At 30.6% G+C, this 144179-nt stretch overlaps 4 protein-coding genes and 3 long non-coding RNA genes across 20 annotated transcripts; all 7 read left to right on the top strand.

Annotated features, from left to right (window-relative positions):
• The first annotated feature begins 6213 nt into the window (after positions 1-6213).
• LOC107429676 (uncharacterized) lies at positions 6214-16887 on the top strand. 7 transcript variants are annotated; one of them, XM_060813323.1, is made up of 14 exons: positions 6214-6464; positions 6783-6840; positions 7051-7212; positions 7379-7915; positions 8039-9220; positions 9360-9687; positions 9891-10146; positions 10231-10447; positions 10575-10927; positions 11007-11519; positions 11627-12824; positions 13183-13536; positions 13751-13988; positions 14215-16887. In XM_060813323.1, the coding sequence occupies exons 3-14, from the start codon at positions 7096-7098 to the stop codon at positions 16587-16589; spliced, it is 7668 nt and encodes a 2555-aa protein (XP_060669306.1). In that variant the 5' UTR covers positions 6214-6464; positions 6783-6840; positions 7051-7095; the 3' UTR covers positions 16590-16887. The 7 variants fall into 7 exon arrangements, with proteins under 7 accessions (XP_060669306.1, XP_060669302.1, XP_060669304.1 ...); XM_060813319.1 differs by having other exon boundaries at positions 6695-6840; XM_060813321.1 differs by having other exon boundaries at positions 6636-6840; positions 7056-7212.
• Positions 16888-17278: 391 nt separating this feature from the next.
• On the top strand, positions 17279-21643 carry LOC107429674 (uncharacterized). Of its 3 annotated transcripts, none has more exons than XR_007237823.2 (4): positions 17279-17411; positions 19549-19678; positions 20272-20325; positions 21335-21643. It is a non-coding gene; the product is annotated as an uncharacterized LOC107429674 (long non-coding RNA). The 3 variants fall into 3 exon arrangements; XR_007237822.2 differs by having other exon boundaries at positions 20219-20325; XR_007237821.2 differs by having other exon boundaries at positions 19838-20325.
• Positions 21644-37541: 15898 nt separating this feature from the next.
• LOC132799244 (uncharacterized) lies at positions 37542-50687 on the top strand. 2 transcript variants are annotated; one of them, XM_060813708.1, is made up of 14 exons: positions 37542-37761; positions 38936-39481; positions 39914-41104; positions 41274-41601; positions 41687-41942; positions 42031-42247; positions 42382-42743; positions 42867-43350; positions 44135-45433; positions 45795-46142; positions 46749-46986; positions 47334-49639; positions 49753-49901; positions 50089-50687. In XM_060813708.1, the coding sequence occupies exons 1-14, from the start codon at positions 37645-37647 to the stop codon at positions 50444-50446; spliced, it is 8199 nt and encodes a 2732-aa protein (XP_060669691.1). In that variant the 5' UTR covers positions 37542-37644; the 3' UTR covers positions 50447-50687. The 2 variants fall into 2 exon arrangements, with proteins under 2 accessions (XP_060669691.1, XP_060669692.1); XM_060813709.1 differs by having other exon boundaries at positions 42867-43403; positions 44230-45433.
• An 11328-nt stretch (positions 50688-62015) lies between these two features.
• Positions 62016-65102, top strand: LOC132800279 (uncharacterized). Its single transcript, XR_009635260.1, has 4 exons — positions 62016-62153; positions 62831-62944; positions 63192-63601; positions 64645-65102. It is a non-coding gene; the product is annotated as an uncharacterized LOC132800279 (long non-coding RNA).
• Positions 65103-74811: 9709 nt separating this feature from the next.
• Positions 74812-88225, top strand: LOC125418664 (uncharacterized). Its single transcript, XM_048462774.2, has 15 exons — positions 74812-74950; positions 75162-75296; positions 76475-77020; positions 77456-78646; positions 78809-79136; positions 79222-79477; positions 79566-79782; positions 79917-80278; positions 80402-80938; positions 81765-82968; positions 83330-83677; positions 84286-84523; positions 84872-87177; positions 87291-87439; positions 87627-88225. Exons 2-15 carry the CDS (start codon positions 75180-75182, stop codon positions 87982-87984), a joined length of 8157 nt encoding a protein of 2718 aa, XP_048318731.2. The 5' UTR covers positions 74812-74950; positions 75162-75179; the 3' UTR covers positions 87985-88225.
• Positions 88226-97372: 9147 nt separating this feature from the next.
• On the top strand, positions 97373-100223 carry LOC125418794 (uncharacterized). The gene is made up of 4 exons (XR_009635280.1): positions 97373-97513; positions 98182-98303; positions 98551-98960; positions 100004-100223. It is a non-coding gene; the product is annotated as an uncharacterized LOC125418794 (long non-coding RNA).
• A 7990-nt stretch (positions 100224-108213) lies between these two features.
• Positions 108214-121690, top strand: LOC132800282 (uncharacterized). 5 transcript variants are annotated; one of them, XM_060813634.1, is made up of 15 exons: positions 108214-108380; positions 108611-108745; positions 109923-110468; positions 110904-112094; positions 112259-112586; positions 112672-112927; positions 113016-113232; positions 113367-113728; positions 113852-114388; positions 115215-116418; positions 116780-117127; positions 117736-117973; positions 118321-120626; positions 120740-120888; positions 121080-121690. In XM_060813634.1, the coding sequence occupies exons 2-15, from the start codon at positions 108629-108631 to the stop codon at positions 121486-121488; spliced, it is 8208 nt and encodes a 2735-aa protein (XP_060669617.1). In that variant the 5' UTR covers positions 108214-108380; positions 108611-108628; the 3' UTR covers positions 121489-121690. The 5 variants fall into 5 exon arrangements, with proteins under 5 accessions (XP_060669617.1, XP_060669614.1, XP_060669613.1 ...); XM_060813631.1 differs by having other exon boundaries at positions 108215-108380; positions 108591-108745; XM_060813630.1 differs by having other exon boundaries at positions 108215-108380; positions 108585-108745.
• The last annotated feature ends 22489 nt before the right edge of the window (positions 121691-144179 follow it).

Raw genomic sequence — 144179 nt, 5'->3', positions numbered from 1 at the left:
CATTGCTAAAAGCGTAATGAATCACTAAATAGGAGACGATAATAATGAGTCGCTAAATATTCGGCTATTGGCGACTAACACATTTAGTGACTCAACATGAAAATGTTGCTAATAAGTTTTTAGCGACATTGTACAAAAGCATCGCTAAATAATGCGTCGCTATAAGTAAATCGATATAATGGGTTGCTAAAAGACTATATGTGTCGCTAAAAATTCAAATATAGGTTACTCTCATAGTGCATCTCTAAATGTCAGGACCTGTCCAAAATTCCTCAGCGGAACCCTAGATAAGCCCTGATACCAGGGAAACCCTACCGAACCCTCCAATGGAAAATCCGGCAGAGCCTCCCCTAAGGGTTGAACTTACCACAAATTTTCTACACTGAAAACACACTTCTATATTCATCCCCTTATTCCTCCCACATTACTACAATTTGATTCCACAATTTACAGCACTCCAAATGAATAACAGTAATCCAGTGCATAATTAATAACTAAATATCCAATACAGTATGCAGAGCATTATACAAATAAATATGAAATTTATACGATGACAGATGAAACAATACAAGCTGGATAGGAAAAAGGGAAGAAAATGCTCCTTGGACTTCCGGCAATGAACTGAGACGTCGAGTTCGGCCCGGACGATTAATATCTCCCAACCTGGACCTAGGGGAACGGAATTTAAAAATATGAGATGCTAATCATCTCAGTGAGTGACCCTATCTACTGTACACTTTTAATATTTATAATATAACTAATAAAGGAATTTACTTACTTAATACCAAACAATTAAATAAATAAATAAATAATAAACATTTGAAGGTAATAATTTCTCTCAAAACCCTCACTATTCACTCCGTTGGTAATATTCCCCTTTTAAAACATTTTTGCAAAACCCAATTATTTGAATGCCCAAAACCAAGGAATCATTAATTTAATAAATAATAATTAAACAATCCAATTATAAATAAAATGTAATAAAACCGAATAAATAATTTTAGAATACTTTAGGGTTTGAAATTTCTATCTGAAAATTTGTACTTGACGCACCACACCATATACTAGTGATGCCCTCCGATACCCAGTGTCCCGAGCACCGACTGGCGGGGAGGTTAAAGAGAGAAACTTGCATACGGTACTTCGGCGTCCCGACAGGAGCGCTGCTGAAACCGTCATCCCGGCCACGGAGGGGGGCGGCTATGGCCAATATCAAACATGCCTGCCCTCGGTCCAATGGCAACTCACGGAAGACATAATAACTTGCGTGCTAATCCACATATACAGCCAGAACACCAATACTGTATGAGTGCGTCTAAAACCAATTATTAAATTTCTTATTACCGTACCGATTTTCCAAAAAAATCACCATGGAAAATATACCAGTTTTCAAATTCACTATCCCACATTTTCCTTTAACATTTCCGGTATGAAAACATCGATAACAATACACCAATAATTTTTCTCGTAGCACAAAGTCCATCAAATAATATTCCATGGGCATAATTATCAAATTTGAAACCACCAATTTAAACAAATATTTTCCTTAAAATATTTAAACCAATTATGCCCAAAAAATAATATAAAAATCCAGACACAATTAATTTACGAAAATACCTTGCTCATGTGTAATAAATACAATTAAATCACAATAATAAAAATCGGAAATTTCTTAATAACCCAAAATTCTGTTTAGCATCAATAAACATATACGTACTTATAAAAAAAAAAATTTCCACAATTATAATTAAATTTCCACCACATGAGCATAATTTCAGATATCAATTTAACACCAAATAAATATAATTAATTACCCCAAAATATTTTTAAAGGTGGGTCACTCACCTGAAGCACGCAATTAACCTAAGATCCTCCATGGGATAAATTCCACTACGCACACATGCTCCTAGAACGACGATTCACACACAGTCAAATAAATTAATATTTTATTCGGATAAATAATACCCGGTACCCGGGGGGTCTAACACAAACGTTAACCAAAATTGACAAATTATATGTCTATGGAAAGCTTGTGAGATGAGGATCACATTACCGACCTCCATTGAGCTCAATTCAACCGGCGGTGGTCAGAATTTGGCCGGAAAGCTTCGGCCGAATTTAAACTTGAGGGATCTCTCAAACGGTGGGGATTTTGGGCAATCTAACCCCATAAATGAACTCAAAGGGGTCGAAAATGGTGGGATAGAGGTATGGGTCGAGCTGGGTTGGCCGGAAACGGCGAGAATCGCCGGAAAAACTTAACCCGCCGCCGCCGACTTCACCGGCCCGATCTGGACGCGTCCGACGGCGTCTGGCCAGGAAACTTGGAGGTCGGGGTTGCAGGGAACCGGGCTTCACCGGTGGCCGGTGCGTGTGGCCGTCCGGTGGCCGAAAACGAAGAAACGGCAAGGGCCTGAGAGGAAGAAGGAAAGGAAAGGAAGAAGAAGGAGGAAGAAGAAGAAGAAAGAAGAAGAAAGAAGAAGGGCCCATGGCCCTTTTTTCCCATGTGGGGGAAAAGAAAAAAAAAGAAAAAAAAGAAAAGAAAAAGAAAGAAAAAGAAATAAAAAGAAAAGAAAAGAAAATAATTAAATAATATTAAAAAAATATTATTATATAAAATAACAATAATAAAATAATATGGTATTAAGCATGGTTGACATGTGGCATCTCAACATGGTGACACATGGTCACATTTATTAAGTCACACGTGCCACATTGTTACACGTTTAAAAATAATATTAAAATAATACAGTATTTGAAAAACTCTACAGGTCCATAACTTTCAAACCACATGTCCAAATCAGACATACCGCTAGTCTATGAACTCGTATCGACGAGTACTTCACAACCATGCATGAATCAAAGCTCAACTTTGCATGAATAAAAAGTCAACTCGGGCATCCCTTGGACAGTTTGGACCTCAACTTGTTTTGCTCATATCTTTCAAACCGTAGTTTCGTTTTTGACGTGCTACTAGTCTACGAACTCGTGCCAATGTGTACTTTGTAACGGTACCTCAGTCAACCTAGAATTTCATCCGAGTCAAAAAGTCAATTTTTGACCCCTTGGTCACTATCAAAGTCAACGGTTAATGGTCAACCTCGGTCAAAGTTGGAAAATTTCCGTTGTACTTTGAGACGGGGTGTTACACTAAATCTCTATATGCGTCGCTAAAAAGTTTAAAATAGGTGACTTTTAACTGAGTCGTTAAAACTAAATGTGCGTCGTTAAAAACTTAATATAGGCGACTCTTAAACTGAGTCGCTAAAAGGTGTTTTGAGTCGCTAAAAACTTTAATACTGGTGACACGCATAATGTGTTGCTAAAAGTAAGTATGTGTCACTAAAAACTTTAATAAAAGCAACTCTTAAAATGAGTCGCTAGTTGTCTTATGGATTTAGCGATAAGACGTTAGACGACTCTCTACGATACGTCATTAAATATTTTATGCAATGCATTTATTGCATCATTTATCAATGCGATTCTAGTTGTGTTTTTCTTATAGAAGTTCGAATTTTGATGAAAGAACAAGCCTTTCTTCAAATACAAATAAATGAATAATTTCACATATCACGGAATGAAGTTATTCGGTATATATAACTTGGATAATTTATATCTAGCTCTGTTACTATATTGGACTATGCAATTATATTCAGGTTATGTAAGCCAAACAAAACCATATTTGTCTAGATTATATATATCGGACTAAAATAAAAATAAAAAAATAAAAAAAGAAAAAGAAAAAAGAAAAGAAAAGAAAGAAATACATCTTGTAGATGAATTAGTCTAAGAGGGATTGTTGAAGATGAAGAACATAAAACCTAATCAAATAACTTTCTCCCATTTTAATTTATTATTATTTTTGTAGAAAATTTGAAAAAGAAGGAAAAAAAAAAAAGTAGAAAGAAGCGAGGAAATTGATTGGTGATGAACAAAGGAACAAGCTGATGAGTAAATGTGATTATAAGTTCTACGTTTTTAGCTGCTACATATAAGAAAAATATCAATAGGGATTGTTTAAGATGAAGGGGATTCAAAGATCTGGGAATTAAGGCTGTAGTGTAATGTATGATTTAATCTAAAAGGGAATTAATGGTAAATTAGATATAAATGAGAGTATGTGTATTTAATTACTTTTAAAGGTGTATTAGATATAAATGATTGGTGTAAATAGTAAAAATTAAAATAAAAATTAGTTTGTGACTTGTGTAAAATGTAGCTTGGATATCAAAATTTGTAATATGAATAGAATATGATTCAACATTCCATCTAAATTAAAGCAACCTTTTCTAGAAGTGATTGAAATGAATTTGTTCGAAAGTTTATTCTCTAGAAATAAGAAATATAATTAAATAAAAAATAGTCAACTAATTGCAAAAAGCATCTCTGTTTTCTTTTTTCTTCTCTTGTTATATAAATTAAAACCATATGACATAATTAAAAAAATAAAAAGAAAAAAGAAAAAGTCCATTTGAGGTCAAGTTTAGTACGAACAAAACTTTTCTGTCTAAATGACTTCGTCTGCAAGCACCGAGCGGTTCTTTTTTTTTTTTTTTTTTTTTTTCCTGCATTTTCTTATTTTCAGGATTCCGTAGTAGCGATTCTGATTGATCAAAATGACAATTCTTTTTTATCTTTTGGAGAAAAAGCTACAAAAGTCAAAAGGGTATATAAAGCTAATGGAATATCACTCTTAGTGCTTGTACTAAAGATTCCTAGTGTCACGGTTGGGGCATATAAGAAACAAGTCCGTGACACTAGGATGCTTTCACATTTGTTTCCTAAAGAAATTTACTTCCTTCGTAGCTAAGAAAACCCATTTCTTTGTTCCCCTTTGTCAAAAATGGATGCTTTTGATTTGAAATGGATTTTTAACGTCGTGTCAAAGGGAAGTTTCAGACAAGAGAAAGAAAAGAAAGCTAACACTGACCAACAAGAAGGGCATAAAAGGACAAGCACGTTCAAGGACCAATGCTGGTCGCCCACCGTCGCCAATAGGATAAGCGATCATTGTAGCAAAACGCCAAAACCCTATGTATAAAAAGGATCAGTCTGAAGGCGCTAAAAATATATATATATATATATATATATATATATTTAATTATTATTATTACTATTATAATAACAAACTTTTGTTTATGGTAGTTATTATTATTATTATTTCATGGATTGTCAATTTTACATTTTGTGAAATTCCAATTTGTGTCCAATTAAAATTAAAAAGAAAGAAAAATAAAAAATACTTTAATTATTTAAGTTTCTTTGTTTTTAAATAAAAAGAACTATAACTTTTCATTAGAATTAATACTTTAATAAAAACAAAATACAAGGCAAACTTTCTTTATTGAAAAGAAAAAACAGAAAATGATTTTATTAGAACTGAAAAATATAAAGCGTATTGAAATTTTGTGGGGGTAAAAAAGGAAGTACACTGGACTGTTAAATAATAATAATAATAATAATTTGTAATTTGGCAAAGTCGGTTGAGTGGCGAAGATTCAAGAAGTTAAGCTGTTAAGCTGTTCTTCTTTAATTTCTGTTTTAAGTTAAGCTGCAATTTTTTCGGTTTTAATTTAACTTCTTCTGTTTTAGTTAATTTTTCTTTTCTTTCAAGTTTTTAAGTAAACTTTTATTTCAATGCTAACAAATTGAGAATTTTCTATCTTATTTTGTTTAAAAAAAGTGTGTTTCTTTTATTTGTTCAATTTGCAATCAATTTTTAAGTATTGCCAAAACATTCAAACTTATATTTTTTTCCCAAAAAAAAAAAAAGACTAAAATTTTTTTAAAAAAAATCCTCAATTTTTGTAAATTATTTATATAATTGGATTTGCCTTTAATGGTGCCCTCCAAAAAAATTTTCCTGGGTCCCTCACTGACTTAGACTTAGAGAGGTATTAAATATATATTTTTTTCTCTTGGAAAAACTTATAATAACCATAACTAACCTTTTTAACTGTATAAAAGGTACAGTATAATAATTAGAAAATAAAATTGCTAGTGTGAAACTTCTTGTAGACTGCAACTTTTGGTTATGGACACAGAATCCATTGACATGAAGACAGCTGTATAAGCAACATGGGCTTTGGATAACAAACCTATATTAATTACAATCTACAACATTTTTAATTATTGCTGCATGGACGAATTTTCCATATATTTAATTTTGAAAATAATAACACCTTATATATATATATATATATAAAGAAGAAGAAACTTTTGAGGTTCACCATGTCAATAGACAACTTTTGAGCTTCTCCATGTCAACAGTCTTTTAATGGAAATGTCTGAACCCTTAACACCCTTTTTGTTCATTTCTTTTTTTTTTCCAACGTTCAATGTTTGATCAATATCAGATTTCAGATTTCTTTTCAAAATACATAAAGCTGCTGTTTATCCTATATCCAGAGAAACCACGGACAAAGCTCTGCAAGTTAATATTACTATTGTGCTGAAATATTCAGGTATTTATAATTATATATATATATATATATATTTGATTTCTTTTTTCATTTTTCTTTATTTCTTAATTTATTTTGCTCTTTTTTCTGACTTCTTTTTGTATTCTTGGTGTCTCTATGTGTGTATCAAATAATATATATATATATATATATATATATCGTATGTTTGCATAGTATGTTGGGGATATATGTACTTAATCCATGATGAACGATTTAATTATCTTTATGAAAAGTCCATTTGAGGTCAAGCTTAGTACGAACAAAACCTTTTTGTCCAACTGACTTCGTCTGCAAGCACCGAGAGGTTTTTTACTTTTTCAGCAATTCTGATTGATCAAAATGACGGTTCTTTTCATCCTGAAGAAAAAGCCACAAAAGGGTATGACACTAAAGGGAGCTAATGTATATTTCTTTCTTTAAATACATTCATAGTGCTTGTATTTAAGATTCCGAGACTGCTTTCATGTTTGTTTCCTTAAAGAAATTGAAATTCCTTTGTAGCTAAGAAAACCCATTTCTTTGTTCCCCTTTATTAAAAATGGATGGTTTTGAAATGGGTTTTTAACGTTGTGTTTGTTTGTGGATGCAGTGCAGATAATAGTTAGACCGTGAAGTTAAAAAAAGGAAAGAGACAATGATGGAGGAGGAAGTTTCAGACAAGGGAAAGAAAGCTAACAGAGACACTTTCACTGATATTGTGTTTTCTTGGTCCGTAGAGGATATTTTCAATGAAAATCTTTATCAGAATCAGGTTTTTTGGATCGATCTTTTTGCCTATTATGTTAATTTATTTTCTTAGCTTTTGGGTTTCTTGGATGGATGGTATATGATCATTGTGTTGCTGCCCATATAAAAAAAATTTATAATGTTTTGGCATTTTGTATTTTCTTAGTTAAGCTCTTTATTAACTCTTACAGGTTCAAGAAATTCCGCTCTCATTTTTCTCAGAGCATCATTATTTTGATTCATTTAAGTTGCCATTAGTGGAAGAAACAAGAGCAGAACTTTCTTCCAAGCTACAAGCTATATCCAGAGCCTCATATGCTGAAATTGAATCACTAGAGGAAACCAATGCAAATGGAAAATCGTGCGTATATGATATCAAGGTTGATTATTGGAGAAACAACTTAAATGATGTTTACAGAAGAAAGCACTCATACCGAGTGTTTCCTGGAGATGTTTTTGTTTTGACAGATGCTAAACCTGAAGGCAATTCAGATTTGGAAGCAGTATTGGGAAAGAAATGGACATTGGCATTGGCTGAAACAGTAATGGAGGATAATGTTTCCTTAAAAATACAAGCATCTCAAGCTAATGTGATTGCAGCTGAAAATGTCATCAGGAAACATTCATGTTTGGTTTTCTTGATGAATATAAGAACAAACGAAAGAATATGGAATTCCCTAAACATGAATGGAAATCTGTCAGTCGTCAGAGAAGTTTTGTGTTCAGAGGTAACATTGCTTTTGAAGAATCTTGTTTTTAATTGCATTTCCATTTTTTTATTTCTTCTTTGTTTGTTTACTGAGTAAATGAATGATTGACAGTGTTTACGAATGCTTTTTATTGTGGACCAGCAGGTGCAGAAGAATATGAGGCTTTGTTCTGTACAGCAGAATTGCTGCTTGGTGAAAGAATATGATGCATCTTCGCTGTCAAATCTAGATGAATCACAAAAAAAGGCAGTTTTGGATACACTTGGTAAAGTTCAGTGCAACTGCAAAGCTAGTGTTCAACTTATATGGGGTCCACCAGGGACAGGGAAAACTACAACCCTTTGTGTTTTGCTCCTCAATTTGTCAAGAATGAAGTGTAGGGTTCTTGTTTGCGCTCCAAGAAACATTGCAGTTGCAGAATTGGGTGTCCATTTTCTAAAGCTAGTTAAAGAGTCACACAAGACAAGGAATGCGAAGGATTCTTTGTACCATTCATGGGGTGACATTCTAGTATTTGGAAATTTAGAGGGGACGGAAGCTATTTCAGAGATAGAAGAGATTCATTTGGAATATCGTGTGAAAAAGCTTTTGGAGGTATTTGAACCTTGTAGTGGTTGGAGGAAGTCTGTTAGGAAAATGATTGATCTTGTTGAAGGTTGTGTTTCTGGGTATAATTTCTTCAAAAATGAAACTGAAATGAAGAAAATCAGTAGCTTGAACGATGCTAGCAAAGAAGTCTCCAAGTTTTTTCCAGAGTTCATGAGAGAAAAATTCAATTCTCTGTCATTGCAAATTAAGTATTGCATCTCAATTCTCTGTACGCATTTGCCCAGAAATTTCATACCAGATTATAATTTTGAACAAATTTCTCAACTTGTTGCTTTACTTGATTCAATTGAATTGCTGTTTTCTCAAATATATGCAAATTCCGAAGAACTTCTGGATGTGGATTTTTTGGATTCAAATAGAATCGAGGGTGGTCAATCTGTCATGAATACATTAACCCTTTTTTATTTGAGGACAAAGGAATGTATTTCTAGTCTTCAAGCTCTGCTTCGTTTCTTTGATAGACTTCTTCCAACCACCATGGATACATCTTCAGCAAGGGATTTCTGTTTCAGGATGGCTTCCTTAATATTTTGCACTTGTTCTTCTTCATATGAACTGCATTCAATGATAATGGAGCCACTGAACTTGTTAATAATTGATGATGCTGCGCAGTTAAAGGAGTGCGAATTGTCCATTCCCTTGCAACTACCGGGTCTGAAACGTGCTATTCTTTTTGGTGATCATTGCCAATTATCAGCATCCGTCAGCAGTAATGTAAGCATGCTCTACATAAGAATTACTAGTAAAGAGAAATGTACAAGACCAGAATTCCTACAGATTCAAATATTTATCTGTTGTTTTAATTGATTGGTGTTCAAATTCATAGAGTTTTCCTTTTTCACTTTTGCTACAGGTTTCTGCAAATGCTGGTCTAGCAAGAAGCTTGTTTGAACGCATGATCTTGATGGATGTGCCAAAGAATGTTTTGGACGTGCAGTATAGGATGCATCCTTTCATTAGTTCCTTCCCAAATTCTAAGTTCTATGCGAACCAAATATCAGATGCACCGAATGTTAGACGAAAAGATTACTGTAAACACTACCTTCCAGGACCACTTTTTGGCACCTATTCTTTCATTAATATTTCTTGTGGAAAAGAAGAAATGGACGATGCTCAATATAGCAGAAAAAATATGCTTGAGGTTGCTGTTGTGGTAAAAATCATAGACAATCTATACAAAGGTATGTAATTTCTATCATTAAAGGACAAACTGCCTTCACTTTCAGTGTCTTCTACATAGAGTAAAATATGAAGAAGGAAATTAGAAACTTGAATAATATTCTTGATGTGAAATCATTAAGACAGACTACAATATTCTTGGTAGTATATGAATACAAGCGTGCTTATATAATCTTCTAATATTTGTTCTGGTTTCTGTATGAAGCCTGGAAGGAGTTAAAACAGCAGCTCAGCATTGGTATAACATCTCCAAGCACAGCGCAAGTACTTGAAATACAGGAGAGACTTGAAGATAAGTACAAGTGCTTTGATGGGTTTAAAGTGAAAGTGAGGCCAATTAAGGCATTACAGGGTGAAGAAGAAGACATAATAATTTTGTCCACTGTAAGATCAAATCGTGGTGGTTCAATTGGACTACTTTCTGATCACCGGATAACTAATGTTGCTTTGACAAGGGCCAGGTATAAGGAAGCCTTTTCTTTGCACTTTCTTTTTTGTTAAAGATGCTATACTGATTACTGACAATCTTTTCGACATTGTCACAGACACTGTCTTTGGATTTTGGGGAATGAAAGAGCCCTATCCGAAAGTGAGTCAGTCTGGACATCTATTGTACATGATGCTAAGGATCATCAGTGCTTCTTCAACGTCGATGAAGATGAAAACCTTATGAAATTTATAATAGAAGTCAAGAAAGAGCTGGATCAATTTGATGAATTGCTTGATGCTGATAGTTTTATTTTCAGAAATGCTAGATGGGAGGTACTAAACTGTGGTTTCGTAACTTTTTTGTTATTGATTACAACTTCGAATTTTTGGTTTAGCCCCTGTAATTTAGTTTTGTAGTTAATAAATGAGTAATTCTAACTAAATTCATTCAATGCCTCAGGTTCTGATAAGTCAAAACTTCAAGAGCTCATTCCAAAAAATTAAGTCATTTCAAATGAAGAAGCTAGTAGTCAATCTGTTACGGATGCTTGCTAGTGGTTGGAGGCCAAAGAAAAGGAAAAGAAACATAATCTGCGAACTGTCAAAGCAGATTTTGAAACAATTCAAAGTTAAGGATCTATATGTTGTTTGCAGCGTTGATATTGTAAAGAGATCATCATACATCCAAGTCTTGAATGTTTGGGATATACTGCCATTGGTAGAAATTCCAGACTTGGTTAAGCGTCTTGATATCGTATTCTGTACATACACCGATAAGTTTCTTAATCACTGCAAGCAAAAATTTTTAGAAGGGTATGCTCAATACACTATACTGTAGCTTATATGAATAAATTTTGTTATATACTAATGACCGCAACTTAACTTATTGTAGAGATCTTGAAGTTCCTCTGAGTTGGGAAGCTTCCAATGATATTGTCCGCCATAAGAGCTCTAGCGACATTGAAGGAGCAAATGAGTTTAACACTGAAGCTCTTAACAGAACAAATAGTTGCAGCAGCTTGTTACAGATGAAATTCTTCTCCTTGGCGTCCGGGATTGCAAGTCATTTGCTCTCTAGCTGTGATGGTGAAGAAATAGAATTTCCATTTGAACCAAGTAGCGAAGAAACAGAGATTATTCATTTCAATAGAAGCTCCTTTGTACTTGGTAGATCAGGGACTGGAAAAACAACTATTTTGATTGGAAAGTTATTTCAGAAAGAGCAGCTGCATCATATAGCTTCAGAAGGTTTTCATGAATTAAACTGTTGTCCTTCCAAGGATAATAAAACAGAGGATGGTGAAAGGGCTGAAGATATCGAGGAATCTCATCTAAGGCAAATTTTTGTCACATTTAGCCCTAACCTTTGTTATGCTGTTAAACAACATATTTCAGGCTTGAAAAGGTGAATAAACTTAAATTTCTACATTATTTTTCTTGAAATTTTACTTTTCCAAGTTTGTTAGATTGTGGAGAAGTAATCGTGTTTTCCATTTTATGTATTGAATGCAGATTTGCTTGTGGTGGGAATTCTTCGAAAGAGAGCACAACGGCTCGTTTGGATGACATTGATGGATCCATGGAGTTTACAGATATACCAGATTCTTTTATTGATCTGCCTCCAAAATTATACCCACTTGTTATAACTTTTCATAAGTTCCTCATGATGCTGAATGGTACAGTAGGCAATTCATTCTTTCATAGATTCCCTGAAGCAAGAGGGCCTTCTCATGGCAATACAAGAAGTTCAAAGTCACTGGCTCTGAAAACTTTTATTAGAATGAAGGAGGTTAATTTTGACAAATTCAAATCATCTTACTGGCCCCATTTCAGTATGCACCTACCCAAGAATCTTGAATCGTCCACTGTTTTCACAGAAATAATGTCTTATATAAAGGGTAAGTTGCAAACTGGGAAGGCTTGTGATGATAAACTTCGGAGGGATTACATTTCACTATCCAATAGGCGGGTTTCAAAGTTGAGCATGGAAGAAAGAGAAATAGTATATGACATTTTTCTAAAATATGAAAAGAGAAAGATGGAAAATGGTGAATATGATTTGGCAGATTTAGTTTCTGATCTTCATCATCGACTCAGAGAAAACAAATATGAGGGCGACAAATTGGATTTTGTGTACATTGATGAGGTTCAGGATCTAACCATGAGACAAATTTCGCTATTCAAATATTTATGCAGAAATGTGGATGCTGGCTTTGTTTTCTCGGGTGACACTGCCCAGACAATAGCCAGGGGGGTTGATTTTAGATTTGAAGATATAAGAAGTCTTTTCTATGAGGAATTTGTGATGAAATCCAGTTGTGAAGAGGCTTACAGGACAAGTAAGCATGTTAAAATCGCTGACAATTTTCAATTAAGCCAGAATTTCCGTACACATGCTGGTGTTTTGAAGTTGGCTCAAAGTGTCATTGACCTCCTGTATTATTTCTTTCCACAATCTATTGATGTCTTGAACCCCGAGACTAGTTTGATTCATGAGAAAACTCCAGTTTTAATTGAATCTGAGAACATCGAAAAGGATTTTACTAAAATGTTCGAAGCTTTTGGAGGTTCTGGCAATAATCTTACAGGTTTTGGAGCAGAGCAGGTGGTATTAGTACGAGATGAAAATATTAAGAATAAAATTTTGAACTCCATTGGAAAGCATGCCCTTGTTCTGACTATAATGGAATGCAAAGGCCTGGAGTTTCAGGTTATTAAATCTTTTTTTTTAAGTATCTGAACTTTGGTAAACTGAGCAAGATGAATCTTATATTTTATATTTGTATTCATATACGTGTGCATAGAATCTATAATACTTAACTACATGTATGTATTTGTATAAGTACACATACATTTACAAATTTATGCATGCATGTTTGAATACTTTGATAATCCCAAATTTGACCATTCATGAATATTATATCAAATCTAGGTAGAATTTCAGCTCATATAATTGAATTAATCTTTCGCATCTTTTATAGAAATAGATTCATCTGCATGTGAGATTTCAAGTTAAGCTAGATAACTTGTCGCTTATGTTTTCATATTTTTTGTCTTGTTTTCCACAGGATGTGTTGCTGTACAATTTGCTTGGTTCATCACCTCTGAAAAATCAATGGAGAGTCATATACGAGTATATGCAGGAAAGAAATCTCTTGGACCCTGATTCTGCAAAATCTATTCAAATTTTCAATCAGGCAAAACACAAGCTTTTATGTTTTGAGCTGAAGCAGTTATATGTAGCCATTACACGTACAAGGCAAAGGCTATGGATCTTTGAGACTATGGAGGAGCACCATAAACCTTTATTTGACTACTGGAAGAAATTGAAAGTTGTCCAAGTCGGAGATTTTCATGAGTTACACGTGAAAGATATCCAAGTTACAAGCTGCAAAGAGGACTGGGAGTCACGCGGTGTCAAGGTAGCGATTATTGATTACTCATCTTTTGTTTTTGTGCTGCTATTATTTGTTGGATAGAACAAACAGGGTTAAGGATGTTCAAATTATCTTCCTTTGCTCAAAGAACATGAAATTTCCAATTACTGGATTGTTATTTTGTTTCTTGTACTTCATATTTGCTGTTATCATTGGTGTTTTTCTTAATATTTCAGTTCTTTTTTTTTTCTCCTTGCAGCTTTTTCATGAGTGTAACTATGAATCTGCAAAAATGTGCTTTCAAAGAGCAGGCAATACAGTTTGGGAAGAGTTGGCTGAGGCTGCTAGCCTCCGAGCTTCTGCTCAGCATATAAGTAGTTCAGATACCAAAAAGGCTCATATATATCTCAAGAAGGCTGCTAAATTATATATTTCAATTGGAAAATTTGAGCTAGCTGCGCAATGTTACTATGAGTCGAATGAGTATGAAGAAGCAGGTATGTTTTTTTTTAAGATCTTCAAATTCATGAATGTTAAGTTTCTTTTTCTATTTTTTTTTCCCCCCTAATTTCAGAGGATTGTCTGTATCTTAGTGGATGTTCTTGATTTGTTTATATGCATACTCTTGGACTGAGTAATCTTTAGTTTAGGGTCATCATTGCTTGTCAGGGTCAAGAATTATGTTTGGTTCTACCAGAAGCAATAATTCTATTGCTTATGCAGGTACCATTTATCTGGAGAAATGTGGGGACTCTAGGCTGGAAGAAGCTGGAGAGTGTTTTACTCGGGCAAGATCTTACAAGCTTGCTGCTGATGCATATGCAAAGGGCAAGCTATACTCAAATTGCATTGATGCTTGCATTCAGGGAAAGTTATTTGACGAGGGGTTAAAGTACATCCTTCTCAGGAGAAAGGACGCAACCGAGAGTAAGAAGACAAAAAAATACATTCGTGAAATAGAGGCCAAGGAACAGGAGCTTTTGGAAGGTGCTGCACGAAGTTACAAAAATCTTAAAGATAACAACAAAATGATGAAATTCGTTAAGGCTTTTTGTTCTAAGGATTTAGCTCGATCTTTCTTAAGGAATGAAAATCTCCTTGATCAGCTTCTGAAATTGGAATGTGAATGGGGTTGCTTTCTAAATGCTGCAAGCGTAGCAAAGCAAATTGGAAATCTTATGCTTGAGGTTGAACTGCTTGAGAAGGCTGGACATTTTAGAGAAGCGTCGTTAGCTATTCTACTCCATGTGTTTGCCAAATCTTTTTTGGCAGGTGGAAGCAATGGCTGGACCATGGTGAAATTTGCAGAAAAGCAGGAGCTTTTAGATAAGGCTAAAGCATTGGCAAAGAAAGTTTCACCCTTCTTCTTTGAGTTTGTCTGTTTAGAGGAAAATATTTTCTCAGAAAAAGAAGTCCCGTTGTCCAATTTGATGCAATTATTTAGTGATTCTGTGAGGCTTCAAAGTGTTAGAGGGGAATTCTTATGTTCCCTAAAAATTCTGACGGTTCATTTTGATTTTGTGTGTTCGAAGTATTTGCAGAACCATGATTTGTCTGCTGATCTGAAAACACATGCAGAAGGGGTTTTGTCAATGAACCAAGTTTCTGTTGATACACTGGTTTACTTTTGGAATATTTGGAAGCAGAATATTGGGAAGGTTTTTGGGTATCTCAGCTGTCCTGAAAACCAAAGTGTTTGGGGAGAGTTCTGTTTGAGCTACTTGGGTGTGAGGAAGCAGTTTCAAAAAAAGAAGGTCACCTATATTTTGCATTGTTCTGATGCCTACTGGATAAGCAAAAGTGATTATCCAAATCTGCGGCCAAAGGGGAAATCAGTAAACTTGAATCCTGACCAGTTTGCTAATGCTGCTCGCAATTATTGGAGCTCAGAAATGACCAGTGCTGGTATAAAGGTGTTAGAAAAGCTTAGATCCCTTTATGAGTTGTCAACAAAGGAATCCTTGGCTATACATCACAAGAGCATCATTCTTATCCGTATGTTTGAAGTTGCTAACTCTCTCATCAAGTCCAAGTTTATGCACCACGAATATATGCTTAAGGTTAAGGACTACCTTGAGCTATCTGGAGATCGCTTGTTTAGGACTATATTTCCCCTGGATTTGAGAAATTCATCAACAAAGAATATGGTTAACCTGAGGGGCAGAGGTGAAGTCAAGAATGCTGTCCGAGAAATCTTCAACAGAAACATTAGCTCAAAAAGTCATCTGTCCCTCGGGGAAATTGTGAATCTGGTGATGATGGTTATGAGAGTGTCTAGAAAACTTGGTGGTGAACTATGTCAACAAATTTCTGAGAGGTCTAAAAATCATCCATTGTGGAGATCATGCATTGTAAGTTTGGAGGAGAACTTGAGACTAGAATCAAAGCCGGGGTCTTCATCTGCTATTTCCCTTCATCCTCGGAAACATGTTTCTCTTGTTGAAAATTTCCATAAAGCTTTGAGAAACACTTACTTTTCAGACTTAATAACTGAGAGTGTATCACCAGGATGTCTCATGTACCTCGTCGAGCGCCTTCTGCTTCTAGTGTTCTACTCTCAAGGATACTTTTTCTCTACAAAATCAACATTTCTTGAATGGCTTATACATGAGGATTGGAATCCAAAAATCAGTAGACGTGCTGCATTTGATTGGCAGTCACGTTTTGTTACTGTCCTTGACCTTGTGGCAGGCATAGTTGAAGAACTTCTATGTAATGAGCAGGATGCCATCAAATGGATTCAAAGTTCTAAAATTAGCTCAGAATTCCATCCAGTGCTGGTGTTGAGATTGTTCACTGTTTTGTGCTTACTTTGTTTGAACTCGAGGAAGTATTTTGAGTTACTTTTCAAGTTACTAGAAAACAAAGAGATTTCTTCAAAACTACCACAACAGTTTTGCAGAACCATTCAAAGACTGAAGCCAGGATATTTGAATGCGAATGTTAATGTCTTTGCAGAAGCTTTTGGAAAGATTGGAAATCCATTGGTGATAGTGAGGTCAAGAAAAAAATGCTTAAACTTTGAATGCCAAAATGCCATCTTTGTAGACTTGAATGTTGACTATGGCAGAGACAAGTTGATGAGCATAATGTTGTAGCTCATGTTCAGGTTTTCTTCAGCCAGAACTAAAAAAAGTATATATATATATATATATATATATGTATATATGGTTGAGGTGAAAATTTCTGCTTTATTGTAGAACTCAATTTCCTTGGTGTTCATCACTTCCAAATTTTCTTTTTACTGTTTTTAAAAGTTTGTACATTTATCAATATAATGTGATGAGTCCATTGCCATAAAAAATGAAAAGTAATTTATCAACTGATGATGGCATCTTGGTATCTTTCTATCTTTAAGGAAAAAATAAAAAATAAAAAAACAGTTCAGTTAAATAATTAAGTTCATTATAAATTTATACTAATTCTTATTCCATCTTAAGTAAAATAAATACCTAATATTGTTTTTATTTTAGGGGGTGTATATATATATATATATCCTAAATTCAAAGTATTTAAATTGTGATTATCTATTTATTAAAAGTTAATAACATGAATCTTATTTTCTTACCTTAAAATTTAATAGAGTTTGACTCTTTTTTTTTTTTTTTTTAAAGGGTCTTTTGGACGTGGAATTAATCCTATTTGTTGCTAATAAATAAATGCCCAGCAAATTTTAAACTCATCAAACCGTCTGTTTGCTATCCCACTAGGACCCATCGAGCGGATAATAAAATGCCACGTCATCGATCCATGTGAATTTCCCTTTTAACCTCTTTCAACGGCTATATTATGACAAGTGTGAGTTATTTTAAATTTATAAGAAAATCTCTCAACGGCTTTATTCCTCCTCCGGTTCTTCTTTTCTCGCCTCTCTCTTTTCCTTCCGATTAATGAATCAATTCGCCGTAGTTCAATCCCAGGTGTGTTTTCTTTTTCACCTTTTTCAAATTTTGTTGGGCTGGAAAATCAAATCTTGAAGGTGGGTTTTGGTTTTTGTAGTACTACTGGCACTACTGGCGTAGTTTTGTCAACTACAGTCGTTTTGCTGCATACCGGTTTTGCCATTTGTTTTTTCAAATTTATCCTTAAATTTGTTACTGAATTTGATTTTCTGTGGTTACCCATTTGTTGATTTTACTAATACATCCTCAACTACTACTGAAATCTGGATGCAATGCCTTCTACTCTGTGGTTACCCTTTTCCTGGTTTTTTTTTTTTTTTTTTTTTTTGAGTTTTTTTTTCTATTTTTATTTAGCTGTATTTCCTTCCTTTTGTTCATGAAATTATTTATATGTTTGCGGTATAAGTCGACAAATGATTAGGAAATTTGATATTGAATTGAATCTGAATGTCTAAAAGAAAAATTCTATCTATATGACTTTAATTTTTTCTTTTGTGTAATTCTGGTTTTTTTTTTTTTTCCTACATCGTTAAGTATTATCTAAATTTATTTCTTTAGATCTACGGTTTTTTCGATGCTTAATTAATTTAGAACCTATTTTTCAAAGGGGAGATGAGAATGGGGTAACTTATTTTCTGAAATTCAAAAAATTAATCTGTAAAGTTGAGTACTTGTGGAAGTCTTTTTTGGCAAGGGTTTTCTATTAGAAAATTAATTTTCCTAAAAGTGCAATCCTTAAAAATGCATGATGTAATTTTTTCCATTGGACTTTATAAACCTGTAGAAGCCCTTTTTTTTAAGAAGGATTTTCCTTAGAAAAATTAAAAAAAGAAAAAAAAAAATGTGTTTGATGTTCTTTTATCCATTGGACTTTAAAGAGTAAGTTTTGTGAGAACTAGTTTTATTTGAGATACTTTTGAAAGGAAGATAGGAACCGGGGAGTCTATTTACACAGTATCTAGAAACTCATTGTTAGAACTGAAAAATATAAAAAAGCGTATTGAAATTTTGTGGGGGTAAAAAAGGAAGTACACTGGACTGTAAAAAATAATAATAATAATAATGATTTGTAATTTGGCAAAGTCGGTTGAGTGGCGAAGATTCAAGAAGTTACACTTTATGTTGCAATTAATGTTGCAATTGATGATAGCAATTAATGAAAGGGCGTCAAAATTGTTTACTAAAGCCATAGCAAGTTGCCACATGTAAGCTAGCTTTATATGTATTGGTTAGATAATTGATAGATTGACATGTGTCCTTATGAGTTGTATTTTTACTTGTATAGAAAATAAAACTGCAAAGCATGCATATGGCGGCAGTTACTTTGGAACCGCCTCTTTTGGCTTGGCTTGTACACTTGTTATGTATTAATTTTTGGAAAATAAAGAAATTATAGCATGCATTCTTTCTGTATTTTTTAGTTTTTTTTTTTTTTTTTCAATTTTAATTAGTCTTAACCACTCTCTTTTTTTTTTTACCAAACAAATATTTTTTTAACCTCCTCAAATTTAAGCTTTCATTTTAAACACTTTTTCGTATAATATCCAACATGGACTTCAATATATATATATATATATATGGTCTCCTAATCTGTAGGGTTCCTGTTGTGAACACGACTGGTTCCTAGATTTTAATGTCACAGCCTCTTGTGGAACTGCTACACAAACGTGACAAACATCCAATATAATTAGCTAGAACAACAGTTTTAAGACAGGCACACACACACACACACACACAATAGCCAATCTTACTGCAAAGATATTAAATAAATCTATAGCAATGGTCATAGAAAATTCATAAAGGTATATTAATCTTTGTCATTTTCACAATATATCCTTTTTGATATAGAAATGATCTTATAATCTTATAATAGAACACCCAGGGTTAGGAGGTTGGGTTATGCCTGTATCAGGAACAGACTGTTTATTTCAGTAAAACGTTATCACAAATTGTTTTTTGTTAACATTATCAGACATTTTACTGAGGTCCTGCCTCATAACTGTCGTGTTTTACAAACTACACATGTAATGCCTGCAATCAATGGAATGTGTTTCGTGCCTCCCTTTCATTATTATTTTAAATAGAGGTAATTGTGTTTTGTTTCACAATTGTCTTGGAAGAAGATGATAATTTATGATTTTTGCCTTTTATTTAGGGCTGCAGTTGTCTTATTCTCTAATGTGAAAGACTTGACCCTGGCATATTTTCTTACTTCACATGTACCATATTCTGGCCAAGGGAAGGAAGTATGTGATGCTGTAATCCCAAAATGCCTTGCCCCACAGGTAGCGTCAAGACTGCTCTCTCTCTTTCTCTCTGGGTTGAATTGGATGCTGTTTGTATTGACATTTTGTCCCTCTCTCTTTCTCTCTCAAATTTCATTGCTTTATTGTTGATTGCATGGCATCTGAAGAAGTTGATTTCATTGCTTTGCTTTGTTGTAGTTCCTTGCATTTGTCATGAATTTTCTTTTGTGTGTCCTCTGATTAACTTAAAGAAAAGAGAGGTTTGCTGATTGCTTTTGGGTTAGGATAAATATGTCTGGATGGGGAAAGGGTGTTTCTTTATCTTTGGCATTGTGAAATGCCATAACAAACCTTGCTGGTAAGTTAAGTTAGTCTCTCTATTTCCTTTCATGTTGATAAAAAGATATTATTAAGGGTGGTTTTTGGTGAGATAATAATATCGACTGTGAAGGTCTCCAAACTTGTGTAAGTGCCTCTTTATTTCTTAGTTTGGTATGCAAGTTATCAAATATTCTTTTTCCTTGCATGATATTAATTGTGTTGGTAAATTTACCAAGAACAATTTACCTATCTTGCAAGATATTAATATGCTTCTGTTTTTGACGAACAATGGCACCATGAACCCATGTCAGTAGACGGGAAAATGAGGTGGAGAAAAGAAATCAAACGATGGATCAAACATGGAGGTAAAAATTTCTTTTCTTTTATCTTTCTTTCTATATCTATCTTAGCCCTGGAGTCAATCATATATCACAAGATTTGGACCCATACTTTCTTCTATCTCGAAGACAATCATGTCTTTTTTTCCCGTAACCTTGAGTATCTTTTGTCTTGGTAAGCACTTTGCAAGTCTTGTTACCTTTCTCTTGGAATTCCTTCCAAAACATTGGTCAATTTTAAAATCATTACACCTTAATTTCAAATCATCTTCCTGATATTAACTTGTTCCTAACTATTATGTTACCTGGTTCCTAACTGGTTCTATAATCACTTGAATCACGATCCATTTGTTGACCAGCAGTTAGATTTTTGCTCCATCATCTGACATATTAATCTATATTTTGTTCTATGGATAGTCATACTGCTTCTTCTCTTATTGTACTATTATTCAATATTAATGGTATAAAAGCCGTATGACTAATGCTACATGTCCTGCATTAGTATTATTTGCTTTGTATAAAGCATTTTGTCCTCAAAAATTTGAATCTTTGATCCTTGATTAAAAAAACTGTGTCCCACTAGAACCTTATTCAATCTTAAGTGTTATCTAAATTTATTTTTCATTAGAGTTATATAAAATGAATGTTAGTTAGATCTAAGTTTTTTCAATAATTAATTAATTCAGATATATTACTTAAGTATATAAGTTGACAATTAAATTTGTAATTATAAAAAGTTGCAATGGACTAAACTAAAAGTTGCAGTAGAGTTAACTAATTGATTGATTCATTGTAACTTTTGTGTTTGTGTTTTGTGTTTTTTGTTTTACCTTTCTATTCATGGTTGCTTCCTAATGCAATTGCTTTGTAATTTGTTGTGTTGTTTGATTCTTTGAATTTTGTTTATGATCTGTATGCGTTCTTTTTACTGGTATTATATTGTTAGTTTTGGTGTGTATATATATATTTTGGTCAGGGTAGTTTTGGTGCATTTTTAATATTTAATTGTTCACATTTGCATCTAATATTGTTTCAGGGAAGTTATAGTTTCTGGACAGCAATATTCAGAGAAAGAAGCAGACATTAAGACAGCCATGACAGATATTCATCCCCCTCCTTAAAATTTGGACTTGAAATTCATTTTATGTGACACTGTGTTGTATTAAACACTAGGATATATGTTGATAATAATAAAAAGATAAATATTTTTTGGGTTTGGGAGGAAGAAGACTGCTAGGAGTGCCAAGTCTCTTCCTCTCTCTGCTCTGTATGGTTTGTGTGTGTATGTTCCCCTCTCTCTTCCTCGCTTTCTTCCCTATTCAATCTCTCTCTGTGCTTTCGCTTTTCTCTTTCTCTATTAGTTTACTTTCCCTCTTGACTTTTTTTTTTTTTTCTCTGTTTTCTCTCTTTCTTTTATTTCTTTGCTTTCTCTTTATTTATCTCTTTTACTTTCTTTCTTTCGATTTTTATTTTCCCACTCTTCCCTAACTATTTACTTCTACTATCTATGTTTAGTTTTCTCTCTTTGCTTTCTTATACTTTTTATCTTTTCATTTTCTTCTTATTACATTTCTTTTCTATTTTCTCAAATTAGTTTCTCGTTGCACTTTTTAATTGTAATTCTTGTTGACGTTATTGTTATGTGGTAAAATAGGTTATTCCGTGGATTGTCAATTTTACATTTTTTGAAATTCCAATTTGTGTCCAATTAAAATTAAAAAGAAAGAAAAATAAAAAATACTTTAATTATTTTAAGTTTCTTTGTTTTTAAATAAAAAGAACTATAACTTTTCATTAGAATTAATACTTTAATAAAAACAAAATACAAGGCAAACTTTCTTTATTGAAAAGAAAAAACAGAAAATGATTTTATTCTTTTCTATTACCTATCAACTATACATTTTATTTATTAAAAAAATATATTTTTTATTATTCTTTTTTTTTATATATGCATAAAAAGCTATACGTTGAAGTGGATTAACTCTAGTGGTTGAGCACCTCTACTTGTATCCATGAGAGTACGAGTTCGAATCATGGTAAGGAAGGGATTTTGGATAGATTATAATTTAGGTCAATTGTTCAAAAAAAAAAAAAAGCTATACTTTTTATTTGTTTTTTTCTTATGGAAAAGAAAGAACATATGTTCTAAGAAAAATTGAACCTAATTATATGTAGAAAAACCCAACTAAAATAAATTAAAAATACTGCTAAATTTATACAACATAAATGTTTTTAGTAAACAAAAACAAAAGACACAAAGGACATAAATTATAAATTGGAATTTCATAAAATTTGATGTTGATAGTGTGTGAAATAAACTATTTACTTTATGACGATAGTGTGTCAAAGGGAGGACAATTAGAATTTTGCAATTGGAGAAATTAAAAAGAGGAACTACCAAGAGATTGTAGTAGAGAAAATGTAAAAAGAGAAGAGAGTGGAAAGAAAGTGAAGGGAGAGAAATTAAGCAAATGAAGTAGAAAAAAGAGAATAGAGGAAAGTGGGAAAGAAAAATTAATGAGAGAAAAAGTGGGTAAATGTTGAGAAGGTGGGGAGAGGGAAGTGGACGAAAACAGAGGGAAGAAAATAGGGAGGAAAGGTTGTTAGTGAGAAAATGGGGGACAGAATGTAAGAAGACAGAAGAGAATGTTGGGGAGCGAAACAAGAGTAAAGACGAAAATAGGATACGAAGGGAAATTAGAGTAGGAAATAATAGGGGGGAGTTTTTTTTTTTTTTTTTTTTCAATACTAAAAATAATTTTGAAAATGTCATTGTTTCAATTTTCATTTAATTACTTACCAAGGTTTTTTTTTTTATTCTCGTTTCACTCCCAATTTTATTTTATTCTCATTTCACTTCTAATTTATATTTTAAACTTTATGCTTACAAGTATAATTTTTCTTTAAACAAAAATAAAAAATAAAATAAAAAGACAAAGAAAAGAAAAGAAAAAGGAAAAAGCAACATTTAACAGAATGTTAAATCAACAAAAGCTATGTCTTTACAAGAAGTAAAGCAGCATGCATTAAAATTTTAGCAAATTTATTGTATACAATTAATGACAAGTAAATCAAACTTGATTACCAATCCAACGTATAGAAAACTTGGAGTGGTACGCCAATCACTTAAAAGACGATAGACCAACCTACACTGAGCCCACAGGGGGCACGTGTCCCCACTCAAATATTTTCTCTTTTATTTTTTCTGTTATTAAGTTAAGTATTTACTGTTTTATCCTCACATATATATCAGTGTGCCCCCCTGCCCCTCTTTATCTATCTCTCTCCTCTCTCACATGTTGTGTAGTGTATACTGTTCCTTTGTTTTTGCTTTTTCTAAAATTTGTTTTTAGATTTAATCTTTTTTCTTCAATTATCCATATATGGTTTTATGGATATTTCTTTTATTATATGTAATCCTATTATTTATTATAATTATAATATTTTATTTTTTTATAATTATAATATTTTAACAAGATAATACTAACTTAACTAATACTTTTTCATAAAATATTTATATACAAGTATACCTATTTAATACAATTAGTTAATAACCAAAAAAATATTTATAAAAAAACTCTTCTTTAATTTTTGTTTTAAGTTAAGCTGCAAATTTTTTTTGGTTTTAATTTAACTTCTTCTGTTTTAGTTAATCTTTCTTTTGTTTCTAGTTTTTAATTAATTTATTTTATTTAAATGCTAACAAAATGATAATCTGATTTTTTATTTTTTTTTATTTTATCAATTTGCAATAAAATTTTTAATGTAGTGCCAAAACATTCAACGTTATATTTTTTCCAAAAAAAAAAAAGACTAAAATTAAAAAAAAAAATCCCCAATTTAGTGAATAATTTATATAATTGGATTACAACATAAAAACAATGTTATATTTTTGTATATATTTTGAATCTCTCTATACCTTTAATTAGAAATAAATGTTGGATTTGCCTTTAATGGTGCCCTCCTAATAATTTTTCCTGGGTCTGTCACTGACTTAGACTTGGAGAGGTATTGAACCTTTTTAATTTTTGGGGGAAAAACTTATGATAATTGTAACTAATATTTTTAACTGTAGAAAAGGTAAAAAGAAATATATAATAATAATAATTAGAAAATAAAATAGCTAGTGTAGATTGTAACTTTGTTTATGAACTAACATGCTTATAGTCATAGAATCCATTGACATGAAGACAGACGCATAAGCAACGTGGGCTTTGGATAACAAACCTATATTAATTACAATCTACAACATTTTTAATTATTGCTGCATGCACAGGCATTTTTCATACATTTAATTTTGAAAATAATAATAATAATAACAATTTAAAAAAAAAAAAAACTTTTGAGCTTCTCCATGTTAACAAACTTTTAATGCAAATGTGTGAACCCTCAACACCTTTTTTTATCCATTTTAATTTTTTTTTCCATCTTCAAAATCTGATTAATATCACCTTTTAGATTTTTTTCCAAAATACATAAAACTGTTTACCCGGCATACAAAGAAACCGTAGACAAAGCTCTATAGATTAATATTACTACTGTATTGAAACATTCATGTGTTTATAATTATATATACATACATATATATATATATATATTATTTGATTTCTTCTTTCATTTTTCTTTCTTTATTAATTTATTTTGCTATTTTTCTAGCCTCTTTTTGTGTTCTTGGTGTCTCTGTGTGTATATTACAATATATACACACATATATATGGGATATATGTACTTAATTTCTATGAAACGATATAATTATCTTTATTTGTAATTCATAATTTTAAGAAGACAAAACATTATCATCTGATTAATAATTATGATTTTGGCATGTGTAATTTTTTTTTTCTCCAAAAGTGAATTGCATGTGTAAAGTTAAAAAATTAAATTATTCAATAATACATGTTCAATTTATCTTTTTTTCCTTTTATTTTAAATATAAAGGTTGAGTAAAACTAAAAAGCTTAATCGTGATTAAAACTGTATTAATTTGATTTTTTTAATAATAGTTTATTTGTTTATCCTTTGTGAGGGTATTTGTTTTTTGTTTTATGAGATAAAGCTCAAAGGGAGGGTGGTAGGAAAAAAAAAAAAAAAAAAAAGTGCAGAAGGCAATCATAAGCTTTGGAGGAATTTATGGGCTATGTCACGAATATCCACTAAAACATATATATATATATATATATATACACACATATATGTTGTTATCGTCATGCAATGACGATTTAGTGATAACATCGTGGACCACTGTCATGGTCACTTTATCTTACTCTACTCGTTCAATTCTTATAGGAGATTATTTTGTTATGTAATAATATATTGCGTACTATACCTACACGTATGTCCACATGCAATAAATAACATATAGCACTTTATTGCATTTCTTTATAGTATTATATAGTTTCTTTAATAATTAATTTTTAAATACACATTTGTCTAAACAAATTTTTTCACTCATCAGTGATTTTCAATTGTTTAGTGCAAATTTTAGAATTTTTGTCTATTAAAGCGAAGGTTTGGCTAATTGGACCACATGCTCGACCGTGTAAGTTGGACTTTATGAACCAAGATCACTTTTTTATAAAATATATCATTTAATATTTATATAATATGAATCTTATTTTATTATCTTAAAATTCAACCTTTTTCAAATATTATTAGCCTGGAAAATCAAATCTTGAAGGTGGGTTTTGGTTTTTGTAGTACTACTGGGATAGTTTGTCAACTATAGTCGTTTTGCTGCGTACCGGTTTTTCCATTTGTTTCTTCAATTTTCTCTTTAAATTTGTTATCGAATTTGATTTTCTGTGGTTACCCATTTGTTGATTTTACTAATACATCCTCAACTCCTACTGAAATCTGGATGCAATGCTTTCTACTCTTTCTATAAGCCGGTTTTTTAGTTTTTCTTTTCCTTGAGTTTTTTTTCTTTTTTTTTTTTATTTAGTTGTATTTCCTTCCGTGTGTTCATGAAATTGTTCATACGTTTGCGGTCTAAGTTGACAAATGATTATGAAATTTGATATTGAATAGTGTCTGAATGACTAAAAACATTATCAAACGTTGTTTTTTTCGTTCAACATTATTATCAGACATTTTACTAAGGTCCTGCCTCATAAATGTTGTGTTTTGCAAACTATGCATGTAATGCCTGCAATTAATGTAATGTGTTCCATGCCTTTTTTTTAATATTATTTAAATTGTTTGTCATGGAATAGAAGGTAATTACTGTGTATTTTTATCCAATTGTCTTGAAAGAAGATGATAATTTATGGTTTTTGCCTTTGATTTGGGTTACAGTTGTCTTCTTCTCTAATGTGAAAGACTTGACCCTGGCATATTTTCTTACTTCACATGTACCATAGTCTGGCCAAGGGAAGGAAGTATGTGATGCTGTAATATGCCAAATTACAGCATATCTAACTTGGCCCTGCACTCAATCATATATCCCAGGATTTGGACCGATTTTTTCTTCTATGTCGAAGACGATCATGTCGTTTTTCTCGTAACCTTGACTCATCTTTTGTCTTGGTAAACACTTTGCAAGTCTTGTTACCTTTCTTTTGGAATTCCTTGCAAAACATTGGTCAATTTTAAAATCATTACACCCTAATTCTGTTATATTACCTTGTTGCACCATCTATAATAATCACATGAATCACGATCCATTTGTTTACCAGCAGTTAGATTTTTGCTCCATCATCTGACATATTAATCTATATTTTGTTCTATGGATAGTCATACTGCTTCTTCTCTTATTGCACTATTATTCAATATTGCATGCTATAAAAGCCGTATGACTGATGGTAGAGATGGCCTGCATTAGTATTATTTGCTCTGTATGAAGCATTTTCTCCTAAAAAATTTGAACCTTTGATCCTTGATTTCAAAAAATTGTGTCCCACTAGAACATTATTCCATCTTAAGTGTTATCTAAATTTATTTTTCATTAGAGTTATAGAAAATGAATGTGTAGAAAGGAGCAGATTTTTATTTAATTAATTAGGAAGATTTACATTATTTTAGGATATTTACTTATTTAGTTTATCTCCTAATAAATAGGATCAGTCCATTAACTAATTCATTGGAATTTAATTTCCCTGATTTGCAGGGATTACTTTCCTAGTTTTGTGGACTGGAAATTTCCCTGATTTGCAGGGATTACTTTCCTAGATTTGTGGACTGGAAATTTCCCTGATTTGCAGGGATTACTTTCCTAGTTTTGTGGACTGGAATGTCAGCCACATCTATGTTAAATAGACTTGTAATTCTTTTTCAGATTAGTATGAGAATTTCTTCCCTCTCATCTCAAAAGTCTACATGGTATTAGAGCATGGTTTCTTTTGTTGCTAGCTTCTCACTACCATGACTAAATCTGAGCAAATTCCTTCAGCCAACATTCAAGAAAATTCATCCTTTATTATCACAAATCACAGACTTAATGGCCATAATTTTCTTCAATGGTCACAATCCGTTCTCATGTATGTTTGTGGCAAAGGGAAGGATGAATATCTCACAGGCGAGATCTCCATTCCAGAAAAATCAGATCCTAAGTATCGGACCTGGAAAACAGAAAACCACATGGTTATGTCGTGGTTAATCAATTCTATGACCACCGAAGTAGGAGAAAATTTTCTGCTTTACAAGACAGCCAACGAGATCTGGGAAGCAGCCCGTGAAACCTACTCTAGTTCAGAAAATACTTCAGAGTTGTTTGAAATTGAAACCAGACTCCATGACCTTCGGCAAGAGGATTTAAATGTCACTCAATATTTTAATATCCTCACACGATACTGGCAGCATCTTGATATGTTTGAGATGTATTCCTGGAAATGTCCTGATGACGCTGCATTGTACAGGAAAATTGTTAAACAAAAGAGAACATTCAAGTTTCTTCTTGGTCTCAACAAAGACCTTGATGAGGTAAGGGGGAGAATTATGGGAATTAAACCCCTGCCTACACTTCGAGAAGCGTTTTCAGAAGTTCGACGGGAGGAGAGCCGAAGGAAACTAATGATGATAAGTAACAGCACTGCTCCAACCTTGGAAGGCTCAGCCCTCTACACACATACTTCTTCTCAAGATAACAAACTGAAAAAGGGAAGGCCGTGGTGCGAACATTGCAGGAGACCAGGGCACACGAAGGAAACATGTTGGAAAATACATGGAAAACCAGCAGATTGGAAGCCTAATCGCGTACGGAATGATCGTGAGAGCCGCGCTCATGCTGCTACAACATCAGATGATATCAACAATGCCGAAACCAGCCCCTTTACCAAGGAGCAACTTGATGCATTGCAGAAGATATTTGGCCAGATTTCTAATTCCTCTCAATCGACTCCAACAACTTCACAGCAGCATGCTAGTATGTTAGCTCACCAAGGTACTCTCTCATTTGCCTACACTACAAACGTGACAAAATCAAAGCCTTGGATAGTCGATTCGGGAGCCTCCGATCACATGACAGGTGATATTAGTATTTTTCAGCACTATAAGCCAACTTATGGTGTTTCTACAGTAAGAATAGCAGATGGTTCACTCTCTAAAGTGGCTGGAACAGGAACAATACAATTGACAGAAGATTTGCTTCTCTCTTCTGTTCTTTATGTGCCAAACTTGGAGTGTAATTTGATTTCCATAAGCAAGCTTACTCATGATTCAAATTGTGTTACTAAATTCAATCCAAATTTGTGTGAATTTCAGGCAGTGGATTCGGGGAAGGTGATTGGCAGTGCTGAGTTGTGTGGTGGACTCTATTTGCTCAAAGAAAGTACTTCACTTCATCAAAAAGTTCCTTCTACCAGTTGTGTCTCTCAATCTATTTTTGATTCTGTGTCACTTTCAGATGAAAATAAAGTTATGCTATGGCATTTTCGCTTTGGTCATCCAAACTTTATGTATCTTGAAAAGATGTTCCCTCACTTGTTTCGTAATAAAAGTTCAAATTTTTATCATTGTGAAATCTGCCAACTTGCTAAACACACTAGACATGTCTATCCAACCATCCAATATACACCTTCATATCCATTTTCTATGATCCACAGTGACATTTGGGGACCCTCAAGAGTTAAAAACATAAATGGAACTCGTTGGTTTGTGACTTTCATTGATGATCACACTAGAATCACATGGACCTTTCTCATGAAAGAAAAATCAGAAACAGGGGCAATCTTCAGATCTTTTCACTCAATGATTAACACTCAATTCAAAAGCAAAATTCAGATCCTAAAAACTGATAATGCCAGAGAGTACTTCAATTCTATTATTGGTTCCTATTTCTTAGAACAAGGCATTATACACTTGAGCTCATGTGTAGATACCCCTCAACAAAACGGAGTAGCAGAGAGGAAAAATAGACACCTACTTGAAGTGGCTCGATCAATCATGTTCTCCAACAATGTTCCTAAATATTTTTGGGGGGAAGCTATCTCAACAGCCACCTATCTCATCAACAGAATGCCAAGCCGAGTTCTAAAATTTCAAAATCCTCGTCAGGTTCTTATACAATCCTTTCCTCACTTTAAATCATTTACTTCAGATCTTCCACTTAAAGTCTTTGGGTGTTCAGCTTTTGTTCATATTCATCAACATAACCGAACCAAACTTGATCCAAAATCACTCAAGTGTATCTTTTTAGGTTACTCATCCCATCAAAAAGGATATAAGTGCTACTCACCTTTTTCTAGGAAAATATATATCTCCATGGATGTCACTTTCTTTGAGCACCAGTCCTACTTTTCCAAATCTGAAATTCAGGGGGAGCATTATCAGTTTTGGAACATTCTACAAGACACTCACTCTCAATTTTCTCACTTTCATCATCCTCAAAAATCACCAATAACCCCATTCTCATCCTCATCAAAACAATTCGAATCTTCCATGAATTTACCTGAACCTCAAAACACTCAAATAGCCCTACCTGAATCTATCGAACCTGCCCAACCAGACCAGCCCGAACCTGTTCCACAGCTACCAGAGACCAACAATGAGCAGGAACTTCAAGTATATGTTAGAAAGAGGAGGAAACCTATTGAGCATATGGAGCACACTACACAAATTAGGCAAGGTCAAGAACTGGCACCGGTTCCTCTTGCTTCAGAAATTTGCACAGGTATGGATCCATTAAATCATGAGGTCACTAGTCCTATTGTTGATAATTCTGACTTGCCTATTGCTCTAAGGAAAGGTGTTCGATCATGCACAAAACATCCCATTGGAAACTATGTTACTTATGAGAAGCTACTACCTCCCTATAGTGCATTTGTTTCTACTCTTGATCATACACAGGTTCCAAACTCTATTCAAGAAGCTCTAAGAATTCCAGCATGGAAGCAGGCAGTGGAAGAAGAACTAAGGGCATTAGAAAGCAATGGTACTTGGATACTTTCAGAGCTTCCTCATGGGAAGAAACCAGTGGGGTGCAAGTGGATATTCATAGTTAAGTACAAGGCAGATGGCAGCATTGAAAGGTACAAAGCCCGTTTGGTAGCTAAGGGCTTCACGCAGTCTTACGGTATTGATTACCAAGAGACGTTTGCACCTGTTGCCAAGCTTAATACAGTCCGAGTTCTACTCTCCCTTGCAGTGAATCAAGACTGGCCACTACACCAACTTGATGTCAAGAATGCATTCCTAAATGGCAATCTAGAAGAAGAAGTATACATGGAAGTACCACCAGGATTAAAGAATTCCTCCAACAGTCGAATGGTATGTAAACTCAAGAAAGCACTTTACGGTTTAAAGCAGTCACCTCGTGCTTGGTTTGATAGGTTTGCCAAAACAATAGTCTCACAAGGATATAAACAATGTCAAGCTGATCATACATTGTTTGTGAAATTCTCATCTGAGAAGAAGATTGCTATCCTAATTGTGTATGTTGATGATATTATCCTAACTGGAGACTATGAAGAGGAGATTATCAAGTTGAAGAAACTGCTGGCTGTTGAGTTTGAAATTAAGGATCTTGGCCCTCTTAGATATTTCCTAGGGATGGAGATTGCTCGATCTAAAGAAGGGATTGTTATCTCTCAAAGGAAGTACATTCTAGATTTACTCAATGAAACGGGCATGCTTGGATGTAAACCAATAGATACCCCTATGGATCCCAATAAGAAGATGAAGACAAGTGAAGAGAGTACTCCAGTGGACAAAGGAAGATATCAAAGATTAGTGGGAAAATTGATATATCTCTCACATACCAGACCAGACATTGCATTCTCAGTTAGTGTGGCAAGTCAACACATGAACAATCCAACAGAAGATCATCTACAAGCTGTGTATCGGATTTTGAGGTACTTGAAGATGACACCAGGACATGGATTGTTATTTAAAAAATGCAAAAACCGAGAAATAGAGATCTACACAGATGCAAGCTGGGCTGGAGAATTAATTGACAGAAGATCTACAACTGGCTACTGTTCATATGTGTGGGGAAATCTAGTGACATGGAGAAGCAAGAAACAATCAGTGGTTTCTAGAAGCAGTGCTGAGTCAGAATATCGTGCACTTGCTCTAGGTATATGTGAGGGAATGTGGCTTCAAAGATTACTTAGCGAACTTGGAGCTATCACTAAAAATACCACAAGAATGCTTTCAGACAGTCAAGCTGCTATCAGTATTGCCAAAAATCCAGTTCATCATGACAGAACGAAACACATTGAGATAGATAGACATTTTATCTCCGAGAAGGTCAACAATGGGATAGTTCAATTGACCTACATTCCTACAAGACTGCAGACAGCAGATATCCTCACCAAAGCACTTCCAAGGACCAGTTTTGAAGAATTCAGTTCCAAGCTGGGATTGTATAACATATACAACCCAGCTTGAGGGGGAGTGTAGAAAGGAGCAGATTTTTATTTAATTAATTAGGAAGATTTACATTATTTTAGGATATTTACTTATTTAGTTTATCTCCTAATAAATAGGATCAGTCCATTAACTAATTCATTGGAATTTAATTTCCCTGATTTGCAGGGATTACTTTCCTAGTTTTGTGGACTGGAAATTTCCCTGATTTGCAGGGATTACTTTCCTAGATTTGTGGACTGGAAATTTCCCTGATTTGCAGGGATTACTTTCCTAGTTTTGTGGACTGGAATGCCAGCCACATCTATGTTAAATAGACTTGTAATTCTTTTTCAGATTAGTATGAGAATTTCTTCCCTCTCATCTCAAAAGTCTACAGAATGTTAGTTAAATCTAAGTTTTTTCAGTGATCAATTAATTCAGATATATTGCGTAAGTATATAAGTTGACAATTAAATTTGATTCGTTGCAATGGACTTAACTAAAAGTTCCAGCAGAGATAACTAATTGATTCATTGTAACTTTTGTGTTTGTGTTTTGTGTTTTACCTTTCTATTCACGGTTACTAACTAATGCAATTTGCTTTGTAAATTTGTTGTGTTGTTTGATTCTTTGAGTTTTGTTTATGATCTGTATGCATTCTTTTTACTGGTATTATATTGTTAGTTTTGGTGTGTGTATATATATTTTTGTTCAGGGTAGGTTTGATGTATATTTAATATTATATTGTTCACCTTTACATCTAACATTATTTCAGGGAAGTTATAGTTTCTGAACAGCAATATTGAGAGAAAGAAGCAGACATTTTGACAGGCATGACAGATATTGATGCAATTCCGTAAAATTTGGATTTGAAATTCATTTTATGCCACTATGTTGTATAATAACAGGATACATATTGATAATAATAAGAGATTAATTTTTTTTTGGGTTTGGCAGGAAGTAGACTGCTGGAATTGCCTAGTCTCTTCCTCTATCTGCTGTGTGTGTGGTTTGTGTGTGTGTGTTCCCCTCTCTCTTCCTCACTTGCATTCTTTCCCTATTCAATCTCTCTCTGTGCTTTGTTTTTTCTCTTTCTCTATTACTCTACTTTCCCTTTTGACTTTTTTTTTTCTCTGTTTTCTCTCTTTCTTTTATCTCTTTGCTTTCTCTTTATTTATCTCTTTTACTTTCTCTCTTTTGATTTTTATTTTACCACTCTTCTCTACCTATTTACTTCTACTATCTATGTTTAGTTTTTCCTCTTTGCTTTCTTATGCTTTTTATCTTTTCATTTTCTTCTTATTACATTTCTTTTATATTTTCTCAAATTAGTTTCTCTTTGCATTTTCCAATTGCAAATCTTGATGACCTTATTGTTATGTGGTAAAATAGGTTGTTCTATGAATTGTCAATTTTACATTTTGTGAAATTCCCTTTTATATCCAACTAAAATTAAAAAGAAAAGAAAAATAAAAAATGCTTTAAGTATTTGAAGTTTCTTTTTAAAAAAAAAAATAAATAAATAAAGAACTATAATTTTTCATTGGAATTAATACTTTATAAAAACAAAGTAAAAGGCAATTTTTTTTATTGAAAAGGAAAAAACAGAAAATGATATTTATTCTTTTCTATTACGTATCAGCTATACATTTTATTTATTAAAAATATATATATTTTTATTCTTCTTTTTTTTTTTAAAAAAAAAAAGCTATACTCTAAAAAAATATATATATTATTATTCTTTTAAAAAAAAAAAAAGAAAAAAGCGATACTTTTTTCTTTGAAGGCTTTTTTTTTTTTCTTATGGAGTTGAAAGAACATATAGAAAGACGAACCTAATTATATGTAGAAAAACACAACAAAAATATATTAAAAATACTGCTAAATTTAAAAAACATAAATGTTTTTTTTTTTTTGGTGTAAAAAAGAATTACAAGTGGAAAAGCACAACTAAAATATAATAAAAAAGTATTGCAAACTTTTACAACATAAATGTTTTTGGTTAAAAAAAAAAAAGACTGTATTTTAATTCAAGTAATTATATTATTTTATTATAAATTAAATGTTTTAAATTTACAAAAGTTATATTATAAATTTAAAAATACAAAAATATTAACACCTTAAAATAATTAATTTTTAGATTTTAACTTATTTTGTATAAAAAGTTGTAAACTTTTAAAACAAGTAAATTTTAATTCCAATTTTAAATTTTTAAAAAGTTATAAACTAAACTACTACTTAATTAAAGACATAAAAGATATAAATTATAAATTGAAATTTTACAAAATTTGATATTGATAGTTCGTGAAATAAACTATTAAAACCTTATAACAATAGTGTATCAAAGGGAAAGCAACTGTAATTTTGCAATTAGAGAAATTAAAGAGAGGAATTAGCAGGAAATTGTAGTAGAGAAAATGTAGAAAGAGAAAAGAGTGGAGGGAGAAAAATTAAAGCAAACGAAGTAAAGAAAAGAGAATACAAAAAAGTGGGAAAGAGAAATTAAGGAGAGAAACTATGGAGTTAATGTAGGGAGAGGAAAGAAATGGGGAGGAAAGTTGGTAGTGAGAAAATGGGCGAGAGAATGTGAGGTAGAAGAGAATGTTTGGGAGGGAAACAGAGTAAAGAGGAAAATGGGGAGAGGGAGGGAGATTTGGTAGAAATAACAGGGAGGGAGAGATTTTTTTTTTTTTTTTTTTCAATAATGTAAATAGTTTTGACAATGTATAGTGTTGTTTTCATTTTCATTTAATTAAGTACCAAGTTTTTTTTTTTTTTTTACTTCACATTTTAATTTCAACATGATATTTTAGAGTTTACTGTCTACAAATATAATTTTTTTTAAATAAAAATGGGAAAAAAAAAAGTAAAAAAGAAACAGCAACATTCAACAGAATGTTAAATCAACAAAAGCTAGATCATTACAAGAAGTAAAGCAGCATGCATCAAAATTTTAGCAAATTCAATGTATAAAATCAATGACAAGTAAATCAAACTTGACTTCCAATTCCACATATGAAAACTTGGAGTGGCACTCACTATCACTTAGACCATAGACGAACCCACATATGTATTTATGGTTTTATCCTTATGTAATAAAACTCTTCTTTAATTTTTGTTTGAAGTTAAGCAGCAATTTTTTTTTTTTTAATTTAACTCCTTCTGTTTTAGTTAATTTTTCTTTTCTTTCAAGTTTTTTAATTGCTTTATATTATTTTATTGCTAACAAATTGATAATTTTCTATTTCATTATGGTTAAAAAAAGCATGTTTATTTTATTTTATAAACTTGCAATCAATTTTGAATGTAGTGCCAAAACATTCAAAGTTATATTTCCCCCCCCCCCCCCCCCCAAAAAAAAAAAAATTAGACTAAAATTTTAAAAAAATCCTCAATTATGTAAATAATTTATATAATTGGATTAAAGTACAAAACAAAAAATGTTATATTTTGTATATATTTGTATCTCTCTATATCGTAATTTAGAAATAAGTGTTGGATTTGCCCCTAATGGTGCCCTCCTATAAATATTTCCTTGGTCTGTCACTGACTCAGACTTAGAGAGGTATTAATTTTTTTTTTTTATTTCTTTTGGAAAAACTTATAATAACTATAACAAACATTTTTAACTGTAAAAAAGTACAATATAATAGTTAGAAAATAAAATTGCTAGTGTGAAACCTTTTGTAAATTGCAACTTTTATTATGAATTAAAATGGTTATGGACATAGAATCCATTGACATGAAGACAAATGTATAAGCAATATTGACTTTGAATAACATACCTATATTAATGACAATGTACACCATTTTTAATTAATTGCCGCATGCAAGAACTTTCCATACATTTAATTTTGAAAATAATAATAATATTAATAACACTTTTTTTAAAAAAAAGGAAAAAAAAAAACTTTGGAGCTTCTCCATATCAACAGACTTTTGATGGAAATTTGTGAACCCTCAACACCTTCTTTATTCATTTTAATTCTTTTTTCAACCTTTAAAATCTGATCAATATCAACTTTCAGATTTGTTTTCAAAATACATAAAATTATTTACCCTGCGTCCAAGAAACCGTAGACAAAGCTCTGTAGGTTAATATTACTACTGTGTTAAAATATTTAGATATTTATAATTATATATATAATTTCTTTTTCCATATGTACGTTTGTATTATATGTATGGGATACATGTACTTAATCTTTGGTGATCGATTTAATTATCTTCAGTTGTACTTTATAGTTTTAGAAAACGAAACATTATCATCTTATCAATAATTACGATTTTGGCATGTGTAATTTTTTTTTTTTCTTAATGTGTAAAGTTAAGAATATATTGATCAATTTATCTTTTTTCCTCTTTATTTTAGATATAAAAAGAGTAAAATTAAGAAACTTAATCGCAATTTAAGAACTCTTTTAGTTTGATTTTTTTACTAATAGTTTATTTGTTTATCCTTTGTGAGAGTATTTTTTTTTTTTGATTAAATTATATGTATATATTGTTAACGTCATGCAATGACGATTTAGTGATAACATCTAGTCCCACGCATGGTCCAGTCTCATGGTCACTTTTTTCTCAGTCTACTCATTCAGTTCTTATATGACATTATTTTATTATGTAATAATATATTACGTACTATACCTACAAATATGTCCACATGCAATACATAACATATAGCACTTTATTGCATTTCTTTATAGTATTATATAGATTCTTTAATAATGATTTTTCAAATACATTTGTCTTAAACAATTTTTTTCACTCAGTGATTTTCAATAAAACAATACTTACAAATTTTAGAATTTTTGTCTATTAAAAAGAAGATTTGGCTAATTGGACCAACTTTAAAAGATGTAAATGGACTTTATGAACCAAGATCACTTTTTCATAAAATATATCATTTAATATTTAATATCAATAAATTAAATTATGACTTTGAATTTATAAAAATATATATATCCACATTCCATTTAATTAAAGCAACCTTTTTTTAGAAGTGATTAAAATATTTGTTCAAAAGTTTATTCTCCCAAAAAAAACAAGAAAAAAGAAAAAAGGTTGCTTTTTGCAAATGTTAACTATTATTTATTTAATTAAATTTATTATTTCTTTTCTTTTCTTATATAATAATAAATTAAGACCATATGAATTCATTAAAAAATAAAGAAAAGTCCATTTGAGGTCAAGCTTAGTACGAACAAAACCTTTTTGCTCAAATGACTTCGTCTGCAAGCACTGAGAGGTTCTTTCCTTTTCCAACATTTTCTTATTTCCAGGATTCTGTATTACCAATTCTGATTGATCAAAATGACATCCTTTTTATCTTGAAGAAAAAGCTACAAAAGGGTATGACACTAAAGGGAGCTAATGTGTGTTTCTTTCTTTAAATACATTCATAGTGCTTGTACTTAAGATTCCTAGACTGCTTTCATGTTTGTTTCCTTAAAGAAATTTAATTCCTTTGTAGCTAAGAAAACCCATGTCTTTGTCTTTAACGTTGTCTTTGTTTGTGGATGCAGATAATAGTTAAGACTGTGAAGTTAAAAAACGAAAGAGACAATGATGGAGGAGGAAGTTTCAGACAAGAGAAAGAAAGCTAACAGAGACCCTTTCACTGATATTGTGTTTTCTTGGTCCGTAGAGGATATTTTCAATGAAAATCTTTATCAGAATAAGGTTTTTTGGATCTATCTTTTTGCTCATTATGTTAATTTATTTTCTTAGCTTTTGGGTTTCTTGGATGGATGGTATATGATCATTGTGCTGCTACCCATATAACAAAATTTTATAATGTTTTGGCATTTTGTATTTAATATGGCACAGATATCGTGTTTGATGTTTACCAGTGAAAAAATGAGTTGGATGATTGTAATTTGGTTGTTTCAGTCAAATATGGTTTTCCTTTGTGAGCATGACCCTGATAAATTCAAGCCCATTTCAGCTTTGCAGTTCTGTTTTCCTTTGGGACACGGTTACTGAGCTCCTGGGTTTTGATTATGTTAATGAAGTTACATAGGCAAAGAATTTTGCATGTTTATATGTTCACTTACATAAACCTTTATGTAAATATTCTAAATTTTAAACTTTATTCTTATTAAACCATTGATGACTTAGTTACAGAGTCCATATTTATACTTGAATATATGTCAGTGTAGTGATTATCATTCCGAATTTTTTGGTGCTTTAAATGCTTTCCATTAATCTATTGATTCCTTCAACTCACTTGTTTGAATCTATCAAGCGCTATAAAATTACTTTGATAATCAATGGACTGCCTTGATATTTAATCATATTAACAATGCCAAGCATGTTGAGCATGGAAATATGCTTTGTCCAACAGTGGCTTTGTAGTATTTAAAACATGTAATCTGATAGGTTTTGCACTGGGTACAGTGTGATCAAATTTATTTATAGTGATAATACTAAGAGGAACAATGAGGTATGTAATTGTCTACATCTTGGCTGTATTCCTTTGGGCTCATAAGCTGGTATTTGGTGCCTCATGCTGGTTGAGGCATCTTTGTGGTTTTAGTTTGTTTTATAGTTCTTGTTCAAAGTGAACAATGGAATTGTACTGTCAGTTTCCTCTTATAACTTCCTGTTTTAAAATTCATTTGATGCTCTTTAATTTGCTGCACTTTCTGAAATTAAAACTTCCTGTTCTAAGATTATTTTATTGTCCTTTTGGTTGTGTTTTGCCACTCATTTTGAATATGTTTTCAATGAGACACGGCCTATAAAGTAATTGAGTGTTATCACCTTTTCACATGTCTTCTACTAATAATATTGCACAAGTTCCATTTATTTCTAAGAAGCTTTTGATTCCTGAACTGAAGCTTCATTTTTCTAGGTGGAAAGAATTCCTGAATCATTTAAATCGTTTCAGCATTATTTCGGGTCTTATGACTACCCTTTATTGGAAGAAACTCGAGCACAATTGCATTCGACTATGGAAATTATATGGATTCAACCTTTTGCTGAAGTAATTTCTTTTGAAGAATCCAAGCCATATGGAACAAAAATATATGAAGTAAAGGTCGATTATTGGCGGAATAGATTCTGCGAACGTGGCAAGGAACCTTACAAAACTTTGACTGGAGATGTTTTCGCTTTAGCAGATGTTAAACCAGAAACTGTTTCTGATTTACAAAGAGCTGGCAGGTCATGGGCATTTCTTTCAGTGACTAAAATCACAGATGATGATAATGAGGATGGTTTAAGTTCTACCTTTTTCAAAGTCACAGCATCAAAAGAGTTCAAACTTGATAATGAGATGCGGTCACCTTCGTTTGTCATTTTCTTGGGAAACCTTATCCCAAACAGAAGAATATGGAAGGCACTGCATATGTTTAAAAATCTGAAAGTTGTTGAGAAAGTTCTTCGCCCTGATTCTATGGTAAGATAAATAATGATGATACTTCATAACTTGTTCAGCTGAGTTAGCATTTAGCAATTCATTTAGCATGGGATTTTCCATTAATGATATAAAAAGACTTCATGATCAAGATATGAAATAAAACTCACCTTAACTAGATTATTTAAATACTGTGTTAGACTATTATTTGCTTTGTGCTGATACTCTCGATATTACAGTAATTGCATAAGATGCTTCGCCTCTTCTGTCCTTGGAAGAAATGACAAAAAAACTAACAGAGAAATGTATTGCTTTTATTGAGTTATAAGAGAAATTTATGAATTTTGTATAAAAAATTCAATCAAAGAACAGAACTGTGTTGTGTAGGTGGATACTTTTACAAATAAACAAAAAGATGTTCGTGCATTATTGGCATTGTTGATAATTTGTCTGAAAACTTATGCTTGATTACAGGTTGAAGAAAAATGTAATTACCATTCAGAAAAGAGTCTTGGCTTTTGGGATGTGAAGCTGGTTGAGAATATAAAGTCTAAATTGAATGAGTCCCAAACTGAAGCAGTTCTTTCCTGTCTCAGCAAGATACACTATGAGAATGAATCTGCAGTCAAACTTATTTGGGGTCCCCCTGGGACAGGGAAGACAAAGACTACTGCTACTCTTCTTTTTACTCTCTTGGGAATGAAGTTTAGAACTCTCATTTGTGCCCCTACGAATGTTGCAATAACCGAAGTGGCTTCCCGTGTTGTGAAGGTGGTATGTGATGCGGAGCCTGATGCTTTGTTTTGTTCACTGGGTGATATTCTTCTGTTTGGAAATAAGGAGCGGCTCAAAGTTGGTTCAGATATTCAAGATATATATTTGGATTATCGTGTCCAGAAGATTGCTGAATGTTTAGGTTCACACAGTGGTTGGAGGCATTGTTTTGGTTCCATGATAAATTTTCTTGAATATTGTGTTTCCCAGTACCATATTTTCTTGGAAAATGAGATGATTAAAGAGAGTGAGCAGAGCACTGAATGTGATATCAAAGAGAAGGGAAGTACAAGTAAAGCAATAGTTAAGTCATTTCGTGAGTTTGTAAGAGAGAGATTTGTTTCTATGGCAGTACCTCTTAGGCACTGCGTTTCCGTAATCTGTACTCATATGGGCAAAAGTTACATTTCGGAACAATGTTACCAAAACATGGAATCCCTTATTGTCTCACTTGACTCTTTTGAAAAAATGATATTTAAAAAAAATGTGGCTTCTAAAGCACTGGAAGAGTGTTTTTCTCAAACAGATGCAGTTGAAGATTTCCCTGATACATTTGAATATGAGCAATCTCTTCTCTGTATTAGGAGAAGTGAATGCCTCTTGCTTTTGAGAACTCTTAAGTGGTTTCTTGGTGGACTCACCTTCCCAAATTTCAGGAGCCAGGAATCAATAAAGGAATTCTGTTTTCAAAGAGCTTCGTTAATATTTTGCACGGCTTCTACTTCATATAAGTTGCATAAAATGGCAATGGAACCATTGAGAGTTTTGGTTATTGATGAAGCTGCACAGTTGAAAGAGTGTGAGTCAACCATACCCCTGCAACTTCGTGGTATAAAGCATGCTATTCTTGTTGGTGATGAATGCCAATTACCAGCAATGGTTCAAAGCAAAGTATGTAGACGTTATTTTTTTCATTTTGCCTATTCTTCACTTTGTTGGCTGTCAATTTTTACTCCAGTGTTTTTTTTTTTCTTTCTTTTCTCTTTTCTCTCTTTTTTTTTTTTTTTTTTTTTTTTTGTGGTATAGATTGAATATCTATTATTTTGTTTTCTTTTTATAGATTTCTGATGAAGCTGGTTTTGGAAGAAGTTTGTTTGAGAGGTTGAGCTCACAGGGTTGTGCAAAACATCTGCTAAATATGCAGTACAGAATGCATCCATCAATAAGTTTATTCCCAAATTTGAAATTCTATGATAACCGGATTGTAGATGCACCTATTGTTCGAAGGAGAAGCTACGAAATACAGTGCCGGCAGGGGTCAATGTATGGTCCTTATTCCTTTATAAATGTAATTGGTGGAAGACAGGAGAAGGATGATGATGGACGTAGTTCGAGAAATATGGTTGAGGTAGCAATCGTATTGAAAATACTGCAGAATCTCTACAGAGGTATGTCTATACTCAATGTCCATTTCAAGATGTAGTAATGATTATTTCTTCTTTTGTTTCAATCATTCCTTCTTGCCTTTTGCAGCATTGGCTGTTTCAGAACATAAACTCAGTATTGGTGTTGTGTCACCCTATGCTGCTCAAGTGGTTGCAATTCAGGATCGACTTGGGGGAAAGTACGATAACATGGACAGATTTCTTGTGAAAGTAAAGACAATTGATGGATTCCAGGGTGGAGAGTATGATATAATAATAATATCATCTGTAAGGTGTAATAGTTTCCAATCAGTAGGTTTCATATCCAAACCTCAGAGAATGAATGTTGCGCTGACAAGAGCTAGGTACAGCTTAATGTAAACTTTGTCTAGAACTTTTAAATTCTTTGCAACAGTGTTGTTACTATATAGTTACTCTTTGATATGTCTCCAGGCATTGTCTATGGATTTTGGGTAATGAAAGAATCTTAGTTGGTAGTCAAACTGTTTGGAGAGATTTAGTTCTCGACGCACAGAAGCGCAATTGTTTCTTCAATGCTGATGATGACAAAGATTTGGCCAAGGCTATATTAGATGTCAAAAAAGAGTTTGATCAGCTCGATGATTTACTTAGTGGAAATAGTATGCTTTTCGAGAATTCGAGATGGAAGGTATAGCCTTGTATAGTTTAGTGTTTATTTTTCTTGTCTCTGCATCCTCTGAATTTTATTATATATGGATCGTTTAAGGTTTTATGGTTTATATTTGATGATTTTCTTGTCCTGTCTCAATTCCATGTCTTTAGGTTCAATTCAGTGATAACTTTCTCAAGTCATTCAAAAAACTGACCTCTGTGCTGATAAAAAAGTCAGTTTTAAACCTTTTACTTAAGCTCTCCAGTGGCTGGAGACCTAAGAAGCAGAATATAGACTCAGTTTGTGGAAGCTCCATGCAGATGATGAAGCAATTTAAAGTTGAAGGTCTTTATGTTGTTAGTACAACTGACATTGTAAAGGATTTGAGGTTTATGAGGTTTATACAAGTTTTGAAGATCTGGGATCTATTGCCTATGGAGGATATACCAAAATTGATAAAACGCCTGGAAAGTATTTTTTGTAAATACACTGATGACTTCATCAATCTCTGCAATGAAAAATGTCTTGAGGGGTACATTGCTTTGCATTCTAGGATCAATGAATTCTTGCTGCTAAATCTATACAAAAGAATTTTATATTCATTATTGCTTTCCTATTAAGTTGTTAATTTTTCCATTTTGTATTTTGCTCACAGAAATTTGGAAGTACCCAAGAGCTGGTCACCCTCTGTGGATATTGTCCGATTTAAAGATATAAGCATCAATGAAACTGGAAATGATCAAGCTGATGCCACTTCGGATGGTAGAAGTTATGTTGAGAATTCAAAAGCCAGTGAGAGTCTGTTGTTCATGAAATTCTACTCCTTATCATCAGTTGCAGTGAACCACTTGATGTCTGACCATGATGGTAGGGAATTAGATCTCCCATTCGAAGTGACTGACCAAGAAATGGAGATTATACTTTTTGATAGAAGTAGCTTCATTCTTGGACGTTCTGGTACTGGGAAAACTACTACGTTGACAATGAAGTTATTTCAGAAAGAAAAATCGCACCAAATGGCTAATGAAGGATTCTATGGACTCGAGAGCAATTCAGTTGGACATGGTATTCAGGATAATGATGCCAAGGAAAGCTCAATGAAGACTGGAGGAACAGTTTTGCGCCAGCTCTTTGTGACAGTAAGTCCTAAGCTATGTTTCACTGTGAAGCAACATGTTTCCCACTTGAAAAGGTGTGTTGAATATGAATATCCAAGTAAATGGTAACCTTTATATGCTGCCTAGTCTTGTCATAGACTCGTAGTTGGTAGAACTTATAAATATGCATTACGTGTGCATTTACATGATTAAGAAATTTTTATTCTGTCTTTAATTTTTCCCCCCACATTTCTTTTATGCTTTTTTAATCAACCATACAATCTTAGAATTCGCTATAATCTGTTAAAAGATTTTTGAGTTTTGATGTTTAGATGTTTAGATTTTAACAAAAAGGAAAAATATATCTAAAGACTATTGAGCCTTATAAATAACAAATTAAAATTGGATAAAACAGTTTAGCATTAGTTTGTGTACTTGGAAGCATGAAAAATAAATGGTCTCTTTTTATGAAATCAATAGGAATATGAACTCAATAGTAGCATATTATCTGGAAAGACATAAGATAGAATGCCAATATATTGTCGAATTATGTAGAAAAACTATACACAGTTTTCCTTCATGCTAAACTCTTCCTGAAATCCTGCCTGCGATGAAGATACTTACCATAGTGGTGAAAAAATTAATGACAAACTTTTTCTGATGAATGTGCTTTTTCTTTAGATTTTGTATTAAGGCTGATTTCTGTTCTTTTGTATATATCTCTGCCACGGTCATCACAGTAAATATCTTTTAGAATTATTTGTTTATATAATGTTTGCTTACTGATTCATGTTACATAATTTATGTATCTTTATGCTGTTTGTAGACCATAAAAGTGCGGTTGTGTTGGCCATTACTGGCTTCTTCCTTGTCATCTGTATCAATTGCTTTTGTACTTTATTTAATCTTGTACTTTCCTAGTTTTCCATGTGGTGGAAAATCTTCCGATGAAAGTGAATCCTCTGTTTGGGACTATATTGATGATGAAGAAATACAATTCAAGAACATACCAGATTCTTTTGTCAATATTCCACCCAATTCGTACCCTCTTGTCATAACTTTCCATAAGTTCTTAATGATGCTTGATGGAACATTGAGTAACTCATACTTTGAAAGATTCCTCAACGTACCAGAACTTTCTAATTGTAAAATGCAAAGTTCAAGATCAGTTATGCTACAGAACATTTTAAGGACAAAGGAAGTCAACTATGAGAGATTCAGCTCATCATACTGGCCTCATTTCAATTCGCAGTTGACAAAGAATCTTGATCCTTCCAGAGTATTTACTGAGATAATTTCATATATAAAAGGTGGCTTGAAATCCATGGAAGCAATTGATGGTAAACTCAATCGTGAGGAATATGTTTTACTGTCAAAGGGTAGGGCCTCCAGTTTAAATAAGAAAAAGAGAGAGATAATATATGATATATTTCAGAGTTATGAAAAAATGAAGATGGCGAATGGTGAATATGATCTTGCTGATTTTGTAATTGATCTCCATTTTCGACTCAGACGTGAAAGATATGAGGGTGATGGAATGGATTTTGTATATATTGATGAGGTCCAAGATCTAACAATGAGTCAAATTGCTTTGTTCAAGCATGTCTGCAGTAATGTCGAAGAGGGTTTTGTTTTTTCTGGTGATACTGCGCAAACAATTGCAAGGGGTACTGATTTCAGATTTCAAGATATAAGGAATCTATTTTACAGTAAGTTCTTTTTGCAATCAAGGATTCGTGCACAGGGTGAAAGAAATGAAAAGGGACTTATCTCAGAGGTTTTCCAGTTAACTCAAAATTTCCGTACCCATGCTGGTATACTGAAATTATCTCACAGCATTATAGAACTTATTTATCGTTTCTTTCCTAGTTGCATTGATAAATTAAAGCCTGAAAGCAGCCTGATATACGGGGAAGCTCCAATTTTACTTGAATCCGGGAACGATGAAAATGCAATCCTAAAAATCTTTGGAAATCCTGAAAGCGTTAGTGGGAAGATTGTTAGTTTTGGTGCTGAGCAGGTGATACTGGTAAGAGATGACAATGCGCGCAAGGAAATTTCAAATTATGTTGGAAAGCAAGCTCTTGTTCTAACCATACTTGAATGCAAGGGCCTTGAGTTTCAGGTGAACTCAAAATGTCATTTGGTTGGATTTTTTATTTGCTAATTTCCATGTTCAGTCCATTGCTTTGAGTTATTACGAATGAAAGCTCTAGTTGGTGAAGTTATATGCTCTCCATGACCCATACTCATGCTTCATCCACTGCTTTCTTTTTCTTCATTTACCTATAAAAATTTAAAATAATTTATATTTTGGATTGTCTATGCAATATTATTTTTAGTTGCCTAATGCCACAGTGCAAAATTATGAGTAAATTGCTATCATGCTATGTTTATCTAGTTGTTCAGTACACACCATACATTAGATTCAAATTAGTTCTACCTAGTACACTTAATCTATCTCTTGTTTTTTATTTCTTTTATAGGATGTATTGTTGTACGATTTTTTTGGCTCATCACCTCTTACGAATAAGTGGAGGGTGATATATGAATATATGAAGGAGCAAGATCTCCTTGATTCCGATTCACCTAGTTTTCCACATTTCAATGAGTCTAAACACAATATCCTGTGCTCTGAACTGAAGCAATTATATGTTGCTGTTACACGTACAAGGCAGAGGTTGTGGATTTGTGAGACTTCAGAATTCTCCAAACCTATGTTTGACTATTGGAAGAAGAAGTGTCTTGTACAAACTATGCAATTGGATGATTCACTTGCTCAGGCAATGCAAGTTGCAAGCAGTCCCGAGGAGTGGCGATCGCGGGGTATCAAGGTTTGTTTAGTTATTTATTGTTGTCCTGTTTCTGGTTCTGTTTGAATGTTGATATTGTTTTTATTGGCAACTTTATTCTTATCAATGTTGTCAAACTCATTGTTGAGATTTTTTTTTTTTTTCTTTTGACTTTGTATTCTTATTGTTTAGTTGCATAGAATCGTATATTCCTTAACATTTAAAACTGAGCCTTTATTTTTTTTTTTTTATTATTATTATTTTTTTTAACCTTTTAAGTAAAATTAGTGTTTTAATATTTCAAAGCCTACCAGAAGCGGTTTCTGTTAATCTAGTTTGCTGCATGTGTAAGATCTACTCTTAGTGGCTTGATTGGATGGGCATACACATGAGGGTAGTGCAGGTGCATGTTTAAGTTAGCTTGATATACCTAATCAGGTCCTTTTCCGAACAACTAAGGCTTGAAATTTTGCAGGGATTTGCTTTAACCCATTATTTTCAGAACAGTTGCAGTTGCAGATATTGGTTTCTGTATTTTCAATTCTTCTAGCTATAGTTTTAGGGAAGCATGAATTGTGTTCTGAAGCAGAATTTTATTTTTGATAACATTATCAATCTTGTAAATGCTAACACTTTGCTTTCTAACAGCTATATTCCGAGCATAACCATGAAATGGCCACAATGTGCTTTGAACGAGCTGGTGACACTTACTGGGAAAGAAGATCCAAAGCTGCTGGCCTTAAATCGATGGCTGATTGGATGCGCATTTCAAATCCTGAAGTAGCTAATTCCATCCTGAGGGAAGCTGCTGAAATATTTGATGCCATAGGCAAGGCAAATTCTGCTGCGAGATGTTTTTATGATCTAGGAGAATATGAAAGAGCAGGTATGACTTTATAATGGAAGTTGACAGTAACTTAACCTCATTGATGTATATTTGAGTGTATTTTTATGTGCTTCACTCTGTGATATAAAATATTGCATCCAGCTTCTTCCTTACCATTGGGAGTTGTATAGCCTTCTTACTAATTATATCCAGCCTGAGCTTATTTCCTACTTATTCATTAGTCTGGAACTTATTCATAGTTTAAGTTTCTTGGCAGCTGTAGGCATCCGTTGGGTGCTGATTATTGATAGTTTTTCTGTTTGCAAAATGTTATTCCTTGCTAGAGTTACCATTTTCTTCTGGTTTTTGAAACTTTAAATTATTTTTGTGATTTCTGATTGCTTCAGGTAGGATTTATATGGAAAAATGTGGCGAGTCTGAGCTGGGAAGAGCTGGAGAATGCTTTACTCGTGCAGAATGCTATGAGCTTGCTGCGGAGGTGTATGCCAGGGGAGATATACTACTTGAGGTAGATCTGATTGGTAAGGCTGGGAATTTTAGAGAAGCAGCAACACTAATACTTTTGTATGTGCTTGCCAACTCCCTTTGGTCCCATGGTAGCAAAGGTTGGCCCTTAAAGCAGTTTAAACAGAAACAAGAGCTTTTAGCAAAAGGGAAGTCATTTGCTAAGAATGACAGTGACAACTTTTATGAGTTGTTTTGCGTAGAAGCTGATATTATTGCAAATGAGCAGAGTAACTTGCAATTAACGAAGAATCAAATGAAGGCTTCTCAGATGCACAAGAGCATTACTGCTGAAATGCTATGCGTTCGGAAAATTTTGGATGGTCATCTGTCTTCAAGTGTTCCAAAATATATCTTTGAAGAAGAATTGGTGTTCAATCTTACTGAGCATTCAGAAACTATGATTTCTAAGAATCAAGTCTCTCTTGAATCAATGGTTTACTTTTGGAACATTTGGAAGGAAAAGATTGTTGGAGTATTTGAATATCTTGTTCATCTCGAGTCCGAAGATGTTAATGAAAACGAAAGTTTTGGAGAATTCTGTTTGAATTTTTTAGGGGTCCGGAGGCAGTTTGATAATCTGAATACCAGCTATATGCTGCTCCATTCTGATGCTGATTGGGTGAGAGATGTCAACATGAGGCATTTTAAAAATAATGGGAAGTTTGTTTCTATTGGTGTTCATCAGTTGGCTTCTGCTGCTCAGAGCTACTGGAGTTCAGAGTTGCTTTTTGTTGGAATTAAGATTTTGGAAAAGCTTCAAGCAATATATGACTTCCCAGTTAAAATTTCCGATATACCATTCTGTAAAAGCAGGGCTCTTACACATATCTATGAAGTTGCAAAATTTCTTTTTGAGTCCAAATTTCTGAAGAAAAGATATCATGATGCTGGTAAACTGCAGAAATCCATTAGTCTGTCAACTGAGCAATTTTTTGGCTACGTCTTTCCTCTTGATTGGAGGAAGTCATTGAGAGAGAATATGGTATTGCTCAGAGGAATGGATATTTCCAAATGTTTACTTGAAGAATTAATAGTTGAGAATATCAACTCAAAGAACAAGCTTTCTTATGGTCAAATTGGGAGGATTGCAATGATTACTCTTGGTTCTGGCAAGCTGAAAAAAGAATCATGTGGGAAGATTTTACAGAAGTTGGGCAATGATTCCCCGTGGAAGGTCTTTTTTGAGATTTTATGTTCGGATACCAGTGAAAAAGAAAGCAAGGGACCTCTTATTTGCAGTTTCAATGAAGCTTTATTTCATACATATGGAGGAAATTGGAGGGCTGAATATGATTACATATCACCTGGCTGTTTTGTGTATCTTGTTGACCACCTTCTAATTCGGGTATCTTGCTTCCGGGGTAACTTTTTCACTACAAAGTCATCATTTGTTGAATGGCTCATGGAATGTGGCGAAGATACCAAATCAAGTCCCTACAGATGGGCTGATGTGAAACAATCTTTTGAAAATCTCCTTCAGTCTATGATCCATGTAGTTCAGCAATGCCTTTACAATAAGGGTGAAATGTTGGAATGGATTGGAAAATCTACTGAGGCGAAGGACATCTACTCACTTATTGTGTCTAGATTGGTTGTGATTGTTTGTTTGATTAATTTGAATTTTGGTATATGTCAAGATTTACTCTTAGATTTGATCAATAAAAACTACATCATTGAACATCTTCCACGGGACTTTCGTGATGCCCTTTTCCTTTTAAGGAAACGCCACCCTTTGTATACAATTGTTGTTGTGCTAGCTGAGGCATTTAAGAAGATTGGCAATGATTTGGTAGTTGTAAGTTCAGGAGAAAATTTTCCATTGCTTTTCTGTCCTGGGTCTGCCATATATGTGAATATGAATATCTTTAAATGCAAGAATGACATATTGAGGATATTGTTTCCAAGGACTATTGAAACTAAACAAGGCGAAAGGGGAGCTGCTGCTGTCGAAGCTATTGATACTCAGAAAGTGCTCTCTGAAGCCAGTTCTGCTTCACAGAAGAAATCTGAGCTTCCCCAATCAAGACTTGAGTTGGTGGCCAAACAGGAACTAAACACTCAATACAAAAACCAGGTTAACCTTTCAAATGATTGTCGCTGTGTTTGGGAAATACTTGATAGAATGAAGATAGTAGACAATGGAGGAGACCAAAGTGCTTTTCTGTCACATGCCAAAACAATTAAGGTAATATGCTTATTTTTTGTATGTATTCATTTTCCTGTACGATGTTTAACCCAAAGATAAACTGCGAATGCGAAGTGTAATAATTTTTTTTCATTTTCCAACTTTACTTCTAGGTGGATATGGAGAAATTCGTTCAGCTTTTATCTGATGGATTGACTTCAAGTTATCGGAATACTAATGATTCTGAAAAGAAAGTCATGCTCGATGAAGTGGTGACTATGACTGACGAGTTGAAACAACTTTCTAATGCATTGGATGAGAGGTTAGTGTAAATGCTCAACTTGGAGAGAAAAGAGGAGGGATTTGGAGAATAATATATTCAGAATTTCTTTTCAACAAACACACACACACACACACACACAAACATATAAAGTCTTTTATTGAACATTCTATTAGATAGCCTGTTTTTTCTTCTTCTTTTTTACTCTCTTTGCTTTTTCTTCCATCAGTGAGGTTGGACGCGATGATCAAATTACAAGGGTTGAAGAACTTTGCAACAGGCTGCAATCAAAGAGGCCAAAAATGGAGCCTATCTTAAAACAGCTTTTCGTCCTTAACAACACAAACCTCGCTGATAAGGAATCGGAGATCGAGAAAGTTGTTGCTTCTAGTGAAAAGTCTGATGAGGTTAAAACTACTTTTGTGGATGAAAGAAATGTAGATTCTCACAAGGTTGACACTGAGGCTTCTCAAGTTAATTCTGCTTCTGGAACCCCAAGTAGCAGCTCCAACACTGATAACAGAGGAAAGAGAAATAATAACAAGAATAAGAAAAAGAAGGCCAAAAAGGGAGGAAAGAAAAAATAGCCTTTTGTATATATATGGATTTTGTAGGTTGAAGATGCATACTTAAAAGAAAAGTTGTAGCATATGCAATGTGGTTAAATGTTGAAAACTTGAAAATATTATACAGCGTTTTTAGGAACAAAGTATAGATATTTGAGAGGCTTATGCTAATGCTGGAATCTGATAGCTTTTGAATTTGGTCTTTACTAAGCCTCCAAACTGTAATCTGAAACTAAATATATGCAAGGAGTATTTCATAATATATGTCACAGAGTTGAAGCTATATTTGTAGTTTTCAACAACTTTTAAACCCCGCACCGCCACCACAATATAGGTAACATGTAGGAATTAATTAATTTATTTATTTTGTTAACCGAATTGTCTGGCAACACATCATATAATCTATTTGGTATAAACCGTCACATCAACATTGGCGTGATGAGTTCCCTAAATAATTAATCCTGATAAAAATCTTCTGATTAAGGGAATTACATAAGCAAGTATCCATGTACACATATATACATACCGCATATAGAGCCATGCAATTGTAGTAGAATTGGTAGGTGAAATCATGCATATCCTTCTCAAGCTCATAAAAAGGCTAAGTCCAAATCCAAATTCTCATATTTCCACAACATACAAATATCATTGGTATATATTATTGGCACTAATTATTCTTCTTTGGCTAAATCACTTTTTTTATTTGCTAATATTCGGTCCAATTGGAATTTTTTGGCTTATTCAACAAATTTGAGTCCAAAGCCAAAATGCAATTAAATAAAATAGTGTGTAAATGAAGCTTAATTGTGATTTAAGAACAAGATTTGATTTTTATAATATTTATATATATATATATATATATATATATTTTTTTTTTTTTTTGCTCGGACCGATAAGGAAGCATCAGGGAAAAAAGGTGAAGAACAAATTACATGCTTTAATGGAATAGCCAACCACTAACATATAATATTTCATTTATCATAAAAGTTGAAAGCGATTCATTTTTTATGGACTGCATTGATAATGAAGAAATAAAATTCAAGAACATACCAGATTCTTTTGTCAACATTCCATCCAAATCTTACCCTTATCTTGTTATAACATTCCATATGTTTTTGATGATGCTTGATGGAACATTGAGCAACACATACTTTGCAAGATTCCTCAGTGTACGAGAACTTTCTAATTGTCAAAAACGAAGTTCAAGATCAGTTATGCTACAGACCATTTTAAGGACAAAGGAAGTCAACTATGCTACAGACCATTATTTTATCAATTTGCAATCAATTTTTAATGTGGTGCAAAACAATCAAAGTTAATATTTGATTACAACATAACAAAAAATGTTATGTTTTTGTATATATTTGTATCTCTTTATACCATAAATTAGAAATAAGTGTTGGATTTACCCCTAATGGTGCCCTCTTAGAAATATTTCCTGGGTCTGTCACTGACTTAGAGAGGGAGTAAACTTTTTTTTTTTTTTTTTTTTTTTGTCTTTTGGAAAAACTTATGATGACTATAACTAACATTTTTAACAGTAGAAAAGATACAATATAATAATTAGAAAATAAAATTGCTAGTGTGAAACTTGTTGTAGATTGCAACTTTTATTATGACAGTAAAATGGTTATAGTCATAAAATCCATTGACATGAAAACAGATGTAAAAGCAATATTGGCTTTGAATATCAGACCTATATTAATTACAATCTACAACATTTTTAATTAATTGCCGCACTCAGGAGTTTTCCATACATTTAATTTTGAAAAATAATAATAATTATAACAATTTATAAAATTTAAAAAAAAAAGGAAAAAAAAATGCTTTTGAGCTTCTCGATGTTAACAAACTTTTAATGGAGATGAGTGAACCCACAATGCCTTTTTAGCCCATTTTAATTCTTTTTCCATCTACAAAGTCTGATCAATATTAGCTTTCAGATTTCTTTCCAAATTTACCCTGCATACAGGGAAACCGTAGATAAAGCTCTGCAGGTTAATATTACTACTGTGTTGAAATATTCAGGTGTTTATAATTATATATATATATATATATGATTTCTTTTTTCACTTTTCTTCATGTCTTAATTTATTTTTCTCTTTTGCTGACCTCTTTGTGTGTTCTTGGTGTCTCTATTTGTATATTATATAATATAAATATATATATATGTATATGTATATGTACGTTTGTATTTTGTATTATATGTATGTACTTAATCTTTGGTCAACGATTTAATTATCTTTATTTGTAATTTATAGTTTTAGAAAACAAAACATTATCATCTGGTCAATAATTACGATTTTCGCATGTGTAATTTTTTTTTTTTTTCCCTTCGAAAGTGGATTGCATGTGAAAAGTTAAGAACTAAATTTTCAATAATACATGATTAATTTATCTTTTTTCTTTCTTATCTATATCTATATAATATATAAAAGAATTGCGTCATGTGTCAGTATATGCTTCTTCCAAAAACATCTTCTTTATTTTTATTTTATTTATTATTTATTTATTACTTTACCTTTTATGTTTATACCCAAATATATATAAAATCTATTTTTGATATAACGATCAAACAATTGATAAAATGATATATGGTAATAATTTTGAAATAAATTTAAAATAAACAAAATATTTAATTTTATTTTATTTACCAAATAAGTCAAATACGTAAAATGTATTTGCATATATATAGTTTCCTTAATTAAAAATATTTTTACATGTACAAATATGGTTACATAAAAATTAATAAAGATATCTTTTTATTTCAATATAAAAACATAATATCATAAATAATAATTGTTAAACATAGCAAAATAAGATTTATTTTCAAAAATAAATTATTAGATCTTATTTTATTACAATCTAATATATGTTTTTATTATTATATTAGATGGACGGCTGAGGAATATAAGATTTTTATCAAGTATATTTGGACCAATATGGAAGACTTGGAGATCATTACCAGAGAATGCAAGTATTATCCTTTTTAAATTATATATATTTTTATTCTTATTATTATAATATTATATTATATTATATTATCTATATCTATCTATATAATATACCTTTTTTTAAAATTCCCTCCCAAAGTAGTTATTTTATTTATTATTTATTTATTTATTTATTATCTTAATTTTTATGGTTATAACCAAATATATACAAAATCAATTTTTGATATAACTATTAATAACTATCAAACAATTGAAAAAATAACATATGGTAATAATTTTGAAATAAATTTAAAATAAACAAAATATTTAATTTTATTTTATTTACCAAATAAGTCAAATACATAAAATATATTTGCATATATATAGTTTCCTTATTTAAATATATTTTAAATATTTTTACATATACAAATACGATTATATGGAAATTAATAAAAATATCTTTTTATTTCGATATAAAAACATAATATCATAAATAATAATTGTTAAATATAGGAAAATAAGATTTATTTTCAAAACAAATTATTTGATCTTATTTTATTACCATCTAATATATATTTTTATTATTATATTATATGGACGATTTAGGAATACAAGATTTTGATCAAGTATATTCAAGCCAATGGGAAAGATCTTGAAGATCATTACCCACGAATTGCACTATTTATTACATTCAATAACTACATATGGTAATAATTTTGAAATAAAATTAAAATAAACAAAATATTTAATTTTATTTTATTTACCAATTAAGTCAAATAAATTTCAATTATAAGATTGATCTCTTTATTTGATCTTCTTATATATATATATATATATATATATATATATACATATATAAACATAAATAAATTAGTAATGAAATTTATCTCTTTATTTGGTAAAAAAACATGTATATAATAAATGATTTTCTTATTATTATTAAATATATTTTACCTAAAATTTCCATATACTAATACATGTTCATATATGTATATTAATAAATGGAAGTACATTATAAAATAACAAAATTAAAATAGAGTAACTAATAATGATATTGGTCTTTTTATTAAGAAATTTAAGATAAATAATGCATTTTTTAAAATATTTTCCAAAAAATGTTTAAAATACACGCGCACACACACACACACACACAACATATATATATTTATGTTAATAAAGAAAACAAATACTTAAAATGACTTTTATATATATATATATATATATATTTAAAATGCAATAACAAATGATGAGATTTATTTTCTTATCAAAAAATTTATAGTAAATAATGAATTTTTTTAATATTTTTCAAAAAATGTTTAAGATGTACTTATATATATATACACACACACACACACACACACACACACACGTTAGTAAAAGAAACAAATGCTTAAAAGGACTTATACATATATATATATATACATACATATATGTATATATATATATATATATGTTAAGTTGCATTTAAAAGATAATCTTAAAATTATGATAATATATATATATATGGTTAACTATCATGTATATTTATTTTATCAATGATAATTTATCAAAATATTCTCTTCATTATAATAATACATATATATATATATATATATATACATATATGGTCAACTATTATGTAAATTATGATAATATATATATATGGTTAACTATTATGTAGATTATGATAATATATATATAAGCCAAATTTTTATTTTTCATTTTTAATAGGACATCAAAAAATTCTCTTTATTTTTTTACCCACACAAAATAATTAGACAACTTCTATATTGAAAAAAAAAAAATTCACTCTAACTATAAATAAGAAAATAGTTTAGTCCAACATCCATTCTTTATCCATTTGTATAGAGAAAACAATTAAAAAGATTAAAGTTTAAAATACTTATAAACATATACTTTTGCATGAGGCACGTACATTAAAAATGGTGGAGAATATGAGTTTCAACTTAGCTTGGATAAGATAACCATTTTTTTTTTCCTTATCTTTATGTTTATATTGCTTAGATTTCTTATCACATTCCTATCCATTATAAATTTTAGTTGTGCTTGCCTTTGAATTTCTTTATTATTATTATTATTTTTTTTTTTTGTCCCTTACCAATAAAGATTATTTGAATACATTAAAAAAAAAAAAAGACAAATACCATAAAAGTTAGGTTTTATTCTAATATATACATATACAATGGAAATAATCAATGATTAGAATATGAGGATGATAACCGTAATAATGTTTGGTAAGAGCATGATAAATATTATCATTGTTTTATATGAAAAAATGAAATGTAACGGCTAGAAATACTTTTATTTTTAATAAATATTTATTTGACAAAAATATTACATAAATTTTGGATTTATTAATAATATATATATATATATACATTTAAGTATATATTACTATCCAGATGTTAGCAGGAATAAGATGATGATGGATAGAGAACAGAGTTAGATATATCCAATGGTGTAGAACATGTATTTGGGGATGTTAGGCCTAGCAAAATATTTAGACATGAAAATCACTATTCCCATTGTCTGAGGCAATGATATTAGATAAGACATCCACATTTTTGTTTCTTTTATTTTGCCAATATTATATTATTCAACAAATATTCACAAAATGAAAAAGAGAATATAGTGAGATGTGGTGGTTGTTTGTTTCTCTCCAAAATGAATGGAGATGTAATAAATAAAATTTTATTATAAAATAATAATATTAAAATATGAAATTGATATCTTTATTAAAACAATTAAGATGAATAATGTTTTTTCAATATTTTTCAAAAAATGTTTAAAATGTACTTATATATATATATATATATGTTAACAAAGAAAACAAATGCTTAAAAAACTTTTAATATATAATATCTTTAAATTATGATAATATATATATATATATATATGGTAAAGAATATTGTACTTATATATATCCATACCATCTTCTCAGCAAAAAATAAAAATACAAAATGCAAAATCAATGATAAACAATATTATATATATATATATATATATTTTAATAGTTTATTATGTTTATTTTATTGTAAAATAAAAATATTTTATATACAGTAATTAATAATGAAATTAATTTCTATATTTTATTATATAATAAAAAATATTAAATGTTATATATATGTCTCTTTTTAAATCTAAATTATTATTAGTTAAGTTATAATAATAATAATAATAATAATGATAAATATAATTAAATTATATTATAAATATTTAACATAGAAAAATTAATTATTTGCAAAAAATTAAAAAATACATTTGAATTCCATAGATAGAAAATATTATATAAATAAATTTGAATTTGAATTAAATTATATAAATACATTTGAATCTAAATTTGAATTTGAATTTTATAGGTGGAAAAAATTAAATAGATAAATATTTTATAATTTGAATTTCATAAATAATTTATTTTTTAAGGCAAAAAACTTTTTATAGGATAAATAATAATAATAAATAAGTAAGTAAATAAATATATTATATTATAAGTATTTAATATATGAAAATTAATTATTTGTAAGAAATCAAAAAATACATTTGAATTTGAATTTAAATTTCATAGATGGAAAAAATTGGATAGAAAATTTTCATAGATGAAAAAAATTAGATAGGTAAACATTTTTGAATTTAAATTATATAATTGAATAATGTTATATATAGATATCAAATTTATAATTATTAATAAAATTTTATAATATCGATTGAAGAAAAAAAAATCCAAATATACTTATTATTAATAAAAAATTTAAATAGGTTTTCAAATGTAATAAATTATTATAAATGTTTTTTAAAATCTATTTGGTATGATTACATGTGTCGTGCATTGCATGGGGATGGATGCTAGTATTAATATAGAAAAGAAGAACCGTATGCGTCACGTGTTAACATAATCTTCTTCCAAATTCTCTTCAAACATATTTTTTCATTTTATTTTATTTATTATCTTACATTTTTTATGAATATAACCAAATATATATATATATATAATTAATTTTTAATATAACTATCCATAACTATCAAAATATTGATAAAATTACACATAGTAACAATTTTAAAATAAATTTAAAATAAATAAAATATTTGATTTTATCTTATTTACCAAATAAGTCAAATACGTAAAATATATTTGCATATATATAGTTTCATTAATTAAATATATTTTAATCATTTTTACATATATAAATATGAGTATATAGAAATTAACAAAGATATCTTTTTATTTTAATTATAATATTATATAATATAATATTATATGTTACTGCATATCCATATAATATATAAAAATAAAAGAGTAAGTATAAAAAAATTAACACGTATCATCACAGTATTTGTTTAAATTCCCTCCAAAATTGTTAAAAAAAATACTTTTTTTTCTCTTTATTATTTATAACCCTATCAAAATATCAATCAGTATTAAAAATAACCACTATTTTAAATGATGAGACTTTTTGTTTTTGATTGGTTGTATCCAAAAATATATATTTTTATTATTATAATATTATATACTATATAAGTGCATCTACATATATATGATTCCGAATTGAAATAATTAATTGAAAGGGTATAAGATTTTTTTTACTTTTTATTGGTTGTACCCAACATTATATTTTATTATTATTATAATATTATATTATATATGACGTTTGATTAAGAAAATTTTAATTGGGACAAAAATGTTAAAATGTATAATTATGACAAAAATATAATATCATATTTATAAAATAATAAATTAAAATGTATCTACATATATAGCATGTATTATATATATAACGTACATTAAAGTCTCTATATCTCCATATATAACGTGCATTAAAGTTTCCATATAATATTAAAGTGTATTAAATATTTTTTTCATATGCAAATGTGATTATATGGAAAATAATAAAGATATTTCTTTATTTGGACATTGAAAAATTACATAAATAATATAATTTTATTTTATTAGGGGAAAAAATTTGAGATATCATTTTCAAAATATAATTGTTAAATATGGTAAAATATAATTTATATTCAAAAGAAATTTTTTAATTTTATTTTGTTTACTAATTATGTCAAATATATTTTGTTATAAATTAGTAAATAAAAGTAAAAAAGTTAGTATACAAAAATGCAATATAAAAAAATGGTCATGTGTCATCATAGTATTCATTTAAATTCTCCCCAAAATTATTAAAACATGTATTAAAATCTTCATATATAATGTGCATTAAAGTTTTCATATAATATTAAAGTGTATTAATATTTTTCAATATACAAATGTGATTATATGGAAAATAATAAAGATATTTTCTTATTTGGACTTTAAAAAATTACATAAATAATATGCTTTTATTTTATTAGTGGAAAAAATTTGGAATATCCTTTTCAAATATGAATGTTAACCATGGTAAAATAAGATTTATATTCAAAATAAATTTTTTAATTTTATTTTATTTACCAAATAAATCAAATACATTTGGTTATAAACTAGTAAATGAACCTTCTAGTTATTTAAAATTTTGATGTTCTATATTTTGGTGTTTTTTATTCTTTCATATTCTTGTTTTGGTTATCACAGTTTTTTTTTTTAATTGTTTAATTTCAATTTTTTTTCAATGGATCATAATTATGATCATCTAAACAATGAGAATCGAGGTGAACCATGCTATATAATTTTGGTTGAAGTTGACAACATTAAATCAAAATATGCTATTTAAATTTATTGAAAGGAACAAAAGGTTTTTGAGGAAGATTCTTTACTAAATATTAATTCATCTTTAATGAGGAACAAAATTTTATTGGCTTATTGCATTACAAGGTTCAACGATGGAAACATATGTGGTGCTTTATATAGGCTTTTTAACTTAAAATGTTTGATTTTCTTTTTTCTTTTTTTCTTTTTTCCCATTGTGGATTTAAAATTGGCCTACCCATGCATAACATCCATTTTTGCTCTCTTTACTTGGGAGGGCCTCACGCGGAAGGAATTTATTGTTTCTCACCGGCTGCAATATATGATACATAAGCCATCATCACTTCCATTTGGTATGTACTAATCAATCAATCTCATAAACCTCTAAATATATACATATATATATATATATATATATTGGTATTGAAAACGAGAGATTTGAATTCAAATTCTCTATCTTAGAAACAGTGAAATTTTGTCATTTATGTATGTGTGTGTGTATGTATGTATGCAATCCGTCTATGGTGCGGACGGTCCTCATGCGGACCATAGTATTGATGACAGTTTTTTATAGTATTGGTGACGATTTTCTAAGAAACCGTCGTTAATACTATAAAAAACCGTCACTAATACTGCGGTCTTCATGCGGACCATCCTCACCATAGAATTTCCGTGTATATATGTATGTATGTATATATGCATATAATGCAGGGAATCTAGAAAATTAAATAAAAATATTGTCATTTGTGTGTTTGTATGTATGTATGTATGTATGTATGTATGTATGCACATATGATACAGGTGAATTTAGAAAATTAAATAAAAATAAAGCTTTACTAGAGTTTATCGAGGAAATGGAGTATATGATTACAACAAGAGTCCTATGTGTATAATTCACAACCAGCGTAAAGGTAATTAAATAATGGTAATGATGATGATAATAATAATAAAAGGTAATTAGATTATATTATAAAGATTAATATAGAAAAATTAATTACTTACAAGGAAAAAAAAAGAAAAAAGATAGTAAGAATAAAAACATTAAAAATATATTTATAATCTCTATATTAATATCTTTATTGATTTGTTATCTTTATTTTATTGTAAAATAAAAAATAGCATATACGGCGATTAATAATTAGATTTTATATACTCATATATATTTGGATATGTAGTAAATAAAATTTTAATGTTATAATATATATATTTCAATAATAAAATTGATCTCATTATTTGATCTTCTTCAAATATATGTAACCATAAATAAATTATTTTATAAGGTAAAAATATATTCATAAGATAAATAATAATAATAAATACAATTATATTATATTATAAGGATTTAATAAAGAAAAAATAATTATTACAAGGAATCAAAAAGTAAAACACCCAAATTATGATTTTTAGATAGTAATAATAAATTTAAGAATTGATTGTGGAATTAAAGAAGCTAAAATAAATTGTACTTTTATTTGTTAGAAGGTAATAAATAAATCTGAATAAGATAAATTATGCTCTTTTCAAGTAATAATTATTTTTTGAAGAAAATGAAACTTGAATAAGACTAATTATTTATTTTGAAAATAAATTTTTTTTTCCTTGAATGAATGAGAACATAAATAAAACTAAGTTTACAATATTTAGATTGAAAATGGTGGTAACTATACATGGTTATTTTTCAAATTAATTTAAATAATAAAAAAAAAACTTTAGTTTAAAATAACAGTTTGATTTTAGGAATTGAATAATATTGTGTCCTTATCAAATTTTAAAGATTTTCACATATAAATAGACAATGGAATAAGTGATTTTTCAAATTCCAATCAATCAAATATTAATTGTTGAATAATATTTTCTCTTCAATTTCAATTTTTATTATATTATTTTTTAATTTTCTAAAATATTATTATTATTTTTTAAAATTATTTATTACGATTATATATACAATGCATTGCACAAGACCAATACTAATTTTAATTATAAAATGAATAAAACTATGAAGCTTAATGATGATTCAAAAACTATTTTAATTTGATTTTTTTAATAACAATTTATTTTTTTATCCGTGGTGAGGGTATTTGTTTTTTTTTTCTTTTTTATGATACAAAGCTTAAAGAAAAGAAAAGAAAAAAAAAAGAAAAAAAGAAAAAGGTGGAGAAAGCAATCATAAGCTTTGGTTGAGTTTAGAGGCTATATCACTTGTATCCACTACTATATATATATATATATATATTTATATATATTTATTTATTTATATATATATATTATAAAGGTCATGCAATGACGATAACATCATAGTCCCATGCGTGGACCACTTATGATCACTTTTTCATAGTGATAACATCATTGTCCCATGTAATAATAATATCTTCCGTACTATATCTACACATATGTCCACAAGCAATACATAACATGAAGCACTTTATTGCATTTCTTTATAATATTATATAGTTTCTTAAATAATGAATTTCTAAGTACATTTGTCTTCAACAAATTTTTTCACCCATCAGTGATTTTCAATAAAACAATAAATACAAATTTTAGAATTTTTGTCTATTAATTAAAGGGAAGGTTTGGGTAATTGGACCAACATTAAAAGATGTGGGGAAGATCACTTGAACCACATACTCGACCGTGTAAATTGGACTTTATGAACCAATATCACTTTTTTATAAAATATATCATTTAATATTTAAATAATATGAATAATATTAATCTTATTTTATTACCTTAAATTTTATAATATATTCATATTAATATCTAGAGTTTGACTTTTTTTTTCTTTTTTTTCTTTTTTTTTTTTTTTGATTTTTTGGACTTGGAATTAATTTTATTTGTTACTAATAAATAAACGCCCAACAAATTTAAAACGCATGCAAACCGTCCGTTTGCTATCCTCGTAGGACCCATCGAATGGATAATAAAATGGCACGCTATCGATCCATGTGAACTTTTCTTTTAACCTCTTTCAACGGCTATATTAGGACAAGTGTGACTTATTTGAAATTTAAAAAAATATATTTCAACGGCTACATTCCTCCTCCGATTCTTCTGTTCTCGCCTCTCTTTTTCCTTCCGGTTAATCAATCACTATGCCGTAGCTGTTCTTGTTCAATCTCAGGTGTGTTCTATTTTTCAACCTTTTTCAATTTTATTAGGCTGGAAAATCAAATCTTGAAGGTGGGTTTTGGTTTTTGTAGTACTACTGGGGTAGTTTTGTCAACTATAGTCGTTTTGCTGCGTACCGGTTTTTCCATTTGTTTCTTCAATTTTTTCCTTAAATTTGTTATCGAATTTGATTTTCTGTGGTTACCCATTTGTTGATTTTACTAATACATCCTCAACTACTACTGAAATCTGGATGCAATGCTTTCTACTCTTTCTATAAGCCGGTTTTTTAGTTTTTCTTTTCCTTGAGATTTTTTTTTTTTTTTTTTTTATTTAGTTGTATTTCCTTCCGTTTGTCCATGAAATTATTCATACTTTTGCGGTCTAAGTTGACAAATGATTATGAAATTTGATATTGAATACTGTCTGAATGACTAAAAACATTATCAAACGTTGTTTTTTTCGTTCAACATTATTATCAGACATTTTACTAAGGTCCTGCCTCATAAATGTTGTGTTTTGCAAACTATGCATGTAATGCCTGCAATTAATGTAATGTGTTCCATGCCTTTTTTTTAATATTATTTAAATTGTTTGTCATGGAATAGAAGGTAATTACTGTGTATTTTTATCCAATTGTCTTGAAAGAAGATGATAATTTATGGTTTTTGCCTTTGATTTGGGTTACAGTTGTCTTCTTCTCTAATGTGAAAGACTTGACCCTGGCATATTTTCTTACTTCACATCTACCATATTCTGGCCAAGGGAAGGAAGTATGTGATGCCAAAATGCCTTGCCCCGCAGGTATCGCCAATACACCTCTCTCTCTTTCTCTATGGGTTGAATTGGATGCTGCTTGTATTGACATTATATCCTCTCTCTTTCTCTCTCAACTTTCATTGCTTTATTGTTGATTGCATGGCATTTAAAGAATTTTCTTTGATGTAGTTTGTTGCATTCGTCAAGAATTTTCTTTTATGTGTCCTCTGATTAACTGAAAGAAAAGAGAGGTTTGCTGATTGCTTCCGGGTGAAAATACTTGTGTCTGCAGGTGGAAAGGGTGTTTCTTTATCTTTGGCATTGTCAAATGCCATAACAAACCTTGTTGGCAAGTTAAGTTGATCTCTCTAGTTCCTGTAATGTTGATAAAAATATATTATTGAAGACAGTTTCTTGATGAGAGAATAATATCGATTATGAAGGCCTCCAAACTTGTATAAATGCATCTCTATTTATTAATATGGTTTGCAAATTATCAAATATTCTTTTTCCTTGCAAGATATTAACTGCGCTGGTAAATTTACCTATCTTTTTTTCTCTTCTTCCTCATGAACAATTTACCGTTCTTGCAAGATATTAATATGCTTCTCTTTTTGATGAACAATGGCACCACGAACCCCATGTCAGTAGTAGGGAAAGTGGGGTGGAGAAAAGAAATCAAACAGTGGATCGAACATGGAGGTAAAACTTTCTTTTCATTTGATCTCTCTCTATATCTAACTTGGCCCTGCACTCAATCATATATCACAGGATTTGGACCCATATTTTCTTGTCTCTCGAAGACAATCATGTCTTTTTTCTCGTAACCTTGACTCATCTTTTGTCTTGGTAAACACTTTACAAGTCTTGTTACCTTTCTCTTGGAATTCCTTGCAAAACATTGGTCATTTAAAAATAATTACACCCCAATTTCAAATCTTCTTACTGATATTAACTGGTTCCCAACTGTTATATTACCTTGTTGCACCATCTATAATCACTTGAATCACGATCCATTTGTTGACCAGCAGTTAGATTTTTGCTCCTTCATCTGACATATTAATCTATATTTCGTTCTATGGATAGTCATACTGCTTCTTCTCTTATTGCACTATCATTCAATACTGCATGCATTAGTATGACTAATGGTAGATGGGCCCGCATTAGTATTATTTGCTCTGTATGAAGCATTTTGTCCTAAAAAATTTGGACCTTTGATCCTTGACTAACAAAACTGTGTCCCACTAGAAGATTATTCCATCTTTAAGTGTTAAATAAATTTATTCTTCATTAGAGTTATAGAAAATGAATGTTAGTTAGATCTAAGGATTTTCAGTGATCAATTAATTCAGATATATTGCATAAGTATATAAGTTGACATTTAAATTTGATTCGTTGTAATTATAAAAAGGTTCAACAGACTTAACTAAATGAGGCATATATGATATCTAAAAGTTGCAATGGACTTAACTAAAAGTTTTAGCAGGGTTAACTAATTGATTCATTGTAAATTTTGTGTTTGTGTTTTGTGTTTTACCTTTCTATTCATGGTTGCTAACTAATGCAATTTGCTTTGTAATTTGTTGTGTTGTTTGATTCTTTGAGTTTTGTTTATGATCTGTATGCATTCTTTTTACTGGTATTATATTGTTAGTTTTGGTGTGTGTGTATATATTTTTGTTCAGGGTAGGTTTGATGTATTTTTAATATTATATTGTTCACATTTGCATTTAATATTATTTCAGGGAAGTTATAGTTTCTGGACAGCAATATTCAGAGAAAGAAGCAGACATTTTGACAGGCATGACAGATATTGACGCAATTCCGTAAAATTTGGATTTGAAATTCATTTTTTGTGACACTGTGTTTATAATAATAGGATGTATATTGATAATAATAAAAGATTAATATTTTTTGGGTTTGGGAGGAAGAAGACTGCTGGAATTGCCAAGTCTCTTCCTCTATCTGCTGTGTGTGTGGTTTGTGTGTGTGTTATCCTCTCTCTTCCTCGCTTTCTTTCCTTCTTCAATCCCTCTCTCTCTCTCTCTCTCTCTCTCTCTGCTTTCTCTTTTCTCTTTCTCTATTACTTTACTTTCCCTCTTGACTTTTTTTTTGTTTTTTTCTCTGTTTTCTCTTTTTGCTTTCTCTGTTATTTATCTCTTCTACTTTCTCTGATTAATTTTTATTTTCCCACTCTCCTCTACCTAATTTCTTATACTATCTATGTTTAGGTTTTTTCCTCTTTACTTTCTCATGCTTTTTATCTTTTCATTTTCTTCTTATTACATTTCTTTTCTATTTTCTCAAATAAGTTTCTCTTTGTATTTTCTATTTGCAGTTCTTGATGACCTTATTGTTATGTGGTAAAATAGGTTGTTACATGGATTGTCAATTTTACATTTTGTGAAATTCCATTTTATATCCAACTAAAATTGAAAAGAAAAGAAAAATTAAAAATGCTTTAAGTATTTGAAGTTTCTTTTTTTTTTTAAATAAATAAATAAAGAACTATAGGTTTTCATTGGAATTAATACTATTACATATTATTGTTTTCTATTACATATTATTTTTTTAAAATGATATTTACTGCTTTCTATTACGTATCAACTATAAATTTTATTTACTAAAAAAATATAAAATTTTTGTTATTCTTTTTTTTTAAAAAAAAAGTTATAATTTAAAATATTTTTTTGTAATTCATTTTTTTTTTTAAAAAAAGCTGTACTTTTTATTTTAAGGGCTGTTTTTTTGTTTTTTTTCTTGTGGAATAGAAAGAACATATGTTCTAAGAAAAATGAACCTAATAAAAAAAAATACAACTAAAATATATTAAAAATACTTCTAAATTTTAACAACATAAATGTTTTTTTTTTTTTTGGGTAAAAAAGAATTAAAAGTGGAAAAGCACAACTAAAATATAATAAAAAAATATTGCTAACTTTTACAACATAAATGTTTTTGGTAAAAAAAAAAAAAGAATTAGAGGAAACTTTTAGTATTTTTTTATAAAAAAAACTGCATTTAATTCAAGTAATTATATTATTTTATTATAAATTAAATGTTTTAAATTTCCAAAAGTTATATTATAAATTTAAAAATACAAAAATATTAATATCTTAAAATAATTAATTTTTATATTTTAACTTATTCAAAAAAAAATTGGAAACTTTTAAAACAAATAAATTTTGACTATGATTTTAAACTTTTAAAAAGCTTCAAAATAAATTACTTCTTAATTAAGAACATAAAAGACATAAATTATAAATTGGAATTTCATAAAGTTTGATATTGATAGTCCGTGAAATAAACTATTTTACCTTATGACAATAGTGTGTCAAAGGGGGGAAGGCAATAAGAATTTTGCAATTAGAGAAATTAAAGAGAGGAATTAACAGAAGTTTGTAGTCAAGACATGTCAAAAGAGAAGAGAGTGGAAAGAAAGTAGAGGGAGAGAAATTAAAGCAAAGGAAGTAAAGAAAAGAGAATAGAGAAAAGTAGGAAAAAGAAATTAAGAAGAGAAACTAGGGAGTTAATGTCGAGAAGAAGCTGGGGAGAGGGCAGTGAAAGAAAAGTAGAGGGGAGAGTAAAAGGGAGGAAAGTTGGTAGTGAGAAAATGGAGGAGAAAATGTTTGGGAGGGAAACAGAGAGGAAAATGGGGATAGGGAGGCAAATTAGAGGAGGAATAATGGGGAGGGAGTTTTTTTTTTTTTTTTTTGGTGGAAGTATAGTACTATACAATGTATAGTATTGTTTTCATTTTCATTTAATTAAGTACCAAGTTTCAATTTTTTTTTTTTTTTAAATTTCTCATTTCACTTCCAATCTTACATTTTAGACATCACTATCTACAAATATAATCTTTCTTTAAACAAAAATAACAAAATAAAATAAATAAACAAAAAAAAAACAAAGAAAGACAGAAATGAAAAAAAAGAAAAAAGCAACATTCAAGAGAATGTTGAATCAACAAAAGCTAAGCTAGGTCTTTACAAGAAGTAAAACAGCATGCATTAAAATTTTAGCAAATTCATTGTATAGAATCAATGGCAAGTAAATCAAACTTGACTTCCAATCCCCATATGAGAAAACTACAACTCCCATCACTTAGACCATAGACGAAACCACATATAGTCAGGCCAGAGGGGGCACATGTCCGCACTCAGATTTTTTGCTCTTTTATTTTTTTTTATTAAGTTATGTAGTTACTGTTTTATCCCTATGTATTTATCAGTGTGCACCCTGCACCTCTTTGTCTACCTGGAGATACCAACATTAAAGAACGAAGATTATATGTATAAAAAGGAATTGTACGTTGGCCGAACTTGAAGATGTTGTCTACAACGCTCTCAACTTAGATTCTACACAACATCAATTAATCTTCAAGTTCATATACCATGTGTGTTTGTCATGTGAGCCGTACGTTGTGGAAAATGATGAAGACCTACAAAGTTTTATAGAAGAGTATAGTTCACACAGACCTCAAGACAGATCTCCACTTATTGTTGATGTGTTGTGAATAGGATACCTACAAGTTCAGGATTTATGACTATTGCCCCACTATCTGCAGTTCCCGAGACAGCTACTTGTATCTCTGATGCCGACATGCAGTCCCCAGCGACCGAACTTCATGTGCCGGAAACTCAACCTGGATTCTTTGAAAATCAAATTTGTGAAAACAATGTGCAATCTGTGGAACATGATCATGATAATGAGCACTTCGACATTAATGATATGAATGAATATCGTGGACATGATTATGATCAAGATGAACAATTTGAGGTTGAGGTCAACACTAATCGTAGTGAAGATGGGTTACGAGACATTTGTTGGACCCAACATTCGGGATTTTCAGCTGGTGATAGTCGACATGGTGAGTCTCCTTATGGTAGTAGTCCAATTGATAATGTGAATGATGATGTGGTTGCCTCTCCTTGTACCGAAAACCATTTGGACATTCGACAGGATTCTACCGCAACCATGGCTGAACTTAGGGTTAACCATCGCTTCTCATCCGTCAATGCCCATGAAATCATTCGAATCAACCAAATCTTTGTGAGTAAGAATGCGCTACAGAAGAAGATTAGTTTTTATGCACTAAGGAGAAATTTTGAATTCAAGGTCAAGAAGTCGGATAGAGTCCGATATGAGGTTGTATGTGCAAACGACAATTGCATGTGGCGAATGCGTGCTACCAAACTACATGGTGATAATACAGAGGCCTTCATGATTAGGGCCTTCAAGGATGAGCATATTTGCTCTTTAAATATCATGAAAAGGAATCATCGTCAAGTAACAAGTTCAGTTATCGAAGACATCATCCAGCTAATGTTTGATGGGATTTCAAGGCAATACAAACCTCGAAGGTTTGTAATATATATGTTTTGAAACTAATCTATTGTTGAAAACTTAAAAAACATGAATTTTCATAAATCTATTATGATAAATTACATGCTAATTCATGTTTATTGCACACATAAAAATAACATAGACTTATATATATTTTGACATTTAAAATATGAATTATTTTGTTTATTTAGTAGCCTTATAATAGTTAAAATAATAATATAATTGTGAAATGTCTTTTCACGCCTAGTCTTCGTTTAGGCTCGTAAAACTTAAGGTTTTATCTTGCCGCCTTGCGACGCCTTACGTCTTTTAGAACACTGATATTAATTACAATTTATATAATGATTATAATTTATTACAATTTCTTTTTTTTTTTAAATGATTGCTGCATTCAGGAGTTTTCCATATATTTAATTTTGAAAATAATAATAATAATTTAAAAAAAAAAAAAACTTTTAAGCTTCTCCATGTTAACAAACTTTTAATGGAAATGTATGAACCCTCACCACTTTTTTTGTTCATTTAAACTCTTTTTCCATCTTCAAAGTCTGATCAATATTAGCTTTCAAATTTCTTTCCAAAATACATAAAACTGTTTATTCGGGATATAGAAACCATAGACAAAGCTCTGTAGGATAATATTACTACTATGTGGAAATATTCAGGTATTATTATATAATATATACATGCATACATATATATATATATATATATATTTGATTTCTTCTTTCATTTTTCTTTCTTTATTAATTTATTTTGCTCTTTTTCTGATCTCTCGTTGTGTTCATGGTGTCTCTCTGTGTGTGTATTATATATATTTGATTTCTTCTTTCATTTTTTTTCTTTATTAATTTATTTTGCTATTTTTCTTACCTCTCTTTGTGTTCTTGGTGTCTCTCTGTATGTGTATTATAACATATATATATCTAGGTATATGTATATATATATAGGATATATTGACTTAATCTCTGTGGAACAATGTAATTATCTTTATTTGTAATTTATAATTTTAAGAAAAAACATTATCATCTGGTTAATGACTATGATTTTGGGATGTGTAGTTTTTTTTTTTTTTTTCCGTTTAAAAGTAGATTGCATATGTAAATTTAAGAATTAAATTTTCAATAATATGTTATCAATTTATCTTTTTTCTCCTTTATTTTAAATATAAAAGTTGGTTAAAACTAATAAGTTTATTTTTGATTTAAGAACTGTTTTAATTTGATTTTTTTAATAATAATTTACTTGTTTATCTTTTGTGAGGGTATTTGTTTTTTTCTTAATTTTTTAATTTTTTTAATTTTTTTAATTTTTTTAATTTTTTTAATTTTTTAAATTTTTTTATAGCTGGAAGAGGGTATTTGCTTTTTTGTTTGATGATATAAAGCTTAAAGAGGCAAAAACAAATGAAAAAAGGTACAGAAAGCAATCATAAGCTTTGGTTGAATTTATAGGCTATGTCACGAATATCCACTAATATATATAATAAAAGATTAATATTTTTTGGGTTTGGGATGAAGTAGACTGCTGGAATTGCCATGTCTCTTCCTCTATCTGCTGTGTGTGTGTTATCCTCTCTCTTCCTCGCTTTCTTTCCTTCTTCAATCCCTCTCTCTCTCTCTCTCTCTGCTGTCTCTTTTCTCTTTCTCTATTACTTTACTTTCCCTCTTGACTTTTTTTTTGTTTTTTTCTCTGTTTTCTCTTTTTGCTTTCTCTGTTATTTATCTCTTCTACTTTCTCTGATTAATTTTTATTTTCCCACTCTCCTCTACCTAATTTCTTATACTATCTATGTTTAGGTTTTTTCCTCTTTACTTTCTCATGCTTTTTATCTTTTCATTTTCTTCTTATTACATTTCTTTTCTATTTTCTCAAATTAGTTTCTCTTTGTATTTTCTATTTGCAGTTCTTGATGACCTTATTTTTATGTGGTAAAATAGGTTGTTACATGGATTGTCAATTTTACATTTTGTAAAATTCCATTTTATATCCAACTAAAATTGAAAAGAAAAGAAAAATTAAAAATGCTTTAAGTATTTGAAGTTTCTTATTTTAAAAAAAAAAAAATAAACAAAGAACTATAACTTTTCATTGGAATTAATACTATTACATATTATTGTTTTCTATTACATATTATTTTTTTAAAATGATATTTTCTACTTTCTATTACATATCAACTATAAATTTTATTTATTAAAAAAAATATAATTTTTGTTATTCTTTTTTTAAAATAAAAAAGCTGTACTTTAAAATATTTTTTTGTAATTCATTTTTTTTTAAAAAAAAAAGCTATACTTTTTATTTTAAAGGCTGTTTTTTTTGTTTTTTTCTTGTGGAATAGAAAGAGCATATGTTCTAAGAAAAATGAACCTAATAATAAAAAAAAAAAACACAACTAAAATATATTAAAAATACCTCTAAATTTTAACGACATAATTTTTTTTTTGTAGAAAAGAATTAAAAGTGCAAAAGCACAACTAAAATATAATAAAAAAATATTGCTAACTTTTACAACATAAATGTTTTTGGTAAAAAAAAAAAAAAGAATTAGAGGAAACTTTTAATTCAAGTAATTATATTATTTTATTATAAATCAAAAGTTTTAAATTTACAAAAGTTATATTATTAATTTAAAAATACAAAAATATTAGTATCTTAAAATAATTAATTTTTATATTTTAACTTATTCAAAAAAAAATTGAAAACTTTTAAAACAAGTAAATTTTGACTATGATTTTAAACTTTTAAAAAGCTTCAAAGTAAATTACTACTTAATTAAGAACATAAAAGACATAAATTATAAATTGGAATTTCATAAAGTTTGATATTAATAGTTTGTGAAATAAACTATTTTACCTTATGACAATAGTGTGTCAAAGGGAAAGCAATAAGAATTTTGCAATTAGGGAAATTAAAGAGAGGAATTAGAAGAAGTTTGTAGTAAAGACATGTAAAAAGAGAAAAGAGTGGAAAAAAAGTAGAGGGAGAGAAATTAAAGCAAAGGAAATAGAGAAAAGTGGGGGGAAAAAAATTAAGGAGAGAAACTAGGGAGTTGATGTAGAGAAGAGCTGGGGAGAGGGCAGTGAAAGAAAAGTAGAGGGAAGAGTAAAAGGGAGGAAAGTTGGCAGCGAGAAAATGGAGGAGAGAATGCAAGATAGAAGAGAATGTTTGGGAGGGAAACAGAGTAAAGAGGAAAATGGGGGGGATAGGGAGGCAAATTAGAGTAGGAATAACAGGAAGGGCCTTTCTTTTTTTTTTTTTTTGAAGTAATGTAAACAATGTATATTATTGTTTCCATTTTCATTTAATTAATTATCAAGTTTCCTTTTTTTTTTTTTTTTTTCCTCATTTCACTTCTAATCTTACATTTTAGACATCACTATCTACAAATATAATCTTTCTTTAAACAAAAATAACAAAATAAAATAAATAAACAAAAAAAAACAAAGAAAGACAGAAATGAAAAAAAGAAAAAAGCAACAAAAAAGAAAAAAGCAACATTCAAGAGAATGTTGAATCAACAAAAGCTAAGCTAGGTCTTTACAAGAAGTAAAACAGCATGCATTAAAATTTTAGCAAATTCATTGTATAGAATCAATGGCAAGTAAATCAAACTTGACTTCCAATCCCCATATGAGAAAACTGCAACTCCTATCACTTAGACCATAGACGAAACCACATATAGTCAGGCCAGAGGGGGCACGTGTCCGCACTCAGATTTTTTGCTCTTTTATTTTTTTTATTAAGTTATGTAGTTACTGTTTTATCTCTATGTATTTATCAGTGTGCACCCTGCCCCTCTTTGTCTATCTCCCCTCTCACATGCTGTGTAGTGTTTACTGTTCTTTTGTTTTTTCTTTTTCGAAGATTTGTTTTTAGATTTAATCTTTTTTCTTCAGTTATCCATATAAGGTTTTATCCATATTTCTTTTATTATATTCAATTTTATTATATATTATAACTATAATATATATATATATATATATATATTTATTTATTTATAATTATAATATTTTAACAAGATAATACTAATTTAGTTAATACTTTTTCATAAAATATTTATATACAAGTATACCTATTTAATACAATTAGTCAATAACCAAAAAGATATTTACAATAAAACTCTTCTTTAATTTCTGTTTTAAGTTAAGCTGCAATTTTTTTGGTTTTAATTTAACTTCTTCTGTTTTAGTTAATTTTTCTTTTCTTTCAAGTTTTTAAGTAAACTTTTATTTCAATGCTAACAAATTAAGAATTTTCTATCTTATTTTGTTTAAAAAAAAGTGTGTTTCTTTTATTTGATCAATTTGCAATCAATTTTTAAGTATTGCCAAAACATTCAAACTTATATTTTTTTCCCCAAAAAAAAAAAAAGACTAAAATTTAAAAAAAATCCTCAATTTAGTAAATTATTTATATAATTGGATTACTACGTAACAAAAAGTGTTACATTTTTGTATATATTTGTATCTCTCTATACCTTAAATTAGAAATAAATGTTGGATTTGCCTTTAATGGTGCCCTCCAAAAAACTTTTCCTGGGTCCCTCACTGACTTAAACTTAGAGAGGTATTAAACATTTTTTTTTTTTTCTCTTGGAAAAACTTATAATAACCATAATTAACCTTTTTAACTGTATAAAAGGTACAGTATAATAATTAGAAAATAAAATTGCTAGTGTGAAACTTCTTGTAGACTGCAACTTTTGGTCATGGACACAGAATTCATTGACATGAAGACAGATGTACAAGCAACATGGGCTTTGGATAACAAACCTATATTAATTACAATCTACAACATTTTTTAATTATTGCTGCACGGAGGAATTTTTCATACATTTAATTTTGAAAATAATAATAATAACAACACCTTTTTTTATATATACAAAAAAAAAAAAAAAAAAAAAGAAGAAGAAACTTTTGAGCTTCTCCATGTAAACAGATTTTTAATGGAATTGTGTGAACACTCAACACCTTTTCTGTTCATTTCAATTCTTTTTTCAACTTTTAATGTTTGATCAATATCAATTTTCAGATTTTTTTCCAAAATAGATAAAGCTGTTGTTTATCCTGTATCCAAAGAAACCACGGACAAAGCTTTCCAGGTTAATATTACTATTGTGCTGAAATATTCAGGTATTTATAATTATATATACATTTGATTTCTTTTTTCATTTTTCTTTATTTCTTAATTTATTTTGCTCTTTTTTCTGACTTCTTTTTGTGTTCTTGGTGTCTCTATGTGTGTATCATATAATATATATATATATATATCGTATGTTTGTATAGTAGGTAGGGGATATATGTACTTAATCCTTGGTGAACGATTTAATTATTTTTATTTGTAATTTATAGTTTTAAAAAGATAAAACATTATCATCTGGCTAATAATTATGATTTTGGCATATGTAAATTTTTTTTTTTCCTCCGAGAGTATATTGCATGTGTGAAGTTAAAGATTAAATTTTCAATAATACATGATCAATTTATCATTTTTTCCCTTTATTTCAAATATAAAAAATGAGTAAAACTAAAAAACTGAATTATGATTTAAAAACTGTTTTAATTTGAATTTTTAATAATAATTTCTTTGTTTATCCTTTGTCAGAGTATTTGTTTTCTGTTCTATGATATGAAGCTTAAAGAAGAAGAACCAAAAAAAAAAAAAAAAAAGTTGGAAAAAGCAATCGGAAAAAGCAACTATAAGCTTTGGATGAATTTAAAGGCTATGTCACTATTGTCCACTAATATATAGACATATATATTGTTAACGTCATGCAATGACGATTTATTGGCAACATCATAGTCCCACTTGCGTGGGCCAGTCTCATGGTCACTTTTTCTTACTCACTCATTTCTACTCATTCAACTCTTATCGGACAATATTTTATTATGTAATAATATATTACGTGCCATATCTATACACATGTCCACATGCAATAAATAACGTACAGCACTTTATTGCATTTCTTCATAGTATTATATTGTTCCTTTAATAATGAATTTTCAAATACATTTGTCTTCAACAAATTTTTTTTCACTCATTAGTGATTTTCAATAAAACAATAATTACAAATTTTTAGAATTTTTATTTATTAAAAAAAAAATTTGGCTAATTAGACCAACATTAAAAGATGTGGAGAAGCTAATTTGAACCATGCTCGACCGTATAAGTGGACTTTATGAACCAATATCACTTTTTCATAAAATATATCATTTAATATTTAATATAAATAAATTAAATTATGGCTTTGAATTTATAAAAAAAAATATTATCCACATTCCATTTAAATTAAACCAACCTTTCTCTAGAAATGATTAAAATGAATTTGTTCCAAAGTTTACTCTCCAGGCCACCAAAAAAAAAAAAAAAAAAAAAAAAAAAAAAAACAAAAAGAAAAAGAAAAAAGAAACGAGTAGCTTTCTGCAATTGTTGACTATTATTTATTTAATTAAATTTATGATTTCTTTTCTTTTTTTATATAATAATAAATTAAGACCATATGCAATCATTAAAAAAATAAAGAAAAGTCCATTTGAGGTCAAGCTTAGTACGAACAAAACCTTTTTGTCCAAATAACTTCGTCTGCAAGCACTGAGAGGTTCTTTACTTTTCCAACATTTTCTTATTTCCTGGATTCTGTATCAGCAATTCTGATTGATCAAAATGACATTCTTTTTATCTTGAAGAAAAAGCTACAAAAGGGTATGACACTAAGGGGAGCTAATGTATATTTCTTTCTTCAAATACATTCATAGTGCTTGTACTTAAGATTCCTAGACTGCTTTCATGTTTGTTTCCTTAAAGAAATTGAGATTCCTTTGTAGCTAGGAAAACCCATTTCTTTGTTCCCCTTTATTAAAAATGGATGGTTTTGAAATGGGCTTTTAACGTTGTGTTTGTTTGTACTGTGAAGAAAAAAAGGAAAGAGACAATGATGGAGGAGGAAGTTTCAGACAAGAGAAAGAAAGCTAACAGAGACCCTTTCACTGATATTGTGTTTTCTTGGTCCGTAGAGGATATTTTCAATGAAAATCTTTATCAGAATCAGGTTTTTTGGATCTATCTTTTTGCCCATTATGTTAATTTATTTTCTTAGCTTTTGGGTTTCTTGGATGGATAGTATATGATCGTTGTGTTGCTGCCTATATAAAAAAAAAATAATAATGTTTTGGCATTTTGTGTTTAATATGGCACAGATATCGAGTTTGATGTTCGGTGAAAAAATGAGTTGGATGATTATAATTTGGTTGTTTCAATCAAGTATGGTTTTACTTTGTGAGCAAGACCCCTGATAAATTCAAGCCCATTTCTGCTTTGTAGTTCTGTTTTCCTTAGGGACATGGTTACTAAGCTCCTGGGTTTTGATTATGTTAATGAAGTTAAATAGGCAAAGAATTTTACATGTTTATATGTTCACTTACATAAACCTTTTATGCAAATGCTTAAATTTTAATCTTTATTATTATTAAACCATTGATAACTTAGTTACAGAGTCTATGTTTGTACTTGAATATATGTCAGTGTAGTGCTTATCGTCTCAAATTTTTTGATGCTTTAAATGTTCTCCATTAATCTATTGATTCCCTCAACTCACTTGTTTTGAATCTGTCAAGCATTATAAAGAAATTACTTTGATAATCAATGGACTGCCTTGATATTTAATCATATTAACAATGCCAAGCATGTTGAGCATGGAAATATGCTTTGTCCAACAGTGGCTTTGAAGTATTTAAAACATGTAATCTGAAGGCTTTGCACTGGGTACATTGTAATCAAATTTATTTATAGTGATAATGCTTAGAGGAACAATGAAGTATGAAATTGTCTACATCTTGGCTGGATTCCTTTGGGCTCATAAGCTGGTATTTGATGCCTCATGCTGGTTGAGGCATCTTTATGGTTTTAGTTTGTTTTAAAGTATAGTTCTTGTTCTAAGTGAAAAGTGGAATTGCACTGTCAGTTTCCTCTTATAACTTCCTGTTTTAAAATTCCTATTGATGCTCTTTAATTTGCTGTACTTCCTGAGATTAAAACTTCCTGTTTTAAGATTCTTTTATTGTCCTTTTGGTTGTGTTTTGTGACTCATTTTGAATATGTTTTCAGTGAGACACCTATAAACTAATTGAGTGTTATCACCTTTTCCCATGTCTTCTACTGATAATATTGTACAAGTTCCATTTATTTCTAAGAAGCTTTTGATTCCTGAACTGAAGCTTCATTTTCTAGGTGGAAAGAATTCCTGAATCCTTTAAATCGGTTCAGCATTATTTTGGGTCTTATGCCTACCCCTTATTGGAAGAAACTCGAGCAGAATTGCATTCGAGTATGGATATTATATGGAATCAACCTTTTGCTGAAGTAATTTCTTTTGAAGAATCCAAGCCATATGGAACCAAAATATACAAAGTAAAGGTTGATTCTTGGCGGAATAGATTCTCCGAACGTGGCAAGGAGCCTTACAAAACTTTGCCTGGAGATGTTTTCATTTTAGCAGATGCTAAACCAGAAACTGTTTCTGACTTGCAAAGGGCTGGCAGGTCATGGGCATTTCTTTCAGTGACTAAAATCGCAGATGATGATAATGAGGATGGTTTAAGTTCTACCTTTTTCAAAGTCAAAGCATCAAAAGAGTTTGAACTTGACAATGAGATGCGGTCATCTCTGTTTGTAATTTTCTTGGGAAACCTTACCCCAAACAGAAGAATATGGAAGGCACTGCATATGTTTAAAAATTTGAAAGTTGTTGAGAAAGTTCTTCGCCCTGATTCTATGGTAAGATAAATAATGATGATACTTTCTAACTTATTCAGTTGAGTTAGCATTTAGCAATTCATTTAACACGGGATTTTTCCATTAAGGATATAAAAAAATTTCATGATCAAGTGGATATGAAATAACACTCACCTTGACTAGATTATTTAAATACTGTGTAAGATTATTATTGTTTTGTGCTGATACTCTGGATATTACAGTAATTGCATAAGATGTTTTGCCTCTTCTGTGGTTGGAAGAAATAACAAACAAACTAACAGAGAAACGTATTGCTTTTACTGAGTTATAAGAGAAATTTATGAATTTTGTATCAAAAATTCAATTAAAGAACAGAAGTGTGTTGTGTAGGTAGATAAATATACAAATAAACAAAAAGATGTTCGTGCATTATTGGCATTGTTGATAATTTGTCTGAAAATTTATGCTTGATTACAGGTTGAAGAAAAATGTAATTACTATTCTGAAAAGGGTCATGGCTTTTGGGATGTGAAGCTGGTTGAGAATATAGAGTCTAAATTGAATGAGTCCCAAACTGAAGCAGTTCTTTCCTGTCTCAGCAAGATACACTATGAGAATGAATCTGCCTTCGAACTTATTTGGGGTCCCCCTGGGACAGGGAAGACAAAAACTACTGCTACACTTCTTTTTACTCTCTTGGCAATGAAGTTTAGAACTCTCATTTGTGCCCCTACGAATGTTGCAATAACTGAAGTGGCTTCCCGTGTTGTGAAGGTGGTATGTGATGCGGAGCCTGATGCTTTGTTTTGTTCACTGGGTGATATTCTTCTGTTTGGAAATAAGGAGCGGCTCAAAGTTGGTTCAGATATTCAAGATATATATTTGGATTATCGTGTCCAGAAGATTGCTGAATGTTTAGGTTCACACAGTGGTTGGAGGCATTGTTTTGGTTCCATGATAAATTTTCTTGAATATTGTGTTTCCCAGTACCATATTTTCTTGGAAAATGAGATGATTAAAGAGAGTGAGCAGAGCACTGAATGTGATATCAAAGAGAAGGGAAGTACAAGTAAAGCAATAGTTAAGTCATTTCGTGAGTTTGTAAGAGAGAGATTTGTTTCTATGGCAGTACCTCTTAGGCACTGCGTTTCCGTAATCTGTACTCATATGGGCAAAAGTTACATTTCGGAACAATGTTACCAAAACATGGAATCCCTTATTGTCTCACTTGACTCTTTTGAAAAAATGATATTTAAAAAAAATGTGGCTTCTAAAGCACTGGAAGAGTGTTTTTCTCAAACAGATGCAGTTGAAGATTTCCCTGATACATTTGAATATGAGCAATCTCTTCTCTGTATTAGGAGAAGTGAATGCCTCTTGCTTTTGAGAACTCTTAAGTGGTTTCTTGGTGGACTCACCTTCCCAAATTTCAGGAGCCAGGAATCAATAAAGGAATTCTGTTTTCAAAGAGCTTCGTTAATATTTTGCACGGCTTCTACTTCATATAAGTTGCATAAAATGGCAATGGAACCATTGAGAGTTTTGGTTATTGATGAAGCTGCACAGTTGAAAGAGTGTGAGTCAACCATACCCCTGCAACTTCGTGGTATAAAGCATGCTATTCTTGTTGGTGATGAATGCCAATTACCAGTAATGGTTCAAAGCAAAGTATGTAGACGTTATTTTTTTCATTTTGCCTATTCTTCACTTTGTCGGCTGTCAATTTTTACTCCAGTGTTTTTTTTTTTCTTTCTTTTCTCTTTTCTCTCTTTTTTTTTTTTTTTTTTGTGGTATAGATTGAATATCTATTATTTTGTTTTCTTTTTATAGATTTCTGATGAAGCTGGTTTTGGAAGAAGTTTGTTTGAGAGGTTGAGCTCACAGGGTTGTGCAAAACATCTGCTAAATATGCAGTACAGAATGCATCCATCAATAAGTTTATTCCCAAATTTGAAATTCTATGATAACCGGATTGTAGATGCACCTATTGTTCGAAGGAGAAGCTACGAAATACAGTGCCGGCAGGGGTCAATGTATGGTCCTTACTCCTTTATAAATGTAATTGGTGGAAGACAGGAGAAGGATGATGATGGACGTAGTTCGAGAAATATGGTTGAGGTAGCAATCGTATTGAAAATACTGCAGAATCTCTACAGAGGTATGTCTATACTCAATGTCCATTTCAAGATGTAGTAATGATTATTTCTTCTTTTGTTTCAATCATTCCTTCTTGCCTTTTGCAGCATTGGCTGTTTCAGAACATAAACTCAGTATTGGTGTTGTGTCACCCTATGCTGCTCAAGTGGTTGCAATTCAGGATCGACTTGGGGGAAAGTACGATAACATGGACAGATTTCTTGTGAAAGTAAAGACAATTGATGGATTCCAGGGTGGAGAGTATGATATAATAATAATATCATCTGTAAGGTGTAATAGTTTCCAATCAGTAGGTTTCATATCCAAACCTCAGAGAATGAATGTTGCGCTGACAAGAGCTAGGTACAGCTTAATGTAAACTTTTTCTAGAACTTTTAAATTCTTTGCAACAGTGTTGTTACTATATAGTTACTCTTTGATATGTCTCCAGGCATTGTCTATGGATTTTGGGTAATGAAAGAATCTTAGTTGGTAGTCAAACTGTTTGGAGAGATTTAGTTCTCGACGCACAGAAGCGCAATTGTTTCTTCAATGCTGATGATGACAAAGATTTGGCCAAGGCTATATTAGATGTCAAAAAAGAGTTTGATCAGCTCGATGATTTACTTAGTGGAAATAGTATGCTTTTCGAGAATTCGAGATGGAAGGTATAGCCTTGTATAGTTTAGTGTTTATTTTTCTTGTCTCTGCATCCTCTGAATTTTATTATATATGGATCGTTTAAGGTTTTATGGTTTATATTTGATGATTTTCTTGTCCTGTCTCAATTCCATGTCTTTAGGTTCAATTCAGTGATAACTTTCTCAAGTCATTCAAAAAACTGACATCTGCGCTGATAAAAAAGTCAGTTTTAAACCTTTTACTTAAGCTCTCCAGTGGCTGGAGACCTAAGAAGCGGAATATAGACTCAGTTTGTGGAAGCTCCATGCAGATGATGAAGCAATTTAAAGTTGAAGGTCTTTATGTTGTTAGTACAACTGACATTGTAAAGGATTTGAGGTTTATGAGGTTTATACAAGTTTTGAAGATCTGGGATCTATTGCCTATGGAGGATATACCAAAATTGATAAAACGCCTGGAAAGTATTTTTTGTAAATACACTGATGACTTCATCAATCTCTGCAATGAAAAATGTCTTGAGGGGTACATTGCTTTGCATTCTAGGATCAATGAATTCTTGCTGCTAAATCTATACAAAAGAACTTTATATTCATTATTGCTTTCCTATTAAGTTGTTAATTTTTCCATTTTGTATTTTGCTCACAGAAATTTGGAAGTACCCAAGAGCTGGTCACCCTCTGTGGATATTGTCCGATTTAAAGATATGAGCATCAATGAAACTGGAAATGATCAAGCTGGTGCCCCTTCGGATGGTAGAAGTTATGATGAGAATTCAAAGGCCAGTGAGAGTCTGTTGTTCATGAAATTCTACTCCTTATCATCAGTTGCAGTGAACCACTTGATGTCTGACCATGATGGTAGGGAATTAGATCTCCCATTCGAAGTGACTGACCAAGAAATGGAGATTATACTTTTTGATAGAAGTAGCTTCATTCTTGGACGTTCTGGTACTGGGAAAACTACTACGTTGACAATGAAGTTATTTCAGAAAGAAAAATTGCACCAAATGGCTAATGAAGGATTCTATGGACTCGAGAGCAATTCAGTTGGACATGGTATTCAGGATAATGATGCCAAGGAAAGCTCAATGGAGACTGGAGGAACTGTTTTGCGCCAGCTCTTTGTGACAGTGAGTCCTAAGCTATGTTTCACTGTGAAGCAACATGTTTCCCACTTGAAAAGGTGTGTTGAATACGAATATCCAAGTAAATGGTAACCTTTATATGCTGCCTAGTCTTGTCATAGACTCGTAGTTGGTAGAACTTATAAATATGCATTACGTGTGCATTTATATGATTAAGAAATTTTTATTCTGTCTTTAATTTTCCCCCCCACATTTCTTTTATGCTTTTTTAATCAACCATACAATCTTAGAATTCGCTATAATCTGTTAAAAGATTTTTGAGTTTTGATGTTTAGATGTTTAAATTTTAACAAAAAGGAAAAATATATCTAAAGACTATTGAGCCTTATAAATAACAAATTAAAATTGGATAAAACAGTTTAGCATTAGTTTGTGTACTTGGAAGCATGAAAAATAAATGGTCTCTTTTTATGAAATCAATAGGAATATGAACTCAATAGTAGCATATTATCTGGAAAGACATAAGATAGAATGCCAATATATTGTCGAATTATGTAGAAAAGCTATACACAGTTTTCCTTCATGCTAAACTCTTCCTGAAATCCTGCCTGCGATGAAGATACTTACCATAGTGGTGAAAAAATTAATGACAAACTTTCTCTGATGAATGTGCTTTTTCGTTAGATTTTGTATTAAGGCTGATTTCTGTTCTTTTGTATATATCTCTGCCACGGTCATCACAGTAAATATCTTTTAGAATTATTTGTTTATATAATGTTTGCTTACTGATTCATGTTACATAATTTATGTATCTTTATGCTGTTTGTAGACCATAAAAGTGCGGTTGTGTTGGCCATTACTGGCTTCTTCCTTGTCATCTGTATCAATTGCTTTTGTACTTTATTTAATCTTGTACTTTCCTAGTTTTCCATGTGGTGGAAAATCTTCCGATGAAAGTGAATCCTCTGTTTGGGACTATATTGATGATGAAGAAAAACAATTCAAGAACATACCAGATTCTTTTGTCAATATTCCACCCAATTCGTACCCTCTTGTCATAACTTTCCATAAGTTCTTAATGATGCTTGATGGAACATTGAGTAACTCATACTTTGAAAGATTCCTCAACGTACCAGAACTTTCTAATTGTAAAATGCTAAGTTCAAGGTCAGTTATGCTACAGAACATTTTAAGGACAAAGGAAGTCAACTATGAGAGATTCAGCTCATCATACTGGCCTCATTTCAATTCGCAGTTGACAAAGAATCTTGATCCTTCCAGAGTATTTACTGAGATAATTTCATATATAAAAGGTGGCTTGAAATCCATGGAAGCAATTGATGGTAAACTCAATCGTGAGGAATATGTTTTACTGTCAAAGGGTAGGGCCTCCAGTTTAAATAAGAAAAAGAGAGAGATAATATATGATATATTTCAGAGTTATGAAAAAATGAAGATGGCGAATGGTGAATATGATCTTGCTGATTTTGTAATTGATCTCCATTTTCGACTCAGACGTGAAAGATATGAGGGTGATGGAATGGATTTTGTATATATTGATGAGGTCCAAGATCTAACAATGAGTCAAATTGCTTTGTTCAAGCATGTCTGCAGTAATGTCGAAGAGGGTTTTGTTTTTTCTGGTGATACTGCGCAAACAATTGCAAGGGGTACTGATTTCAGATTTCAAGATATAAGGAATCTATTTTACAGGAAGTTCTTTTTGCAATCAAGGATTCGTGCACAGGGTGAAAGAAATGAAAAGGGACATATCTCAGAGATTTTCCAGTTAACTCAAAATTTCCGTACCCATGCTGGTATACTGAAATTATCTCACAGCATTATAGAACTTATTTATCGTTTCTTTCCTAGTTGCATTGATAAATTAAAGCCTGAAAGCAGTCTGATATACGGGGAAGCTCCAATTTTACTTGAATCCGGGAACGATGAAAATGCAATCATAAAAATCTTTGGAAATCCTGAAAGCGTTAGTGGGAAGATTGTTAGTTTTGGTGCTGAGCAGGTGATACTGGTAAGAGATGACAATGCGCGCAAGGAAATTTCAAATTATGTTGGGAAGCAAGCTCTTGTTCTAACCATACTTGAATGCAAGGGCCTTGAGTTTCAGGTGAACTCAAAATGTCATTTGGTTGGATTTTTTATTTGCTAATTTCCATGTTCAGTCCATTGCTTTGAGTTATTACTAATGAAAGCTCTAGTTGGTGAAGTTATATGCTCTCCATGACCCATACTCATGCTTCATCCACTGCTTTCTTTTTCTTCATTTACCTATAAAAATTTAAAATAATTTATATTTTGGATTGTCTATGCAATATTATTTTTAGTTGCCTAATGCCACAGTGCAAAATTATGAGTAAATTGCTATCATGCTATGTTTATCTAGTTGTTCAGTACACACCATACATTAGATTCAAATTAGTTCTACCTAGTACACTTAATCTATCTCTTGTTTTTTATTTCTTTTATAGGATGTATTGTTGTACGATTTTTTTGGCTCATCACCTCTTACGAATAAGTGGAGGGTGATATATGAATATATGAAGGAACAAGATCTCCTTGATTCCGATTCACCTAGTTTTCCACATTTCAATGAGTCTAAACACAATATCCTGTGCTCTGAACTGAAGCAATTATATGTTGCTGTTACACGTACAAGGCAGAGGTTGTGGATTTGTGAGACTTCAGAATTCTCCAAACCTATGTTTGACTATTGGAAGAAGAAGTGTCTTGTACAAATTATGCAATTGGATGATTCACTTGCTCAGGCAATGCAAGTTGCAAGCAGTCCCGAGGAGTGGCGATCGCGGGGTATCAAGGTTTGTTTAGTTATTTATTGTTGTCCTGTTCCTGGTTCTGTTTGAACGTTGATATTGTTTTTATTGGCAACTTTATTCTTATCAATGTTGTCAAACTCATTGTTGAGATTTTTTTTTTTTTTTCTTTTGACTTTGTATTCTTATTGTTTAGTTACATAGAATCGTATATTCCTTAACATTTAAAACTGAGCCTTTATTTTTTTTTTTATTATTATTATTATTATTTTTAACCTTTTAAGTAAAATTAGTGTTTTAATATTTCAAAGCCTACCAGAAGCGGTTTCTGTTAATCTAGTTTGCTGCATGTGTAAGATCTACTCTTAGTGGCTTGATTGGATGGGCATACACATGAGGGTAGTGCAGGTGCATGTTTAAGTTAGCTTGATATACCTAATCAGGTCCTTTTCCGAACAACTAAGGCTTGAAATTTTGCAGGGATTTGCTTTAACCCATTATTTTCAGAACAGTTGCAGTTGCAGATATTGGTTTCTGTATTTTCAATTCTTCTAGCTATAGTTTTAGGGAAGCATGAATTGTGTTCTGAAGCAGAATTTTATTTTTGATGACATTATCAATCTTGTAAATGCTAACACTTTGCTTTCTAACAGCTATATTCCGAGCATAACCATGAAATGGCCACAATGTGCTTTGAACGAGCTGGTGACACTTACTGGGAAAGAAGATCCAAAGCTGCTGACCTTAAATCGATGGCTGATTGGATGCGCATTTCAAATCCTGAAGTAGCTAATTCCATCCTGAGGGAAGCTGCTGAAATATTTGATGCCATAGGCAAGGCAAATTCTGCTGCGAGATGTTTTTATGATCTAGGAGAATATGAAAGAGCAGGTATGACTTTATAATGGAAGTTGACAGTAACTTAACCTCATTGATGTATATTTGAGTGTATTTTTATGTGCTTCACTCTGTGATATAAAATATTGCATCCAGCTTCTTCCTTACCATTGGGAGTTGTATAGCCTTCTTACTAATTATATCCAGCCTGAGCTTATTTCCTACTTATTCATTAGTCTGGAACTTATTCATAGTTTAAGTTTCTTGGCAGCTGTAGGCATCCGTTGGGTGCTGATTATTGATAGTTTTTCTGTTTGCAAAATGTTATTCCTTGCTGGAGTTACCATTTTCTTCTGGTTTTTTGAAACTTTAAATTATTTTTGTGATTTCTGATTGCTTCAGGTAGGATTTATATGGAAAAATGTGGTGAGTCTGAGCTGGGAAGAGCTGGAGAATGCTTTACTCGTGCAGAATGCTATGAGCTTGCTGCGGAGGTGTATGCCAGGGGAGATATACTACTTGAGGTAGATCTGATTGGTAAGGCTGGGAATTTTAGAGAAGCAGCAACACTAATACTTTTGTATGTGCTTGCCAACTCCCTTTGGTCCCGTGGTAGCAAAGGTTGGCCCTTAAAGCAGTTTAAACAGAAACAAGAGCTTTTAGCAAAAGGGAAGTCATTTGCTAAGAATGACAGTGACAACTTTTATGAGTTGTTTTGCGTAGAAGCTGATATTATTGCAAATGAGCAGAGTAACTTGCAATTAACGAAGAATCAAATGAAGGCTTCTCAGATGCACAAGAGCATTACTGCTGAAATGCTATGCGTTCGGAAAATTTTGGATGGTCATCTGTCTTCAAGTGTTCCAAAATATATCTTTGAAGAAGAATTGGTGTTCAATCTTACTGAGCATTCAGAAACTATGATTTCTAAGAATCAAGTCTCTCTTGAATCAATGGTTTACTTTTGGAACATTTGGAAGGAAAAGATAGTTGGAGTATTTGAATATCTTGTTCATCTCGAGTCAGAAGATGTTAATGAAAACGAAAGTTTTGGAGAATTCTGTTTGAATTTTTTAGGGGTCCGGAGGCAGTTTGATAATCTGAATACCAGCTATATTCTGCTCCATTCTGATGCTGATTGGGTGAGAGATGTCAACATGAGGCATTTTAAAAATAATGGGAAGTTTGTTTCTATTGGTGTTCATCAGTTGGCTTCTGCTGCTCAGAGCTACTGGAGTTCAGAGTTGCTTTTTGTTGGAATTAAGATTTTGGAAAAGCTTCAAGCAATATATGACTTCCCAGTTAAAATTTCCGATATACCATTCTGTAAAAGCAGGGCTCTTACCCATATCTATGAAGTTGCAAAATTTCTTTTTGAGTCCAAATTTCTGAAGAAAAGATATCATGATGCTGGTAAACTGCAGAAATCCATTAGTCTGTCAACTGAGCAATTTTTTGGCTACGTCTTTCCTCTTGATTGGAGGAAGTCATTGAGAGAGAATATGGTATTGCTCAGAGGAATGGATATTTCCAAATGTTTACTTGAAGAATTAATAGTTGAGAATATCAACTCAAAGAACAAGCTTTCTTATGGTCAAATTGGGAGGATTGCAATGATTACTCTTGGTTCTGGCAAGCTGAAAAAAGAATCATGTGGGAAGATTTTACAGAAGTTGGGCAATGATTCCCCGTGGAAGGTCTTTTTTGAGATTTTATGTTCGGATACCAGTGAAAAAGAAAGCAAGGGACCTCTTATTTGCAGTTTCAATGAAGCTTTATTTCATACATATGGAGGAAATTGGAGGGCTGAATATGATTACATATCACCTGGCTGTTTTGTGTATCTTGTTGACCACCTTCTAATTCGGGTATCTTGCTTCCGGGGTAACTTTTTCACTACAAAGTCATCATTTGTTGAATGGCTCATGGAATGTGGCGAAGATACCAAATCAAGTCCCTACAGATGGGCTGATGTGAAACAATCTTTTGAAAATCTCCTTCAGTCTATGATCCATGTAGTTCAGCAATGCCTTTACAATAAGGGTGAAATGTTGGAATGGATTGGAAAATCTACTGAGGCGAAGGACATCTACTCACTTATTGTGTCTAGATTGGTTGTGATTGTTTGTTTGATTAATTTGAATTTTGGTATATGTCAAGATTTACTCTTAGATTTGATCAATAAAAACTACATCATTGAACATCTTCCACGGGACTTTCGTGATGCCCTTTTCCTTTTAAGGAAACGCCACCCTTTGTATACAATTGTTGTTGTGCTAGCTGAGGCATTTAAGAAGATTGGCAATGATTTGGTAGTTGTAAGTTCAGGAGAAAATTTTCCATTGCTTTTCTGTCCTGGGTCTGCCATATATGTGAATATGAATATCTTTAAATGCAAGAATGACATATTGAGGATATTGTTTCCAAGGACTATTGAAACTAAACAAGGCGAAAGGGGAGCTGCTGCTGTCGAAGCTATTGATACTCAGAAAGTGCTCTCTGAAGCCAGTTCTGCTTCACAGAAGAAATCTGAGCTTCCCCAATCAAGACTTGAGTTGGTGGCCAAACAGGAACTAAACACTCAATACAAAAACCAGGTTAACCTTTCAAATGATTGTCGCTGTGTTTGGGAAATACTTGATAGAATGAAGATAGTAGACAATGGAGGAGACCAAAGTGCTTTTCTGTCACATGCCAAAACAATTAAGGTAATATGCTTATTTTTTGTATGTATTCATTTTCCTGTACGATGTTTAACCCAAAGATAAACTGCGAATGCGAAGTGTAATAATTTTTTTTCATTTTCCAACTTTACTTCTAGGTGGATATGGAGAAATTCGTTCAGCTTTTATCTGATGGATTGACTTCAAGTTATCGGAATACTAATGATTCTGAAAAGAAAGTCATGCTCGATGAAGTGGTGACTATGACTGACGAGTTGAAACAACTTTCTAATGCATTGGATGAGAGGTTAGTGTAAATGCTCAACTTGGAGAGAAAAGAGGAGGGATTTGGAGAATAATATATTCAGAATTTCTTTTCAACAAACACACACACACACACACACACAAACATATAAAGTCTTTTATTGAACATTCTATTAGATAGCCTGTTTTTTCTTCTTCTTTTTTACTCTCTTTGCTTTTTCTTCCATCAGTGAGGTTGGACGCGATGATCAAATTACAAGGGTTGAAGAACTTTGCAACAGGCTGCAATCAAAGAGGCCAAAAATGGAGCCTATCTTAAAACAGCTTTTCGTCCTTAACAACACAAACCTCGCTGATAAGGAATCGGAGATCGAGAAAGTTGTTGCTTCTAGTGAAAAGTCTGATGAGGTTAAAACTACTTTTGTGGATGAAAGAAATGTAGATTCTCACAAGGTTGACACTGAGGCTTCTCAAGTTAATTCTGCTTCTGGAACCCCAAGTAGCAGCTCCAACACTGATAACAGAGGAAAGAGAAATAATAACAAGAATAAGAAAAAGAAGGCCAAAAAGGGAGGAAAGAAAAAATAGCCTTTTGTATATATATGGATTTTGTAGGTTGAAGATGCATACTTAAAAGAAAAGTTGTAGCATATGCAATGTGGTTAAATGTTGAAAACTTGAAAATATTATACAGCGTTTTTAGGAACAAAGTATAGATATTTGAGAGGCTTATGCTAATGCTGGAATCTGATAGCTTTTGAATTTGGTCTTTACTAAGCCTCCAAACTGTAATCTGAAACTAAATATATGCAAGGAGTATTTCATAATATATGTCACAGAGTTGAAGCTATATTTGTAGTTTTCAACAACTTTTAAACCCCGCACCGCCACCACAATATAGGTAACATGTAGGAATTAATTAATTTATTTATTTTGTTAACCGAATTGTCTGGCAACACATCATATAATCTATTTGGTATAAACCGTCACATCAACATTGGCGTGATGAGTTCCCTAAATAATTAATCCTGATAAAAATCTTCTGATTAAGGGAATTACATAAGCAAGTATCCATGTACACATATATACATACCGCATATAGAGCCATGCAATTGTAGTAGAATTTGTAGTTGAAATCATGCATATCCTTCTCAAGCTCATAAAAAGGCTAAGTCCAAATCCAAATTCTCATATTTCCACAACATACAAATATCATTGGTATATATTATTGGCACTAATTATTCTTCTTTGGCTAAATCACTTTTTTTATTTGCTAATATTCGGTCCAATTGGAATTTTTTGGCTTATTCAACAAATTTGAGTCCAAAGCCAAAATGCAATTAAATAAAATAGTGTGTAAATGAAGCTTAATTGTGATTTAAGAACAAGATTTGATTTTTATAATATTTATATATATATATATATATATATTTTTTTTTTTTTTTGCTCGGACCGATAAGGAAGCATCAGGGAAAAAAGGTGAAGAACAAATTACATGCTTTAATGGAATAGCCAACCACTAACATATAATATTTCATTTATCATAAAAGTTGAAAGCGATTCATTTTTTATGGACTGCATTGATAATGAAGAAATAAAATTCAAGAACATACCAGATTCTTTTGTCAACATTCCATCCAAATCTTACCCTTATCTTGTTATAACATTCCATATGTTTTTGATGATGCTTGATGGAACATTGAGCAACACATACTTTGCAAGATTCCTCAGTGTACGAGAACTTTCTAATTGTCAAAAACGAAGTTCAAGATCAGTTATGCTACAGACCATTTTAAGGACAAAGGAAGTCAACTATGCTACAGACCATTATTTTATCAATTTGCAATCAATTTTTAATGTGGTGCAAAACAATCAAAGTTAATATTTGATTACAACATAACAAAAAATGTTATGTTTTTGTATATATTTGTATCTCTTTATACCATAAATTAGAAATAAGTGTTGGATTTACCCCTAATGGTGCCCTCTTAGAAATATTTCCTGGGTCTGTCACTGACTTAGAGAGGGAGTAAACTTTTTTTTTTTTTTTTTTTTTTTGTCTTTTGGAAAAACTTATGATGACTATAACTAACATTTTTAACAGTAGAAAAGATACAATATAATAATTAGAAAATAAAATTGCTAGTGTGAAACTTGTTGTAGATTGCAACTTTTATTATGACAGTAAAATGGTTATAGTCATAAAATCCATTGACATGAAAACAGATGTAAAAGCAATATTGGCTTTGAATATCAGACCTATATTAATTACAATCTACAACATTTTTAATTAATTGCCGCACTCAGGAGTTTTCCATACATTTAATTTTGAAAAATAATAATAATTATAACAATTTATAAAATTTAAAAAAAAAAGGAAAAAAAAATGCTTTTGAGCTTCTCGATGTTAACAAACTTTTAATGGAGATGAGTGAACCCACAATGCCTTTTTAGCCCATTTTAATTCTTTTTCCATCTACAAAGTCTGATCAATATTAGCTTTCAGATTTCTTTCCAAATTTACCCTGCATACAGGGAAACCGTAGATAAAGCTCTGCAGGTTAATATTACTACTGTGTTGAAATATTCAGGTGTTTATAATTATATATATATATATATATGATTTCTTTTTTCACTTTTCTTCATGTCTTAATTTATTTTTCTCTTTTGCTGACCTCTTTGTGTGTTCTTGGTGTCTCTATTTGTATATTATATAATATAAATATATATATATGTATATGTATATGTACGTTTGTATTTTGTATTATATGTATGTACTTAATCTTTGGTCAACGATTTAATTATCTTTATTTGTAATTTATAGTTTTAGAAAACAAAACATTATCATCTGGTCAATAATTACGATTTTCGCATGTGTAATTTTTTTTTTTTTTTCCCTTCGAAAGTGGATTGCATGTGAAAAGTTAAGAACTAAATTTTCAATAATACATGATTAATTTATCTTTTTTCTTTCTTATCTATATCTATATAATATATAAAAGAATAACCATATGCGTCATGTGTCAGTATATGCTTCTTCCAAAAACATCTTCTTTATTTTTATTTTATTTATTATTTATTTATTACTTTACCTTTTATGTTTATACCCAAATATATATAAAATCTATTTTTGATATAACGATCAAACAATTGATAAAATGATATATGGTAATAATTTTGAAATAAATTTAAAATAAACAAAATATTTAATTTTATTTTATTTACCAAATAAGTCAAATACGTAAAATGTATTTGCATATATATAGTTTCCTTAATTAAAAATATTTTTACATGTACAAATATGGTTACATAAAAATTAATAAAGATATCTTTTTATTTCAATATAAAAACATAATATCATAAATAATAATTGTTAAACATAGCAAAATAAGATTTATTTTCAAAAACAAATTATTAGATCTTATTTTATTACAATCTAATATATGTTTTTATTATTATATTAGATGGACGGCTGAGAAATATAAGATTTTGATCAAGTATATTTGGACCAATATGGAAGACTTGGAGATCATTACCAGAGAATGCAAGTATTATCCTTTTTAAATTATATATATTTTTATTCTTATTATTATAATATTATATTATATTATATTATCTATATCTATCTATATAATATACCTTTTTTTAAAATTCCCTCCCAAAGTAGTTATTTTATTTATTATTTATTTATTTATTTATTATCTTACTTTTTATGGTTATAACCAAATATATACAAAATCAATTTTTGATATAACTATTAATAACTATCAAACAATTGAAAAAATGACATATGGTAATAATTTTGAAATAAATTTAAAATAAACAAAATATTTGATTTTATTTTATTTACCAAATAAGTCAAATACATAAAATATATTTGCATATATATAGTTTCCTTAATTAAATATATTTTAAATATTTTTACATATACAAATACAATTATATGGAAATTAATAAAAATATCTTTTTATTTCGATATAAAAACATAATATCATAAATAATAACTGTTAAATATAGCAAAATAAGATTTATTTTCAAAACAAATTATTTGATCTTATTTTATTACCATCTAATATATATTTTTATTATTATATTATATGGACGATTTAGGAATACAAGATGAATAATGTTTTTTCAATATTTTTCAAAAAATGTTTAAAATGTACTTATATATATATATATATGTTAACAAAGAAAACAAATGCTTAAAAAACTCTTAATATATAATATCTTAAAATTATGATAATATATATATATATATATATATGGTAAAGAATATTGTACTTATATATATCCATACCATCTTCTCAGCAAAAAATAAAAATACAAAATGCAAAATCAATGATAAACAATATTATATATATATATATAAATATATATATATATATACACGGAAATTCTATGGTGAGGACGGTCCGCATGAGGACCGCAGTATTAGTAACGGTTTTTTATAGTATTAACGACGGTTTTTTAGAAAATCATCACCAATACTATGAAAAGCCATCACCAATACTGTGGTCCGAATGAGGACCGTCCGCACCATAGACGGACTGTATATATATATATATATATATTTTAATAGTTTATTATGTTTATTTTATTGTAAAATAAAAATATTTTATATACAGTAATTAATAATGAAATTAATTTCTATATTTTATTATATAATAAAAAATATTCTTTTTATTTGACAATAAAAAGAATAGAAATGTTATATATATGTCTCTTTTTAAATCTAAATTATTATTAGTTAAGTTATAATAATAATAATAATAATAATGATAAATATCATTAAATTATATTATAAAGATTTAACATAGAAAAATTAATTATTTACAAAAAATTAAAAAATACATTTGAATTCCATAGATAGAAAATATTATATAAATAAATTTGAATTTGAATTAAATTATATAAATACATTTGAATTTAAATTTGAATTTGAATTTTATAGATGGAAAAAATTAAATAGATAAATATTTTATAATTTGAATTTCATAAATAATTTATTTTTTAAGGCAAAAAAAATTTTATAGGATAAATAATAATAATAAATAAGTAAGTAAATAAATATATTATATTATAAGTATTTAATATATGGAAATTAATTATTTGTAAGAAATCAAAAAATACATTTGAATTTGAATTTAAATTTCATAGATGGAAAAAATTGGATAGAAAAATTTCATAGATGAAAAAATTAGATAGTTAAACATTTTTGAATTTAAATTATATAATTGAATAATGTTATATATAGATATCAAATTTATAATTATTAACAAAATTTTATAATATAGATTGAAGAAAAAAAAAAAGATCCAAATATACTTATTATTAATAAAAAATTTAAATAGGTTTTCAAATATAATAAATTATTATAAATTATTTTTAAAATCTATTTGGTATGATTACATGTGTCGTGCATCGCATGGTTGCTAGTATTAATATAGAAAAGAAGAACCGTATGCGTCACGTGTTAACATAATCTTCTTCCAAATTCTCTTCAAACATATTTTTTTCATTTTATTTTATTTATTATCTTACATTTTTTTATGAATATAACCAAATATATATATATATATATATATATATATATATATATATAATTTTTAATATAACTATCCATAACTATCAAAATATTGATAAAATTACACATAGTAACAATTTTAAAATAAATTTAAAATAAATAAAATATTTGATTTTATCTTATTTACCACATAAGTCAAATACGTAAAATATATTTGCATATATATAGTTTCATTAATTAAATATATTTTAATCATTTTTACATATATAAATATGAGTATATAGAAATTAACAAAGATATCTTTTTATTTTAATTATAATATTATATAATATAATATTATATGTTACTGCATATCCATATAATATATAAAAATAAAAGAGTAAGTATAAAAAAATTAACACGTATCATCACAGTATTTGTTTAAATTCCCTCCAAAATTGTTAAAAAAAATACTTTTTTTTCTCTTTATTATTTATAACCCTATCAAAATATCAATCAGTATTAAAAATAACCACTATTTTAAATGATGAGACTTTTTGTTTTTGATTGGTTGTATCCAAAAATATATATTTTTATTATTATAATATTATATACTATATAAGTACATCTACATATATATGATTCCGAATTGAAATAATTAATTGAAAGGGTATAAGATTTTTTACTTTTTATTGGTTGTACCCAACATTATATTTTATTATTATTATAATATTACATTATATATGACGTTTGATTAAGAAAACTTTAATTGGGACAAAAATGTTAAAATGTATAATTATGACAAAAATATAATATTATATTTATAAAATAATAAATTAAAATGTATCTACATATATAGCATGTATTATATATATAACGTACATTAAAGTCTCTATATCTCCATATATAACGTGCATTAAAGTTTCCATATAATATTAAAGTGTATTAAATATTTTTTTCATATACAAATGTGATTATATGGAAAATAATAAAGATATTTCTTTATTTGGACATTGAAAAATTACATAAATAATATAATTTTATTTTATTAGGGAAAAAAATTTGAGATATCATTTTCAAAATATAATTGTTAAATATGGTTAAATATAATTTATATTCAAAACAAATTTTTTAATTTTATTTTGTTTACTAATTATGTCAAATATATTTTGTTATAAATTAGTAAATAAAAGTAAAAAAGTTAGTATACAAAAATGCAATATAAAAAAATGGCATGTGTCATCATAGTATTCATTTAAATTCTCCCCAAAAATTATTAAAACATGTATTAAAATCTCCATATATAATGTGCATTAAAGTTTCCATATAATATTAAAGTGTATTAATATTTTTCAATATACAAATGTGATTATATGAAAAATAATAAAGATATTTTCTTATTTGGACTTTAAAAAATTACATAAATAATATGCTTTTATTTTATTAGTGGAAAAAATTTGGAATATCCTTTTCAAATATAAATGTTAACCATGGTAAAATAAGATTTATATTCAAAACAAATTTTTTAATTTTATTTTATTTACCAAATAAGTCAAATACATTTGGTTATAAACTAGTAAATGAACCTTCCAGTTATTTAAAATTTTGATGTTCTATATTTTGGCGTTTTTTATTCTTTCATGTTCTTGTTTTGGTTATCAGAGTTTTTTTTTTGTTAATTGTTTAATTTCAATTTTTTTTCAATGGATCATAATTATGATCATCTAACCAATGAGAATCGAGGTGAACCATGCTATATAATTTTGGTTGAAGTTGAAAACATTAAATCAAAATATGCTATTTAAATTTATTGAAAGGAACAAAAGGTTTTTGAGGAAGATTCTTTACTAAATATTAATTCATCTTTAATGAGGAACAAAATTTTATTGGCTTCTTGCATTACAAGGTTCAACGATGGAAACATATGTGGTGCTTTATATAGGCTTTTTAACTTAAAATGTTTGATTTTCTTTTTTCTTTTTTTCTTTTTTCCCATTGTGGATTTAAAATTGGCCTACCCATGCATAACATCCATTTTTGCTCTCTTTATTTGGGAGGGCCTCACGCGGAAGGAATTTATTGTTTCTCACCGGCTGCAATATATGATACATAAGCCATCATCACTTCCATTTGGTATGTACTAATCAATCAATCTCATAAACCTCTAAATATATACATATATATATATATATTGGTATTGAAAACGAGAGATTTGAATTCAAATTCTCTATCTTAGAAACAGTGAAATTTTGTCATTTATGTATGTGTGTGTGTATGTATGTATGCAGTCCGTCTATGGTGCGGACGGTCCTCATGCGGACCACAGTATTGGTGACGGTTTTTTATAGTATTGGTGACGATTTTCTAAGAAACCGTCGTTAATACTATAAAAAACCGTCACTAATACTGCGGTCCTCATACGGACCGTCCTCACCATAGAATTTCCATGTATGTTTGTACGTATGTATATATGCATATAATGCAGGGAATCTAGAAAATTAAATAAAAATATTGTCATTTGTATGTATGTATGTATGTATGTATGTATGTATGCACATATGATACAGGTGAATTTAGAAAATTAAATAAAAATAAAGCTTTACTAGAGTTTATCGAGGAAATGGAGTATATGATTACAACAAGAGTCCTATGTGTCACAACCAGCGTAAAGGTAATTAAAAAATAACATATACGGCGATTAATAATTAGATTTTATATACTCATATATATTTGGATATGTAGTAAATAAAATTTTAATGTTATAATATATATATTTCAATAATAAAATTGATCTCATTATTTGATCTTCTTCAAATATATGTAACCATAAATAAATTATCTTATAAGGTAAAAATATATTCATAAGGTAAATAATAATAATAAATACAATTATATTATATTATAAGGATTTAATATAGAAAAAATAATTATTACAAGGAATCAAAAGTAAAACACCCAAATTATGATTTTTAGATAGTAATAATAAATTTAAGAATTGATTGTGGAATTAAAGAAGCTAAAATAAATTGTACTTTTATTTGTTAGAAGGTAATAAATAAATCTGAATAAGATAAATTATGCTCTTTTCAAGTAATAATTATTTTTTGAAGAAAATGAAACTTGAATAAGGCTAATTATTTATTTTGAAAATAAATATTTTTTTCCCTTGAATGAATGAGAACATAAATAAAACTAAGTTTACAATATTTAGATTGAAAATGGTGGTAACTATACATGGTTATTTTTCAAATTAATTTAAATAATAAAAGAAGAAACTTTAGTTTAAAATAACAGTTTGATTTTAGGAATTGAATAATATTGTGTCGTTATCAAAATTTAAAGATTTTCACATATAAATAGACAATGGAATAAGTAATTTTTCAAATTCCAATCAATCAAATATTAATTGTTGAATAATATTTTCTCTTCAATTTCAATTTTTATTATATTATTTTTTAATTTTCTAAAAAATTATTATTATTTTTTAAAATTATTTATTACGATTATATATCCAGTGCATCACACAAGACCAATACTAATTTTAATTATAAAATGAATAAAACTATGAAGCTTAATGATGATTCAAAAACTGTTTTAATTTGATTTTTTTAATAACAATTTATTTTTTTATCCGTGGTGAGGGTATTTGTTTTTTTATTTTATTTTTTATGATACAAAGCTTAAAGAAAAGAAAAGAAAAAAAAAAGAAAAGAAAAAGGTGGAGAAAGCAATCATAAGCTTTGGTTGAGTTTAGAGGCTATATCACTTTATCCACTACTATATATATATATATATATTATATATATTATTATTATGTATATATATTATAAAGGTCATGCAATGACGATAACATCATAGTCCCATGTAATAATATCTTACGTACTATATCTACACATATGTCCACAAGCAATACATAACATGAAGCACTTTATTGCATTTCTTTATAATATTATATAGTTTCTTAAATAATGAATTTCTAAGTACATTTGTCTTCAACAAATTTTTTCACCCATCAATGATTTTCAATAAAACAATAAATACAAATTTTAGAATTTTCGTCTATTAATTAGAGGGAAGGTTTGGGTAATTGGACCAACTTTAAAAGATGTGGGGAAGATAACTTGAACCACATACTCGACAGTGTAAATTGGACTTCATGAACCAATATCACTTTTTTATAAAATATATCATTTAATATTTAAATAATATGAATAATATTAATCTTATTTTATTACCTTAAATTTTATAATATATTCATTTTAATATCTAGAGTTTGACTTCTTTTTTTTTTTTTTTGATTTTTTGGACTTGGAATTAATTTTATTTGTTACCAATAAATAAACACCCAACAAATTTAAAACGCATGCAAACCGTCTGTTTGCTATCCTCGTAGGACCCATCGAATGGATAATAAAATGGCACGCAATCGATCCATGTGAACTTTTCTTTTAACCTCTTTCAACGGCTATATTAGGACAAGTGTGACTTATTTGAAATTTAAAAAAATATATTTCAACGGCTACATTCCTCCTCCGATTCTTCTGTTCTCGCCTCTCTTTTTCCTTCCGGTTAATCAATCACTATGCCGTAGCTGTTCTTGTTCAATCTCAGGTGTGTTCTATTTTTCAACCTTTTTCAATTTTTTTAGGCTGGAAAATCAAATCTTGAAGGTGGGTTTTGGTTTTTGTAGTACTACTGGGGTAGTCTTGTCAACTATAGTCGTTTTGCTGCGTACCGGTTTTTCCATTTGTTTCTTCAATTTTTTCCTTAAATTTGTTATCGAATTTGATTTTCTGTGGTTACCCATTTGTTGATTTTACTAATACATCCTCAACTACTACTGAAATCTGGATGCAATGCTTTCTACTCTCCGGTTTTTTAGTTTTTCTTTTCCTTGAGTTTTTTTCTTTTTTTTTTTTTTATTTAGTTGTATTTCCTTCCGTTTGTCCATGAAATTATTCATACTTTTGCGGTCTAAGTTGACAAATGATTATGAAATTTGATATTGAATAGTGTCTGAATGACTAAAAACATTATCAAACGTTGTTTTTTTCGTTCAACATTATTATCAGACATTTTACTAAGGTCCTGCCTCATAAATGTTGTGTTTTGCAAACTATGCATGTAATGCCTGCAATTAATGTAATGTGTTCCATGCCTTTTTTTTAATATTATTTAAATTGTTTGTCATGGAATAGAAGGTAATTACTGTGTATTTTTATCCAATTGTCTTGAAAGAAGATGATAATTTATGTTTTTGCCTTTGATTTGGGTTACAGTTGTCTTCTTCTCTAATGTGAAAGACTTGACCCTGGCATATTTTCTTACTTCACATCTACCATATTCTGGTCAAGGGAAGGAAGTATGTGATGCTGTAATGCCAAAATGCCTTGCCCCGCAGGTATCGCCAATACACCTCTCTCTCTTTCTCTATGGGTTGAATTGGATGCTGCTTGTATTGACATTATATCCTCTCTCTTTCTCTCTCAACTTTCATTGCTTTATTGTTGATTGCATGGCATTTAAAGAATTTTCTTTCATGTAGTTTGTTGCATTCGTCAAGAATTTTCTTTTATGTGTCCTCTGATTAACTTAAAGAAAAGAGAGGTTTGCTGATTGCTTCCGGGTGAAAATACATGTGTCTGCAGGTGGAAAGGGTGTTTCTTTATCTTTGGCATTGTCAAATGCCATAACAAACCTTGTTGGCAAGTTAAGTTGATCTCTCTAGTTCCTGTAATGTTGATAAAAATATATTATTGAAGACAGTTTCTTGATGAGAGAATAATATCGATTATGAAGGCCTCCAAACTTGTATAAATGCATCTCTATTTGTTAATATGGTTTGCAAATTATCAAATATTCTTTTTCCTTGCAAGATATTAACTGCGCTGGTAAATTTACCTATCTTTTTTTCTCTTCTTCCTCATGAACAATTTACCGTTCTTGCAAGATATTAATATGCTTCTCTTTTTGATGAACAATGGCACCACGAACCCCATGTCAGTAGTAGGGAAAGTGGGGTGGAGAAAAGAAATCAAACAGTGGATCGAACATGGAGGTAAAACTTTCTTTTCATTTGATCTCTCTCTATATCTAACTTGGCCCTGCACTCAATCATATATCACAGGATTTGGACCCATATTTTCTTGTCTCTCGAAGACAATCATGTCTTTTTTCTCGTAACCTTGACTCATCTTTTGTCTTGGTAAACACTTTACAAGTCTTGTTACCTTTCTCTTGGAATTCCTTGCAAAACATTGATCATTTAAAAATAATTACACCCCAATTTCAAATCTTCTTACTGATATTAACTGGTTCCCAACTGTTATATTACCTTGTTGCACCATCTATAATCACTTGAATCACGATCCATTTGTTGACCAGCAGTTAGATTTTTGCTCCTTCATCTGACATATTAATCTATATTTCGTTCTATGGATAGTCATACTGCTTCTTCTCTTATTGCACTATCATTCAATACTGCATGCATTAGTATGACTAATGGTAGATGGGCCCGCATTAGTATTATTTGCTCTGTATGAAGCATTTTGTCCTAAAAAATTTGGACCTTTGATCCTTGACTAACAAAACTGTGTCCCACTAGAAGATTATTCCATCTTTAAGTGTTAAATAAATTTATTCTTCATTAGAGTTATAGAAAATGAATGTTAGTTAGATCTAAGGATTTTCAGTGATCAATTAATTCAGATATATTGCATAAGTATATAAGTTGACAATTAAATTTGATTCGTTGTAATTATAAAAAGGTTCAACAGACTTAACTAAATGAGGCATATATGATATCTAAAAGTTGCAATGGACTTAACTAAAAGTTGCAGCAGAGTTAACTAATTGATTCATTGTAAATTTTGTGTTTGTGTTTTGTGTTTTACCTTTCTATTCATGGTTGCTAACTAATGCAATTTGCTTTGTAATTTGTTGTGTTGTTTGATTCTTTGAGTTTTGTTTATGATCTGTATGCATTCTTTTTACTGGTATTATGTTGTTAGTTTTGGTGTGTGTATATATATTTTTGTTCAGGGTAGGTTTGATGTATTTTTAATATTATATTGTTCACATTTGCATTTAATATTATTTCAGGGAAGTTATAGTTTCTGGACAGCAATATTCAGAGAAAGAAGCGGACATTTTGACAGGCATGACAGATATTGACGCAATTCCGTAAAATTTGGATTTGAAATTCATTTTTTGTGACACTGTGTTGTATAATAATAGGATGTATATTGATAATAATAAAAGATTAATATTTTTTGGGTTTGGGATGAAGAAGACTGCTGGAATTGCCAAGTCTCTTCCTCTATCTGCTGTGTGTGTGTTATCCTCTCTCTTCCTCGCTTTCTTTCCTTCTTCAATCCCTCTCTCTCTGCTTTCTCTTTTCTCTTTCTCTATTACTTTACTTTCCCTTTTGACTTTTTTTTTCTCTGTTTTCTCTTTTTGCTTTCTCTGTTATTTATCTCTTCTACTTTCTCTGATTAATTTTTATTTTCCCACTCTCCTCTACCTAATTTCTTCTACTATCTATGTTTAGGTTTTTTCATGCATTTTATCTTTTCATTTTCTTCTTATTACATTTCTTTTCTATTTTCTCAAATAAGTTTTTCTATTTTCTAAAATAGGTTGTTACATGGATTGTCAATTTTACATTTTGTAAAATTCCATTTTATATCCAACTAAAATTGAAAAGAAAAGAAAAATTAAAAATGCTTTAAGTATTTGAAGTTTCTTATTTTTTAAAAAAATAAATAAAGAAAGAACTATAGCTTTTCATTGGAATTAATATTGTTACATATTATTGTTTTCTATTACATATTATTTTTTTAAAATGATATTTTCTGCTTTCTATTACATATCAACTATAAATTTTATTTATTAAAAAAAATATAATTTTTGTTATTCTTTTTTTAAAATAAAAAAGCTATACTTTAAAATATTTTTTTGTAATTCAATTTTTTTTTTAAAAAAAAAAAGCTATACTTTTTATTTTAAAGGCTGTTTTTTTGTTTTTTTCTTGTGGAATCGAAAGTGCATATGTTCTAAGAAAAATGAACCTAATAAAAAAAAAAAACACAACTAAAATATATTAAAAATACTTCTAAATTTTAACAACATAATTTTTTTTTTTAGTAAAAAAGAATTAAAAGTGGAAAAGCACAACTAAAATATAATAAAAAAATATTGCTAACTTTTACAACATAAATGTTTTCGGTAAAAAAAAAAAAAAAAGAATTAGAGGAAACTTTTAGTATTTTTTTACAAAAAAAACTGCATTTAATTCAAGTAATTATATTATTTTATTATAAATTAAATGTTTTAAATTTCCAAAAGTTATATTATAAATTTAAAAATACAAAAATATTAATATCTTAAATAATTAATTTTTATATTTTAACTTATTCAAAAAAAAATTGGAAACTTTTAAAACAAATAAATTTTGACTATGATTGTAACACCCCGTCCCGAACCATGTCGGAAATTTTTGCACGTTGACCGAGGTTGACCGTTGACCAAAGGGGTCAAAAGTTGACTTTTTGATCCGGTTGGAATTTTAGGTTGACTGAGGTACCGTTACGAAGTACACGTTGGCACGAGTTCGTAGACTGGTAGCACGTTGAAAACGGAGCTACGGTTTGAAAGTTTTGAGCAAAACAAGTTGAGGTCCAAACTGTCCAAGGGTGCCGGAGTTGACTTTTTGTTCATGCAAGGTTGAGCGTTGACTCATGCATGGTTGTGAAGTGCTCGTCGATACGAGTCCGTAGACTGGCGGCACGTCCGATTTGGACATGTGGTTTGAAAGTTATGGACCTGTAAAGTTTTTCAAATATCGTATTATTTTATTATTTTTGTTTACACGCATAACGATGTACCACGTGTGACTTAATGAAGGTGACCATGTGTCACCATGGTGAAATGCCACATGTCAACCATGTTTAAAAATCAAATTATTTTTATTATTATTTTAAATAATAATATTTTGTTTAATTATTTAATCATTTTTATTTGTTTTTCTTTTTCTTTTCCTTTTCTTTTCTTTTTCTTTTTCTTTTTCTTTTTCTTTTCCCCACGTGGGAAAACACCATTTCTTTCTTTTTTCTTTTCTTTTCTTTTTTCCTTTTTTCCTTCTTCTTCCCCGAGCACCAAAACACACACACACACGCATAGTTGTTTTTTTTTTCTCTCCCTCCGGCCGTCCCTCTCTCTCACCGTATTTTTCAAATTCCGGCAACCCATACATTACAGGCGCCGGCCAGTGACGTGCGGAAGGAGGAGGCGAGCTTGGCCGCCAATTTTCACGGCCAGCCGCCGCCGGACGCGCGCCGATCGGGCCGGAGAAGCCGCCGGCCGCCGAAATTTCTCTCTCCTCTTTTCTTATGTTTTTCGGCCAGCTCAGTCCGAATTAAACCCCTCTCCCCCTATTTTCGACCCCTCTGAGTTCAAATATGGCCTCCACTCTCAAAAATTCAAAGCGGTTTGCAAGATACGAAGGGATTAAATTTGGCCGAGACTTCCCGACCAAATTCCGGCCACCTCCGGTGGAATTGGGGTCGATGGAGACCGGATTTGTGATCCTCGTCCCACGAGCTTCGATTCGGTATATCATTCGCCTATTTTGGTTAACGTTTGTGTTTTGACCCCCCGGGTACGGGGTATTATTTATCCGAATAAAATATTAATTTATTTGACTGTCTGTGAATTTTGTTCTAGGAGCACCGGTGAGTCGTGAAATTGATCCCGTAGTGGATCATGGGTTAATTGCGTGCTCCAGGTGAGTGACCCACCTTTAAAAATATTTTTGGGGTAATTAATTGTATTTATGTGGTATTAATTTGATATCTGTAAATTGTGCTCATGTGGTGTATTTTAAATACAATCGGGAAAAATATTATTTTATATATATATATTTACCCATTGGTAATAAATGGAAATTTTGGGGTCATTAAGAAATTCCCGATTATTACTTTATTGTGATTAAATGGTATTTATTACACATGATCAAGTATTTTCAGTAATTGTTTGTGTCTGGATTTTATATCATTTTGGACAATTAATTATGTTTATTTGGTATTTAATTTATGCTCATGTGGTACAATTGAGTTATGGTTTTATTGTGCTTTAATTTATTTATTATGCATGAGCAAAGTATGTTTCGGTATTAATTATACATGATTTTAAGTAATATTTTTCGGGCATAATTGGGTTAAATATTTACGAAAATATTTGTTTAAATTTTATAAATTATGCCCGCGGTATTTTTATGGTTGCATCTCGTACTTCGAGGAAATTGTGGTTTGTTGGTTACCAATGTTTCGTACCGGTCTGGTTAAATAAAAATATGTGGGATGGTGTTTTGTGAAAATTTGGTATACTTTCCACGGTGGTTTTTGGAAAAACGGTACGGTTGGTTACTTATGTTTATTTTTAGATGCACTCATATAGTATTGATGTTCTGGTGTATGGTGTATGGACACGTGGTAGTGCGCGGTTATTATCTGGTTTAGCGCACGGTTATTACTTCACCCGTGAGTTGCCATTGGACCGTGGGCAGGCAAGGTTATTGTTGTGCATAGCCGCCCCCCTCCTTGGCCAGGTTGATGGTTTCAGCAGCGGTACTGTCGGGACGCCGAAGTGACCGTTGCAGGTTTCTCTCTTTAACCCCCCCGCCAGTCGGTGCTCAGGACGCTGGGTATCGGAGGGCATCACCGGTATATGGTGTGGTGCGTCGGTGTAACTTGCAAATAATGTTTTAAACCCCAAAGGTGTTCAAAAATTATTTATTATAATTTATTGCAGTTTATTTATATTTGGGATATTTATTTGTTTATTTGTTGTTTATTAATTTATTTGGTTCCTTGGTTTTAGGGGAGTACGTACATCGGGTTTTGTGAAAATGTTTTAAAAGGGGAACTTTTCCAACTCAGAGAATTGTAAGAGTTTTGAGAGAAATAATTATTTTCCAATTAATTATTATCTATCTACTGTATTACTGTGGTATTATATTGTATAGTAGATAGGGTCACTCACTGAGATGATTAGCATTTCACACTCTTAAATTCCGTTCCCCTAGGTCCAGGTTGGAGACGTTGATTGTCCGGGGCGAGCCCAACGTCTCAGTTCGTTGCCGAAGGTTCAAGAAGTTTTTCTTCCCTTTTTCCTCTCTGTCTTGTATTGCTTCTTTATCTGTCATTTTATAAATTCCACATTTGTTGTATAATGCTCTGTATACTGTATTGGACGTGTAATTGTTCTTTATGCACTGGGTTGCTGCTGTTGTTGTTTTTGAGAAGTGCTGTAATTTGTGGATCAATTTGTAGTTTGTGGGAGGAATAAGGGGATGTCTTTTAGAAGTGTGTTTTTAGTGCAGGTGTTTTGTGGTAAGTAAATCCCTTAGGGGAGGTTCTGCCGGATTTTCCGTTAGAGAGTTCGGTAGGGTTTCCCTGGGATCAGGGCTGTCTAGGGTTCCGGGAAAGGAAGTCTGGACGGGTCCTGACAATGATTTTAAACTTTTAAAAAGCTTCAAAATAAATTACTACTTAATTAAGAACGTAAAAGACATAAATTATAAATTGGAATTTCATAAAGTTTGATATTGATAGTTCGTGAAATAAACTATTTTACCTCATGACAATAGTGTGTCAAAGGGAAGGCAATAAGAATTTTGCAATTAGAGAAATTAAAGAGAGGAATTAACAGAAGTTTGTAGTCAAGACATGTAAAAAGAGAAGAGAGTGGAAAGAAAGTAGAGGGAGAGAAATTAAAGCAAAGGAAGTAAAGAAAAGAGAATAGAGAAAAGTAGGAAAAAGAAATTAAGAAGAGAAACTAGGGAGTTAATGTAGAGAAGAAGCTGGGGAGAGGGCAGTGAAAGAAAAGTAGAGGGGAGAGTAATAGGGAGGAAAGTTGGTAGTGAGAAAATGGAGGAGAGAATGTTTGGGAGGGAAACAGAGAGGAAAATGGGGATAGGGAGGCAAATTAGAGGAGGAATAATGGGGAGGGAGTTTTTTTTTTTTTTTTGGTGGAAGTATAGTACTATACAATGTATAGTATTGTTTTCATTTTCATTTAATTAAGTACCAAGTTTCAATTTTTTTTTTATTTTTAAATTTCTCATTTCACTTCCAATCTTACATTTTAGACATCACTATCTACAAATATAATCTTTCTTTAAACAAAAATAACAAAATAAAATAAATAAACAAAAAAAAACAAAGAAAGACAGAAATGAAAAAAAGAAAAAAGCAACAAAAAAGAAAAAAGCAACATTCAAGAGAATGTTGAATCAACAAAAGCTAAGCTAGGTCTTTACAAGAAGTAAAACAGCATGCATTAAAATTTTAGCAAATTCATTGTATAGAATCAATGGCAAGTAAATCAAACTTGACTTCCAATCCCCATATGAGAAAACTGCAACTCCTATCACTTAGACCATAGACGAAACCACATATAGTCAGGCCAGAGGGGGCACGTGTCCGCACTCAGATTTTTTGCTCTTTTATTTTTTTTATTAAGTTATGTAGTTACTGTTTTATCTCTATGTATTTATCAGTGTGCACCCTGCCCCTCTTTGTCTATCTCCCCTCTCACATGCTGTGTAGTGTTTACTGTTCTTTTGTTTTTTCTTTTTCGAAGATTTGTTTTTAGATTTAATCTTTTTTCTTCAGTTATCCATATAAGGTTTTATCCATATTTCTTTTATTATATTCAATTTTATTATATATTATAACTATAATATATATATATATATATATATATATTTATTTATAATTATAATATTTTAACAAGATAATACTAATTTAGTTAATACTTTTTCATAAAATATTTATATACAAGTATACCTATTTAATACAATTAGTCAATAACCAAAAAGATATTTACAATAAAACTCTTCTTTAATTTCTGTTTTAAGTTAAGCTGCAATTTTTTTGGTTTTAATTTAACTTCTTCTGTTTTAGTTAATTTTTCTTTTCTTTCAAGTTTTTAAGTAAACTTTTATTTCAATGCTAACAAATTAAGAATTTTCTATCTTATTTTGTTTAAAAAAAAGTGTGTTTCTTTTATTTGATCAATTTGCAATCAATTTTTAAGTATTGCCAAAACATTCAAACTTATATTTTTTTCCCCAAAAAAAAAAAAAGACTAAAATTTAAAAAAAATCCTCAATTTAGTAAATTATTTATATAATTGGATTACTACGTAACAAAAAGTGTTACATTTTTGTATATATTTGTATCTCTCTATACCTTAAATTAGAAATAAATGTTGGATTTGCCTTTAATGGTGCCCTCCAAAAAACTTTTCCTGGGTCCCTCACTGACTTAAACTTAGAGAGGTATTAAACATTTTTTTTTTTCTCTTGGAAAAACTTATAATAACCATAATTAACCTTTTTAACTGTATAAAAGGTACAGTATAATAATTAGAAAATAAAATTGCTAGTGTGAAACTTCTTGTAGACTGCAACTTTTGGTCATGGACACAGAATTCATTGACATGAAGACAGATGTACAAGCAACATGGGCTTTGGATAACAAACCTATATTAATTACAATCTACAACATTTTTTAATTATTGCTGCACGGAGGAATTTTTCATACATTTAATTTTGAAAATAATAATAATAACAACACCTTTTTTTATATATACAAAAAAAAAAAAAAAAAAAAAGAAGAAGAAACTTTTGAGCTTCTCCATGTAAACAGATTTTTAATGGAATTGTGTGAACACTCAACACCTTTTCTGTTCATTTCAATTCTTTTTTCAACTTTTAATGTTTGATCAATATCAATTTTCAGATTTTTTTCCAAAATAGATAAAGCTGTTGTTTATCCTGTATCCAAAGAAACCACGGACAAAGCTTTCCAGGTTAATATTACTATTGTGCTGAAATATTCAGGTATTTATAATTATATATACATTTGATTTCTTTTTTCATTTTTCTTTATTTCTTAATTTATTTTGCTCTTTTTTCTGACTTCTTTTTGTATTCTTGGTGTCTCTATGTGTGTATCATATAATATATATATATATATATCGTATGTTTGTATAGTAGGTAGGGGATATATGTACTTAATCCTTGGTGAACGATTTAATTATTTTTATTTGTAATTTATAGTTTTAAAAAGATAAAACATTATCATCTGGCTAATAATTATGATTTTGGCATATGTAAATTTTTTTTTTTCCTCCGAGAGTATATTGCATGTGTGAAGTTAAAGATTAAATTTTCAATAATACATGATCAATTTATCATTTTTTCCCTTTATTTCAAATATAAAAAATGAGTAAAACTAAAAAACTGAATTATGATTTAAAAACTGTTTTAATTTGAATTTTTAATAATAATTTCTTTGTTTATCCTTTGTCAGAGTATTTGTTTTCTGTTCTATGATATGAAGCTTAAAGAAGAAGAACCAAAAAAAAAAAAAAAAAAGTTGGAAAAAGCAATCGGAAAAAGCAACTATAAGCTTTGGATGAATTTAAAGGCTATGTCACTATTGTCCACTAATATATAGACATATATATTGTTAACGTCATGCAATGACGATTTATTGGCAACATCATAGTCCCACTTGCGTGGGCCAGTCTCATGGTCACTTTTTCTTACTCACTCATTTCTACTCATTCAACTCTTATCGGACAATATTTTATTATGTAATAATATATTACGTGCCATATCTATACACATGTCCACATGCAATAAATAACGTACAGCACTTTATTGCATTTCTTCATAGTATTATATTGTTCCTTTAATAATGAATTTTCAAATACATTTGTCTTCAACAAATTTTTTTTCACTCATTAGTGATTTTCAATAAAACAATAATTACAAATTTTTAGAATTTTTATTTATTAAAAAAAAAATTTGGCTAATTAGACCAACATTAAAAGATGTGGAGAAGCTAATTTGAACCATGCTCGACCGTATAAGTGGACTTTATGAACCAATATCACTTTTTCATAAAATATATCATTTAATATTTAATATAAATAAATTAAATTATGGCTTTGAATTTATAAAAAAAAATATTATCCACATTCCATTTAAATTAAACCAACCTTTCTCTAGAAATGATTAAAATGAATTTGTTCCAAAGTTTACTCTCCAGGCCACCAAAAAAAAAAAAAAAAAAAAAAAAAAAAAAAAAACAAAAAGAAAAAGAAAAAAGAAACGAGTAGCTTTCTGCAATTGTTGACTATTATTTATTTAATTAAATTTATGATTTCTTTTCTTTTTTTATATAATAATAAATTAAGACCATATGCAATCATTAAAAAAATAAAGAAAAGTCCATTTGAGGTCAAGCTTAGTACGAACAAAACCTTTTTGTCCAAATAACTTCGTCTGCAAGCACTGAGAGGTTCTTTACTTTTCCAACATTTTCTTATTTCCTGGATTCTGTATCAGCAATTCTGATTGATCAAAATGACATTCTTTTTATCTTGAAGAAAAAGCTACAAAAGGGTATGACACTAAGGGGAGCTAATGTATATTTCTTTCTTCAAATACATTCATAGTGCTTGTACTTAAGATTCCTAGACTGCTTTCATGTTTGTTTCCTTAAAGAAATTGAAATTCCTTTGTAGCTAGGAAAACCCATTTCTTTGTTCCCCTTTATTAAAAATGGATGGTTTTGAAATGGGCTTTTAACGTTGTGTTTGTTTGTAGATGCAGATAATACTTATACTGTGAAGAAAAAAAGGAAAGAGACAATGATGGAGGAGGAAGTTTCAGACAAGAGAAAGAAAGCTAACAGAGACCCTTTCACTGATATTGTGTTTTCTTGGTCCGTAGAGGATATTTTCAATGAAAATCTTTATCAGAATCAGGTTTTTTGGATCTATCTTTTTGCCCATTATGTTAATTTATTTTCTTAGCTTTTGGGTTTCTTGGATGGATAGTATATGATCGTTGTGTTGCTGCCTATATAAAAAAAAATAATAATGTTTTGGCATTTTGTGTTTAATATGGCACAGATATCGAGTTTGATGTTCGGTGAAAAAATGAGTTGGATGATTATAATTTGGTTGTTTCAATCAAGTATGGTTTTCCTTTGTGAGCAAGACCCCTGATAAATTCAAGCCCATTTCTGCTTTGTAGTTCTGTTTTCCTTAGGGACATGGTTACTAAGCTCCTGGGTTTTGATTATGTTAATGAAGTTAAATAGGCAAAGAATTTTACATGTTTATATGTTCACTTACATAAACCTTTTATGCAAATGCTTAAATTTTAATCTTTATTATTATTAAACCATTGATAACTTAGTTACAGAGTCTATGTTTGTACTTGAATATATGTCAGTGTAGTGCTTATCGTCTCAAATTTTTTGATGCTTTAAATGTTCTCCATTAATCTATTGATTCCCTCAACTCACTTGTTTTGAATCTGTCAAGCATTATAAAGAAATTACTTTGATAATCAATGGACTGCCTTGATATTTAATCATATTAACAATGCCAAGCATGTTGAGCATGGAAATATGCTTTGTCCAACAGTGGCTTTGAAGTATTTAAAACATGTAATCTGAAGGCTTTGCACTGGGTACATTGTAATCAAATTTATTTATAGTGATAATGCTTAGAGGAACAATGAAGTATGAAATTGTCTACATCTTGGCTGGATTCCTTTGGGCTCATAAGCTGGTATTTGATGCCTCATGCTGGTTGAGGCATCTTTATGGTTTTAGTTTGTTTTAAAGTATAGTTCTTGTTCTAAGTGAAAAGTGGAATTGCACTGTCAGTTTCCTCTTATAACTTCCTGTTTTAAAATTCCTATTGATGCTCTTTAATTTGCTGTACTTCCTGAGATTAAAACTTCCTGTTTTAAGATTCTTTTATTGTCCTTTTGGTTGTGTTTTGTGACTCATTTTGAATATGTTTTCAGTGAGACACCTATAAACTAATCGAGTGTTATCACCTTTTCCCATGTCTTCTACTGATAATATTGTACAAGTTCCATTTATTTCTAAGAAGCTTTTGATTCCTGAACTGAAGCTTCATTTTCTAGGTGGAAAGAATTCCTGAATCCTTTAAATCGGTTCAGCATTATTTTGGGTCTTATGCCTACCCCTTATTGGAAGAAACTCGAGCAGAATTGCATTCGAGTATGGATATTATATGGAATCAACCTTTTGCTGAAGTAATTTCTTTTGAAGAATCCAAGCCATATGGAACCAAAATATACAAAGTAAAGGTTGATTATTGGCGGAATAGATTCTCCGAACGTGGCAAGGAGCCTTACAAAACTTTGCCTGGAGATGTTTTCATTTTAGCAGATGCTAAACCAGAAACTGTTTCTGACTTGCAAAGGGCTGGCAGGTCATGGGCATTTCTTTCAGTGACTAAAATCGCAGATGATGATAATGAGGATGGTTTAAGTTCTACCTTTTTCAAAGTCAAAGCATCAAAAGAGTTTGAACTTGACAATGAGATGCGGTCATCTCTGTTTGTAATTTTCTTGGGAAACCTTACCCCAAACAGAAGAATATGGAAGGCACTGCATATGTTTAAAAATTTGAAAGTTGTTGAGAAAGTTCTTCGCCCTGATTCTATGGTAAGATAAATAATGATGATACTTTCTAACTTATTCAGTTGAGTTAGCATTTAGCAATTCATTTAACACGGGATTTTTCCATTAAGGATATAAAAAAATTTCATGATCAAGTGGATATGAAATAACACTCACCTTGACTAGATTATTTAAATACTGTGTAAGATTATTATTGTTTTGTGCTGATACTCTGGATATTACAGTAATTGCATAAGATGTTTTGCCTCTTCTGTGGTTGGAAGAAATAACAAACAAACTAACAGAGAAACGTATTGCTTTTACTGAGTTATAAGAGAAATTTATGAATTTTGTATCAAAAATTCAATTAAAGAACAGAAGTGTGTTGTGTAGGTAGATAAATATACAAATAAACAAAAAGATGTTCGTGCATTATTGGCATTGTTGATAATTTGTCTGAAAATTTATGCTTGATTACAGGTTGAAGAAAAATGTAATTACTATTCTGAAAAGGGTCATGGCTTTTGGGATGTGAAGCTGGTTGAGAATATAGAGTCTAAATTGAATGAGTCCCAAACTGAAGCAGTTCTTTCCTGTCTCAGCAAGATACACTATGAGAATGAATCTGCCTTCGAACTTATTTGGGGTCCCCCTGGGACAGGGAAGACAAAAACTACTGCTACACTTCTTTTTACTCTCTTGGCAATGAAGTTTAGAACTCTCATTTGTGCCCCTACGAATGTTGCAATAACTGAAGTGGCTTCCCGTGTTGTGAAGGTGGTATGTGATGCGGAGCCTGATGCTTTGTTTTGTTCACTGGGTGATATTCTTCTGTTTGGAAATAAGGAGCGGCTCAAAGTTGGTTCAGATATTCAAGATATATATTTGGATTATCGTGTCCAGAAGATTGCTGAATGTTTAGGTTCACACAGTGGTTGGAGGCATTGTTTTGGTTCCATGATAAATTTTCTTGAATATTGTGTTTCCCAGTACCATATTTTCTTGGAAAATGAGATGATTAAAGAGAGTGAGCAGAGCACTGAATGTGATATCAAAGAGAAGGGAAGTACAAGTAAAGCAATAGTTAAGTCATTTCGTGAGTTTGTAAGAGAGAGATTTGTTTCTATGGCAGTACCTCTTAGGCACTGCGTTTCCGTAATCTGTACTCATATGGGCAAAAGTTACATTTCGGAACAATGTTACCAAAACATGGAATCCCTTATTGTCTCACTTGACTCTTTTGAAAAAATGATATTTAAAAAAAATGTGGCTTCTAAAGCACTGGAAGAGTGTTTTTCTCAAACAGATGCAGTTGAAGATTTCCCTGATACATTTGAATATGAGCAATCTCTTCTCTGTATTAGGAGAAGTGAATGCCTCTTGCTTTTGAGAACTCTTAAGTGGTTTCTTGGTGGACTCACCTTCCCAAATTTCAGGAGCCAGGAATCAATAAAGGAATTCTGTTTTCAAAGAGCTTCGTTAATATTTTGCACGGCTTCTACTTCATATAAGTTGCATAAAATGGCAATGGAACCATTGAGAGTTTTGGTTATTGATGAAGCTGCACAGTTGAAAGAGTGTGAGTCAACCATACCCCTGCAACTTCGTGGTATAAAGCATGCTATTCTTGTTGGTGATGAATGCCAATTACCAGCAATGGTTCAAAGCAAAGTATGTAGACGTTATTTTTTTCATTTTGCCTATTCTTCACTTTGTCGGCTGTCAATTTTTACTCCAGTGTTTTTTTTTTTTCTTTCTTTTCTCTTTTCTCTCTTTTTTTTTTTTTTTTTTTGTGGTATAGATTGAATATCTATTATTTTGTTTTCTTTTTATAGATTTCTGATGAAGCTGGTTTTGGAAGAAGTTTGTTTGAGAGGTTGAGCTCACAGGGTTGTGCAAAACATCTGCTAAATATGCAGTACAGAATGCATCCATCAATAAGTTTATTCCCAAATTTGAAATTCTATGATAACCGGATTGTAGATGCACCTATTGTTCGAAGGAGAAGCTACGAAATACAGTGCCGGCAGGGGTCAATGTATGGTCCTTACTCCTTTATAAATGTAATTGGTGGAAGACAGGAGAAGGATGATGATGGACGTAGTTCGAGAAATATGGTTGAGGTAGCAATCGTATTGAAAATACTGCAGAATCTCTACAGAGGTATGTCTATACTCAATGTCCATTTCAAGATGTAGTAATGATTATTTCTTCTTTTGTTTCAATCATTCCTTCTTGCCTTTTGCAGCATTGGCTGTTTCAGAACATAAACTCAGTATTGGTGTTGTGTCACCCTATGCTGCTCAAGTGGTTGCAATTCAGGATCGACTTGGGGGAAAGTACGATAACATGGACAGATTTCTTGTGAAAGTAAAGACAATTGATGGATTCCAGGGTGGAGAGTATGATATAATAATAATATCATCTGTAAGGTGTAATAGTTTCCAATCAGTAGGTTTCATATCCAAACCTCAGAGAATGAATGTTGCGCTGACAAGAGCTAGGTACAGCTTAATGTAAACTTTGTCTAGAACTTTTAAATTCTTTGCAACAGTGTTGTTACTATATAGTTACTCTTTGATATGTCTCCAGGCATTGTCTATGGATTTTGGGTAATGAAAGAATCTTAGTTGGTAGTCAAACTGTTTGGAGAGATTTAGTTCTCGACGCACAGAAGCGCAATTGTTTCTTCAATGCTGATGATGACAAAGATTTGGCCAAGGCTATATTAGATGTCAAAAAAGAGTTTGATCAGCTCGATGATTTACTTAGTGGAAATAGTATGCTTTTCGAGAATTCGAGATGGAAGGTATAGCCTTGTATAGTTTAGTGTTTATTTTTCTTGTCTCTGCATCCTCTGAATTTTATTATATATGGATCGTTTAAGGTTTTATGGTTTATATTTGATGATTTTCTTGTCCTGTCTCAATTCCATGTCTTTAGGTTCAATTCAGTGATAACTTTCTCAAGTCATTCAAAAAACTGACATCTGCGCTGATAAAAAAGTCAGTTTTAAACCTTTTACTTAAGCTCTCCAGTGGCTGGAGACCTAAGAAGCGGAATATAGACTCAGTTTGTGGAAGCTCCATGCAGATGATGAAGCAATTTAAAGTTGAAGGTCTTTATGTTGTTAGTACAACTGACATTGTAAAGGATTTGAGGTTTATGAGGTTTATACAAGTTTTGAAGATCTGGGATCTATTGCCTATGGAGGATATACCAAAATTGATAAAACGCCTGGAAAGTATTTTTTGTAAATACACTGATGACTTCATCAATCTCTGCAATGAAAAATGTCTTGAGGGGTACATTGCTTTGCATTCTAGGATCAATGAATTCTTGCTGCTAAATCTATACAAAAGAACTTTATATTCATTATTGCTTTCCTATTAAGTTGTTAATTTTTCCATTTTGTATTTTGCTCACAGAAATTTGGAAGTACCCAAGAGCTGGTCACCCTCTGTGGATATTGTCCGATTTAAAGATATGAGCATCAATGAAACTGGAAATGATCAAGCTGGTGCCCCTTCGGATGGTAGAAGTTATGATGAGAATTCAAAGGCCAGTGAGAGTCTGTTGTTCATGAAATTCTACTCCTTATCATCAGTTGCAGTGAACCACTTGATGTCTGACCATGATGGTAGGGAATTAGATCTCCCATTCGAAGTGACTGACCAAGAAATGGAGATTATACTTTTTGATAGAAGTAGCTTCATTCTTGGACGTTCTGGTACTGGGAAAACTACTACGTTGACAATGAAGTTATTTCAGAAAGAAAAATTGCACCAAATGGCTAATGAAGGATTCTATGGACTCGAGAGCAATTCAGTTGGACATGGTATTCAGGATAATGATGCCAAGGAAAGCTCAATGGAGACTGGAGGAACTGTTTTGCGCCAGCTCTTTGTGACAGTGAGTCCTAAGCTATGTTTCACTGTGAAGCAACATGTTTCCCACTTGAAAAGGTGTGTTGAATACGAATATCCAAGTAAATGGTAACCTTTATATGCTGCCTAGTCTTGTCATAGACTCGTAGTTGGTAGAACTTATAAATATGCATTACGTGTGCATTTATATGATTAAGAAATTTTTATTCTGTCTTTAATTTTTCCCCCCACATTTCTTTTATGCTTTTTTAATCAACCATACAATCTTAGAATTCGCTATAATCTGTTAAAAGATTTTTGAGTTTTGATGTTTAGATGTTTAAATTTTAACAAAAAGGAAAAATATATCTAAAGACTATTGAGCCTTATAAATAACAAATTAAAATTGGATAAAACAGTTTAGCATTAGTTTGTGTACTTGGAAGCATGAAAAATAAATGGTCTCTTTTTATGAAATCAATAGGAATATGAACTCAATAGTAGCATATTATCTGGAAAGACATAAGATAGAATGCCAATATATTGTCGAATTATGTAGAAAAGCTATACACAGTTTTCCTTCATGCTAAACTCTTCCTGAAATCCTGCCTGCGATGAAGATACTTACCATAGTGGTGAAAAAATTAATGACAAACTTTCTCTGATGAATGTGCTTTTTCGTTAGATTTTGTATTAAGGCTGATTTCTGTTCTTTTGTATATATCTCTGCCACGGTCATCACAGTAAATATCTTTTAGAATTATTTGTTTATATAATGTTTGCTTACTGATTCATGTTACATAATTTATGTATCTTTATGCTGTTTGTAGACCATAAAAGTGCGGTTGTGTTGGCCATTACTGGCTTCTTCCTTGTCATCTGTATCAATTGCTTTTGTACTTTATTTAATCTTGTACTTTCCTAGTTTTCCATGTGGTGGAAAATCTTCCGATGAAAGTGAATCCTCTGTTTGGGACTATATTGATGATGAAGAAAAACAATTCAAGAACATACCAGATTCTTTTGTCAATATTCCACCCAATTCGTACCCTCTTGTCATAACTTTCCATAAGTTCTTAATGATGCTTGATGGAACATTGAGTAACTCATACTTTGAAAGATTCCTCAACGTACCAGAACTTTCTAATTGTAAAATGCTAAGTTCAAGGTCAGTTATGCTACAGAACATTTTAAGGACAAAGGAAGTCAACTATGAGAGATTCAGCTCATCATACTGGCCTCATTTCAATTCGCAGTTGACAAAGAATCTTGATCCTTCCAGAGTATTTACTGAGATAATTTCATATATAAAAGGTGGCTTGAAATCCATGGAAGCAATTGATGGTAAACTCAATCGTGAGGAATATGTTTTACTGTCAAAGGGTAGGGCCTCCAGTTTAAATAAGAAAAAGAGAGAGATAATATATGATATATTTCAGAGTTATGAAAAAATGAAGATGGCGAATGGTGAATATGATCTTGCTGATTTTGTAATTGATCTCCATTTTCGACTCAGACGTGAAAGATATGAGGGTGATGGAATGGATTTTGTATATATTGATGAGGTCCAAGATCTAACAATGAGTCAAATTGCTTTGTTCAAGCATGTCTGCAGTAATGTCGAAGAGGGTTTTGTTTTTTCTGGTGATACTGCGCAAACAATTGCAAGGGGTACTGATTTCAGATTTCAAGATATAAGGAATCTATTTTACAGGAAGTTCTTTTTGCAATCAAGGATTCGTGCACAGGGTGAAAGAAATGAAAAGGGACATATCTCAGAGATTTTCCAGTTAACTCAAAATTTCCGTACCCATGCTGGTATACTGAAATTATCTCACAGCATTATAGAACTTATTTATCGTTTCTTTCCTAGTTGCATTGATAAATTAAAGCCTGAAAGCAGTCTGATATACGGGGAAGCTCCAATTTTACTTGAATCCGGGAACGATGAAAATGCAATCATAAAAATCTTTGGAAATCCTGAAAGCGTTAGTGGGAAGATTGTTAGTTTTGGTGCTGAGCAGGTGATACTGGTAAGAGATGACAATGCGCGCAAGGAAATTTCAAATTATGTTGGGAAGCAAGCTCTTGTTCTAACCATACTTGAATGCAAGGGCCTTGAGTTTCAGGTGAACTCAAAATGTCATTTGGTTGGATTTTTTATTTGCTAATTTCCATGTTCAGTCCATTGCTTTGAGTTATTACTAATGAAAGCTCTAGTTGGTGAAGTTATATGCTCTCCATGACCCATACTCATGCTTCATCCACTGCTTTCTTTTTCTTCATTTACCTATAAAAATTTAAAATAATTTATATTTTGGATTGTCTATGCAATATTATTTTTAGTTGCCTAATGCCACAGTGCAAAATTATGAGTAAATTGCTATCATGCTATGTTTATCTAGTTGTTCAGTACACACCATACATTAGATTCAAATTAGTTCTACCTAGTACACTTAATCTATCTCTTGTTTTTTATTTCTTTTATAGGATGTATTGTTGTACGATTTTTTTGGCTCATCACCTCTTACGAATAAGTGGAGGGTGATATATGAATATATGAAGGAACAAGATCTCCTTGATTCCGATTCACCTAGTTTTCCACATTTCAATGAGTCTAAACACAATATCCTGTGCTCTGAACTGAAGCAATTATATGTTGCTGTTACACGTACAAGGCAGAGGTTGTGGATTTGTGAGACTTCAGAATTCTCCAAACCTATGTTTGACTATTGGAAGAAGAAGTGTCTTGTACAAATTATGCAATTGGATGATTCACTTGCTCAGGCAATGCAAGTTGCAAGCAGTCCCGAGGAGTGGCGATCGCGGGGTATCAAGGTTTGTTTAGTTATTTATTGTTGTCCTGTTCCTGGTTCTGTTTGAACGTTGATATTGTTTTTATTGGCAACTTTATTCTTATCAATGTTGTCAAACTCATTGTTGAGATTTTTTTTTTTTTTTCTTTTGACTTTGTATTCTTATTGTTTAGTTACATAGAATCGTATATTCCTTAACATTTAAAACTGAGCCTTTATTTTTTTTTTTATTATTATTATTATTATTTTTAACCTTTTAAGTAAAATTAGTGTTTTAATATTTCAAAGCCTACCAGAAGCGGTTTCTGTTAATCTAGTTTGCTGCATGTGTAAGATCTACTCTTAGTGGCTTGATTGGATGGGCATACACATGAGGGTAGTGCAGGTGCATGTTTAAGTTAGCTTGATATACCTAATCAGGTCCTTTTCCGAACAACTAAGGCTTGAAATTTTGCAGGGATTTGCTTTAACCCATTATTTTCAGAACAGTTGCAGTTGCAGATATTGGTTTCTGTATTTTCAATTCTTCTAGCTATAGTTTTAGGGAAGCATGAATTGTGTTCTGAAGCAGAATTTTATTTTTGATGACATTATCAATCTTGTAAATGCTAACACTTTGCTTTCTAACAGCTATATTCCGAGCATAACCATGAAATGGCCACAATGTGCTTTGAACGAGCTGGTGACACTTACTGGGAAAGAAGATCCAAAGCTGCTGACCTTAAATCGATGGCTGATTGGATGCGCATTTCAAATCCTGAAGTAGCTAATTCCATCCTGAGGGAAGCTGCTGAAATATTTGATGCCATAGGCAAGGCAAATTCTGCTGCGAGATGTTTTTATGATCTAGGAGAATATGAAAGAGCAGGTATGACTTTATAATGGAAGTTGACAGTAACTTAACCACATTGATGTATATTTGAGTGTATTTTTATGTGCTTCACTCTGTGATATAAAATATTGCATCCAGCTTCTTCCTTACCATTGGGAGTTGTATAGCCTTCTTACTAATTATATCCAGCCTGAGCTTATTTCCTACTTATTCATTAGTCTGGAACTTATTCATAGTTTAAGTTTCTTGGCAGCTGTAGGCATCCGTTGGGTGCTGATTATTGATAGTTTTTCTGTTTGCAAAATGTTATTCCTTGCTGGAGTTACCATTTTCTTCTGGTTTTTGAAACTTTAAATTATTTTTGTGATTTCTGATTGCTTCAGGTAGGATTTATATGGAAAAATGTGGTGAGTCTGAGCTGGGAAGAGCTGGAGAATGCTTTACTCGTGCAGAATGCTATGAGCTTGCTGCGGAGGTGTATGCCAGGGGAGATATACTACTTGAGGTAGATCTGATTGGTAAGGCTGGGAATTTTAGAGAAGCAGCAACACTAATACTTTTGTATGTGCTTGCCAACTCCCTTTGGTCCCGTGGTAGCAAAGGTTGGCCCTTAAAGCAGTTTAAACAGAAACAAGAGCTTTTAGCAAAAGGGAAGTCATTTGCTAAGAATGACAGTGACAACTTTTATGAGTTGTTTTGCGTAGAAGCTGATATTATTGCAAATGAGCAGAGTAACTTGCAATTAACGAAGAATCAAATGAAGGCTTCTCAGATGCACAAGAGCATTACTGCTGAAATGCTATGCGTTCGGAAAATTTTGGATGGTCATCTGTCTTCAAGTGTTCCAAAATATATCTTTGAAGAAGAATTGGTGTTCAATCTTACTGAGCATTCAGAAACTATGATTTCTAAGAATCAAGTCTCTCTTGAATCAATGGTTTACTTTTGGAACATTTGGAAGGAAAAGATAGTTGGAGTATTTGAATATCTTGTTCATCTCGAGTCAGAAGATGTTAATGAAAACGAAAGTTTTGGAGAATTCTGTTTGAATTTTTTAGGGGTCCGGAGGCAGTTTGATAATCTGAATACCAGCTATATTCTGCTCCATTCTGATGCTGATTGGGTGAGAGATGTCAACATGAGGCATTTTAAAAATAATGGGAAGTTTGTTTCTATTGGTGTTCATCAGTTGGCTTCTGCTGCTCAGAGCTACTGGAGTTCAGAGTTGCTTTTTGTTGGAATTAAGATTTTGGAAAAGCTTCAAGCAATATATGACTTCCCAGTTAAAATTTCCGATATACCATTCTGTAAAAGCAGGGCTCTTACCCATATCTATGAAGTTGCAAAATTTCTTTTTGAGTCCAAATTTCTGAAGAAAAGATATCATGATGCTGGTAAACTGCAGAAATCCATTAGTCTGTCAACTGAGCAATTTTTTGGCTACGTCTTTCCTCTTGATTGGAGGAAGTCATTGAGAGAGAATATGGTATTGCTCAGAGGAATGGATATTTCCAAATGTTTACTTGAAGAATTAATAGTTGAGAATATCAACTCAAAGAACAAGCTTTCTTATGGTCAAATTGGGAGGATTGCAATGATTACTCTTGGTTCTGGCAAGCTGAAAAAAGAATCATGTGAGAAGATTTTACAGAAGTTGGGCAATGATTCCCCGTGGAAGGTCTTTTTTGAGATTTTATGTTCGGATACCAGTGAAAAAGAAAGCAAGGGACCTCTTATTTGCAGTTTCAATGAAGCTTTATTTCATACATATGGAGGAAATTGGAGAGCTGAATATGATTACATATCACCTGGCTGTTTTGTGTATCTTGTTGACCACCTTCTAATTCGGGTATCTTGCTTCCGGGGTAACTTTTTCACTACAAAGTCATCATTTGTTGAATGGCTCATGGAATGTGGCGAAGATACCAAATCAAGTCCCTACAGATGGGCTGATGTGAAACAATCTTTTGAAAATCTCCTTCAGTCTATGATCCATGTAGTTCAGCAATGCCTTTACAATAAGGGTGAAATGTTGGAATGGATTGGAAAATCTACTGAGGCGAAGGACATCTACTCACTTATTGTGTCTAGATTGGTTGTGATTGTTTGTTTGATTAATTTGAATTTTGGTATATGTCAAGATTTACTCTTAGATTTGATCAATAAAAACTACATCATTGAACATCTTCCACGGGACTTTCGTGATGCCCTTTTCCTTTTAAGGAAACGCCACCCTTTGTATACAATTGTTGTTGTGCTAGCTGAGGCATTTAAGAAGATTGGCAATGATTTGGTAGTTGTAAGTTCAGGAGAAAATTTTCCATTGCTTTTCTGTCCTGGGTCTGCCATATATGTGAATATGAATATCTTTAAATGCAAGAATGACATATTGAGGATATTGTTTCCAAGGACTATTGAAACTAAACAAGGCGAAAGGGGAGCTGCTGCTGTCGAAGCTATTGATACTCAGAAAGTGCTCTCTGAAGCCAGTTCTGCTTCACAGAAGAAATCTGAGCTTCCCCAATCAAGACTTGAGTTGGTGGCCAAACAGGAACTAAACACTCAATACAAAAACCAGGTTAACCTTTCAAATGATTGTCGCTGTGTTTGGGAAATACTTGATAGAATGAAGATAGTAGACAATGGAGGAGACCAAAGTGCTTTTCTGTCACATGCCAAAACAATTAAGGTAATATGCTTATTTTTTGTATGTATTCATTTTCCTGTACGATGTTTAACCCAAAGATAAACTGCGAATGCGAAGTTTAATAATTTTTGTTCATTTTCCAACTTTACTTCTAGGTCGATATGGAGAAATTCGTTCAGCTTTTATCTGATGGATTGACTTCAAGTTATCGGAATACTAATGATTCTGAAAAGAAAGTCATGCTCGATGAAGTGGTGACTATGACTGACGAGTTGAAACAACTTTCTAATGCATTGGATGAGAGGTTAGTGTCAATGCTCAACTTGGAGAGAAAAGAGGAGGGATTTGGAGAATAATATATTCAGAATTTCTTGTCAACAAACACACACACACACACACACACACACAAACATATAAAGTCTTTTATTGAACATTCTATTAGATAGCCTGTTTTTTCTTCTTCTTTTTTACTCTCTTTGCTTTTTCTTCCATCAGTGAGGTTGGACGCGATGATCAAATTACAAGGGTTGAAGAACTTTGCAACAGGCTGCAATCAAAGAGGCCAAAAATGGAGCCTATCTTAAAACAGCTTTTCGTCCTTAACAACACAAACCTCGCTGATAAGGAATCGGAGATCGAGAAAGTTGTTGCTTCTAGTGAAAAGTCTGATGAGGTTAAAACTACTGTTGTGGATGAAAGAAATGTAGATTCTCACAAGGTTGACACTGAGGCTTCTCAAGTTAATTCTGCTTCTGGAACCCCAAGTAGCAGCTCCAACACTGATAACAGAGGAAAGAGAAATAATAACAAGAATAAGAAAAAGAAGGCCAAAAAGGGAAGGGAGGAAAGAAAAAATAGCCTTTTGTATATATATGGATTTTGTAGGTTGAAGATGCATACTTAAAAGAAAAGTTGTTGCATATGCAATATGGTTAAATGTTGAAAACTTGAAAATATTATACAGCGTTTTTAGGAACAAAGTATAGATATTTGAGAGGCTTATGCTAATGCTGGAATCTGATAGCTTTTGAATTTGGTCTTTACTAAGCCTCCAAACTGTAATCTGAAACTAAATATATGCAAGGAGTATTTCATAGTATATGTCACAGAGTTGAAGCTATATTTGTAGTTTTCAACAATTTTTAAACCCCGCACCGCCACCACAATATAGGTAACATGTAGGAATTAATTAATTTATTTATTTTTTTAACCGATTTGTCAGGCAACACATCATATAATCTATTTGGTATAAACCGTCACATCAACATTGGCGTGATGAGTTCCCTAAATAATTAATCCTGATAAAAATCTTCTGATTAAGGGAATTACATAAGCAAGTATCCATGTACACATATATACATACCGCATATAGAGCCATGCAATTGTAGTAGAATTGGTAGGTGAAATCATGCATATCCTTCTCAAGCTCATAAAAAGGCTAAGTCCAAATCCAAATTCTCATATTTCCACAACATACAAATATCATTGGTATATATTATTGGCACTAATTATTCTTCTTTGGCTAAATCACTTTTTTTATTTGCTAATATTCGGTCCAATTGGAATTTTTTGGCTTATTCAACAAATTTGAGTCCAAAGCCAAAATGCAATTAAATAAAATAGTGTGTAAATGAAGCTTAATTGTGATTTAAGAACAAGATTTGATTTTTATAATATTATATATATATATATATATATATATATATATATTTTTTTTTTTTTTTTTTTTTGCTCGGACCGATAAGGAAGCATCAGGGAAAAAAGGTGAAGAACAAATTACATGCTTTAATGGAATAGCCAACCACTAACATATAATATTTCATTTATCATAAAAGTTGAAAGCGATTCATTTTTTATGGGCTGCATTGATAATGAAGAAATACAATTCAAGAACATACCAGATTCTTTTGTCAACATTCCATCCAAATCTTACCCTTATCTTGTTATAACATTCCATATGTTTTTGATGATGCTTGATGGAACATTGAGCAACACATACTTTGCAAGATTCCTCAGTGTACGAGAACTTTCTAATTGTCAAAAACGAAGTTCAAGATCAGTTATGCTACAGACCATTTTAAGGACAAAGGAAGTCAACTATGCTACAGACCATTATTTTATCAATTTGCAATCAATTTTTAATGTGGTGCAAAACAATCAAAGTTAATATTTGATTACAACATAACAAAAAATGTTATGTTTTTGTATATATTTGTATCTCTTTATACCATAAATTAGAAATAAGTGTTGGATTTACCCCTAATGGTGCCCTCTTAGAAATATTTCCTGGGTCTGTCACTGACTTAGAGAGGGAGTAAACTTTTTTTTTTTTTTTTTTTAGTCTTTTGGAAAAACTTATGATGACTATAACTAACATTTTTAACAGTAGAAAAGATACAATATAATAATTAGAAAATAAAATTGCTAGTGTGAAACTTGTTGTAGATTGCAACTTTTATTATGACAGTAAAATGGTTATAGTCATAAAATCCATTGACATGAAAACAGATGTAAAAGCAATATTGGCTTTGAATATCAGACCTATATTAATTACAATCTACAACATTTTTAATTAATTGCCGCACTCAGGAGTTTTCCATACATTTAATTTTGAAAAATAATAATAATTATAACAATTTATAAAATTTTAAAAAAAAAGGAAAAAAAAAAGCTTTTGAGCTTCTCGATGTTAACAAACTTTTAATGGAGATGAGTGAACCCACAATGCCTTTTTAGCCCATTTTAATTCTTTTTCCATCTACAAAGTCTTATCAATATTAGCTTTCAGATTTCTTTCCAAATTTACCCTGCATACAGGGAAACCGTAGATAAAGCTCTGCAGGTTAATATTACTACTGTGTTGAAATATTCAGGTGTTTACAATTATATATATATATATATATATATATATATATATGATTTCTTTTTTCACTTTTCTTCATGTCTTAATTTATTTTTCTCTTTTGCTGACCTCTTTGTGTGTTCTTGGTGTCTCTATTTGTGTATTATATAATATATATATATATATATATATATATATATATATATATATATGTATATGTACGTTTGTATTTTGTATTATATGTATGTACTTAATCTTTGGTCAACAATTTAATTATCTTTATTTGTAATTTATAGTTTTAGAAAACAAAACATTATCATCTGGTCAATAATTACGATTTTGGCATGTGTAATTTTTTTTTTTTTCCTTCGAAAGTGGATTGCATGTGAAAAGTTAAGAACTAAATTTTCAATAATACATGATTAATTTATCTTTTTTCTTTCTTATCTATATCTATATAATATATAAAAGAATAATCATATGCGTCATGTGTCAGTATATACTTCTTCCAAAAACACCTTCTTTATTTTTATTTTATTTATTATTTATTTATTATTTTATCTTTTATGTTTATACCCAAATATATATAAAATCTATTTTTGATATAACGATCAAACAATTGATAAAATGATATATGGTAATAATTTTGAAATAAATTTAAAATAAACAAAATATTTAATTTTATTTTATTTACCAAATAAGTCAAATACGTAAAATGTATTTGCATATATATAGTTTCCTTAATTAAAAATATTTTTACATGTACAAATATGGTTACATAAAAATTAATAAAGATATCTTTTTATTTCAATATAAAAACATAATATCATAAATAATAATTGTTAAACATAGCAAAATAAGATTTATTTTCAAAAATAAATTATTAGATCTTATTTTATTACAATCTAATATATGTTTTTATTATTATATTAGATGGACGGCTGAGGAATATAAGATTTTGATCAAGTATATTTGGACCAATATGGAAGACTTGGAGATCATTACCAGAGAATGCAAGTATTATCCTTTTTAAATTATATATATTTTTATTCTTATTATTATAATATTATATTATATTATATTATCTATATCTATCTATATAATATACCTTTTTTTAAAATTCCCTCCCAAAGTAGTTATTTTATTTATTATTTATTTATTTATTTATTATCTTAATTTTTATGGTTATAACCAAATATATACAAAATCAATTTTTGATATAACTATTAATAACTATCAAACAATTGAAAAAATAACATATGGTAATAATTTTGAAATAAATTTAAAATAAACAAAATATTTAATTTTATTTTATTTACCAAATAAGTCAAATACATAAAATATATTTGCATATATATAGTTTCCTTATTTAAATATATTTTAAATATTTTTACATATACAAATACGATTATATGGAAATTAATAAAAATATCTTTTTATTTCGATATAAAAACATAATATCATAAATAATAATTGTTAAATATAGGAAAATAAGATTTATTTTCAAAACAAATTATTTGATCTTATTTTATTACCATCTAATATATATTTTTATTATTATATTATATGGACGATTTAGGAATACAAGATTTTGATCAAGTATATTCAAGCCAATGGGAAAGATCTTGAAGATCATTACCCACGAATTGCACTATTTATTACATTCAATAACTACATATGGTAATAATTTTGAAATAAAATTAAAATAAACAAAATATTTAATTTTATTTTATTTACCAATTAAGTCAAATAAATTTCAATTATAAGATTGATCTCTTTATTTGATCTTCTTATATATATATATATATATACATATATAAACATAAATAAATTAGTAATGAAATTTATCTCTTTATTTGGTAAAAAAACATGTATATAATAAATGATTTTCTTATTATTACTAAATATATTTTACCTAAAATTTCCATATACTAATACATGTTCATATATGTATATTAATAAATGGAAGTACATTATAAAATAACAAAATTAAAATAGAGTAACTAATAATGATATTGGTCTTTTTATTAAGAAATTTAAGATAAATAATGCATTTTTTAAAATATTTTCCAAAAAATGTTTAAAATACACGGGCGCACACACACACACACACACGCAACATATATATATTTATGTTAATAAAGAAAACAAATACTTAAAATGACTTTTATATATATATATATTTAAAATGCAATAACAAATGATGAGATTTATTTTCTTATCAAAAAATTTATAGTAAATAATGAATTTTTTTAATATTTTTCAAAAAATGTTTAAGATGTACTTATATACACACACACACACACACACACACACACACACACACACACACACACACACACACACACACACACACACACACACACACACACACACGTTAGTAAAAGAAACAAATGCTTAAAAGGACTTATACATATATATATATATATACATACATATATGTATATATATATATATGTTAAGTTGCATTTAAAAGATAATCTTAAAATTATGATAATATATATATATATGGTTAACTATCATGTATATTTATTTTATCAATGATAATTTATCAAAATATTCTCTTCATTATAATAATACATATATATATATATACATATATGGTCAACTATTATGTAAATTATGATAATATATATATATGGTTAACTATTATGTAGATTATGATAATATATATATAAGCCAAATTTTTATTTTTCATTTTTAATAGGACATCAAAAAATTCTCTTTATTTTTTTACCCACACAAAATAATTAGACAACTTCTATATTGAAAAAAAAAAATTCACTCTAACTATAAATAAGAAAATAGTTTAGTCCAACATCCATTCTTTATCCATTTGTATAGAGAAAACAATTAAAAAGATTAAAGTTTAAAATACTTATAAACATATACTTTTGCATGAGGCACGTACATTAAAAATGGTGGAGAATATGAGTTTCAACTTAGCTTGGATAAGGTAACCATTTTTTTTTCCTTATCTTTATGTTTATATTGCTTAGATTTCTTATCACATTCCTATCCATTATAAATTTTAGTTGTGCTTGCCTTTGAATTTCTTTATTATTATTATTATTTTTTTTTTTTTGTCCCTTACCAATAAAGATTATTTGAATACATTAAAAAAAAAAAAAGACAAATACCATAAAAGTTAGGTTTTATTCTAATATATACATATACAATGGAAATAATCAATGATTAGAATATGAGGATGATAACCGTAATAATGTTTGGTAAGAGCATGATAAATATTATCATTGTTTTATATGAAAAAATGAAATGTAACGGCTAGAAATACTTTTATTTTTAATAAATATTTATTTGACAAAAATATTACATAAATTTTGGATTTATTAATAATATATATATATATATATATATACATTTAAGTATATATTACTATCCAGATGTTAGCAGGAATAAGATGATGATGGATAGAGAACAGAGTTAGATATATCCAATGGTGTAGAACATGTATTTGGGGATGTTAGGCCTAGCAAAATATTTAGACATGAAAATCACTATTCCCATTGTCTGAGGCAATGATATTAGATAAGACATCCACATTTTTGTTTCTTTTATTTTGCCAATATTATATTATTCAACAAATATTCACAAAATGAAAAAGAGAATATAGTGAGATGTGGTGGTTGTTTGTTTCTCTCCAAAATGAATGGAGATGTAATAAATAAAATTTTATTATAAAATAATAATATTAAAATATGAAATTGATATCTTTATTAAAACAATTAAGATGAATAATGTTTTTTCAATATTTTTCAAAAAATGTTTAAAATGTACTTATATATATATATATATATGTTAACAAAGAAAACAAATGCTTAAAAAACTTTTAATATATAATATCTTTAAATTATGATAATATATATATATATATATGGTAAAGAATATTGTACTTATATATATCCATACCATCTTCTCAGCAAAAAATAAAAATACAAAATGCAAAATCAATGATAAACAATATTATATATATATATATATATATATATATATAAATATATATATATATATATACTGAAATTCTATGGTGAGGACAGTCCGCATGAGGACCGTCCGCACCATAGACGGACTGTATATATATATATATATATATTTTAATAGTTTATTATGTTTATTTTATTGTAAAATAAAAATATTTTATATACAGTAATTAATAATGAAATTAATTTCTATATTTTATTATATAATAAAAAATATTAAATGTTATATATATGTCTCTTTTTAAATCTAAATTATTATTAGTTAAGTTATAATAATAATAATAATAATAATGATAAATATAATTAAATTATATTATAAATATTTAACATAGAAAAATTAATTATTTGCAAAAAATCAAAAAATACATTTGAATTCCATAGATAGAAAATATTATATAAATAAATTTGAATTTGAATTAAATTATATAAATACATTTGAATCTAAATTTGAATTTGAATTTTATAGGTGGAAAAAATTAAATAGATAAATATTTTATAATTTGAATTTCATAAATAATTTATTTTTTAAGGCAAAAAAATTTTTATAGGATAAATAATAATAATAAATAAGTAAGTAAATAAATATATTATATTATAAGTATTTAATATATGAAAATTAATTATTTGTAAGAAATCAAAAAATACATTTGAATTTGAATTTAAATTTCATAGATGGAAAAAATTGGATAGAAAATTTTCATAGATGAAAAACATTAGATAGGTAAACATTTTTGAATTTAAATTATATAATTGAATAATGTTATATATAGATATCAAATTTATAATTATTAATAAAATTTTATAATATCGATTGAAGAAAAAAAAATCCAAATATACTTATTATTAATAAAAAATTTAAATAGGTTTTCAAATGTAATAAATTATTATAAATGTTTTTTAAAATCTATTTGGTATGATTACATGTGTCGTGCATTGCATGGGGATGGATGCTAGTATTAATATAGAAAAGAAGAACCGTATGCGTCACGTGTTAACATAATCTTCTTCCAAATTCTCTTCAAACATATTTTTTCATTTTATTTTATTTATTATCTTACATTTTTTATGAATATAACCAAATATATATATATATATATATATATAATTAATTTTTAATATAACTATCCATAACTATCAAAATATTGATAAAATTACACATAGTAACAATTTTAAAATAAATTTAAAATAAATAAAATATTTGATTTTATCTTATTTACCAAATAAGTCAAATACGTAAAATATATTTGCATATATATAGTTTCATTAATTAAATATATTTTAATCATTTTTACATATATAAATATGAGTATATAGAAATTAACAAAGATATCTTTTTATTTTAATTATAATATTATATAATATAATATTATATGTTACTGCATATCCATATAATATATAAAAATAAAAGAGTAAGTATAAAAAAATTAACACGTATCATCACAGTATTTGTTTAAATTCCCTCCAAAATTGTTAAAAAAAATACTTTTTTTTCTCTTTATTATTTATAACCCTATCAAAATATCAATCAGTATTAAAAATAACCACTATTTTAAATGATGAGACTTTTTGTTTTTGATTGGTTGTATCCAAAAATATATATTTTTATTATTATAATATTATATACTATATAAGTGCATCTACATATATATGATTTCGAATTGAAATAATTAATTGAAAGGGTATAAGATTTTTTTTACTTTTTATTGGTTGTACCCAACATTATATTTTATTATTATTATAATATTATATTATATATGACGTTTGATTAAGAAAATTTTAATTGGGACAAAAATGTTAAAATGTATAATTATGACAAAAATATAATATCATATTTATAAAATAATAAATTAAAATGTATCTACATATATAGCATGTATTATATATATAACGTACATTAAAGTCTCTATATCTCCATATATAACGTGCATTAAAGTTTCCATATAATATTAAAGTGTATTAAATATTTTTTTCATATGCAAATGTGATTATATGGAAAATAATAAAGATATTTCTTTATTTGGACATTGAAAAATTACATAAATAATATAATTTTATTTTATTAGGGGAAAAAATTTGAGATATCATTTTCAAAATATAATTGTTAAATATGGTAAAATATAATTTATATTCAAAAGAAATTTTTTAATTTTATTTTGTTTACTAATTATGTCAAATATATTTTGTTATAAATTAGTAAATAAAAGTAAAAAAGTTAGTATACAAAAATGCAATATAAAAAAATGGTCATGTGTCATCATAGTATTCATTTAAATTCTCCCCAAAATTATTAAAACATGTATTAAAATCTTCATATATAATGTGCATTAAAGTTTTCATATAATATTAAAGTGTATTAATATTTTTCAATATACAAATGTGATTATATGGAAAATAATAAAGATATTTTCTTATTTGGACTTTAAAAAATTACATAAATAATATGCTTTTATTTTATTAGTGGAAAAAATTTGGAATATCCTTTTCAAATATGAATGTTAACCATGGTAAAATAAGATTTATATTCAAAATAAATTTTTTAATTTTATTTTATTTACCAAATAAATCAAATACATTTGGTTATAAACTAGTAAATGAACCTTCTAGTTATTTAAAATTTTGATGTTCTATATTTTGGTGTTTTTTATTCTTTCATATTCTTGTTTTGGTTATCACAGTTTTTTTTTTAATTGTTTAATTTCAATTTTTTTTCAATGGATCATAATTATGATCATCTAAACAATGAGAATCGAGGTGAACCATGCTATATAATTTTGGTTGAAGTTGACAACATTAAATCAAAATATGCTATTTAAATTTATTGAAAGGAACAAAAGGTTTTTGAGGAAGATTCTTTACTAAATATTAATTCATCTTTAATGAGGAACAAAATTTTATTGGCTTATTGCATTACAAGGTTCAACGATGGAAACATATGTGGTGCTTTATATAGGCTTTTTAACTTAAAATGTTTGATTTTCTTTTTTCTTTTTTTCTTTTTTCCCATTGTGGATTTAAAATTGGCCTACCCATGCATAACATCCATTTTTGCTCTCTTTATTTGGGAGGGCCTCACGCGGAAGGAATTTATTGTTTCTCACCGGCTGCAATATATGATACATAAGCCATCATCACTTCCATTTGGTATGTACTAATCAATCAATCTCATAAACCTCTAAATATATACATATATATATATATATATTGGTATTGAAAACGAGAGATTTGAATTCAAATTCTCTATCTTAGAAACAGTGAAATTTTGTCATTTATGTATGTGTGTGTGTATGTATGTATACAATCCGTTTATGGTGCGGACGGTCCTCATGCGGACCATAGTATTGATGACAGTTTTTTATAGTATTGGTGACGATTTTCTAAGAAACCATCGTTAATACTATAAAAAACCGTTACTAATACTGCGGTCTTCATGCGGACCATCCTCACCATAGAATTTCTGTGTATATATGTATGTATGTATATATGCATATAATGCAGGGAATCTAGAAAATTAAATAAAAATATTGTCATTTGTGTGTTTGTATGTATGTATGTATGTATGTATGTATGTATGCACATATGATACAGGTGAATTTAGAAAATTAAATAAAAATAAAGCTTTACTAGAGTTTATCGAGGAAATGGAGTATATGATTACAACAAGAGTCCTATGTGTATAATTCACAACCAGCGTAAAGGTAATTAAATAATGGTAATGATGATGATAATAATAATAAAAGGTAATTAGATTATATTATAAAGATTAATATAGAAAAATTAATTACTTACAAGGAAAAAAAAAGAAAAAAGATAGTAAGAATAAAAACATTAAAAAAATATTTATAATCTCTATATTAATATCTTTATTGATTTGTTATCTTTATTTTATTGTAAAATAAAAAATAGCATATACGGCGATTAATAATTAGATTTTATATACTCATATATATTTGGATATGTAGTAAATAAAATTTTAATGTTATAATATATATATTTCAATAATAAAATTGATCTCATTATTTGATCTTCTTCAAATATATGTAACCATAAATAAATTATTTTATAAGGTAAAAATATATTCATAAGATAAATAATAATAATAAATACAATTATATTATATTATAAGGATTTAATAAAGAAAAAATAATTATTACAAGGAATCAAAAAGTAAAACACCCAAATTATGATTTTTAGATAGTAATAATAAATTTAAGAATTGATTGTGGAATTAAAGAAGCTAAAATAAATTGTACTTTTATTTGTTAGAAGGTAATAAATAAATCTGAATAAGATAAATTATGCTCTTTTCAAGTAATAATTATTTTTTGAAGAAAATGAAACTTGAATAAGACTAATTATTTATTTTGAAAATAAATTTTTTTTTCCTTGAATGAATGAGAACATAAATAAAACTAAGTTTACAATATTTAGATTGAAAATGATGGTAACTATACATGGTTATTTTTCAAATTAATTTAAATAATAAAAGAAGAAACTTTAGTTTAAAATAACAGTTTGATTTTAGGAATTGAATAATATTGTGTCCTTATCAAATTTTAAAGATTTTCACATATAAATAAACAATGGAATAAGTGATTTTTCAAATTCCAATCAATCAAATATTAATTGTTGAATAATATTTTTTCTTCAATTTCAATTTTTATTATATTATTTTTTAATTTTCTAAAATATTATTATTATTTTTTAAAATTATTTATTACGATTATATATACAGTACATTGCACAAGACCAATACTAATTTTAATTATAAAATGAATAAAACTATGAAGCTTAATGATGATTCAAAAACTGTTTTAATTTGATTTTTTTAATAACAATTTGTTTTTTTATCCGTGGTGAGGGTATTTGTTTTTTTTTCTTTTTTATGATACAAAGCTTAAAGAAAAGAAAAGAAAAAAAAGGAAAAAAAGAAAAAGGTGGAGAAAGCAATCATAAGCTTTGGTTGAGTTTAGAGGCTATATCACTTGTATCCACTACTATATATATATATATATATATATATATTTATATATATTTATTTATTTATGTATATATATTATAAAGGTCATGCAATGACGATAACATCATAGTCCCATGCGTGGACCACTTATGATCACTTTTTCATAGTGATAACATCATTGTCCCATGTAATAATATCTTCCGTACTATATCTACACATATGTCCACAAGCAATACATAACATGAAGCACTTTATTGCATTTCTTTATAATATTATATAGTTTCTTAAATAATGAATTTCTAAGTACATTTGTCTTCAACAAATTTTTTCACCCATCAGTGATTTTCAATAAAACAATAAATACAATTTTTGTCTATTAATTAAAGGGAAGGTTTGGGTAATTGGACCAACATTAAAAGATGTGGGGAAGATAACTTGAACCACATACTCGACCGTGTAAATTGGACTTTATGAACCAATATCACTTGTTTATAAAATATATCATTTAATATTTAAATAATATGAATAATATTAATCTTATTTTATTACCTTAAAATTTATAATATATTCATTTTAATATCTAGAGTTTGACTTTTTTTTTCTTTTTCTTTTTCTTTTTTTTTTGATTTTTTTTGACTTGGAATTAATTTTATTTGTTACTAATAAATAAACGCCCAACAAATTTAAAACGCATGCAAACCGTCTGTTTGCTATCCTCGTAGGACCCATCGAATGGATAATAAAATGGCACGCTATCGATCCATGTGAACTTTTCTTTTAACCTCTTTCAACGGCTATATTAGGACAAGTGTGACTTATTTGAAATTTAAAAAAATATATTTCAACGGCTATATTCCTCCTCCGATTCTTCTGTTCTCGCCTCTCTTTTTCCTTCCGGTTAATCAATCACTATGCCGTAGCTGTTCTTGTTCAATCTCAGGTGTGTTCTATTTTTCAACCTTTTTCAATTTTTTTAGGCTGGAAAATCAAATCTTGAAGGTGGGTTTTGGTTTTTGTAGTACTACTGGGGTAGTTTTGTCAACTACAGTCGTTTTGCTGCGTACCGGTTTTTCCATTTGTTTCTTCAATTTTTTCCTTAAATTTGTTATCGAATTTGATTTTCTGTGGTTACCCATTTGTTGATTTTACTAATACATCCTCAACTACTACTGAAATCTGGATGCAATGCTTTCTACTCTTTCTATAAGCCGGTTTTTTAGTTTTTCTTTTCCTTGAGTTTTTTTTTTTTTTTTTTTTTATTTAGTTGTATTTCCTTCCGTTTGTCCATGAAATTATTCATACTTTTGCGGTCTAAGTTGACAAATGATTATGAAATTTGATATTGAATAGTGTCTGAATGACTAAAAACATTATCAAACGTTGTTTTTTTGGTTCAACATTATTATCAGACATTTTACTAAGGCCCTGCCTCATAAATGTTGTGTTTTGCAAACTATGCATGTAATGCCTGCAATTAATGTAATGTGTTCCATGCCTTTTTTTTAATATTATTTAAATTGTTTGTCATGGAATAGAAGGTAATTACGGTGTATTTTTATCCAATTGTCTTGAAAGAAGATGATAATTTATGGTTTTTGCCTTTGATTTGGGTTACAGTTGTCTGTTGGAGACAGAGGACTAAAGGAGAAACCAAGAAAATTGATTTTTATTAATACAAAACAATTGGTACACTCTCACGTATAAAGAGAGCAACACACTCACTCACACAAATGAGCAACACACACTAACACACTTACACTCACTTGATTTTTGACTTACACTAGGACACAAAACACCTTTTCACACTCTTCTCACTCAAAGGACACACACTCACACTCACACGTACAGCACTCTCTCTTTTTTCTATTGCTATTGGACATGACACTTAACTCATACATCATCACCTATTTATAGAAGAGAAAGTCGGTTGTGGATACTTCTAGAAATATTTAATTATAAATATTTTTCTCACCGCTTCCAAGGCACTAGTTGTTCTCCATTTTTAAAGAGAAAACAAGATAACTCTAGATTCTTCTAGGGAGCTAAGTCGGCATTGATATTTATCAATACTCCCCCTCAATGTCGACTCTCTTGATTGATTCTCTATTCACCATGTTGAGCATTTCTCTTAACTTTGTAAGCTTGGTAATATTGAGTGCTTTAGTGAATAAGTTTGCCGCTTGATCTTCTGTTTTAACGTGTTGCATTTTAATTTCTTCTAGCAGTACTTTTTCTCTGATAAAATGATAATGTATCTCCACATGTTTTGTCCTTGCATGAAATACCGGATTCTCCGCCAATTGTATTGCTGATTGGTTATCACAATGGAGAGAAACTGCATAGTCAACTTGTTGATGTAAATCTTCAAGTAGTTGTCTTAACCACATACATTCTTGGCCTGCCATAGCAGCTGCTCTATATTCTGCTTCTGTAGTTGACAGAGACACAGTTGGTTGTCTTTTACTGCACCAAGATACTGCTCCTGAACCAAGGCTAAATATATATCCAGTAGTCGATCGTCGTGTATCATGATCTCCAGCATAGTCGGCATCACAGTAACCAACCAACTTGCATTCCTCTCCTCTTTTATATAGAAGCCCCAAGTTTATAGTGCCTTTAACGTACCTTAATATTCGTCGGACTGCTTCCAAGTGAGGTTTCTTTGGACTTTGCATATACCGACTTACAACTCCAACTGCAAATGAAATATCTGGCCGCGTCAGTGTTAAATAGATAAGACTTCCTACCAATTGTTGATACATAGTAGCATCCTCCAAGTCTTTTCCTTCATATGCAGATAGCTTAGCATTCACCTCCATTGGAGTTGATATTGGCTTGCAGTCCAACATTCCAAATTTTTGTAATAGATTCTTTGCATACTTTTGTTGACCAAGAAATAAACATTTCTCTGTTCGGTCAACTTCGAGTCCAAGGAAGTGCTTGAGCTCCCCAAGTTCCTTCATCTGGAAGCGAACTGATAAATTTCTCTTTGTTTGAGAGATTTCATCTTCATGATCTCCTGTGATAATTAAATCATCCACATATACTAGGACTATTGCTAGTCTTGTTCCTTCAGTCTTCACAAATAAACTAGAATCTGCAGAAGATACTATATATCCACTTTGAAGAAGGAACTCTGCAATCTTACCGTACCATGCCCGCGGAGCTTGTTTTAGACCATAAAGTGCCTTCCTTAGCTTGCACACGTACTCTGGATTAGTTTTGCTTTCGAAACCCTTTGGCTGTATCATATAAATTTCTCTGTCTAGATCTCCATTCAAAAAGGCATTCTTCACGTCCATCTGCCATAGCTTCCAGTCTTTACTTGCTGCAAGTGCTAGTAGAACACGTACGGTAGTGATCTTTGCTACTGGACTAAACGTCTCATCATAGTCTAGTCCATATTGCTGTGAGAATCCTCGTGCGACTAAACGAGCTTTATATCTTTCAATTGATCCATCATGATGAGTTTTTATCTTGTAAACCCATTTACAGGATATGGGTTTTACAGTTTTAGGTTTAGGCACCAAATCCCAAGTTTGATTTTGATTTAATGCAGAAATTTCTTCTTCCATAGCCTTTCTCCATTCATGATATTTAGATGCTTCTTCATATGATGTAGGTTCTTTTATATCCTCCATTTCTGTTATTACTACATTAGCGTACCTGGGATTTGGTCTTCGTTGTCTACTCGATCTTCCTGGTTGTGGAGTTGTCTCTTCGTCATTTTGTTGAAGATTCGACCCGATGTTCTCTGGTATTCCTTGATGTACACCAGACCGCCAGGGACTTTGAGATGATATCGTAGGTTCGTCTGCTACAGTCGGCTCGTCTTCTCCTTCATTTGTTGGCTGGCATGCTTCATATTCTTGCTCCCCCATATTTTGTTGCAGCTTGACCTCAATCTCCTTTGAATTTGGCAACTCTGTATTTTGAGGTGCCCACCAAGAAGATGCTTCATCGAACACCACATTTCGTGAAGTATAACATCGTCCAGTATTAGGGTCACAACATCTCCACACTTTTCTTTGGCTATCATATCCGACAAAAATGCATCTTATTGCCTTCTTATCAAACTTCATGCGTAAGTGAGAAGGCACAAACACATAGCAAACACAGCCAAAGATTCGAAAGTGGCTTACTGTGGGTTTTATGTTCCACAGTTTTTCAAAGGGTGAGAGGAATCCTAACTTTGCTTGAGGGAGCCTATTAATCACATGAGCTGCTGTATTCATGCACTCAGCCCAAAATCTTCCTGGAACATTTTTTGCATGTAGCATGCTCCGACATGTTTCTGCAAGATGTCGGTTCTTTCTTTCCGCAATACCATTTTGTTGCGGAGTATTTGGACACGTCAATTGATGTCTTATTTTGTATTCTCTTAAATATTGTATAAATTCTCTTGAGGTATATTCTCCCCCATTATCTGTGCGTAGGCATTGTATCCTTTTGCCTAATTCTCTTTCTACCTTTTCCTTAAATTGCTTAAATTTTGAAAAGGTCTCAGATTTTTCTTTCATAAAGAAAACCCAGACGTACCTTGAAAAATCGTCAATGAATGTCACCATATAATGCATGCTTCCAACTGATGACTGCTTGATACGCCCGAAGACATCAGAGTGAATGAGTTGCAGAGGCTCTTTTGCTTGGAACTTCGAATCTTCAAATGGTAGTTGATGTGCTTTGCCGTATTGACACCCTGCACAGATTGTGTCGACACCGACATCGAGTTGGGGAAGACCCTTGAGCATTGACTTTTTCATCATCACCTTCAACTTTTTGTAGCTGACATGTCCTAACCGTGTGTGCCAAAGGTCTGATGTCTCGTTCCTTCTTGTCTTATTTACGTAGGCAGACTCTGCTGACATCACATAGATAGATTCCAATCGCCGCCCCTTCATTGTTGGTGTACCAGAGATTTTAAGGTCTCGATACACCTTAACATCCTCAGGTCCAAACAATACATAATTTCCTGAAGATGTTAGTTGAGCTACTGACAGCAAATTCTTCTTCATTCCTGGCACATGATAGACATCTTGCAGTTGAACTTGATGGCAACTAAAACGAGGCATGATTGCTGCCTTACCAACGTGAGCTATCGGCAATCTTGAGTCATTTGCCGTTACTACCATACGCCCTCCTTTATACTCTGTCATGCTTTGCAGCTTCTCTTTATCTCCAGTCATATGATTTGAACTTCCAGAGTCTATAATCCAATCATTTTTATAATCAATGCGTCTAGGGATAACCACTGCGAGTGTCGTTTCCCTTTCTTGCATTGAACTTGAGCCATCCATGAGCTCAGCAGTAGCCAAAGATGCTTCAACATCCCATTCATCTTCACTTATATTATTTTGAGGCTCTGGGATAACTATATTACTTTCTGTAAATTTCTTCCTTAGTCTACAGTTTTTAATATAATGTCCTTTTCTTCCACAGTTGAAGCATCTTCCATCATCTCTTTTATTTTCAAAAAATCATCCATTATTTCTTTTATTTTCTAAAAATTGTTGTTTATTTCTATTATTCCTTTGTTCTCCTCTAAAATCTTCTCCATGTTGATTTACCTTATTAAATTTTTGTTGTTTGGGTCGGCCTTTTCTTCTGCCGCTAAAGAGTGCTTCTTCATCGCTCTTTAGTGAGACCCCAGCCATTTGTTTGATCATATTTTCTTGATCAATAAGTAAATTTTCTAATTCAATCAATGAAGGTTGGACTGGCCAACCTTGAATGGCTGAAATAAATCCTTTAAATTCGGGTCTCAACCCATGTAAAATTATTCTCCTCATTCTAGATTCTGTAATAGGAGAACTAGGATCTAACTCAGTAATTTCGCGACTAAGAGTTTTTACCTTGTTGAAATATTTCTGGATTGTCATGTCGTGCTGTGTTGTTGACAACAATTCACTCTCGAGAAGCTGCAACCTTGTGTCGTTCTTCCTTGAGAAGAGTCTTGCAAACGTGTCCCAGGCCTCTTTTGGAACTTCAATATCCCGTATGTACTCCAACATCTCTTCTTCAACTGTAGATTTAAGGGCAAACATTGCCTTACCAGCTTTAATATTCCACTTCTTCAAAGCCTCAGCATCCTGTGGTTGCTCGACTTCACTGCCAGCTATGATCTCCCAGAGATCTTGGCCCTTCAAATATGACTTCATGCACGTTGACCACGTGCCGTAACTCTGACTGTTGAGCTTCTTAATACCTCCACCAACTTGAAGGTCTCCCATTATGGTTGCTGAAAATTCCCGCAGCACTACGTAAACTTAGTCTTGACTGCGTGACCACGAACAAGAAGCTCCCACAAAGTCGAACTTGGACCAACCAGTCTCTGATACCAAAAATGTTGGAGACAGAGGACTAAAGGAGAAACCAAGAAAATTGATTTTTATTAATACAAAACAATTGGTACACTCTCACGTATAAAGAGAGCAACACACTCACTCACACAAATGAGCAACACACACTAACACACTCACACTCACTTGATTTTTGACTTACACTAGGACACAAAACACCTTTTCACACTCTTCTCACTCAAAGGACACACACTCACACTCACACGTACAGCACTCTCTCTTTTTTCTATTGCTATTGGACATGACACTTAACTCATACATCATCACCTATTTATAGAAGAGAAAGTCGGTTATGGCTACTTCTAGAAATATTTAATTATAAATATTTTTCTCACCACTTCCAAGGCACTAGTTGTTCTCCATTTTTAAAGAGAAAACAAGATAACTCTAGATTCTTCTAGGGAGCTAAGTCGGCATTGATATTTATCATTGTCTTCTTCTCTAATGTGAAAGACTTGACCCTGGCATATTTTCTTACTTCACATCTACCATATTCTGGCCAAGGGAAGGAAGTATGTGATGCTGTAATGCCAAAATGCCTTGCCCCGCAGGTATCGCCAATACACCTCTCTCTCTTTCTCTATGGGTTGAATTGGATGCTGCTTGTATTGACATTATATCCTCTTTCTTTCTCTCTCAACTTTCATTGCTTTATTGTTGATTGCATGGCATTTAAAGAATTTTCTTTGATGTAGTTTGTTGCATTCGTCAAGAATTTTCTTTTATGTGTCCTCTGATTAACTTAAAGAAAAGAGAGGTTTGCTGATTGCTTTCGGGTGAAAATACATGTGTCTGCAGGTGGAAAGGGTGTTTCTTTATCTTTGGCATTGTCAAATGCCATAACAAACCTTGTTGGTAAGTTAAGTTGATCTCTCTAGTTCCTGTAATGTTGATAAAAATATATTATTGAAGACAGTTTCTTGATGAGAGAATAATATCGATTATGAAGGCCTCCAAACTTGTATAAATGCATCTCTATTTGTTAATATGGTTTGCAAATTATCAAATATTCTTTTTCCTTGCAAGATATTAACTGCGCTGGTAAATTTACCTATCTTTTTTTCTCTTCTTCCTCATGAACAATTTACCGTTCTTGTAAGATATTAATATGCTTCTCTTTTTGATGAACAATGGCACCACAAACCCCATGTCAGTAGTAGGGAAAGTGGGGTGGAGAAAAGAAATCAAACAGTGGATCGAACATGGAGGTAAAACTTTCTTTTCATTTGATCTCTCTCTATATCTAACTTGGCCCTGCACTCAATCATATATCACAGGATTTGGACCCATATTTTCTTGTCTCTCGAAGACAATCATGTCTTTTTTCTCGTAACCTTGACTCATCTTTTGTCTTGGTAAACACTTTACAAGTCTTGTTACCTTTCTCTTGGAATTCCTTGCAAAACATTGGTCATTTAAAAATAATTACACCCCAATTTCAAATCTTCTTACTGATATTAACTGGTTCCCAACTGTTATATTACCTTGTTGCACCATCTATAATCACTTGAATCACGATCCATTTGTTGACCAGCAGTTAGATTTTTGCTCCTTCATCTGACATATTAATCTATATTTCGTTCTATGGATAGTCATACTGCTTCTTCTCTTATTGCACTATCATTCAATACTGCATGCATTAGTATGACTAATGGTAGATGGGCCCGCATTAGTATTATTTGCTCTGTATGAAGTATTTTGTCCTAAAAAATTTGGACCTTTGATCCTTGACTAACAAAACTGTGTCCCACTAGAAGATTATTCCATCTTTAAGTGTTAAATAAATTTATTCTTCATTAGAGTTATAGAAAATTAATGTTAGTTAGATCTAAGGATTTTCAGTGATCAATTAATTCAGATATATTGCATAAGTATATAAGTTGACAATTAAATTTGATTCGTTGTAATTATAAAAAGGTTCAACAGACTTAACTAAATGAGGCATATATGATATCTAAAAGTTGCAATGGACTTAACTAAAAGTTGCAGCAGAGTTAACTAATTGATTCATTGTAAATTTTGTGTTTGTGTTTTGTGTTTTACCTTTCTATTCATGGTTGCTAACTAATGCAATTTGCTTTGTAATTTGTTGTGTTGTTTGATTCTTTGAGTTTTGTTTATGATCTGTATGCATTCTTTTTACTGGTATTATATTGTTAGTTTTGGTGTGTGTATATGCCAGGACCCGTCCAGAATTCCTTCCCCGGAACCCTAGACAAGCCCTGATCCCAGGGAAACCCTACCGAACCCTCCAACGGAAAATCCGACAGAGCCTCCCCTAAGGGATTTACTTACCACAAATTACCTGCACTGAAAACACACTTCTAAAAACATCCCCTTATTCCTCCCACGGTACTACAAGTTGGTTCCATAAATTTCAGCACTTCAATAAAAAATACAGTAATCCAGTGCAAAATAAATACAACAAGAGTGAAAGAAATAGTACGACTGCAATAAAAGAAGAACAGGGTACTTCACGCAGTAAAACAGCGAGGAAGATCAAGTCCGCTCCGAGTGAACACCGACAACCTGGTACCTAGAGGAACGGAATTTAAGAGTGTGAGATGCTAATCATCTCAGTGAGTGACCCTATCTACTGTACAATATAATACCACTGTAATAGGTATATAAATAATAATTATTTGGAAATAATATTTTCTCTCAAAACCCTTACAATTCTCTCAGTTGGAAAGGTTCCCCTTTTAAAACATTTTCACAAAACCCTTTATTCATATTCCCCGAAAACCAAGACATCAAATAAATATCCGAACAGTAATAATTAATTTTAATTCCAATACAGTTTTAAAACATTTTATTTTTAAAACATAGTTCCGAAAATTAGTTGATGCACCCACTATATACCAGTGGCGCCAACAGTACCCAACGTCCCAAGGTACCGCCAGACAGGAGGTTATAGAGAGAAACCGGCATACGGTCGCGTGGCGTCCCACTGCGCCGCTGCTAACCTGGTGTCCCGGCCATGGGGGGTGGCCACCCTCTCCGATGGCATCCACAGGACACCCTCATAATATCAACCGCGTGCTACTCACACCCACCTGCACGCTAATCACAACCGCGCGCTACTCACACCCACCTACGCGCTAATCACAACCGTGTGCACACTAACCATATCACATATAAACAGAACACCAGTACGTGCACGGTGCATCTAAAAATCATAAAATCCACAAATTTAAATTATAAAACAAATTTCACATTTTTCATAAGCATAGCGGGCATAATCCATCCGCTTGAACCCGGAAATCCTCCGTAATTTCTTTATAATCAACACCATAAATTCCATGATTTTCAAATCCACCAACTCCCAAATCCATCAATTCAAATATCCACATTTTTTCCAAACATAAATAATTTCTCGAAATATCATAATCAAATCTCATAATATTCCATGGGCATATTTTATAAAAATTGAAATCACCAACATAACCAAATATTTTCCTTGAAATATTTGAAAATCAAATCGTGCCCAATTTACCATTAAAACCACACCAATTTCAAAATCCTCAAAACCATAAAATAATTTCACATGGCATCAAAATGCACATTTTCTTAAATCCAATAAATTCATAAATAATTCCACAATAAATTGAATAAATATTTGGCACATAGAAATTAAATTCCAAATATTTAAATCACACATAATATATTCACCAATTAAATTTCCCAAAATTAAATTGAAGGTGGGTCACTCACCTGGAGCACGCAATTAAACTATGATCCACCACGGGATCAATTTCACGACTCACCGGTGCTCCGAATCGAAGCTTGAGTGATGCTAATCACAGATTCGGTCTCAATTTCCAAGGATCGTACCCGACGGGGTTTGAATTTCGTCGGGAAGCTTTTCGGATTTTGGCTCCACAATTCTCCCAAACCGTCGCGAATTGGCGGAAACGGATGCCGGATTCGGGTTCAGGAGGTCGAACACAGCGGACTGGAGCTGGCCGGAATTTCGGGTACTCGCCGGAACAGTAATTTCCGGCGGGCCGCCACAGTCACCGGCAACCGTCGCCGGCGACAGCGCGTGCGGTGGCTGTTGGCTGTGAAATTTTGCAGACTTGTAGATCTTGAGGAGAGCAACCCAACGGGACCGGCGGTGAGCAAAACGGAGGTCGGACGGCGGAGAAATCACCGTTTGAAGATTTCCGGCCCCTCGCCGGAAAATGCTCCAATCCCGGCGCGTCGGTGGTCCGATAGCCGTGATTTTTGGTGAGTAGGCCGGACTTGAGGAGAGGATCAAGGCTAGCTGGCGCGTGTACTGTATATCGGCCGGAACAGGGTCGATTCGCGGTGGCCGGCGGTGGAGGGGTAAAAGTCGCAGCCAAACTTCGGAGGTTCGATCCGGGCGCGTCCGGCGGCCGTTCGCCATGAAACTTGGAGGTTTTGCCGGAAATGAGGTGGGCAACCTGGCTGGCCGGCGCGTGTACAGTAACTCGGCTGGAAAGTTTGAAAATTACCGGCGGCCGATGACTCTCTCTCTCTCTCTCTCTCTCCTCTCTCTCTTTCTCTCTCCTCTCTCTCTTTCTCTCTCTTCCCCGAGAGTTTTAACAAATAAAACTCCTACGTGATACTGTTTATGCCACGTGGACCAATCAGAAGCTGACACGTGGTGTTACTGTGCACTTAAGCCAGATATATTAAAATAATACGGTACCCGATGAATTTCAAATGTCCATAACTTTTTAACCAAATGTCCGATTTAAGCGTGCCGCTAGTCTATGAACTCATATCGACGAGTACTTTACAACAATACAAGAGTCAACTCAAAATTACATCACAAGAAAAAGTCAACTCCCGGCACCTTTTGGACAGTTTGCACTTCAACTTGTTTCGCCCATAACTTTCAAACCGTAGCTCCGTTTTCGACGTGCTACTAGTCTACGAACTCAGGGTGTCATGCACTTCGCCACGGTACCCTGGTCAACTCGAAATTCCCACCGAGTCAAAAAGTCAACTTTTGACCCTTTTGGTCAACGGTCAACCTTGGTCAACGTGCACGGATTCCGATGCGATTTGGGACGGAGTGTTACAGTATATATATTTTTGTTCAGGGTAGGTTTGATGTATTTTTAATATTATATTGTTCACATTTGCATTTAATATTATTTCAGGGAAGTTATAGTTTCTGGACAGCAATATTCAGAGACAGAAGCAGACATTTTGACAGGCATGACAGATGTTGACGCAATTCCTTAAAATTTGGATTTGAAATTCTTTTTTTGTGACACTGTGTTGTATAATAATAGGATGTACATTGATAATAATAAAAGATTAATATTTTTTGGGTTTGGGAGGAAGAAGACTGCTGGAATTGCCAAGTCTCTTCCTCTATCTGCTGTGTGTGTGGTTTGTGTGTGTGTTATCCTCTCTCTTCCTCGCTTTCTTTCCTTCTTCAATCCCTCTCTCTCTCTCTCT

The sequence above is a fragment of the Ziziphus jujuba genome, chromosome 12 (genome assembly GCF_031755915.1).
Source record: "Ziziphus jujuba cultivar Dongzao chromosome 12, ASM3175591v1".
Classification (NCBI taxonomy): domain Eukaryota; kingdom Viridiplantae; phylum Streptophyta; class Magnoliopsida; order Rosales; family Rhamnaceae; genus Ziziphus; species Ziziphus jujuba.
This window is presented reverse-complemented; position numbering and strand designations above follow the sequence as displayed.

Coding starts and splice junctions, on each gene's coding strand:
- LOC132800282 (XM_060813634.1), top strand. CDS start 108,629: ATGATGGAGGAGGAAGTTTCAGACAAGAGAAAGAAAGCTAACAGAGAC. Junction 112,587..112,671: donor ACTGCAGAATCTCTACAGAG/GTATGTCTATAC, acceptor TGCCTTTTGCAG/CATTGGCTGTTTCAGAACAT. Junction 116,419..116,779: donor GCAAGGGCCTTGAGTTTCAG/GTGAACTCAAAA, acceptor TTTCTTTTATAG/GATGTATTGTTGTACGATTT.
- LOC125418664 (XM_048462774.2), top strand. CDS start 75,180: ATGATGGAGGAGGAAGTTTCAGACAAGAGAAAGAAAGCTAACAGAGAC. Junction 77,021..77,455: donor TTCTTCGCCCTGATTCTATG/GTAAGATAAATA, acceptor GCTTGATTACAG/GTTGAAGAAAAATGTAATTA. Junction 80,939..81,764: donor CATGTTTCCCACTTGAAAAG/GTGTGTTGAATA, acceptor GTACTTTCCTAG/TTTTCCATGTGGTGGAAAAT.
- LOC132799244 (XM_060813708.1), top strand. CDS start 37,645: ATGATGGAGGAGGAAGTTTCAGACAAGAGAAAGAAAGCTAACAGAGAC. Junction 41,943..42,030: donor GTTGCGCTGACAAGAGCTAG/GTACAGCTTAAT, acceptor ATATGTCTCCAG/GCATTGTCTATGGATTTTGG. Junction 42,744..42,866: donor AATGAAAAATGTCTTGAGGG/GTACATTGCTTT, acceptor TTTTGCTCACAG/AAATTTGGAAGTACCCAAGA.
- LOC107429676 (XM_060813322.1), top strand. CDS start 7,096: ATGATGGAGGAGGAAGTTTCAGACAAGGGAAAGAAAGCTAACAGAGAC. Junction 9,221..9,359: donor CAGCATCCGTCAGCAGTAAT/GTAAGCATGCTC, acceptor CTTTTGCTACAG/GTTTCTGCAAATGCTGGTCT. Junction 10,147..10,230: donor GTTGCTTTGACAAGGGCCAG/GTATAAGGAAGC, acceptor ACATTGTCACAG/ACACTGTCTTTGGATTTTGG.